The sequence below is a fragment of the Sceloporus occidentalis genome, unplaced genomic scaffold (assembly GCF_023333645.1).
Source record: "Sceloporus occidentalis isolate IW3139 unplaced genomic scaffold, rSceOcc1.0.p SCAF_114, whole genome shotgun sequence".
NCBI lineage: Eukaryota > Metazoa > Chordata > Lepidosauria > Squamata > Phrynosomatidae > Sceloporus > Sceloporus occidentalis.
This window is the reverse complement of record NW_028317094.1, coordinates 2,057,761-2,166,113: the sequence shown is the minus strand read 5'-3', so window position 1 is coordinate 2,166,113 and position 108,353 is coordinate 2,057,761. Positions and strand designations below refer to the sequence as shown.

Sequence of the window (108,353 nt, the reverse complement as noted above, 5' to 3'; positions counted from 1 at the left end):
ACAGTTGACAGTTGCATCAACATTCCAGTGATGCACTGTTTAAATGCTGACACATCTAACTGCCACTAGAGCTGGCAATGACTTCCACAACAGCTCCATCTAGTGGCCACATGCATGTCATTTCCTGAGACCTGTTCACCATGGTCCTGACACTCCATGCATTGAGAGAGTGGAGGGGGGTCAGGGGATGGGGAATTGGAGAGGCCCCTGGCTATGTCCCTGTAGCTAGATGTGAAATGAGCGCATCATCTGCTGAAACCTCCTGACCTCCCCAGTGGCCCTCAGAGGAGAAGGCCTTCATTTGGCTTCTGGCTAGAGAAACGCAGCTGGAGGCTTCTCCAATGCCTCGCACCCAACACTCTCATCAGGCATGGAAGGACCATGGAGCATGGCTTCCACAATTCCCATGTTTCATTCTGTATTCCTTCTAATTTCACATCTATTTTAAACCTCTCCCTCATTTGACGATAAAGATACCAGTGACAATCTAGGCCAGATTCTTCAGGTTCTTCTTGTGTTTTGATCTCTAGTTTTCCTTGCGATTCTTTCAGTACATCCTTGTATCTTAACCAGTTAGTTTTCTGGATACCTTTCCTCCCGAAAAGAGCCTCATGTGGCAAACACCATAAAGGTATTTTTGGACATATTCTACACTTGTTTCCCCCCAGATCTTCAATAGAGCTTTTCTTAGGAAATGATTTGAGCTTTCTTTATGAACTTTCTCTTTACCGTAAATTAGGAATCCATGCCACTCAAATCTTAAATGTTCACCCTCCAGACATAACAACTGTTCATTCTCTGACATAAACCATTCTCTAGTCCAAACTAAACAACAAGCAGCATAATAAAGTCCTCCTCTACTTTTGTCATCACAAAGTATTTTCCTTTTTATCCTGGCTCTTTTTTAATTCCAAATAAATTTTGAGATTTCCTTTTGCCATAGATTCAATGGATTTTCATTCTGGATGATGGGTATCGCTTGGAACAGAAACAGTGTTTCAGGAAGGAAACTCATTTGGATCAGTGATATTGTTCCTAATAGCGATAAGTGTAATTTCCCCCATTTTTCTAGGTCTTTTCTGATTTCCTTCCATGTGTCTCATAGTTATTGTGAAATGGATATGAGTTTTTATTTGTTACATTTATTCATAGATATTTAACTTTCTTTCCCACTTTAAATCCACTAATTTCTTCCAGGATTTGTTCTTCCTTTTCCCCATATTTTGTGTTATTAATGTTGTTTTGTCTCTGTTTACTTTTAGTCCTGAAACATATTCCAATCCCACTATTACATCCATCAATTGTCTTGTGCTCTTTTCTGGGTTCTCCAGGGAATAAACAAATGTCGTCTGCAAAGACTCTCATTTTAAACTCAATGTATGTTAATTTTTATTCCATTGATCTTATTTTCTAATCTTATCCTATTATTCAGTGCTTTAAGAATCAGAATGAACAAAAGGGGTGATAGTGGGAAAGCTCGCCGTGTACCTTTAGAAATCTTAAATGCCTCTGTTTTTTTATAGTTAACAATTAGTTTGGCTCTTTGATCTTTATACATTGCGTTTATCCATCTTAAAAAAGAAGCTCCTATTTCGATTTTTCAAGTGTCGCAAATAACATATCCCATCCTGTGTTATTGAAGGCCTTTTCTAAATCAACAAAGAGAAGTGCAAGTTGTTTTTTGTTGTGCCTTTCAAAATATTGAATTATATTTAAGATGCTTTGTATGTTATCACTGAGTTGTCTGTGAGGGAGAAATCCCAATTGGTCCTTTTGAATCCAGTCTTTAAGAAATTTTTTGAGTCTATCGGCAAAAATCATAGAAAATAATTTATAATCCATATTTAATAAAGAAATTATAGCTCTTTACCTCAGTTGCATCTCTATCTTCTTTTAACAGCAAAGTTATATTATATTGTTTCCATGTTTCAGGATAATGGTTTTCTTTGATGGCATTTAATTTTAATTTGAGTGGTGTTAACAATTGATCCTCAAATACTTTATAATAACTGACGGTGAAGCCATCAGTCCTCGTGTTTTCCCTCTTTTAAACTTTTTCTTATTACTTCAATGATTTCTGCTGCTGTGATCGGTTCATTTAATCTATTTCTTTCTATTTCTATACTCATTTTGGGGATATGTAAATTCATTTTATAAACCCAGTGAAACTAGTAACTTACAAAGCTCTAGTAAACAGCATGTACACACACAATCCCCACACAAAGGACTCACTGGCGCACTGTGTGTCTGGGGTCTGGAAATCTCACTTCCACCTTCTGGGAAGACAATGCTGCCACAGACTGAATTTGGGGCTTTATTTTTGGGGCGTGGAAAGATGCGCCCTGTCCACCATGACCACCTGAAAAAGTTGAACCACGTCAACAGGACGCCACAGAGAGGGAATCTGAAGAGATGTCTGCAAAGATATTCAAGGAAAATATTTCTTCACCACTGCAAACGGCCTTGAGGTCCCGGCTTGAGAAATAAGAACAATAGCACTTCAAGCTTTCACCCTACACGAGGGCTTTAATAAATAAGTTACTTTGTCAACCAATCAACAATAACAACAAAACAGAGAGGCGGTTACTCTAACATCCAACTGTCATAATTGACACACTCTCTCAGAAGGACTGGCAGCATCAACATTCCATAATGCAAGTGTCAACTGTTAACTGCCACTGGAATTTGACTGTTTTCAATACTTAGCTCACAGCTCTGTCTTGTGGTCACACACGTGTCATTTTCTAACATTTATACCTGCAAAGCATGGGCTCAGTATCTCAGCGGCAACCCTTCCACACAATCCTGGACTGAAAGATTTTAAAAAAGGTCCTCTTTCAGCTCCAGGAATAAAGGCCTACCTTCAATACAAAGACCCTGACTCCTGCAGCCCCAGAAAGGCCTCTCCTGCAGTCCTTTATGGCCGGAGCTTCCCTGGGTCAGAGGCCATCTCCTCAGCTGTAGGGAAGGGTTGCTCTGAGTGCGAAGGAGGAGGAGGTCCAAGGGCTGAGGGAGGGAAGGCAATGGGAAAAGGTCAGTGCCAATGGCCATGGAGGGCAGAAGGTGACAATGCCTAGGAAACTCCTCTGAGTCCCAGCCATTCTAGGAATGAGTGGCAGGAGTTAGTCCAGGGGCTGAGGGGGTCTCCTTTCCCAAAGGGGGAGGCAAGGACTGGTGGGACCCTCCCCAGCTAGGGCCCAAAGGGAGGGTCTCTTTCCCAACTCTCTCTCCCAGCCCCCAAAGCCCAGCCTCCCCACTGGTCCTGCCTCCCTTCCTCAGACCTCCACAGGCCCCTTCCTTCTTTTCTTCCTTCCTTCCTTCCTTCCTTCCTTCGCCCCAAAATGGAGGGCCAGAGGCACAAAGGGACACACTTCCTTCCTTTTGGCCCAAGGAGCCTGGCCTTCTTCTGACTCTGGAGCCTCAGGAGAGAAAGAGAAGCCTCTGTTCAACTGAGGCCTCAGAGAAGGTTCTGGAACATTATTCCCCACAGTCACAAGCTGAACAAAATGGCCACTACATCACAAAATGGCTCCCTCTGTCTCAGTGCTTGGCAGTTGGCAGTTTCAGGCCTTCAGTGAACCCAAAATGGAGGATCAAAGGGTCCAAAAGTCGGAAGAGACCCCAAACATGATTTCTGAACCTAAACAACACAGAAAGGTTTTCCTGATCGCACCCGATGGCTGTGAGAACACAAAAAGTCACCTAAACATTTCCATGATGCTATTGAAAGGAGGAACCTGATCCCCTCCTTAATTACAATCAATAGTGAAAGATGTTGATATTAATATTAAGAGAGCCCATTGTCCCCAACCCAGCTGAAGTCTTGACCGCTCAGGGAGGTCAGTCCAGCTGCAGGTGGCCCTCCATCCGTCCGTCCTCCTTTCCTTCTGCATTCCTCCTCTTTTCCCCAGCATCAGCCCTTTTCCCAAGAAGGCTGCATCTGCACTATAGAAATAAGGCACTTTGACACTGCTTTAACTGCTCAGTGCTATGGAATCCTGGGATTTTACCTTTGGGACATTAGCCTTCTCTGCCAGAGAGCTCTCATGCCACAACAAACTACGAATCCCAGGATTCCATAGGAAAGAACCAGGAGAGTTAAAAAGGTTTCGATCTGGATTATTTCTATAATGCAGATAAAGCCTGAGTTGGTTGTAAAAGGATAGAAGCACCCAAGTCGAATTTTTATCCTGCTAAAAATGGTTTTGCTTTTTTAAAATATAAGCAGTTTGTTTTTCTGTCTAATCATTATTCTTCTTGTTCTTGTTTGTTTCTCTTTTTGTTTGTTTCATTCTTGGTAATATGAGTTATTCTGGTCTGTCTCCTTCCTTCTTGCCTCAAAATCTATTAATAAGGAAACTGGGGAGACTTTTAAAACTTCCCAAAGGAGCCACTTTTGGCCTTTTTGGGGGACTAGCCTCCTCTTTGAAGCCAAAGCCCAATGTTTCTGAATAAAAATAATAAGGCTTATATTAAAACTATGCTCCCAATTTCTGATTCCTTTTAAAACCCTTGTTCCCCAGAAGGAGCAGAGCTGTGTAATAAGAAAACCCTCTCAGAAAAGACACACAAAAGACACACAAAGAGACACACTTCCTTCCTTTTGGCCGAAGGAGCCTGGCCTCCTTCTGACTCTGGATCCTCAGGAGAGAAAGAGAAGCCTCTGTTCAACTGAGACTCAGAGAAGGTTCCGGAACATTATTCCACACAGTCACAAGCAGCACAAAATGGCCGCCAGGACACAAAATGGCCACCTCTGCCTGAGTAGTACATACTCTAAGAAGATGTTTATTACAAATAACAAAATATAACTGAAATGTAAGTCATACAAGATATTAAGAATCTTGCAGGAACAATATTTGTAAGTATATAATATTCAATTCATACAAGCTATTAAAATAATAAATAGACCTAAGTGTCCAATTCTGAGACTAACTTCCAAGATCCACTCTTTAACTCTCTCTCTGGATCTCCAACCGACACAATTCCCCCAACTGTCTCTTGGTCTCTCAGGCCTTATATCTCCTTCTCACGGAAGCTTCCAGAAGAACCTTCATCTTGCTCTCTGATTGGTCAAGAGAGCCTTCTGTAGCAGTGATGTCATTCTGTATTTGCATAAACCTCCCTTTACTGCCTGAAGAAGACCTCCATTGACTGGAGCCCAGTCATTACACTTTCCCAAGGCAAGGCTTGCACCTATTTCCCAATGTTGTTCTTGGGGTCTGCCTTCCAGTTGTTTCCAGGTCTTATGGTGACCTTATGGGAGTCTCTGAAAGGGTTTTCTTGGCAGGTTCCTTCAGAGTGGTTTTCCCATGGCCATCCTCTGAGGCTGAGAGAGTGTGACTTGCCCAAGGCTTCGGTTGTTTTGGAAGCCTCTTTGCTTTATCTTCTAGAAGGCAGCTGAAGTGTTGCTTCTTGCTCTGAAGAATGAGAGGAACCTTCTGGCATCCAAAAGGCTAACATTCTCTGGATTTATATCTGATAATATGTATAAATAGGATTGCAATTCCTGTTCATTTATTAAAAGGTTTATAGTGCACCCCATATCATAGAATCTCATAGCTATATCTTTTAATATCAGTTAACCAAATTAAACAGTATATAAAACAAAAGCATGAAACAAGCTGGACAAGGAAACTATTACATGGATTTGTAACTGGTTGACCAGCTGAACCTAAAGGATATTGAACAATGGCTCCTTTTCATCCTGGAGAGAAGTGACCATTGGGTTTCAAAGGGGTTCTGCCTGGGGTACAGTGCTATTCAACATCTTTATCAATGACTTGGATGACAGAAATAGGGGCATACTTACCTCAATCCTTCAGGCAAGGAGAATCAGCATGAGGTTGCAAGAGGCCAATGTCAATCCTTCAGGCAAGAAGCATAGGCCTTAACTCACAATAGTCCCATCTCAATCCTTCAGGCAAGGAGAATCAACCTGAGGTTGCAATGGGCCAGTGTCAATCCTTCAGGCAAGAAGCATAGGCCTTAACTCACAATAGTCCCGTCCCAATCCTTCAGGTGAGGAGCATGAGCCAGAAGTTACAATGGGCCAGACTATAGACTTCAGGAAAGAAGCCACAGCCTATAGTCCCAATAGGCCAGTCTCAATGCTTCAGGTAAGGAGCATCAGCCTGAGATCCCAATGGGGCAGTCTGGATCCTTTAGGCAAGGAGTATCAGTCGGAGGTCGCAATGGACCAGTCTCAGTCCTTCAGGCAACCTCCTTTTCTGGGATAGATTTTGACTTCCATAGAATCATAGAGTTGGAAGAGACCGCAAGGGCCATCCAGTCCAACCCCCTGCCATGCAGGAAATCCAGATCAAAGCATCCCCGACAGATGGCCATCCAGCCTCCGTTTGAAGACCTCCAAGGAGGGAGACTCCACTACACTCCTAGGAAGTGTGTTCCACTGTCGAACAGCCCTTACTGTCAGGAAATTCCTCCTAATGTTGAAGTGGAATCTCCTTTCCTGCAGTTTGCATCCATTGCTTCGGGTCCTAGTCTCTGGAGCAGGAGAAAACAAGCTTGCTCCCTCCTCAATATGACATCCCTTCAAACATTTAAACAGGGCTATCATATCACCTCTTAACCTTGTTTTCTCCAGGCTAAACATACCCAGCTCCCTAAGGCGTTCCTCATAGGGCTTGGTTTCCAGACCCTTCACCATTTTAGTCGCCCTCCTTTGGACACGCTCCAGTTTTTCAACATCCTTTTTGAATTGTGGCGCCCAGAACTGGACACAATATTCAAGGTGGGGCCTGACCAGAGCAGAATATAGTGGCACTATTACTTCCCTTGTTCTAGACACTATAATTCTATTGATGCACACTAAAATCGCATTGGCCTTGTTAGCTGCCGCATCGCACTGTTGACTCATGTTCAACTTGTGGTCTGCTTGGACTCCTAGATCCCTTTCACACGTTGTCTCCTTAAGGCAGGTGTCACCCATCCTATATCTGTGCATTTCATTTTTCGCCCTAAGTGCAGTACCTTACATTTCTCCCTGTTGAAGTTCATTTTGTTAGCTGTGGCCCAGCTTTCTAGTCTATTCAGGTCATTTTGAATCTTGATCCTGTCCTCTGCAGTATTAGGCTGAGAGAGTGTGTCTTGGCCAAGGTGGGCATCCAAACCCTGAGCTCCCTTTCCCCATGACCTATTGGAAACATGGCTGTTGTCGTGTGTTGTGACTTTGGAGGGCTCTCGTGGCATGCAAGGCTCTTTGGTGGGTGGCCAGTGCCTCCCTTCGAGGCTGAGAGAGTGTGTCTTGGCCAAGGTGGGCATCCAAACCCTGGGCTCCCTTTCCCCATGACTTCTTGGAAACATGGCTGTTGTCGTGTGTTTGACTTTGGAGGACTCTCCTGGCATGCAAGCCTTGTTGGGGGGTGGGCAGTGCCTCCCTTCGAGGCTGAGAGAGTGTGTCTTGGCCAAGGTGGGCATCCAAAGCTTGGGCTCCCTTTCCCCATGGCCTCTTGGAAACATGGCTGTTGTCGTGTGTTGTGACTTTGGAGGACTCTCATGGCATACAAGGCTCTTTGGTGGGTGGCTAGTGCCTCCCTTCGAGGCTGACAGAGTGTGTCTTGGCCAAGGTGGGCATCCAAACCCTGGGCTCCCTTTCCCCATGACCTCTTGGAAACATGGCTGTTGTCGTGTGTTTTGACTTTGGAGGACTCTCCTGGCATGCGAGGCTTGTTGGGCGGTGGCCAGTGCCTCCCTTCGAGGCTGAGAGAGTGTGTCTTGGCCAAGGTGGGCATCCAAACCCCGGGCTCCCTTTCCCCGTGACCTCTTGGAAAGATGGCTGTTGTTGTGTGTTGTGACTTTGGAGGACTCTCCTGGCATGCAAGGCTTGTTGTGGGGTGGCCTGTGCCTCCTTTCGAGGCTGAGAGAATGTTTCTTGGCCAAGGTGGGCATCCAAACCCTGGGCTCCCTTTCCCCATGACTTCTTGGAAACATGGCTGTTGTCGGGTGTTATGACTTTGGAGGACTCTCCTGGCTTGCAAGGCTTGTTGGGGGGTGGGCAGTGCCTCCCTTCGAGGCTGAGAGAGTGTGTCTTGGCCAAGGTGGGCATAGAAACCCTGACCTCCCTTTCCCCATGACCTCTTGGAAACATGGCTGTTGTTGTGTGTTGTGACTTTGGAGGACTCTCCTGGCATGCAAGGCTTGTTGGGGGGTGGGCAGAGCCTCCCTTTGAGGCTGAGAAAGTGTGTCTTGGCCAAGGTGGGCATCCAAACCCTGTGGCATTCCCTGGGAGACCCAGGGGGTGCGCCCCCTCCCAGGATAGCAATGTCTACCAAGAATAGGATGTGATAGCCTCGCTGGCAAACCACGAGGTCATGACTCACCTTCTGGTTGACAATGCTTTATCCATAATTGGATAAGCCCATGTTGATTCGGCTGAGACAGTGTACACATCCTGTTCCCTTTGCTAATTAGAATTCTCCTGAACACACATTGGTCCCTAATTCCGCAAATTGCCTTCTGATGTACTATGAGATAATGTAAACCTAATGTAACCCTGATGTGAATGAAAGGGGCTGGTCAAGACCTGGCCAGCTAAGAAGCTTTGCACCCCCATTCCTGTCTCTGCGTCTCATTGCCGCGACAGCTGGTGACCCTAACGTGATACGGGAAAGGCGGCTATGGCCCAGCTCACTCGACTGGAATAGTCTGCGCGCACATCCTCAAAGGATCCCGTGAGTATGGGAGGAACGTTGACCGCCAAGCAAAGGTCTCACGCTAGGGAGTTATAGTTAAGCGGTTGTCAGGGGATAAACAAATCACCCGGAGAGACATAAAAAATTTAGTCGGAGAGATCTCATGCCAGTGTCCCTGGTACCCAGAGAGGGGAAGACTCTCTGCGGAGGAATGGGAGAAGATAGGCAATCATCTTAAGGCTGAGCCTCGTGCCGCAGCACCCCACTTGATTGCCTGGCAGGTGGTAAACTCGGCCGTGGGACGGCTAAGCCAATCCACGGCCCCCCAAATCCTGCCCACAGCCCCCCGCTCCTCCAGCCTCGTTAGCTCCTCCGGGAGATCCACCTGGTTACCCCGTTCCAGTGGTTGCTCCTCCCTTATCGCCTGTAAGGCCCCGGCTGGGAGCGGCAGAGGCAGGAATAGCTGAAGCAAAGAAAAATCCTAAAGTCAGAACACTAGAAGTGGCCTGGCTTTAAACTCTACCTGAGTTGAAAGGTGGAGGGAATGCCAATAAATCCCTAAAAGTCTTGGCCAATTTTGATTTGGAGCAAGTGGTTTTAACCCAGACTCTTCACTGGACAAACCTTTTAAGGTATCCACCAGCTTTGGCTAAAAATTGGGTCTAAACCCTAAGCCAGTCACGTCTAAGAGGCTTTACAGCTTCACGACAGACTTGGAGGACATTCTTCCAAGGAAAGGAACAGTAAGTTTTCTCAGCTTTTCTGCCCTTCATCCTCCCACTGGAGGATAAGACTCAGATAAGCTCCCAAAATTGCTAGGGCTTTCCCCAATAAAATGAAGAAAGAGATTAAAGAATTGGTAGCCCAAGTCAACCTCCTCAGGGAGGAAAATTCCATTTTGGCAGCCAAGGTTCAAAAATGGGAAGTAACATCAAATCAAGAACAAACCCATTTCTCCATCGCAGAAGCATGTATAATGGCAGATTTTTTAGGTCCCTTAAGTCAGGAAACGAGCATAAAATGGATGATTCGGGCTGCAAATAGTTATCCATATGCTGCAGGATTTCATCTGACACAGTTGGCTAGGCTGTGCATGTCCTCTGTGGACAGAGACAACCTGGAAGCAGCAGTGATGTGTCGAAACCTTTTGTCCTAAGATATGTACTCCTGGATGGGACATATCTTGAGCCTATTGTGGCCAGGACAACTGGCCGAGGATTTATACTATGCACAAGAGCAAAAAACAAATGAGGATCCAGAAACATACATGGCTAGAAAAATGTTGCTTGCAAGAATAGCTCTCCCCTCCAAAGCTATGAATAAAGAGTTCATGGGTGAAATATATAGAGGACTTCATCCCAAGAGCAAGGAGTCTCTGGGACGCCAAATCAAAGAGTCAGAGCTATTTGCGGGTTGGGAAACCTTTTCCCAACACCTAAGGCAGCTCTCTTCAAAGTTTCATCTGATGATAGCACAGAGACAAGAAAAGTCCCTAGCCCTAAAGAAGAAAGCTAGGGAAAATTCCCTTAAAAAACGCTTTTTAGATCCATCTAAAAGCCCTACTCAGCCTTCTCTCATTCCCCAAAGAGAGATGGAAACACCCGAAGGCCTGCCTCACCATAGCAAGCAGAAATTGCCAGAGACCCCCAAGGGACTCCATTCCAAGAGCCCCTATATTACTAGTTGCTCTGTAAATCTCAGGAAAGCAAGCCCCCCTTGCCCAAACGGAAAGAAAAATGTCTCACTCTCTTTTGGAGACACCTCTGCTACTGTTCGGACTACAGTCTACAAACAGAGAGATCAGAACCATACCCTAAATAAGCACTTCGAGGCCAAGAGGGTCAAAACCCCAGAAAACAGGGCATGGACTCAACCACAAAACCCCTGTGGTGGAAATATTCCTTGTTGAAATAAAAAACTATAGAAAGATGGAGTCACCTTTGTCAGCCAGAGAGATGGTTTTTGAAATAAAGGTTTGGAGTTTAGTGAAACTAGAGCAAAGGAATAAGGAGTGCGTCTTGACCTGGATGGAAGCTGGCACCAGTAAAAAGACATAACATAAACTACTGAGATAAGGACATTCAGGAGCAAGGTTAGGAGGAAAGCCACTGAATTCCTACAGGAGGGGGTAAGGAGTGATGATGCAGTTTTAATGTATGCATGTATTTCTGTTCTGATTGTAAGAATTCTGTATGTTTAAATTGTAATTAGCCAATCAGGTGTATAGAAGAAGCTTCTTTGTCTTGAATAATATAAAAAGAGCCATTTTGTCTTGTTCGGGGTCTCAGCTTTTGGAACTTGAATTCCACTGAGTTCATTGTTTTCCTTTGTCGACAATTGGAAATAAACTTATGGATTTTCAATTACTAGGTCCTCTTGCCAATCCTTGCTCTGTCAGTCCTAGAAATTTAAGTTTCCTGAAATTTCTGTTACATATTTGGCGAGCCAGCCAGGAGTAAAGGCAAGCAAGAATTGGCAAAGAGTGGAAGAACTTATCTTCCTGCAGGCTCTGTGTGTTTTTGGCATTGAGCGGACCCTTGTGAGAAGGCCCTGGCGCCATCCAACATTTTGATTGGAAGGGCTGAACATAAGGATTGGCTCAGTGGTAGGAACAGAGTTTAGCCTATGTGAGACCACTTAGTAATTTGAAAATTCACTGGGGGGAAAAGGAAAGGGAAAAGGGAAAAAATAGAAAAAGAATCATCTCTTCAGGAACAGGTAAAGTATAAAATATAGGGAAAAGTGCACTAAAAAGGGAGCCTCATTGACCGGTCCAAATCTTTGGATGCGAGTGGGAGAAAGGACCCCCTCCCTGTGTTAGCTGAGCCAGTAGCAAAGGTTCTGCCCAGAGAAGCCTTCTTGCCAAAACTCAGGAACCGGGCCCCTAGGGAACATAAGCAAGGAACTGGGAACTGAAAGGAGGTAGATTGTGGTGTAAGTATTGAAATAGCTAGAAGTTAGGTGCTGGTGGAGAGTTGGAGGAGAGCATTGGTCTATTGTGAGTATAAATTATGGTTGTGATATTTTGTTTCATTCTGTCTGGTTGTGGTGGAGGCTTCAGTAAAGACTGTTGAGTTCCAATAAAGAGTAAACCGTGGGTATATAACGTGTGGAATTTGTCTGTATGTAGTGTCTGAGATTTGTGGGTTTTGCAATCTGTCCAGTGTGTACTTTTAAATCCTAATCTATAGTGTTTGCGCCTGTTGAAATTGTGCTTGTGGTCTTTTGTTGTTTTGTGTCTAAGGATGGCTGAGGAAGGTAAAACTCCTTTGGATTACATGGTTGGTCATTTTGATGAATGTTTTAGGAAAGGCATGGGGAAACATTTGAAAAAGGAGCGATTAATATTTTTGTGTAAAGATGTTTGGAGTCAGATTTTGCCAAATTGGCCGAGAGAGGGTAGTATAGATATTGACATTGTCTTGCAGTTGTATTCTAAAACATTGGAGCCAGAAAGAGGGTTACTCAATGATTATTTGTATATTTTCTATTGGTATAAGACTGTTTTAAAAAGCCCACCTGGGTTGAATAGTTGCAGAGAATTGGTGTTTAAAAAGGATGAGAGATTAACTAGTATTAAAGAAGCTGTGTTTAAGGTTCAGATTGATTTGGCCCAAATTGTGGAAGAGATAGAAAAGATAGAGATAGACTCTGTAGAGAGAGGTGCAAATCATGGAAGAAGGCCCCCACATGACAAGAAAAGAGGGTTTTGAATTAGCTTTGTGTGTTAGACAGTGGCCAGGAGCAACCCAGAGGTAGAAACTTGTTGTTTGGGGAAATTGAAATTGTTTAAATTATAAAAATTGGAAATTGCCTTTGTGTATATTGTAGATAAATTTTGGAAAATTGGTGTTTTAACTTGAGGTTTTTATGATTTTAAATGATCAGTGCCTTTGGGAAAGTTCTGCCCTAAATTTGAATGCATACCCATTTAAAGCCAAAGGAAAATCTAAATTGAATATTAAGCCTGTGCCTTCCCAGAGACACTGCAAATTCTTTTGTCAGTGAAAGTTTTAAGAAGATGGGCAGAAAGAAGTGCTTTAGAGTAGTGGTGTTGTTATGGCATAGTAATAATAAAATAGTGAGTTTTAAGCTTAGCCAGTAAGCTTCAGCTGTGGCCTGATTTTGTGAACTGGACTGTGGTTGAAAGTTATCTAAGAGTGGAGAAAATTGTGAGAAAGATAAAAGAAAGTGTTTGAAGGTATGAGGATGTGAAAATGATGGTGTGTGAAAGGAGAATGGTTTGGATAATGGTTGGAAAATGTTTACAGAGGAAAGTATAAACAAGGTTTGAATTGAAATTGAAGGCTCAAGAATGTTGCAGAAGGTTTGAGTATGTTTAAGTGGCTGAGAAAGATTTAGAAATGGGTTTGGTGCAGATGGACAAGTGGTTTGAGTTCTGGCTGGAGTTAGAGAGAGAAAGGGGGGTTAGGGAAAGCCCACGGTTTGCATTTTAAAACTTTTCCTTTGGCTAAAACTAAAGCAATAGTAGAAGCTATGTTGGAAAGAAAACCTGGAATGGAGTTTCGTGTTGCCAATCTGGTGACTTTCACACCAACATGGGTACTTTTCAGAGCTTTTGGTGTGATTTTGGTGATTGGTTTTAATAGTAATTTTGAAAGTTAAGTATTTGGTGAGTTTTGGCCAAACGTTTGGGGAATTATCTTCGAGGCTTGTTGGCTACACTGTTTGTGAGAGGTTTTTTCCTGGCTGTGGCTAAAGGAGATGGAGCAGCAGCACAGCGTTGTAAGTTGTAAGTTCAAAGCTTGTTTTAAAAAAAAATTCTCTTCCCCTCTGGCTGAGATTTTTGTAGACTATTTTTAAAGGCAAAGGATTTTTTTTTTAAGTTCATAGAATAGATGTTCTGCTTTAGACTTAGATGAAAAAATAGTAAATGTCTTGTTAAGGGTGATCTATGAAGATGCTTGTTAAAAGAGATTGCATTAAGATGGTTTGTTTTTCTTTGAGCGGGAAGTGTGTGTGTGTTTGTAGAGAGAGTTCATATTACATGAATAGCAGCCAGACTGGATTCTATCTGACCAGAGAATGCAAGCTTGTTTTTGATATTTTTAATTTAAAGGCAAGCAGCTTTTTGCTCAATATTTTGTTTTTATTTTCTGGCCTCAAGATGCTCTCATGGGTTTTTAAAATGAAGTTTAAGTTGTGCCTTTGGGAATTTATATATGTTTTTTTAATGCAATTGTTTTTCATTGTGCTTTTTGGATTTTAAATTATTGACCTGCAATCTTCTGATTGGCAATCCAGCTAAATTATTTTTCCAATTAAAGTTGATAAGATTAGTGTGTTAGGCCTGAATTCTTTTGAAGCCTGGGAAAAGTTAGGATGTTTTGGTTTTGTAAGGCTACAGCTGTGCTAGGCTGAAACAGCTGTTGCAATCATGAGCATTCGAATGCCTGAGGTCATGCAAAGTTTTGGTTAGAATTGGTTTATTTTTTTTATTTTTTGAGTTTTAAGTTGTGATCCATGAGTTTCCTGGCCTATTCCCTGGCCTATTGAATTTTTGCTTTTTCTGAATATTGTGTGCTTGTTTTGTACTTATTTCAACTGCTAATTTTTGAGGCCATAGCTTTTGTATTTTTGAGCTCAAAGATGCCTGCAAAGTCTTGCCAATGTCATGTTAAATTGGCTTGTTTTAAATCATTTTTTGTTCCTGGTTTTAATTTTTAATTTTGCTCTTGAATATTCTTGCTTATTGACTGCAATAATTGTTTTTTTTTTTTAAATTTCTGGCCTAAAGTTTTTGAAATGATTTTTTGTTATAACAGATGCTGAGAACTATTTTTATATTTTTAAGTTTTGAGAATGGCCCATCCAAGAGGTTTTTGTATAATGTTTTAGCTTGAATTTTTATTTTTATTTTTTATAATATCTAAATGTATTTTTGAAAGCACCCGAAGTTTCTTTTTGTGATTTTGGAACCCAGAGATCCAGAATATAATTGTTATATTCTGGTTAATTAGTGATTGTCAATTTGATTTACACTCATTGAAATTTATAATTTTTGTTATTTTGAAAAAATAACATGGCGAGCCAGTTGATCCTATGTTGAATTATTATGTGGTTCTGGAATGGAATAAGGAACGATATGAAAGTATTAAAGAGATTGGTATTCTACTATATTGTAGCAAGAGAAAATTTGGAAACACTTTACAAATTCAAATTCTGGTTTCCACTGCCAGACGTAATCAAAATTAATCAAGTTAAACTCAAGCCAGCATGTGTGAAATTGTATCCTAATTCCAAGCTAGAATATATCATTTTGGCCTGAGAGGAGTGACTAAAAAAGAGCATCAACTGATTTTTTGAGTCTTGAGTAAAAAGCAAAGAAGTCACTCTATCATAGTTTTGTTTTTTCCTGTTCCCTGTTCTGTTGTCAAACTGTTGTGGATTCAAATGAGATAAAGCTGTGAGTATATTGGGTCAGAGTTAAAGTTTCATATTCAGTATGTACATGTAAATGCAGTCTGTAGGGTTACATATGTATTAAAAAAAAAGGATTCAAAAGGTCCAAAGATGCAGGCATAGATAAAAACCTAAAGCATAAAGGGCTCAGGGTGACCCAAGAATGATCCAGGGGATCTGTTGTTAGTTAGAGTTAGCAGTGAGATATAAATTCTAGAAGAGAAATATCTTAGCAAAGCCTATAAGAGGGAAGTTAATGAAATGTGGCTAAAGTATACCTTTAATGTATTCATAACATTCTAATAACTTGTCAATTAGTATTTTTCAGTGTTTTTGCTTTTCCTTTGCCTGGGAAAAGGGGGGGCACAGACAAGAGGAACGAAGTTTAAGCCCCACTTACAACCGGAAGCTGAGTGGGCTCTACTTTGCCATCAATCAAGAAAAGCTAGGCTGCACCTTTCCAGGACTTCAGGTGCTCTACGCCAGCTCCTCTGAAAGAAAGATTTCAAATGCTCTCTATCACCCCTTTTCTCTTTTATGATTTCCTATATGTTTGTTATAAGTGATGCACAAAAATAATAAAAAGAATACACATACAGGTGCATGTCCCATTTTCACACCCCGGAAGCTGAAATGGGCACCACCTTGGACTTCAATCAAGTTTGAGCTGAAGCTTCATCAAAAGAATTTTTTTCAGGGACATTGCCTCTTTTTCTTGTCTATATTCCTTGTTTGTGTTCTCTATTCATGTTTCTGTTTGTTGTCTGAGGTTTTTGTAAGTGATTAATGCTAAAAGTGATAAAGTTCAATCATATATATTCTCAAATCAAATCACATCCCAAAACATAAGCCTACATATACATGCACATATGTTCCTGACATAAGCAATAACATATGATTTTCACAATAAAGTTAATAAAGCAACCCTATTGAAAAGCTCCATGATCAAAGACATAATTGTGTTTGTCGTCAGGATTCCTATTGTTAACTGTGGAATTTGCATAAAATTCAAGTCAAGCATGGTAAGTTTTTTCTCAGGACGCTCTTTGAAAGGAGGGAGACTTTTATACATCTGGAGATAGTCTTAAAGTGTGAAGGCCAGATCTATTCTGATTAAATGGCATTACACAACAAGAGCTATTCCATAGTGATCTCCCTGAGGAAACGTGAGATGGAAGATGCCCCTGGAGTGGAGGAACATCTGAAACATGGTGGCACCCTGGGCATTCTTATTCTGTTATGAGAGTAGTCCAGAGAAGCATAGTAACAGTTGCTTGGCAAGAGTCTGTAACATCAGGCTAAAAATTATAGTTTCTCAATGAGATGTGATTCTGACAGCAGATACAATATTCTTTATAGTGGAGTTTTCCTATTGAATCATGAAACAAATACACAATACATCACTATTAGAAGATTAGCTTGGTGTCAAGAGTAAACTCCAGAGAATCAGATCCAACAAAAGTGTCAAAGGGTTAAAAGCAATGAGAATATGTGTGTTTAACTAATGCTATACACTGTCTTTCTGAAATTGGACCGACTGGAAGATGTTATTGCCTGGTGATGGTAAGAATATTAATATTTTGGTAACTGCTAGACAGGTTTGTTTTGTTCTGAGTTTAGTGTCATATAAACATAGTTAATAGTTGATAGTATCATGCAATATGAATATTGATGAAACATCAAAAGGGGGGAATGTGGTGGAAATATTCCTTGTTGAAATAAAAAAGCTATAGAAAGATGGAGTCACCTTTGTCAGCCAGAGAGATGGTTTTTGAAATAAAGGCTTGGAGTTTAGAAAAACTAGAGCAAAGGAATAAGGAGTGCATCTTGACCTGGATGGAAGCTGGCACCAGTAAAAAGACATAACATAAACTACTGAGATAAGGACACATAGTTGACATTCAGAAGCAAGGTTAGGAGGAAAGCCACTGAATTCCTACAGGAGGGGGTAAGGAGTGATGATGCAGTTTTAATGTATGCATGTATTTCTGTTCTGATTGTAAGAATTCTGTATGTTTAAATTGTAATTAGCCAATCAGGTGCATTGAAGAAGCTTCTTTGTCTTGAATAATATAAAAAGAGCCATTTTGTCTTGTTCTGGGTCTCAGCTTTTGGAACTTGAATTCCACTGAGTTCAATGTTTTCCTTTGTCGACAATTGGAAATAAACTTATGGATTTTCAATTACTAGGTCCTCTTGCCAACTCTTTTGCTCTGTCAGGCCTAGATTTTTAAGTTTCCTGAAATTTCTGTTACAGTTCCATCATATTTAACAAAAATAGTTTGGGATCTATTTAGATTTATTTGCAAAATCTCTGTTATCATAAGATAAATGTCTGTCCATAATTTCTTCGCTTTTTTACATTTCCACCAACAGTGGTAATATGTCCTGACTTCTTCCTCACATTTCCAACATTGGTTTTTAGGTTTTGGGGTTTTAATGTATTGTTTGGATTGGAGTGGGCAGTTCTGGCTTAAACACTGAATTTCTATGTGTTCTCAATAAAGTTCTTTGCTATTTCAACACAATGGACTCTTTGATGCACAGAAGATCTGATTTGCCCAAAAGTGACCCTTTCTTCTCTCCTCAGTCCTCAGTTCCATTCCCAACCATAAGAACAGCAGAGGCAAACAAACACAAATACACACACACACACACACACACACACACAGCATACACAGGGACAGCTATATTTCCAAAGCAGAGCCTCCCTTTCCTGCCTTTCCCCCCTGAGTCCAGCTCTGCACCTTGGACTACATTTTGGTCTCCTCAAAGGAAGGAAGGGGAGGCCGCTGAGCCCCCAGCACATACTTTCCTTTCCCACAAAGGCCGCCAGCAGAATAAGCAGCAGCATCTAGGCCCTGGCAACCCCTGCGCATGCTGAGGAGGGGCCTTTGGGGACATCTGTGTATGCACAGTCTCAGCCCCTAATGCCATTGCTGCCCTCACAGTCTGTTCTGAGTAGGGAGGGATGTGAGGAGAGCCCTGGTTCATTCAGAGGAATGGCTGGAGGGTCTTCTGGAGGGCCCTTGGGGGGCTATACGAAGGAATGAAACCCCTCTTCTCCCCCCAAAGGAAGGCAGAGGTACTGCCAGGCCTCCTCTCCCTCTTTCCTTCCCTGCCCCCTCCTTGGGGGATTTCATAGGCCCCATGTACTTGGGGGGTTATTATGAGAAAAGGGAGCAGGAGGGACCCTTGGAGAGAGGCCTGGCCAAGGAGGGGAGGGGGATCTAAAGGTAAAAAAGGGCTTTGAGGAGCCCCCTCCCTCCTGGAAAATGGGGCAAAAGAGAGAGCCTCCCTTCTGATGCCTCATTTGGGGAAGAGTTTTGTGCCTAATAGAAAGTATCGCTCAGGATATCGTTCTATAGCATTGAAAACAACATTTTTGGGGAGCAGGGAGAAGTTTTCTCTGCAGTCCTGGGGGGAGGGGGCTCTGGGGGGGGGTAAAAGAGCCAAATCTAGGCCAAAGCCAAGAGGAGGGAGACGGAGGGACCTCAAAGCTCTGGCAATCTCCCTGGCACACTGGGAACTCGGCTTAGAGGCCCACAGGATCCGGATTGGGCACCCCCCTCAAATACTTACCTTTTCCTTCACAACAACCCTGCAGAGGAGGACCAAGAGAGAGACCCACAGCCCCAGAAATATCTCCCCCCCCCGGGTCTGGGAGCATTGATGCAGAGTAGAAGGACTTCTTAGCTGCATCTATTGCCACTCTATAGGATTTTAAAATAAACCCTTATCAGGTATGTGACTATATTTCTGCCATCGGCACTCTAGCTATTGTCCAGCTCACTTCATTATTTTGAGATCTTTAGTATAGCACGAATTTAGATTTGAAGCGGGTTGGAAAGGGGGCTTGGGAGCGTTAGTGTCTATAGCTCTGGTAGGACCGTTGTTCCAAGTATTGACCAGAGCTTCAACAGAATCGCAGGCTTTACCAGCCATCAAACCCTCTAAGGCCTCTGGGAACCTAGTGGGTTCCATCAACCTTCAAGGGTGGACCATTTTAATAGGTCCTCCACCTACGATGGGGGGAATAGTGGCCTTCAGCCTGACCTTGACCAGGAAATGATCCATGGTCCATGACAATGCGGAGATATTGACTACCTCTCCCCATGGATGTATCTGTTCCGTACAGAAGAGCACATCGAGAGCATGACCTGCACAGTGCGTGGGCTCAGAGACACGGGAAAGGCCCATGTTTGTCATGCTGACCATGGACTCCCGAGCTGTACCAGATACGTTCATTAAACTGGCCTCGAGGGAGATGTTGCGGTCACCCAGGACTAAAAGCCTAGGCGAATCCAGCAGCAGCTCAAAGACCAGTTGTGTCAGTTCCGCTAGAGAGTCTGTTAAGCAACGGAGTGGACATTAAACCAACAGAATCCCCAGACTTTCCCTAGTCTTTAAGCTGAGGCAAATACACTCGATGTGGTCCATCGTACGGATACGTATCTTGGCCAAAGCAAGATTGTCTTGATGGACCAAAGCGACGTCCCCTTACCTGCTCACTGACAGAGAACCCGGCTGGTAAGGCCCAAGCCCAGGTGGCTGAGCTCTCATCACCCAGCCAGGTCTCCGTGAAACAAGCCAGGTCAGCCTCTTCGTCCAGTAGGAGATCATGGACTATGTGCGTTTTATTTTTGACTGACCTGGCATTACACAAGAGCAGGGGAAGGTTCTGTGGCTGGTTTGGTATGCTCTCCAGCCCTTTTGGGATAGCAGGGGGAATGGAAGGGGAGAGAGATATCTGTCAGGCTCCTAACTGCAGCCCCTCTTGCAACACAAAAGGCAGTACTTTGAAAAAGGAACAGCTTTTATTGAAGAAGATACATGCAATAGACATGACTTTTTTGTGAGGAAAGAAAGAAAGTATAAACATATCACTTTTATAACCATATCAATGAACCCCACCCCATTAACCAATAAAGCTAATTAATTGGATAGCCCTTTCCTGCACAGTGTCCTCCCATCTGGGATCCTGGCAGCATTTCTAAAAACAATTAAGCTCTCAGGTGCCTTTTCTCAACCACTGCACCTATAGCCTTGGACCACTGAACTCAGCCACACAACAGTTTTAATTAACATTATGGCTTAACAATGTGTGTGTGTGTGTGTGTGTGTGTATAATAGGAAACCCCATCAATCCCAATCTAATATGATACCATATGAAAATATCATAAGCATAAACCCATAACCACATAATACAATATAAAAATACCAATAACTCTCTATGTTCCCCCTCCTTTTACAGAGACCAGTCTTTTAAACCCAAGCCTCTGTTAGAAGTACGGTCCTGCCCCAAATCATTGACTCCAAAATGGGAGCTGTTCCCCCTTCAGTCATCATTCTCACATAGGAACCAAATTTGGGGGTCCTCACCTTCCCTTTCCTGCCAAGAAAATCCAGAAGGAGCCGTTTTTCCTAACCAGCCAACAGTCAAACCCACCAGCCTTCTAGAACCCTATTCAGGCTCCAAGCCAACTGCCAGCCTCTCCCAGAATTCCACACTCTCCCTTCCTCCCAGCGGATGAGACCAGGAGACAGAGAAATGGGTGCAAACTCCAGGAAAAGAGATCCCCCTCAGCATTTTCCCTTTTTCCCTTCTTCCCTTTTCGTGTCACTTTCAGGTCCCTTTGCTTCCACTTCCAGAGGGAGAGCCAAATTTGTTTAATTCTTTTAAATTCTATTTTAATGTCTATTTTCATATGTTTTAATTATATTTTTTTAATTTGTAATCTGAGTTGTGTACCTTTATGGGGGGGTTAATGGGATAATAATAATAATAATAATAATAATAATAATAATAAATCTCTTGTCAACAAAACTACAGAGCCTTCTGAAAACAAACACTAACAGAGATCCAAAACACACTGAATAAATACTCCAGTTTGGGACTACTTTCACTGCCCTGGCTCAATGCTAGGGAATTCTGGGAACTGTAGTTTTATGAGACATTTAGCCTTCTTTGTCACAGAGCTCTGGTGCCACAGTAAAACACATACCCCAGGATTGTCTATGACTGAGCTAAGGCAGTTAAAGTGAATTCTAAGTGGATTATTTCTGCCATGTGATTTGGACCTCTATTAGTCTTTGAACTTCCACAAGGCTTTTGGTTTTGAAGGGAAGAGTCTTATTATTATTATCATCATCATGACCATGATCATCATCTTCATCATCATTTCAGCACTGCGTTTTGCACCAGACTTCACTGGGATTCAACTTCAAGAAAATGGGGCCAGGATTGCAGTCCTAGGGTTGGTCCCAGCCTTCATCATTCCCAAAGAAGTCAATGGGAGGAGGGCTGGGTGGGACTCATGTCTCTCAATGATTTCAGTGGGTCTACTTCTTTTCTTTTTTATTCTAATAATATACCTAAAATCATATTGTACAGACATAGGTATAAGCACAACATTAAATCCAATAACAACAATAGTAAATGCAACATTGAATTGTTTATAGATCTATATTCTTACATTTCCTCTGGTTTGTTGTCAACTTTCTGAAAGGTTAATAAATTGTTATTATTACATTTTTGAGACTCCATTATAAACATTTTTTTCCGCTTTGACTTCTATCCAGTCAGTTCCACCTGTAATAGTTGAATCTCATTTCATCTAGAAATAGTATAATATGTAATATCTTCCCTATTCACAAGTTGAGAGGTTCAAGTATCAAAGAGAAGCTCCTCAATGGCTCTATTTTAAGTCTGGCTAAAAAAAAATCAAACCAGGAATAGTTTTTTGTGGTTTTTTTGGGCTTTGTCCATGTTCTAGAAGAGTTTATTCCTGACGTTTTGCTGGTATCTGTGGCTGCCATCTTCAGAGAATGCTGACCTAGAAAAGAGAGAGAGAGAGAGAGAGAGAGAGAGAGAGAGAGAGAGAGAGAGAGTGTATACACACACACACACACACACACACACACATATATACACACTGTGTGATCTTGGGTAAGGAGAAGTGATTTCCATGTTAATCTGTGTATTGTTCTGTTGTTGATGGCCTGGCCTCAGGATTGGGGGATATTACCAGTGTGTGCATTATAGTTTTCAGCTCTTCAGGTTCCAGGAAGGGGTGCAGTTAGCGTATCAACTGAAGCTAATAACAGGCATTCCTGGCCATTGTATCTATCTTAGCCAACGTCTGGAGCGACGGATCCAGGAGCACCCCCAAACTGCAAACACAGTCCTTTAGGGGAAGTGTGACCCCATCCACAGATGGATTGAAGGTGACAAACCTCCATATCTGGATTAGGATCTCCAACAGCGAGCAGCTCCGTCTCATCTGGATTCAGCTTTATTCTGCTTTTCCTCATCTAGACCATTACTTTCTCAAGACATTCATTCAGAGGGTAGATGCCTTCCTTAGTTGACACTGAAGTCTGGGGCATGAAGAGGTATAGTTGGGTGTCATCAGAGTACTGATAGCACCCCACTCCATGCCTCCAGATGATCTCTTCCAGCAGTTTCATGTTTATGTTAAACAGCATTTGGGACAGGATGGCACCCTGGAGAACACCAGATTTAATCTCCCTCTTAGAGGACCAACTGTCCCCAAGCATCACCATCTGGAATCTACTCAAGCATCAGTACTCAAGCGGAGATCATCTACTAAGGTGACCATAGCAGTCTTGACTCCGTATCTGGTCCTGAAGCCAGTTTGAAATGGGTCTAGACAATCTGTTTCATCCAAGACCGCTTGGACTTGAAGAGCAACTGCCCTCTCAATCACCTTGTTTAGAAAAAAAGATGGGAGAACGGTCTTTAATTGTTCATGTCCAAGGGATCTAGGGAGGGCTTTTTCAGGAGTGGCCGTGCCTCCGCTTCTTTTGAGCAAGATGGAAAATAGCCCTCCCTAAGGGCCTGAACAGACAGGCCAAAATAAAGCTGCTTTGGATCACTTTAGAGGCATGCTGTTTAAATGCTGCATGCGTCCTAAGATACCAGAAGCCACACCAAAGCCATGCTCCAGTCCTAAGGACTGGGGGGTAGCTTTGGTGCAGCTTCTGGCCTCTTAAGATACATGTGTAATTTAAACAGCATATTCAGTGAGTCACTGGACACCTCATCTATAGCCTCTCCAATAACGCTGGCGTCCAATTCAGTTCTTATCTGAGAGATGTTATCTGTGAAATGATCATTTAAAGCATCACAGTGAGGGGTGGAAGGCTCTAATATTGAGTTCCGGAGGGAAGATGCCTGAGTCATGTCCCAGATCCCCCCCCCCCCCCTTTAACCGTCCCTCTATGCTTCTCTTCCCTTGGCACTTTCACTCCTTCACTCTCTTCCTTTAACCTACATCCCTTTGGGGGGGGGGGTCCAAGGCCCCCCAGGGGGGACATTCTTTCTCGGGCTGAGGGTCTCTCTACTGGTCCTTCTCTGCAAGGTTGTTGTGAAGGGAAAGATATGTATGTGTGGGGGTGCCTAATCCTGTGGGTCTTCAAGCCAAGTTCCCAGGTTGCCAGGGGGGTGTCAGTTGTTTCCCCCCATCTCCCTCCTCTTGGATTTGGCCTCTACATCTCTTCTCCCCCCCAGACATACCCCCTCCCCCAGAGATACCCCCCATGTTGTTTCTAATGCTATTGAAGCCTATGGTGTGTGATGCTCTGTATTTGGCACAAAAACCTCCCCCAAAAGAGGCATCAGAAGGGAGGGTCTCTCCTCTGCCCCACTTTCCATGAGGAAGGGGGCTCCTCAAAGCCCTTTTTACCTTTGGATCCCCCTCCCGTCCATGGCCATGCCTCTCTCCAAGGGTCCCCCTGCACCCTTTCCTGGAAGTAAAGGACCGAGAAACTGTTGTACATTCACTGGTAACTTCACAACTTGATTTCTGTAATGCGCTCTACATGGGGCTACCTTTGTGCCTAGTCCGGAAACTTCAACTAGTGCAAAATATGGCAGCCGGGCTGGTCGCCGGAAAAACTAGGAGTGACCGAATAACACCCATCCTAAAATCTCTACGCTGGCTGCCTATTCGTTTCCGGGCACAGTACAAGGTGTTGGTTATAACCTTTAAAGCCCTGCATGGCTTGGGTCCAACCTATTTGAGGGATCGCATGCTCCCACATAATCCGCCCCGCAACCTCAGGTCCTCTGCGAGAAATCTATTGCAGCCTTTAAAAACCAGGGCCTTCTCTGCAATTGCTCCCAAACTATGGAACGGCCTGCCAGACGAGATCCGTCAAATTGCCAGCTTAGACAATTTTAAAGAAGCTGTCATCTCTTCCGGCAGGCCTTTCCTGAATAAAAGTGCCGGCCACAGAATGACTTCCCCCCGCATCATGTATCAGCCCACCGCTCTGTCCTCGCTGTATTTTTTATTGTGTTTTTAATAGATATTTTAATTGTAACATGTTTAATCCTGTTTTAATGGGGGGGATTTGGGACATAATTTTGTAAATGTGGATTTTAATGTGTTGTGAGCCGCTTTGATTGTCTCGTCACAGAAAAGCGGGATACAAATAAAAGTTTTATTTATTTATTTATTATTTATACAACCCCCCCCCCCCCAGTACCTGGGCCCCAAGGAATCTCCCAAGGAGGGTCTGGGAAGGAAAGAAGAACAGGAGGCCTGGCAGGCCCCCTGCTTTTCTTTGGGGGAAGAAGAGGGGCTTCCTTCCTTCTTACAACACCCCAACTCTCCCCCAGAAGACCCTCCAGCCATTCCTCTGAATGGACGAGGGCTATCCCCACTTCACTCCCTCCCTCTGAACAGACTGTGAGGGCAGTAATGGCTTCCGGGGTTCAGACTGTGCATGCATAGATGCCCCAAAGGCCCCTCCTCAGCATGCGCAGGGATCGAAAGGCCCTTGCTGCTGCTGCTGCTTTTTCCACTGTCGGCCTTTGGAAGAAGGGAAGGAGTACGCCCTTCGTTGCTTCCTTCCAGAATAGAGCCCATGCTGCAGAGCTGGACTAAGGAGGGAAAGGCTGGGAAGGCTCTGCTTTGTGCATATAGCTCTCTCTCTCTCTCTCTCTCTCTCTGTGTATAAATGTGTGTGTGTCTGCCTCTGTTTTTGTGGTTAGAAAAGGATCTAAGGCCTGAAGAAAGAAGAAAGTGTCAAATTTGTGCAAATGCAGAACTTCTGTGCATCAATGAGTACAGTGTGTTGAAACAACAAAGAACTTTATTAAGAACACATAGTCAGAAATTCAGTATTTAAGTCAGAACTGCCCACCCCAAGCCAAAGAATACATTTAAACCCCAAAACCTAAAACTCCACCCTCTTCCAAACCTAGCCCCCACCTCCAATACGCACAGTCTATGCCCCACAGGTAACAAGGCCCCTTTTGCCATTCCCAGAGACTAGCCCTTTCTGTTAATATTGGCCTCTAACTTTCATCAACCAACATCCCACAAATTCCAAGAGCTATCATTGCCATAACTATACTAGCCAGCTGCAACAAATCCCATTCCTCTATTCAGCTAACCTATACCACGATCAAAAATCCCCAGTCAATTTTATAAACTAAAGCAATGATATATACTAATAGCAATTAAAACCTAAACCTAACAAAATACAACTTTAAAGTATAAACAGACATACAGACAGACACACCTAACACAAAACATCACAATTCTTGACAAAAATAATGTTAGTTCACTTCTGGGATTTGTGTGGCTTCTCTCCTGTGTGGCCTCTCCGATGCATCACTAGGACTGACTTCCAAGAAAAACATTTGCCACAATGCTGGCATTTGTATGGCTTCTGTCCTGTGTGGACTCTCTGATGTGTCACTAGGTCTGACTTCTGAGAGAAACATTTCCCACAATGCTGGCATTTGTATGGCTTCTCTCCTGAGTGGACTCTCTGATGTGTCACTAGGACTGACTTCCGAGAAAAACATTTCCCACAATGCGGGCATTTGTATGGCTTCTCTCCTGTGTGGACTCTCTGATGTGTCACTAGGACTGACTTCCGAGAAAAACATTTCCCACAATGCTGGCATTTGTATGGCTTCTGTCCTGTGTGGACTCTCTGATGTGTCACTAGGTCTGACTTCTGAGAGAAACATTTCCCACAATGCTGGCATTTGTATGGCTTCTCTCCTGAGTGGCCTCTCCGATGCATCACTAGGACTGACTTCTGAGAGAAACATTTCCCACAATGCTGGCATTTGTATGGCTTCTCTCCTGTGTGGACTCTCTGATGTGTCACTAGGACTGACTTCCGAGAAAAACATTTCCCACAATGCTGGCATTTGTATGGCTTCTCTCCTGTGTGGCCTCTCTGATGCATCACTAGGACTGACTTCTGAGAGAAACATTTCCCACAATGCTTGCATTTGTATGGCTTCTCTCCTGTGTGGACTCTCTGATGTGTCACTAGGTGTGACTGCCGAGAAAAACATTTCCCACAATGCTGGCATTTGTATGGCTTCTCTCCTGTGTGGACTCTCTGATGTGTCACTAGGGGTGACTTCGAAGAAAAACATTTCTCACAACGCTGGCATTTGTATGGCTTCTCTCCTGTGTGGACTCTCTGATGTGTCACTAGGTTTGACTTGCAAGAAAACCATTTCCCACAATGCTTGCATTTGTATGGCTTCTCTCCTGTGTGGACTCTCCGATGCATGACTAGGACTGACTTGTAAGCAAATTTTTTCCCACAGTGATGGCATTTATATGACTTCTTTGTTGTGTGGATTCGCTCACGACTGACAAGTTCTTCTGTAAAGGAGAACAATGACAGAGAAGACTGAATCTCAGCGTTAAGAGAGGAAGGTGTTACCCCAAGATTTAGCCCTACGTTCACCCCTCCCTATTTCAGGTTAAATTAATAAAGTTGGTGTGAGTGACCCAACATGACCCTGTTCTGGATGCCCCCAAATCCATATAACGATTGTATCCTTACTTATAGGAGCTTGCAAAGAAGAGATTGTAGGGAAACTGCCATAAGGAAATCAGTCGAAGCAGAAAATCAGGCAGTTAAAAAATTCCATTAAATATATGTTAAAACATTTTGATTGAAAAGTGGCATCGTATCTTGTGAGACGGCCATAGAGTCCTGATCCAGAGCCCAAGGCATGATGCAAGTTAACTGCAGAGGATGCTTCATGCTGTGTGACACCAGGAGATGACTCACAACCAATACAGTATACAGCTCACATGCGGATTGATATGGGTTGGAGTTGGGTGTAGAAGAGATTATGAAGTTGATGGAAGTCGGTGAGGAGAGCTGGTACATATTTGTTTTCTATTCCAACTCAAGATAAAGAACCTCCAAGGACTTGGAGGAAATCAACTGTGTCTATGAGTTATTTTTAAGTGTGGCAAATAGTCAGTGCATTGCCAATACCTATATCTGGAGATTTTCTTCTGTTCTCTGCTATGTTATTGTTGATCCCTGGGAGTGTCGCCTTCAGATTGTGCTATACATTGGCTTGTGAATGGAACCCAAATTCAGAGCCAAGAAGGACCTGAGAGCCAGTGTGATGATCCTTTTTGGCTGAAGAATTTCCACCAAGGACCCACTGCATTTAATTCAGTTTCAGACAATTCTTTCCCCACCCAGGAAACATTCTAAAGCAATTTAAACCTTTTCGAATGTTTCGTTTCTGCCCCCAAGCAACGATTTCAGTATAAATATCAGCCCCAACTGACTAGTCTTCAGCATCAGTCCAGTTGCAGAGAGACACTCCATTGGTTTACATTGCTAAACACCTCACTACACTCGCCAGCCTCACTTGTCATGGGAGTTACTGACTTCTCTCCCCATTCTGGACCCTCAGCAATTGCAATCAAGTTCCATCTAGGTAATGTATTACCATTAGCAAAGCCTTGCACTATTCACCACGACCACCTTTGTTACCTAGTTCTTGTGTATGTTCATGAACACTTAGATGTATGTGTGTGTGTGTGTTTTGCTTTCCCCTTAAATAAAACACAGAAACCTATTTGAAATGCCTTTGGAGTTCTGTGTGCTTTGGGGCCTGATATAGTTGGGATGAATCCCGAGATCACGGTTGCCCCAATCTCTCCCTTGAGCTAAGCATGAAATTCCCCTAAAAGCATAGCACTTGCGGGTGTCCTCCCCAGACTCCAGCATTTCGGGTAACAAAGCACTTCTGGAATGAACCATGGAGCTAAGCAAGCTCACGTTGGAAAAGAAACATTAGAGAAAAAGGAAATTTTTTGTGTCCCTCTTTTCTCTCTTCATAGACATTGCTCATAATTGCTAAATATGTTAGAAAACAAGGGCCTGAACCAGTTCTCACCAGTTCAGGTCTTAAAATCTGTCGAGTTGGTGGCTGCCTCCCAATCCCCAAGGCCCCTCTCCTGGCCCTTCCTAGAGATCCCTTCCTGTCTGCACAGAGCTAGGCGATCCTGGCTTTGCTCCTGCCTTCCCCTCCTGGCTCCCAGAGGCCTGATTCCCTTCCCTTTCTCTCTCTGCTCTCCAGCCTTCAGTCTTGCCCATCTGCACTGCTTCAGCATTTCACCTTCACCATCTCTTTCCTGCTTTTCTGTTTTTCACATTGCCTCCATCTCTATCACAGACACACACCCACAGAGTGTGATGCACAAAAGGGACACTTTGAGACTCATTTCTTGAGAAAGGCAGGACAATCAATTTACAAATAATGCATTAGGAAAAGCAGAATAAAGGGGCTGGGACCTGGATTCCAATTTTGGTGAGGTTCAAGGAGAGCCTTAAAACAGCTTTAAGACAACTCCAAGACAGGGATGGACTACTGTTGGGGATTGGGGAGAGTCACATTGGCTGCCACAGGATCTTGAGGCAACCCCACATTGTGTTGCCTAAAAATATGGCATAATATTTTGCCCCTCAATATCCCACAGCATCCCTTTGGGGAAGTGGAGGCCATTTGGCACTGCTGGGCCTTCTCTGGGCCATTGCAGGGCCAAGGGAGGCCTTTTTCCCACAAAGCCTCTCCAGAGCCTGGAAAAGTGGAAACAAAAGCCAGGAAACTTGTTCAGGAATGGGCTGAGGACCATTTAGGGGCAAAAAGCATTAATATCCATGGCTCCTTCCCACAAAATTCCAGAATTAGCAGTTTAGGTTTGGATAGCCTTACAAAGTGGAGAACAATAGTGCCTCACTAAAACTAAAAATTCCAAGATTCCACAGGAATATGTTTTGACAATTAAATAATGTGTGAAAGGGAACTAGGAATGGTAGTAGAGCACAAGTTGGGCATGTGTCAACAGTGTGATGCAGCAGCTGAAAAGGCCAATGTGATCCTAGGCTGTATCAATAGGAGTACAGTGTCAAGATCAAGGAAAATAATAATGCCACTCTATTCTGTTTTGGTCAGGGCTCACTTGCAATAATCCTGTGTCCAGTTCTGGGCACCACAATTCAAACAAATGCTGAGAAGTTGGAGCATGTCCAGAGAAGGAAAACCAAAATGGTGAATGGTCTGAAAACCATGCTCTCTGAGGAACAACTTAGGGAGCTGGATATGTTTAGCTTAGAGAAGAGAAGGTTAAGAGGGGACATGACAGCCCTATTGAAATATTTGAAGAGATGTCATATTCAGGATGGAGCAGGCTTGCTTTCTGCTACTCCAGAAAAAGAACATGGAACAATGGATGCAAGCCACAGGGACAAGAGATTCCACTTAAACTTTAGGAGGGTCTTGCTGACAGTAAGAGCTCTTCAACAGTGGAATATAGGCCTAGTACTGACCATGGAAAAGGGGTGGTCTGCAGCTGCCCCTTTCCGCGGAGGATTTGGGCCAGGGCAGCGATACTGGTAGCCAAGAGGCCCCAATCCACCACAATTCCAGGCCATGGAGAAGCGGCAAAATGTTGCTTCCCTGTGGCCTGGAAATGGATGTCCTTGGGGCTTCATACCCCTGGACACCATGGGAGCCAGAGCCATGGCAGAAAGGGGCCTCTCTCCCTGCCATCATTCTTGCAGCCGTTTGGTGGCTGTGAGAACGAGGTGCGTGCCCAGAAGGAGCTCTTTCAGATTTAGACATGGTGCGTGCGTGACATCATAATAGCAGTGCCCATGTATACAGGGCGCTGGCATTATGGCGCTGCTGGTATGTATTACAGTTAGGGAGCATGTACATGATGCGCTCTTCCCAACCCTAATACCGGTGCTGGTACGCCGCTTGTTGACGGTCTGTACTGCGCCATATTCCCTCAGAGTTTGGTGCTCTTTCTTTGCAGGTTTTTTGACAGAGACGGGATGGCCATCTCTCGGAGATGCTTTGAATGTCTATTCCTGCATGGCAGAGGATTGAACCGGATGGTCCTTGCAGTCTGTTTCAACTCTTTAATTCAATAATTCTAAAGTGGAATTATAGCGTTCTGACATTGAATTATGAAAGGGCCCTCAGTCTCCACAGGAAGGGCAATGGATTCAGCTTCCTTACCCACAGAGGCCACATTTTCATAATTCTCCATCATCACAGAACTGTACATAAGTTTCTGCTTCTTTGTCAACAGTTTCCATTCCTCCTCGGTGAAATATATCGCCACATCCGCAAAGGTCACCTGCAATAGAAAATAGCCCTCATCCAGAGAATGACCAATAAAAGGGGGGGGGGGGGAGCACATGGTGCATTGCAAATATTATTTCAACACTTCAGAATTCAGTCCAGCAAATAAACTTTAATGTCTGCAAACAAGCAAAAAGCTAAAGCCTCTGAGATCCAGATTGTCTTGAACCCTTTCAATATAATATACAATATAATAAAGAATATAATTTAGGCCATTTCTGGGATATTATTGATTGATTAAGATACTGACTATCCAGACATGTATAGTACATTTAGTCACCAATGAATTATAGTGCATTTAGCCATATCTCACCTAATTTCAGAGGCAAATTTCATTTTTAAAAAACAGTTCTGGGGAGTACTCTGGCCTTGAGGGCCACTGGGTCTACCCTCAATTTAGCTCCAGATATATTCTTCCATATCCCTCAGCATTTCAGAGATGGGGAAAGAAAGACACATCTGGATAAGCAACACCAAAAGAGGGTCAAGATGGCCAAAGTTGTTAATGATGAAGATCACAAAAGTGAGGAAGGGTACAGCAGTTTGATTTGGCCCCCAACTCCTGGCAAGGGCAAGACCCTGCCCCTTCTCTCCTCCCTTCTCCTCTTTTGAGTTGTTGAGCTGCACACATCTTTTGAACTTGGAACACATTTTGCAGCAACTGAACTGAAGGGAGAAAGTGCGAGGAGGAGAGAGAACTAGGACATTTTCAAAGCCCCTGAAAAAATGAGGTGACAGAGGATTAACCAGGACTCTCTCTGCCACACTGGGACAGTATGTTCTCCGCTTGCTTTCATGAGGTGGCCCAGCAGGGACACAAATGAAACTAATAGTCAGAAAATTCTTCTCTATGCTATAATAGCAGCAAGGTCAGTGTTTGCAAAACAATGGAAAAAAGAAGAATGTCCTACAATTGAAGAATGGGGATTGAAAATGTTAAGATTTTTTCGAAATGAATAAATTGACTTACTTTGTAAATAATAAATCATTAGATAGTTTCTATAAAGAGTGGAATGTTTGGAAGGAATATATTAAGTAATGGAATGTTTAGGATGAGTACTGTAGAATATGCCAAAAGAGTTGAAATGATATTGGAAAATATGAAATATAGAACATATGAAGGTAAATATATGAAGAAAAATAAATAAACAACACAGTGGTGATATTGATAACATAGTATATGGTATAAGGTGGAATGAAAAAAGTATAGAAAAGTAACGTGATAACAGGTATACAAGCCTTTATTCAGAAGTATTAAGAAGCCATTGGTAAATAGTTGGTAAAGAGATAAGAGTTCAGTTAAAATAAAATGGTTTTTATTTTTGGAGAGATCTGGAGAACCAGGAAGTTTATTTAAAGAAATCTACATAAGTCTAATAGATAAAAGGGTTTGCTTGATAATGTAATTGGATTGTCATATGTCTTTTGGTCATTTGTAATTTTTAATATTTTCAATAAAAACATTTAAAAAAGAAATTAATAGTCAGGATGGCAACTTACAAAAGAGTTGTTGTACCTCAGCAACCTCTTTCTCTTGGAGCCCAACTCCCTCCGCTTGGCCCCTGTGTCGGCCATTAGGTAGAGAGGTCTTGGTGGCCTTGCACTTGGATCACGTCCAGCAAAAGATACCCCAAAGCAGTGTACAAGGGGGCCAAGATGAAGTTCCTGAGAAAAGAGACCAGGGTTAGGCTTGGTTTGGCAGGAAACCCTGCAGCACTCAAAGTCACAGAGATCAGCTGGTGACATATGCAGGTCACATATGCTTCCCTTCTGGCTACCGAAACACAGCTGGATGCTTCTCTAATACCTCGCACCCAACTCTCCCACCATGGTGGACCCTCATTCTCCCAGTGGCCAAACCAGTTGCACTCCATCGAACAGTGAAGCCGCTGGCCAGGCAGGGCAGGAAAGGAGCTCTCTCTTCTCAAGTTTCTTCCCTTCCATGGTAACCAGCCCTCCTCCCAGGATCAGGGGGCATCCGAGGATTGAGCTGATGGGAAGGAAGCACCCAATTCCCATGGCAGCCTTCTGCATGCAGAAAAGTCACAATTCGGAGAGTGTCTCTTCCCATGTGGAGAGTGCCCACTTTCCAAACTGTTGCCCGGCCATCTTGGCTTGGGAGTATCCTGTTCCAGGCATATGCTGGCCTAAATCCTAGTCTGTATCCTATGCTTAGTCCTGATCAGAGTAGAATCACTGAATCGGTTGGATTTATCTATATGTGGACATCAGCAGTCACTTATGGGTTGAGTGAGTCTACACTCAAGGGTTAACCAACAGGATTCAGGACTCCTCAGATTTTTAAATGCAGGAATGCAAATTTTTCAGGCTGTGTCATCATCACTGATGAGAATTTGACTTCTCATTCACACAGAGGAAGAGGAGGAGGACCTGCTTTATGTCCCAGGTGGAGAAGCTCTAGCTCCTGGGCTGGATAAGACCTGCATTACCTTAAGGATCTGATCCATGGCCTCCCCTCATCATGGCCCCTCCTCATTTACACACTGGTGAAAATAATTATTTTATTTTTGCAAATGAGACCATTTATCTGAGCTTAACTGCTGTGTTTATATTTCGGTCAGAAATGGAGCATGAGGTGTGCATCACCTCTCTTTGTTTCCTGAAGGCACGCAGAAATTGATGCATGTACATTTGTGTGCACTGTTTCTGAATGAACCTATTGTCAAAATCACATTCACTTCACTTTACCTTGCATGTTTTTAAAAAGTCTGCACAACGCTGAATGTGGTGCATTTGAAAAAACAAAAGTCTATAAATGTATAGGTCTTTGATGGAACATTGCACCCTGGACTGTGGTCATTTTTAAGAAGTGAAATCATATGTAAATTCCATGAAACAAATATCTCACAAAGCTCTAGTAAACAACACATACACACAGTCCCCACTCAAAAGACTTACTGGCGCACTGTGTGTCTGGGTCTGGAAATGTCATTTCCACCTTCTAGGAAGACAGTGCTGCCAGACACTGAATTTGGGGCTTTATGCCTGCAAAGCATGGGCTCACTCTCTCAGCTGCAACCCTTCGACACAATCCTGGACTGAAACATTTAAACAAAGGTCCTCTTTCAGCTCCAGGAATAAAGGCCTACCTTCAGTACAAAGACCCTGATTCTTGCAGCCCCAGAAAGGCCTCTTCTGCAGTCCTTTATGGCCGGAACTTCCCTGGGTCAGAGGCCGTCTCCTCAGCCGTAGAGAAGGGTTGCTCTGAGTGCGAAGGAGGAGGAGGTCCACAGGGCTGAGGGAGGGAAGGCAATTTGGAAAAGGTCAGTACCAATGGCAATGGAGAGCAGAAGGTGATAATGCCTAGGAAAGTCCTCTGAGTCCCAGGCCTAGGAATGAGTGGCAGGAGTAGGCTTGCCATATCCCGCCTGTGGGCGGGATTTTCCTGGTTTTGGGCGGGTCCGCACGGTCCCGCCCTGGGTTGGCCCCACCCCTGGGATTTCCCCCGCCCCCGGGCTTTGTTGCAAAGTGTGCAACAGCGGTGGCGGGGGAAAGAGAGAGAGGCCTCTGTAGGCCTCTCTCCTTTGGCGGGGGGGGGGGGGGCTTCCCTCCCCTCTTTGGCTCCGCTGGAGCCAAGGGAGGGAAAGAAACCTCGCCTGCCGAGGCCAGACTTCTTTCCCCGCCTGAGCTCCGCCGGCAAAAATGGAGCCCAGGCGGGAAAAGAAAGCCTCCCTGGGGGTGGATTCCTTCTCCGCCTGGGCTCCGTTAGCAAAAACGGAGCCCAGGGGGAAAAGAAAGCCTCCCTGGGGGTGGATTCCTTCTCCGCTTGGGCTGCTTCCAACGGAGCCCAGGCGGAGAAGGAATCCTCCCCTCAGCGAGGATTGTTTTCCCCCCGGGCTCCGTTGGCAAAAACGGAGCCCGGGGGAAAAGAAAGCCTCCCTGGGAGTGGATTCGTTCTCCGCTTGGGCTGCTTCCAACGGAGCCCAGGCGGAGAAGGAATCCTCCCCTCAGAGAGGCTCTTTTTCAAATGTAGCCCCCCCCCCCCAAAGTCCTACATTTGAAAATTTTGTCCTACATTTGTCCCGGTTCGAGGTCCTGACTAATGGCAACCCTAGGCAGGAGTGAGTCCAGGGGGCTGAGGGGTCTCCTTTCCCAAAGGGGGAGGCAAGGACCAGTGGACCCTCCCCAGCTAGGGCCCAAAGGGAGGGTCCCTTTCGCACCTCTCTCTCCCAGCCCCCAAAGCCTAGCCTCCCACTGGCCCTGGGTCCCCTGCCTCCCTTCCTCAGACCCCCACAGGCCCCTTCCTTCCTTCCTTCCTTCCTTCCTTCCTTCCTTCCTTCCTTCCTTCCTTCTCCCCAAAATGGAAGGCCAGAGGCACAAAGGGACACACTTCTTTCCTTTTGGCCCAAGGAGCCTGGCTTCCTTCTCTCTCTGGAGCCTCAGGAGAGAAAGAGAGGCCTCTGTTCAACTGAGGCCTCAGAGAAGGTTCTGGAACATTATTTCCCACAGTCACCAGCAGCAGAAAATGGCCTCCTGAGTCTCAGCACTTGGCAGTTGGCAGTTTGAGGCCTTCAGGGAACCCAAAATGGAGGATGAAAGTCGGAAGGGACCCCAAACAGGATTTCTGATCCTAAAGCAAGGTTTTCCTGATGGCACCCGATGGCTGTGAGAACAGAAAAAGTCCCCAAACAGGACTTCCAAACCTTAACAACACCAAAACATTTACCTGAAGCTATTGAAAGGAGGAACCTGATCCCCTCCTTAATTACAATCAATAGTGAAAGATATTGATATTAATATTAAGAGAGCCCATCGTCCACAACCCAGATCAGGTCTTGACTGCTCAGGAAGGCCCGTCCAGCTGCAGGTGGCCCTCCGTCCATCCATCCATCCGTCCGTCCTCCTTTCCTTCTGCATTCCTCCTCTTTTCCCCAGCATCAGCCCCTTTCCCAAGAAGGCTGCATCCGCACTATAGAAAGAAGGCATTTTGATACCGCTTTAACCAGTCAGTGCTATGGAATCCTGGGATTTTACCTTTGGGACACTTAGCCTTCTCTGCCAGAGAGTTCTCATTCCACAACAAACTACAAATCCCAGGATTCCAGAGGATGGAACAAGGAGAGTTAAACCGGTTTTGAACTGGATTATTTCTGTAGTGCAGATACAGCCTGAGTCGGTTGTAAAAGGATAGAAGCACCAAAGTTGATTTTTTATCCTATTAAAAATGGTTTTGAGTTTTAAAAATATAAGCAGTTTGTTTTTCTGACTAATCCTTTTTCTTATTTTTGTTGTTTGTTTGTATGTTTGTCTTGGTCATATGAGTTATTCTGGTCTGCCTCCTTCCTTCTTGCCTGAAAATCTATTAATAAGGAAACTGGGGAGACTTTTAAAACCTCCCAAAGGAGCCACTTTTGGCCTTTTTGGGGGGACTAGCCTCCTCTTTGAAGCCAAAGCCCCATGTTTGTGAAGAATAAGAATAAGGCATGTATTAAATCCCCCGAACACAAAATGGCTGCCTCTGCCTGAGTAGTAGATACTCCAAGGAGGTATTTATTATAGATAACAAAATATAACTGAAATATAAGTCATACAAGATATTAAGAGTCTTTCAGGTACAGTATTTGTAAGTATATAATGTTCAATTCATACTAGCTATTAAAGAAATAAATAAACCCAAGCATCCAATTCTGAGACTGACTTCCAAGATCCGCTCTTTAACTCTCTCTCTCTCGATCTCCAACCGACACAATTCCCCCAACTGTCTCTTGGTCTCTCAGGCCTTATATCTCCTTCTCACGGAAGCTTCCAGAAGAACCTTTATCTTGCTCTCTGATTGGTCAAGAGAGCCTTCCGTAGCAGTAATGTCACTCTGCATTTGCATAAACCTCCCTTTTCTGCCTGAAGAAGACCTCCATTGACTGGAGCCCAGTCATTACACTTTCCCAAGGCAAGGCTTGCACCTATTTCCCAATGTTGTTCTTGGGGTCTGCCTCCCAGTTGTTTCCAGGTCTTATGGTGACCTTATGGGAGTCTCTGAAGGGGTTTTCTTGGCAGGTTCCTTCAGAGTGGGTTTCCCATGGCCATCCTCTGAGGCTGAGAGAGTGTGACTTGCCCAAGGCTTCAGTTCTTTTCGAAGCCTTTTTGCTTTATCTTCTAGAAGGCAGCTGAGGTGTTGCTTCTTGCTCTGAAGAATGAGAGGAACCTTCTGGCATCCAAAAGGCTAACATTCTCTGAAGTTATGTCTGATAATATGTATATATAGGATTGCAATCCCTGTTCATTTATTAAAAGGTTTATAGTGCACCCATATCATAGAACCTCATAGATATGTCTCTTAATAGCAGTTAACCAAATTAAACAGTATATAAAACAAAAAAAATATGAAAACAACCTAGATAAGGTAACTGTTACATGGATTTGTAATTGGTTGATTGGCAAAACCCAAAGGGTGCTCACAAATGGCTCCTTTTCATCCTGGACAGAAGTGACCAGTGCTGTGTCCAGTGGGGCTCTGTCCTGAGCCCAGTTCTATTCAACATGTTTATCAATGACTTGGACGACAGAAACAGGGGAATACTTATCAAATTTTCAGATGACACCAAATTAGAAGTAGCAGCTAATACCCTAGAGGACAGGATCAAAATTCAAAAGGACCTGAATAGACTAGAAAGCTGGGCCAAAGCTAACAAAATGAAATTTGACACAGAGAAATGTAAGGTTAATGGTGGAAAAATGAAATGCACAGATATAGGATGGGTGACACCTGGCTTAAGGAGACTACATGGGAAAGGTATCTAGGAGTCCAAGTAGACCACAAGTTGAACATGAGTTAACAGTGCGATGCAGCAGCTAAAAAGGTCAATGCGATTTTAGGCTGCATCGATAGAAGTATAGTGTCTAGATCAAGGGAAGTAATAGTGCCACTCTATTCTGCTTTGGTCAGCCCCCTCCTGGAATACTGTGTCCAGTTCTGGGCCCCACAATTCAAAAAGGATGTTGATTTTAGGAGGGCGATTTAAATGGTGGAGGGCCCATGAAGCCCTATGAGGAAGGCCTTAGGGAGCTGGGGATGTTTATCCTGGAGAAAGGAAGGTTAAGGGGTGATATGATAGCTCTGTTTAAATATTTGAAGGGATGTCATATTGAGAAGGCAGCTAGCTTGTTTTAGCTGCTCCAGAGACTTGAACCCGGAGCAATGGATGCAATCTCCAAGAAAAGAGATTCCACCTCAACATTAGGAGGAACTTCCTGACAGAAAGGGCTGGTTTTTTTTAATTGACAAATTTTTATTAGTTTAAAAAATTACACACTACATTCCCTAAATTAATACAAGGTCTTCTTTCCTCAATGCAGAGTCATATTTAAGCTTCTTATTTACATTATGAGAGACATCTATCTTGATCCTCTTCTTTCTCTTTCTTTCTTCTTTAACCTCTCATTCTTTAATTAACCTGAACCTTTGCTTTCCTTGATTCTTCTTGTCATCTTCTTGTTTCTAAGTCAGTCACTTGCTTTGCCTTTCGCCCCTTTCTTATTAAACACTAACACTTTATCTCTACTCTTACATTCATAACACACACATTCCTACTTATCTGTGACTTCCTCCACTTTGTGAGAATGATCCAACTAAATGCTCTCTTATACCTTGCTCTCTCGCTTATACCCTCCTTCTCCAATATCTTAACAATACTATACTTTCTAAATGTCCCAACTATTCTCTTGTATCTGATATGAATATCTTTGACACAGATAACCACTAGGTTTTCCAGTCTTCTTTCTCTTCCTCTATAATCATCATCGTCGAGATTCTATAATACACTATATTGCTTTATTATTTGTTCGTTTGTTTCTATACTTCTTCCTTAGTTTATCTCTTTCTCCCTCTAACAAAAATACAAATTATTTTCTTATATCATAAAATTAAAAATACACTGTACAATTACATAGTTAGTAAATTAAAGTGCAAGAAGAAGGATCGTCAATAGATAATCAAATAATTTCTGTGATGTCCTGCCAGGACTGATTGAATTTCGCCTGCATTTTCTTTCGTGTTGGTTCAGGCCATAGAATATTTTAGTGTAGGAAAGTCATTGTTTGTGGGAGGAGCTGTAGGATTCCCCTGCATTATTTCCAGGTTTGGTTTGCCCTTTCCCACGATGTTATGTTGTAGCTGGAAGCTTTTAGTTTTGGAGCAGTCTTTGCTGTGAGCAGGCAGAGAGCTGTCTTGTGGTGGCAAACAGGCCCAGACAGCCGGAAAGAGCATTTCTTACACTTTAGCCATTTTAGTTACCAATTTAGCCAAATTAGTTACCATCAGCAAGCGAATAAAGGAATTCAGGAGCTGAAAGAACCTGCACCAGCTCCATTGAGTGAGGAGAGCAAACCAACATCAGACCCAGAAAGATGACATCCGGAAGATTGCTGAAACTGTCAAGTATCTTTTATTTAGAGCTGGGGAGGAGAAAACTCTTTATTTTTGTCCGTTAAATTAAATTTCCACCCTTTTGAACTTTACATTCAGCTTCAGAGCCTTTTTGGGTAAAAGAGTTTGATCTCACCAGTTTCCGGCGTTGCACACCCAAACCTGCCACCACCTTTAGTTGGGTGTGTCTTCAAAATTTCTCCATTTCTTCCTAATGAAACCTAATACTTTCCCCCAGTCTTCTGATATAGTTTCTCCCGAATTTTCTCTCAGTATGGGTGATAGTTTCTCCATCTGCAATAAATCATAGAGAGAGTTAATCCGTTCTTCTGTTTCTGTATTCCTTTTGTCTCCCATTTCCTTGTGTATAAACCCTGGCGCTAGCTAACATAGGCGGGATACATACCGCCATTTAGTACGTATAGAATACGTACTAGGGTTAGGAAGGGGCGGTGCTTCCGCACCCCCCTAACCCTAGTACGTATCCTATACGTACAAGATGGCGGCGCCCCTTCCACATGGGCGCCGCCATCTTGATGTATTGGACGCTGAGCGTCCGTACGTGTCACGGGCGTTGTGACGTAGCGAGTGCGCCCCTGGCGCCTCGCTATGTCGCAAACGCGACTCAAGAAGAAGCTCCATTTTGGAGCTTCTTTTTCGCTCCATGCGGGAGTCGCACCGTATGGAGGCTCCAGCTCCCCCGCGGACTAACCGGCGGCGGCGGCAGACCGCCGCAAAGCGGCGGTTTGTATCCCGCCAGAGACATCCATATCCTCCCATACTTCTTATCTGTATTGTCCTCCAACATCCTTAATAACATTCATCCTGGAGTTTCTTCTGGTGTAATTTCTAGCATCGTATTTATTGCATCCATTATCTGCTCCAGTATTCTTTCGCTTTTCTGCATTTCCACCAACAATGAAAATAGGAGACTGCTGCTTTTTCACATTTCCAACATAAATCATTCGTTTTCTTATATATTTTGGCTATTTTTATTGGGGTTAGATGCCATCTCAAGTACATTTTCAACCAGTTTTCTCTCAAGCTTTGTGCCAATGCAAATTTGACATCTTTCTTCCATATATTTTCCCATTTATCGTAATCAACCGCGTGTCCTATGTCCGCCCAACTGAGCACTACCTCTTTAACTGTTTCTTGGTCCGTGTCCCACAATAATATTAATACTTTATAAATTTTGCCCATATTCCTTTTTTGTTTTCTCTAATTTCTAATATTTCTTTTAAAGCACATTGTGTTCTCTCTTGAATTTGTCAATATTCAAACCAATTTAAATCAATTCCTTAAGCTTCTAACTCTTCTTGAGATTCTTCCCTTCTCCCAGACAGCCTCAAATCAGCTTCACTCCTCCTTGATAACCATCTACAGCTGCAACCCCAGCCCCTCTCCATACGCCCTCCTTAATGTAAAAGCCACTCTATATGTCTTTCTAACATTCCCCAGTACATGCTTTCTATAACCCATCACTCTACCTACTATGAACGACAACTATAACTCCTACGTTAACTCTAATAACCAAAGCCTAATATTTTTACTCTTTATGACAAAAATCTTATACACTGTTTCTGACACACAATGGGCCAGTCCCAATCCTTCAGGTATACAGCACCAGTCTGAAGTGACAATTCTCCCATCTCAATCTTTCAGGCAAGGAGCATCAGCCTGAGGTTGCAATGGGCCAGTATCAATCCTTCAGGTAAAGAGCACCACCCTGAAGTCACAATAGTACCGTCTCAATCATTCATCCAAGGAACATCAGACTGAAGTCACAATGGGCCAGTTAATCTCTCAGGCAACGAGATTCAGCCTGAGGTCACAATGGGCCAATCTCAGTCCTTTAGGTAAGCAGCATCAGCCTGAGGTTGCAATGGCCACATCTCAAACTTTCAGGTAAGCAGCATTAGACTAAATTCACAATGGTCCCATCTCATTGCTGCAGGAAAGGAGCACCAGCCTCAGGTCGCAATGGGCCAGTCTCATTCAGGTAAGGAGCACCAGCCTGAAGTCACAATATGTCATGAATCCCTTTATTCGTGCATTTATTCATTTATTCATTTAGTGATTCATGCCATAAGGGTTATAGGTTTAGGTTTAAATTAGAGTTAAGATAGATGGGATTTATGGTGGGTTAAAATAATATGTTTTAATATGTGCTTTAATAGAAGATACTAGAAAGAGGTAGAGAGATCATGGCTAAAGAATGTGATTGTTTGCTAGGATTGGAATATGTGGGAATCATCCTTCTAACAGAGGCTTGAGTTTAAAAGACTGGTCTCTGTAAAAGGAGGGGGAACATAGAGAGTTATTGGTATTTTTAAATTGTATTATGTTGTTATGGGTTTATGCTTATTATATTTTCATATGGTATCATATTAGATTGGGATTGATGGGGTTTCAATATATAAGCTATAATGTTAATTAAGTCGCTGAGTTCTGTGGTCCAAGGCCCAAGGTGCAGTGGTTGAGAGAAGGCACATGAGAGCTTAATTGTTTTTAGAAATGCTGCCAGAATCCCGGATGGGAGGACACTTTGCAGGAAAGGGCTATCCAATTAATTGGCTTTATTGGTTAATGGGGTGAGGTTAATTGATATGGTTATAAAAGTGATATGTTTATACTTACTTTCATTCCTGACCAAAAAGTCACTTCTATTGCATGTATCTTCTTCAATAAAAGCTGTTCCTTTTTCAAAGTACTGCCTTTTGTGTTGCAAGAGGGGCTGCAATTAGGATCCTGACAAATATCTCTCTCCGCTTCCATTCACCCTGCTATCTCAAAAGATCTGGAGAGCATACGACAACAACCACAGAACCTTTCCCTGCTCTTGTGTAATGCCAGGTCAATGAAAAATACAACGCAGTTAGTCCATGAACTCTTACTGGACGAAGAGACTGAACTGGCTTGTTTCACGGAGACCTGGCTGGGTGATGATAGCTCAGCCACCTGGGATCAGGCCTTAACAGCTGGGTTCTCCCTCAGTGAGCAGGTAAGGGGACTTGCTTTGGTCCATAAAGATAATCTTGCTTTGGCCAGGATACCTATCCATAAGATGGACCACATCGGATGTATTTGCCTCAGCTTAAAGACGAGGGAAAGTCTGGGGATTCTGTTGGTTTAATGTCCACCCGTTGCTTAACATAAATACTCTCTGGAAAAGATAACATCAGAATTAACACAAACCAGGGAAAGAGTGACATTCCTGGAGGAAGAAAATAAAAAATTGGGAAAAGATATAGAGAGATTAACAAAAGAACATATTGAAGATAGAGCAGAAAGAATTAAATTAGAGCAAAGATTTAGGGAGGGATGTCTTAGAATAAGAGGTCTTTCCGAACAGAAGGACGAATATCTATATAAAATGATAATACCGGCCTTGGCTGAATTTAGGGACCTAGATAATGAAACTTTTCTGCTTGAGGTGGACAAGATGTTTAGAGTAAGCGCCTGGGTCTCAAAACAGAAGAGACTGCCCAGAGATATCCTGATTTATTTTGTTAGGACTCAAATGAAAGAAGCAATTCTCCAGCAAAACTTTCATACTAGGTTCAAAATTGAAGAAAATGAATTTTTATTGTTTAAAGATATCTCTGGGAAACTGTTAAGGAAGAGGAAGGAATATGGACCACTGACTAAGGTTTTGCGCAGCAATGCAATCTACTGCAAATGGGAACTAAGGGCCTATCTTTACAATTCAAGCAAAAAAGATACCAAATCAACTCGGTACAAAAAGGAAGACATTTTCTACATAAGAATGAAAAAGAACTTAATAGAGGAGACAGTCAGAAAGAAGAAAGAAACAACCCCGGAAAAGGATAAGAGGATAAGGAGGAAGAGAGCTTAGAAGAAGAAACAGAAGAAGGAGAATTGCTTAGGAAACCAGATCCAAACACAAGAGAGGACAATATAAATGGAGAATATGATGATGAAACTGGAGAAGACGGACATCCTATCATCGAATGTTAAAGGAATTAACAGCCCAAAATGACGAGGTAAACTTTTCCATTATTGAGGGAAACAGAGACTTGATGTCATTTGCCTTCAGGAAACCCATATAAAGAAAGAGGATATAAGATTGCTGAAAACGCCAAATTGGGGAAAGAATACATAGCAGCCTCAAAAAAGAGGAAAAAAGGTGTAGTGATATATGTAAAGGATAAATGAGAATCGAAAGAGGTATTCTCAGACCCCAATGGATACTTGGTTGGTGTAGAAGTTACTTTACAAGACCAAAGGATCCTAATGGTGGGAGTTTATGTACCCTTAGGAAATAAAGGCCTGTTCTTTGAAAAATGGAAAAGACAAATGCCAGACCGTATGAGCGATAGGACCTTAATGATGGAAGATAGGAATAGACTGATAGACCCCCAGATAGATAGAAAAGCAGACAACAAGATATACTTAAAGGAAGGGAAATTGCCGAAATCTTTCTTTGAATTAAAAGAAGCCTTCACATTAGAATCAATATGGTCTTTCTAAGGGATTTACGTTCTTTTCAAACATCCATCAATCCTGGTTGAGAATAGATATGTTCTTGACTTCCCCAACTATTAGCACAATGGTGGAAGCAGGAGAAACTCAACTAAAAATACTATCGGATCACAATCCAATTTTATTGTTTTTGAAGAATAAACCTAAGGAACTGATATGGAGACTAGATGAGACTTTGTTAAAAGACGGAAAAATTCTAGATAAAGCAAATCAAACCCACTTAAATCCTTCTTTGAAGAAAATCTGAATGGAGAAGTCAGCCCAGAGATCGTCTGGGACACAAGCAAAGCGGTAATGAGGGGTTTCTCTGTGAAACAATCTTAAGAAAGGGAAACAAATAGAGAAAAGAATTGGAAAGAACTACGGGAAAAGTTAAAAGATAAGGAACAATTACTGAAAGAAAACCCCTAAAACAAAATGATTCAACAACAGATTAAGAAGATTCAAAAGGAAATATCCAGATGGCTAATAGAAGACCAGGAGAAAAAATCAAGATCCATCAAACAGAAACACTTAGAGAATGATAATAAACCTGGCAAATGGTTAGCATGGAAACTGAAAAAGGAAAAGGAGAAACAAATCTTTTCAAGGGTTAAAGAAGGGGATGAGATTTATTCCAACCAAAAACATATGAAACAATGTGTATATAAATATGTCACAAATCTATACAAAGAAGAATATATTTCCCAGGAGAGGAGACAAGAATCTTTGGACAGAAAAGACGTAGTAAAGATTGACGAAGAACAGAGAATCGAACTTAATAACCGAATAACGGCTCCTGAGGTGCTAGAAGCAATCAGTAAAACCAAGACATCCAAAGCGCCAGGACCGGATGGCCTAAGCGCAATGTATTACAAGAGCTTACAGAAAGAGCTAATTAAACCCCTAGTAGAAATCATGGATAGACTTTCACAAAGAAGAACGCCTGACTCTTGGAAGATAGATGATATTGTACTGATTCCTAAAGAAAGTAAGGAGCTGCTGGAGGTGAAACATTTCAGACCCATTTCTCTCCTTAACAACGATTATAAAATCTTCGCAATGGTCTTAGCAGAAAGATTTTAAAAAACCCTACAAAATATCATAAACGAAGACCAAACGGGCTTCCTCCCAAAAAGGCACCTTAGAAACAAAACGAGGAATTTAATAGATATTATAGACTTCTATGAGAAGAAAATAGATAAAAAAGCAGCTATGATTTTTCTCAACGCCGAAAAGACGTTCGATGAAGTTAATTGGAACTTCATTCTGAAAACCTTAACAAAAATGGTTCTAGGAGATAACTTTATCATCTGGATAGATGCAATCTATAGAAAACAAACAGCGAGAATTATTATTAATGGGGGAAAAGCGAAGGCGTTACCTGTAATGAGAGATACCCCTCTCACCTTTGTTATTTGAAGCCACTTTAGAGTCTCTGAGTCCTAGCATTAAAGAAGATAAGAAGACCAAAGGCCGGAAAACAAAACAGGAAGAGTACAGACTTAAACTATACGCGGATGATGTGGTGATATATTTATCTGACCCAATTGAAAGTGTTGATCTCCTACTTTATAAATTAAAGGAGTATGGACAGCATTCAGGTTTCCGGATTAACAGGGATAAGGCAAAATATTTTACCAATGAATTTAACAAAAGAACGATCAGGAAAATCTACAAAAAGTGACTGGCTTTAAAGTAGAAGAAAAGGTCAAATATCTAGGTGTTGAGTTTACCTCTAAAAACCGAGAGCTCTTTAAAAGCAACTACAAAAAAATATGGGGTGATATCAAACAAGGTCTCAATAGATGGGCTAAACTCAACCTGTCCCTCTTGAGTAGGATCAGGGCAGTTATAATGAACGTACTGCCTAAATTACTATTTTCATTTCAGACTATACCTATCCTTCTTAATGACAAACCATTTTTAGAATGGCAGAAGGACCTGCAAAAGTTCATCTGGGCAGGAAAAAACCTAGATCCAGATTTAAATCTCTAATAGATGATGTAACGATTCACAATCCTCTCACCTATTTTGACCCGACACTTCTTTGGGTGTTTGAAGGACAGTCGTGTGGATGGATTTTAAAACACAGACCAAGCGGCTGATTTAACAAGAATATAAGTTTATTTTTAAAACAGAATAGGCAAAGGTATCTTTGAGATGGAGTTGTTACTATGTCTTCTTTTGTTACATATATACAGGGCTGGTTTTAATGCAATAATAATAATAATAATAATAATAATAATAATAATAATAACTCCGCCACACAGGCTATACTATCACTCAAGAAATGATGTAAGCCAAAGCCCTCTTCCTGAGTCTGGTTCCACTGAGTCTCTCTTCTCCAGACTCTCCAGAACTAATCCTGTCCCTCTCTGGACAAAGCAGTTCCTTAAGTAACCATCCCTCAGGAACTATGGGAACCCAGTCCTCTCTTGGACTCTACTGTTCCCATCCTCTCTATCACTATCTCCCACTGAACTCCCGCTTCCCTCAGGATTGCAAACCCTAACTGACTCCACCCAACTGCCAAGCGGAAGCTTCAAACTCCTCAGCCAGCACCTGATTGGCTTAGAGTCTCTGGCTTCTGATTGGCTGGTTTGGAAGTCAGTCCGTCACACGCCTCCCCCCTTTAATAGGTTCATTGAGACACAGAACCAAACGGTTCTATGGTCCAAGGAACTCCCAGTTATCAATTATACTTACCCATTATATATAACATTATACACACATCAGGTGACACAGGTGATATATTTCATATACCTGTTTTATCAATAACCATTTCCAACTTAAATATCTTTGGTATTTTCCTGTATGTTCCCCTTTTAAACATATGTCTAATATCAGTTCTACCTGTTATAACAACTCACCATCATTTTCTGATAAGTTTAGCATATTATATCCATACCCCACATCACTTGTTGGGTTTTAATATTTTAATTACACTTAAATAACCCTTTTCCCAACTTTAGATCTTTATATGTTCCATTTAAATGTTGTTATCAAACATACTTAATCTTTTAAACCTTTTCTCTTATTGGATTAAAGGCTGATGGAGCATCATCTCCAACTACTTTGCCCCGTTCCCATTATGGTTTTGAAAATACTTCATCTTCCATTATACTAATGGCAAAGTACAATATATTGGTTTTCCAGTCTATCAGCTCAATTATATCTTTGTCATTTTTAGGAGTCTTCTCTGGATCAGTCCTTGTAACTGACCACGTGTTTCTTTTTTCCGGCTGTGGACTTAACACCTCATCTAGTAAAAAGTCTTTGCTTCCTCCTGTGTCACTGGACCACATTCCTTGAGTGCGCTGAGCAATCTTTACATCTTCTTCTGTAGACCGTAAAGTGTCCCTTATCAAAATCATCCCGTTCTCTAGATAGTTCATCACAATCTTTGGTCTTTTCCCCTCTGTTGAATCTCCTTTTCCAGTTGGTTGATGGCTTTTGGGGTCCCACCGACGCTTGTCTGTCATCTGGTTGTCACCAGTATGTTTGAGAGCGAAGTTTATAGACGTGAACATGTTCTGCATATACACATCTATTCTTTCAACTTTTACTTTAAGATTCTTCCAGTCTCTGTGAACTAAACCATTTTCTTGGGTTATATCACCCATTTGCCAAACTACATATTTTTCAACACTGTCCCATTTAATATATAGCTTCCAGAACCCTGAACTCTTTATTAGAACCTACAAAAGCCTGCTGTGATGCTTTTAATAACTACTTCGCAGACAAAATCTCTCAGATGAGAGCCGATTTGGATGCTGGCCTTACGACAGAGGCAACAGGAGAGGTATCCAGAGCCTCCGCCTATACTGTTATTCTGGATCAGTTTGAGTCAGTTAGTACAGAGGATGTGGACAAGCTCCTTGGGAGTATGAAAAAGGCGACTTGCTCTCTCAATCCTTCCCCATCTTGGCTGGCCATCCAGGAGGAGATACCATCAAGATGGTACTTAAGAAATATAAATAATGCATCTTTCAGGGAAGGCTGTCTTCCATCTTGCCTCAAAGAGGCGGTGGTTAAACCACTTCTACAAAAAGCCTTCCCTTGACCCCCTGGACAGAAACAATTACAGGCCAGTTTGGATCTTAATATTCTTAGGCAAGGTATTCAAGAGGGCAGTCTCCATTCAACTCCAAGCAGTCTTGGAAGAAATGGATTTTTCTACATCCATTTCAAACTGGATTTAGGACAGGTTACAGAGTTGAGACGTCCATGGTCGCCTTAGTCGGTGACCTCCGTCTGAGCATCGACAGCTCTTTGAAAAGGGGAAGTGTGACCCTGCTGGTATTATTGAAGGCCTCTCAGCGGCCTTCAATACCATTGACCACAGTATCCTTCTGGAACATATGGGAGAGTTGGGAATTGGGGCACTGCTTTCCAGTGGTTCAGGTCCTACATCTCAGGCAGATTCCTGTCACTTGGGGACAGTTCTTCGTCCAAAAGGGAGCTCAAGTCGGGCATCCCTCAAAGCGTGATTCTGTTCCCAGTGCTATTCAACATTTACATGAAGCTGCTGGGTGAGATCATTCGGAGACATGGGGCGGGGAGCAGGGAGACCTTGAAACAGTAGTACATGCGCAGGTCACCTCTCAGCTCAACTTCTGTAATGCACTCTACATGGGGCTACCCTTGTCCCAAGTTCAGAAACTTCAATTGGAACAGAATATGGCAGCCAGGTTGGTTACGGGCTCTTCTAGAACTGCCCACATTACACCGGTTCTTAAATCCCTCCACTGGCTGCCCATTAGTTTCTGGGAAAGATACAAGGTGTTGGTTCACTCTGGAACGACCTGCCAGATGAGATCCGTCCTATTAACACCTTGGAAGCCTTTAGGAAGGCTATTAAGACGGACCTCTTTCCAGACTAGATGAGATCTATTGACTTGCCTCCCCCTCCTCCTGACCCTTACCCTTGCCATCGTTAGTGTGATGGAAATTGCTATTGATGTATATTGTTCCTGCCCTCCCACCTCTCCTTCAGAAAACGACCCATTTCTTGCCCGAAAAAACTTTTTTACTGTATTGTGTTATGAAAGTTTTAAATTTTCTTGCTGTTTAATAGGATTTTTAAGGGTTGATTAATGTTTTTATAATTGGGAGAAGGGTTGGGGGTTTGGAATTTTAATTGTATTTCTTAAATTGTATATTATTTTATTACTGTAATCCTCTTTGATTCCTTTGAGAATAGGTGGAATATAAATAATAATAGTAATAATAATAATAATAACATCTCTTCAAGGGGGTCAAAAGCCCTTTCAGTATGCTCCCAGAACTGGGGGGGGGGGGGTGTTTCTGGGGCTGTGAGTCTCTCTGTTGGTCCTCCTCTGCAGGGTTGTTGGGAAGGAAAAGATAAGTATGTGAGGGAGGATGCCCAAGCTGGATCCTGTGGGTCTCTAAGCCTAGTTCCCAGGTTGACAGGGGATTGCCAGAGTTTTGAGGTCCCTCTGTCTCCCTCCTCTTGGCTTTGGTCAAGAGGATATTGGCTCTTCTCCCCCCCCCCCCCAGAGCCTCCTCCCCCAGGACTCCAGAGAACCCCCCCTCCCCAAGAAAAATGCCATTGAATCCTATCCTGTGCGATGCTTTCTATTTGGCACAAAACTCTTCCCCAAATGAAGCATCAGAAGAGAGGGTCTCTCCTCGGCCCCACTTTCCACGAGGGAGGGGGCTCCTCAAAGACTTTTTTACCTTTGGATCCCCCTCCCCTCCATGGCCATGCCTCTCTCCAAGGGTCCCATCGGCCTTCATTTCTCATAATAACTCCCCAAGTACCCGGGACCCAAGGAATCCCCCAAGGAGGGGGCAGGGAAGGAAAGAGGGAGAGGAGGCCTTGCAGGACCCCTGCCTTTCTTTGGGGGGAGAAGAGGGGCTTCTCCCCTCAGCCATTCCTCTGAATGAACAAGGGCTCTCCCCACTTCCCTCCCTCCCTAAGAATAGACTGTGAGGGCAGAAATGGCTTCTGGGGCTGAGACTGTGCAGGCGCATATAGTCCCAAAGGCCCCTCCTCAGCATGCGCAGGGATTGCCAGGTCCTAGATGCTGCTGCTTATTCCGCTGGCGGCCTTTGTGGGAAAGAAGGTATGCGCCGGGGTTCAGTGGCCTCCCCTTCCTTCCCTCCTTGCTTCCTTTGAGGAGACCGCAATGGAGGCCAAGGTGCAGAGCTGGACTCAGGAGGGAAAGGCAGGAAAGGAAGGCTCTGCTTTGGAAATATAGCTCTCTCTGTGTATCCTGTATGTTTGTGTCTGTGTGTCTGTGCTGTTCTTATGGCTGGGAATGGAGATGAGAACTGAGGAGAGAAGAAAGGGTCAGTTTTGGGCAAATTCAGAAATTCTGTGCATCAAAGTCCAGTGAGTTGAAACAATAAAGAACTTTATTGAGAACACATAGAAATTCAGTGTTTAAGCCAGAACTGACCACTCCAATCCAAACAATACATGAAAACCCCTAAAACCTAAAACATGACCCTCTTCCAAACCTAGCCCCCACTTTCAATTCCCACAGTCTCCGCCTCACAGGTAACAAGGCCCCCTTTTGCCATTCCCAGAAACTAGCCCTTTCTGTTAATACCTGCCCCCAACTTTCTTAAGCCAAAATCCCACACATTGCAAAAGCTATCATTCCCATAACTATTCTAACCAGTTGCAACAAATCCCAACCTCCCATCTACCTAACCTATACCATAACCCACAATCCCCAGCCAAATTGACAAAACAAAGCAATTATCTATACTATTGGCAATTTAAACCTAAACTTAACAAAATCCAACTTGAAAACATAGAGACATATTGACAGACAAATTTTACAAATAAGATCACAAGGGCCTTTTCTTTGCACTGCTGGAGTGAAAATATATTTGTTGTATTCGTTATTGACAAATATAATGTTAGGATTTGTGTGGCTTCTCTCCTGTGTGGACTCTCTGATGTGCCACTAGGTTTGACTTCTGAGAAAAACATTTCCCACAATGCTGGCATTTGTATGGCTTCTCTCCTGTGTGGACTCTCTGATGTCTCACTAGGTGTGGCTGCCGAGAAAAACATTTCCCACAATGCTGGCATTTGTATGGCTTCTCTCCTGTGTGGACTCTCTGATGTATCACTAGGTGTGGCTGCCGAGAAAAACATTTCCCACAACGCTGGCATTTGTATGGCTTCTCTCCTGTGTGGACTCTCTGATGTGCCACTAGGTGTGACTTACAAGAAAAACATTTCCCACAACGCTGGCATTTGTATGGCTTCTCTCCTGTGTGGACTCTTTGATGTATCATTAGGATTGATTTCCGAGAAAAACATTTCCCACAACGCTGGCATTTGTATGGTTTCTCTCCAGTGTGGACTCTCTGATGTCTCACTAGGTGTGACTTTGAAGAAAAACATTTACCACAATGCTGGCATTTGTATGGCTTCTCTCCTGTGTGGACTCTCTGATGTATCATTAGGATTGACTTCCAAGAAAAACATTTCCCGCAACGCTGGCATTTGTATGTCTTCTCTCCAGTGTGGACTCTCTGATGTCTCACTAGGTGTGACTTTGAAGAAAAACATTTACCACAATGCTGGCATTTGTACGGCTTCTCTTCTGTGTGGAATCTGTGATGCATCACTAGGCTTGACTTGCAAGAAAAACGTTTCCCACAATGCTGGTATTTGTATGGCTTCTGCCTGGTGTGGACCCTCTGATGCATGACTAGGATTGACTTGTAAGCAAAATGTTTCCCACAGTGCTGGCATTTATGTGACTTCTTTCCTGTGTGGACTCTCTGATGTTTCACTAGGTTTGACTTCTGAGAAAAACATTTCCCACAATGCTGGCATTTGTAAGGCTTCTGCCCGGTGTGGACTCTCTGATGTATGACAAGGACTGACTGGAAAGGAAAACATTTCCCACAATGCTGGCATTTATGTGACCTTTTTCCTGTGTGGACTCTCTCATGACTCAAATGTTTTTCTGTAAAGAACGACAATTACAGATGAGACTGAAAATCAGACTTAACAGAGGAGGGTGTTAGTGCATGATTTAGCCCTCATTAATCCCTCCTTCTTAGAGATTAAATTAATAAAGTTGCTGTGAGTAACCTAATCATGACCCTGATACTTATGCCCCTAAATCCATTGAACGGTTGCATTCTTACTCCTAGGAGCTAGCAAAGAAGAGACTGTATGGGGACTGCCTTGAGGGAATCAGTAGAAGAAGATAGTCAAAGGACTGTTGAAAAAAAAAATTCAATTAAACATGTGCAAAAATACTTTGATTGACAGGTGGCATCATATCCTGTGAGACGGCCACTGAATGCTGAGTCAGAGCCCAAGGCATGATGCAAGCTAACTGCAGAGGATGCTTCATGCTGTTTGGCACCAGGAGAGGACTCACAACCAATACAGTATGCAGCTCACATGAGGATTGGAGTGGATTGGATCGGAGTTGTGTGTACAAGGGATGGTGAAGTTGATGGAAGTCGGAGAGGAGAGCTTGCAAATATTTGTATTATTTTGCAACTCAAGATAGAGAACCTCCAAGGATTTCGATGAAATCGACTGTGTTTGTGTCTTATTTTTAAGTGTGAAAAGTGGTCATTGCATTGCCAATGCCTATATCTGGATATTTGCTTCCATACTCTGCTATGATATTTTTGAGCTGTATCTGGGTGCATCACCCTCAGATTGTAGCGTACATTGGCTTGTGAATGCGATCAAAATTCAGAGCCAACAAGAATCTGAGAGGCGATGAGCTAATCCCTTTTGTCTGAGGTATTTGCATCAAACACCCATTGCATTCAATTCGTTTCATACCATTCTTCCCCCACAAAGGAAATATTCTAAAGTGAAATAAACCTTTCTGAACCCACAGTTTCTGCTCACAAGCAGAAACCAATTTCAGTATCAATATCAGCCCCGACTTGCTGTTCTTCGGTGTCAGTCCAGTTACAGATAGACATTCTGTTTGTTTTCATGGCTAAACACCTCAATGCACTCACCAACCCCAATTGTCATGGGAACTACTGACCTCTCCTTATTTCAAACCCTCAACAATTGGAATAAAGATCTGGATAGATAACGTATCATCATTATCAAAGCCTTACATCTATTCACCACACCCACCTTTGTTACCTAGTTCTTGTGTGTGTGCGTGAACACTTCTATGTATGTGTCTGTGTGTTTTGCTTTACCCCTAAATAAAACACAAAAACCTATTTCAAATGCCTCTGAAGATCTGTTTGATTCAGGACCTGCTATAGATTGGCTGAGTCCAGAGGTCACTATTGCCCCAGTAAAACTATTTCAGTCTATTGACCTAAGTACCAAACTCCCCTAAAAGCATAGCACTTGCGTCCCACAACATTCCAGAATTGGCAGTTTAGGATTGGATATTTAGAAACCTTACAAAGTGGAGAACAATAGTGCCTCACTAAAACTAGAAATTCCAAGATTCCACAGAAGTTGTTATGACAATTAAATTACGTGTGAAAGGGAACTAGGAATGGTAGTAGAGCACAAGTTGAACATTTGTCAACAGTGTGATGCAGCAGCTAAAAAGGCCAATGTGATCCTAGGCTGTATCACTAGGAGTATAGTGTAAAGATCAAGGGAAGTAATAGTGCCACTCTATTTTGTTTTGGTCAAGGCTCACTTGCAATAATCCTGTGTCCAGTTCTGGGACGACAATTCAAACAGATGTTGAGAAGCTGGAGCATGTCCAGAGGAGGGAAACCAAAATGGTGAATGGTCTGGAAACCATGTTCTCTGAGGAATGACTTAGGGAGCTGGGTATGTTTAGCTTAAAGAAGAGAAGGTTAAGAGTGGATATGACAACCCTGTTCAAATATTTGAAGAGATGTCATATTCAGGATGAAGCAGGCTTGCTTTCTGCTACTCCAGAGAAAAGGACATGGAACAATGGATGCAAGCCACAGGGACAAGAGATTCCACTAAAACTTTAGGAGGAACTTCCTGAGAGTAAGAGCTCTTCAACAGTGGAATATACTCCCTCAGAGTTTAGTGGAGTCTCTTTCTTTGGAGGTATTTAAACAGAAGTTGGATGGCCATCTCTTGGGGGGTGCTTTGAATGTCTATTCCTGCATGGCAGAAGATTGAACCGGATGGTCCTTGTGGTCTATTTCAACTCTTTGATTATATCATTGTAAAGCAGAATCATAGCGCTCTGACAGTAAATTATGAAAGGGCCCTCAGTCTTAACAGGAAGGGCAATGGATTCAGGTTCCTTACCCACAGAGGCCACATTCTCGTAATTCTCCATCATCACATTACTGTACATAAGTTTCTGCTTCTTCGTCAACATTTTCCATTCCTCTTCGGTGAAATATACCGCCACATCCGCAAAGGTCACCTGCAACAGAAAATAGCCCTCATCCAGAGAGTGACTGAACAAAAGGGGAGGAAAGCACATGGTGCATCCAAATATTATTTGATCACTTTAGAATTCAGTCCAGGAAATAAACTTTAAATTCTGCAAGCCAGAAAAAAGCTGCAGCCTTTGAGATCCAGTTTGTCTCGAATCCTATCAATATAATATACAATATAATAAAGAATATAATTTAGGCCATTTCTGGAATATTATTGATTGATTAGGATACTGACTATCCCAACATGTATAGTACATTTAGTCACCAATGAATTATAGTGCATTTAGCCATATCTCACCTAATTTGAGAGGTATATTTCATTGTTAAAAACAGTTCTGGGGAGTGCTCTGGGTCTGAGAGCCACTGGGCCCACCCTCAATTTAGGCCTAGACATATTCTCCCATATCCCCCAGCATTTCACAGATGGGGAAAGCAAGACACATGTGGCTAAGCAACACCAGAAGGTGGTCAAGATGGCCAAAGTTGTATGATAAAGATCACACAAGCGAGGAAGGGTACCGCAGTTTGCTTTTGCCTCCGTCTCCTGGCAAGGGCAAGACCCTGCTTCCTCCTCTCCTCCCTTCTCCCCTCTTTTGAGTGGAAGGGATGAACACTCTTTTGAACTTGGAACAAATTTTTCAGCAACTGAACTGACCTGAGGAGAAGGGGGAATGTGGGAGGAGGAGAGAGAAATAGGACATTTTCTAAGCCGCTGAAGAAATGAGGTGACAGAGGATTACCCAGGACTCTTTCTGCCAAACTGGGACAGTATGTTCTCTGCTTGCTTTCATGAGCCGGACCAGACATAGATGAAACTACTAGTAAGGATGGCAACTTACCAAAGAGCTGTTGTACCTCAGGAGCCTCTTTCTGTTGGAGCCCGACTCCCTCTGCTTGGCCTCTGTTTCGGCCATCAGGTGGGCAGGGGGATCCTGGTTGTCCTGCACTTGGGTCACTTCTAGCAAGAGAGGCCCAAAGCCGTGTCCAAGGAGGCCAAGATGAAGGTCCTGAGAAAAGGGACCAGGATTAGGATTGACTTGGCAAGAAACCCTGCAGCACTCAAAGACACAAAGAACAGCATCCTGCTGGAGACATACGCAGGTGACAAATGCCTCCTTTGGCCCAATGCAGAGGTGGGCATCCCCTTCCTCCCTCTCCACCAAAGAAAGCTCCCTGGACCTAGCATAGATTTACTTCAGCTCCCCTACTCAACAGATACTCCATGCCTTATTAGAGTGGGGGGGGGGGATTAGGGGATGGGGAATTAGAGAGGCCCCTGGCTATGTCCCCATAGATAGATGTGAAATCAGTGCATCATAAATAAATAAACCATCTGCTGAAACCTGCAGAGGTCCCCAGTGCTTTTCCCCAGCATCAGCCCCTTTCAGAAGAAGGCTGCATGCACACTATAGAAATAAGGCACTTTGAGACCGCTTTAACTGCTCAGTGCTATGGAATCCTGGGATTTTACCTTTAGGACACTTAGCCTTCTCTGCCAGAGAGTTCTCATGCCACAACAAACTACAAATCCCAGGATTCCATAGAATGGAGCCAGGAGTTTCAAACTGGATTATTTCTGCAGTGGAGATACATCCCGAGTCGATTGTAAAAGGATAGAAGCACCCATGTCTTGTTTTTACCCTCCTAATAATGGTTTTCCTTTAAAAAATTAAGTAGTTTGTTTTAGTCTATAATCCTTATTTTTGTTGTTTGTTTTATGTTTCATTCTTGGTAATATGAGTTATTCTGATCTGTCTCCTTCCTTCTTGCCTAAAAATCTATTAATAAGGAAACTGGGGAGACTTTTAAAACCTCCCAAAGGAGCCACATTTGGCCTTGTTTGGGGGACTAGCCTCCTCTTTGAAGCCAAAACCCAATGTTTGTGAAGAAGAAGAAGAAGAAGGCTTGTATTAAAACTATCCTCTCCATTTTTGATCCCTTTTAAAACTCTTGTTCCCCAGAAGGAGCAGAGCTGTGTAATAAGAAAACCCTCTCAGAAAAGAGACACAAAAGACACAAAGGGACACACTTCCTTCCTTTTGGCCCAAGGAGCCTGGCCTCCTTCTGACTTTGGAGCCTCAGGAGAGAAAGAGAAGCCTCTGTTCAACTGAGGCCTCAGAGAAGGTTCCGGAATATTATTCCCCACAGTCACAAGCAGCACAAAATGGCCGCCAAAACACAAAATGGCTGCCTCTGGCTCAGCACTTGGAGGCCTCAGAGCAGTAGTGAAACCTACCACTTCCAGGCCTTGTCCCTCTGCTCCCTCTCTTTTCTTTTCTTTTCCTTTCCTTTCCTTTCCTTTCCTTTCCTTTCCTCTCCCTCCCTCCCTCCCTTCCTTCCTTCCTTCCCTCCTTGTCTTTGTCTCTCTCCTTCCTCCTTCTCTCTCTTTGTCCCCTCCTCACGCTCTCTTCCCCACACAGAGCTAAATAGAGAGGCAGAAACTCCTCCCCTTCTTCAGTCTGGCCAATGGGGTCAGAGGAGCTGGAAGACCCCGCCCCCTGCCCCACCCTCACAGGCTCCTCCTGCAGTTAATATTGAACAAGGCAGGAGGGACTGAGGGACCCTGGAGCCCCAGCCACACTGGCGGCCATTTTATGTTCTGGCGGCCATTTTGTGTGCTGTTTGTGACTATGGAGTATGTTCTAGAACCTTCTCTGAGTCCTCAGTTGAACATGCATAAACACACACAGATACACACACACAGAGAGAGAGACATACAGACACACATATACACACATTATATATATACACACACACACACACACACACACACAGACATATATACACATACATATACTGTATATATACATACGAGTCACAACAAACTACAATTCCCAGGATTCCCTGATTTGAGAAGGGAATTGCCTCCACGCTTCCAGATCACAGCCCCAGAGAAAGAGTCTCTACAGTATATCAGCATTGCCAATTTAAGTCCACTTTTTCAGCTGCATTTGAATTTAATAATGATAATAATAATGGTGATGATGATGATGATAGATAGATAGATAGATAGATAGATAGATAGATAGATAGATAGATAGATCGTGTAGCACATTTGAGACTCACTAAAAGAAAAGTTGGCAGCATGAGCTTTCCTAGACTTAAGCGTACTTCCTCAGATGTATGGGAATTGTAGTTTATTGTGGCACCAGAGCTCTGTCTCACAAAACTACAATTCCCAGGGTTCCCTAGCACTGAGCCACGGCAGCTAAAGTGGTCTTGAACTGGATTATTTCTGCAGTGTGTCTTAGAACCAACTCAGACTGCATCTTCACTCCAGAGACAATCCAGTTTCATACCGTTTTAACTGCCATGGCCCAGTGCTATGAAGTCCCGGTAATTGTAGTTTGTTATCATACCAGAGTTTGCTGAGAGAGAAGGTTCAATGTCTCACAGAACTAGAATTCCCAGGATTCCATAGCACCGAGCCTGGGCAATTAAAGGGGTGTCAAACTGGATTATTTCTGCAGTGCGGTTGCAGCTGAACACGTTTCTATTTTGCATAAATCTTCCTGGCCCCCCTTCATGTCCAAATAAGTATCTTAAAGGTATTAGAAGGACTGAAAGATTCTTTGTTTGGTCCAATGGTAATTTTGAGAGTTGAAATAAGTTACAATTATTTTTATTCAATTAGGTTTACATTTATTTGCTAAAGATCCACCATATTAATAAAAATATAAATAAATCCTATTATTATTATTATTATTATTATTATTATTATTATTATTAACATTACGGGAACTTTCAAGGGATTTTGACTGAATATTCCGTGTAATATGGGGTGGATTCCATGGATTTTGGTAAAATATGCCGGGAAATAAGTTCAAGGCTTCTTACCAACACTGGTCCTGCCCTGCAGTAAAGCCCCTCCAATCCCTCTCAACAGGGGACTACAACTCCCAAGTCTTCTTTCTTTCTTTCTTTCTTTCTTTCTTTCTTTCTTTTTTTGTTACTTTCCTTCTTCCTTCCTTCCTTCTTTTCTCCCAAGCTGCCTTGTGTTAGTGCTGTTACTGCTCTTGTTGTCGTTGTGTGCTTCTAAGTTGTTTCTGACTTATGGTGACCCTAAGGGAAGTCCATTGAAGGCTTTTCTTGGCAAGATTTGTCCAGAAGTGGTTTTGCAAGTGCCTCCCTCTGAGGCTGAGAGAGTGTGACTTCTTGCCTAAGGTCACTCAGTGGATTTCCGTGGCCAAGAGGGCATCCGGACCCTGGGCTCCAGGGTCATAGTCCAATGCTCCAGCCACTAAACCACCGCTGGCTCTTTCTTGAGGCTTTGTAGTTTTTTGTGGTGTGGCTACAAGTCATTGCCGACTTCTGGGGAGCCTTCCCTGGGGTTTTCTTGGCAAGAGTTGTTCAGAGGAGGTTTGCCATTGCCTTCCTCTGAGGCTGAGAGAGTGTGACTTCTTGCCCAAGGACCCAGCTGGTTTCATGAAGGAGTGGGGCACTGGAGCCTGGACTCCAGAGTTGTAACCCAACACTCAAACCATTGCACCACACTGCCCCCCGTTCCCATGTACAACCTGAGAAATAAGTGCAGACTTTTTTCTGTTCTTCATGTGTGTCTTCAAGTCTAATCCAATTTATGGCAACCCTAAGGCAAACTTATCATGGGGTTTCCTTGGCAGGTTTATTGCCATCCTCTGAGGCTGAGAGAGTGTGACTTGCCAAGGGTCACCTAAGTCCAAAACACACTGCAGGAATAATCCAATGTGAGACTGCTTTAACTGGCCTGGCTCAGTGCTAGGGAATTCTGGGAAATGTAGTTTTGTGAGACATTGAGCCTTCTCTGTCAGAGAGCTCTGGTGCCACAATAAACTTCATTTCCCAGGATTCCCTAGCACTGGGCCTGGGCAGTCAAAGCACTCTCAAACTGGACTATTGCTGCTGTGTGTTTTGGGCCTTTCTTGGCTGCAAACTGTCCATAGCCTGCAATGCATCTCCTAATTCTGCTGGCAGTCCCTCCCTCCCAACACTTTCTCATTTCCCCCCAAAACCAGTGCAAACCTGGAAGATGGAAAGAGGTTTTAAAGATGCATTTAAATCTGCCATATTTGCTTTTAAAAGACTAAATGTCCCAAATGCTATTATCAGTTTTGTAGCTATTATTACAGAAAGACGTAGAGTGCAAACTCCTCAAGTACCTTAATTTTCTGGAGTGAGATGTGTTTTTGCAACTGACTCTCTGTGATGATCTCCGGTGGTCCAAGCAGCCAAACTGCGGCCCTGTAATAATAATAATAATAATAATAATAATAATAATAATAATAGTTTTATACCCCTCTCTTCAGCCAAAAGGCTATCAGAGTGGATTACAAATTGTTAATTAGACATTTAGTCATTATGGCTCTTAGCCCAGCAGACCCTTAAATTCCTGAAATCCCGCTGCCATCATCCAGTGAATTATAAAAGGGTTTCCCTTAACCTACACTGGGATCAGTAAAGGAACCTTATTTCTCCTTCTTTACTGATCTTCCCAAGCATCAACCGAGCCAAGACACGTGTAAAAGGAGCGTCGAGTAGTAGATATTCCAAGGAGATATTCATTATAAATAACAAAATATAACTAAAATATAAGTCATACAAGATATTAAGAGTCTTGCAGGTACAATATTTGTAAGTATATAATATTCAATTCACACAAGCTATTAAAATAATAAATAGACCTAAACGTCCAGTTCTGAGACTAACTTCCAAGATCCGCTCTTTAACTCTCTCTCTCGATCTCCAACCGACACAATTCCCCCAACTGTCTCTTGGTCTCTCAGGCCTTATATCTCTTTCTCACGGAAGCTTCCAGAAGGACCTTTATCTTGCTCTCTGATTGGTCAAGAGAGCCTTCCGTAGCAGTGATGTCACTCTGCATTTGCATAAACCTCCCTTTTCTGCCTGAAGAAGACCTCCTTTGACTGGAGCCCAGTCATTGCATTTTCCCAAGGCAAGGCTTGCACCTATTTCCCAATGTTGCTCTTGGGGTCTGCCTTCCAGTTTTTTCCAGGTCTTATGGTGACCTTATGGGAGTCTCTGAAGGGGTTTTCTTGGCAGGTTTCTTCAGAGTGGGTTTCTCATGGCCATCCTCTGAGGCTGAGAGAGTGCGACTTGCCCAAGGCTTCGGTTGTTTTGGAAGCCTTTTTGCTTTCTCTTCTAGAAGGCAGCTGAAGTGTTGCTTCTTGCTCTGAAGAATGAGAGGAACCTTCTGGCATCCAAAAGGCTAACATTCTCTGGAGTTATGTCTGATAATATGAATATATAGAATTGAAATACCTGTTCATTTATTAAAATGTTTATAGTGCACCCCTTATCATAGACTCTCATAGATATGTCTCTTAATAGCAGTTAACCAAATTAAACAGTATATAAAACAAAAACATGAAACAAGCTGAACAAGGAAACTGTTACATGTATTTGTAATTGGTTGACTGTCAAAACCCAAAGAGTGCTCAACAATGGCTTATTTTTATCCTGGAGAGAAGTGACCAGTGGGATGTCCAGTGGGGTTGTGTCCTGGGTCCATTGCTATTCAATATCTTTATCAGTGACTTGGATGACAGAATTGGGGGCATATTCATAAAATTTGCAGATGAAACCAAATTAGGAGGAATAGCTAATACCCCAGAAGACAGGATCAAGATTCAAAATGATCTGAATAGACTAGAAAGCTGGGCCAAAGCTAACAAAATGAAATTCGACACGGAGAAATGTAAGGTACTGCATTAAGGGTGGAAATATGAAATGGAGAGATATAGGATGGGGGACACCTGGATGAATGAAACTACGTGTGAAAGGGATCTGGGGATCCAAGTAGACCACAAGTTGAACATGAGTCAACAGTGTGATGAGGCAGCTAACAAGGCCAATGCGATTTTAGGCTGCATCAATAGAAGTATAGTGTCTAGATCAAGGGAAGTAATAGTGACACTCTATTCTGCTTTGGTCAGGCCCCACCTGGAATATTGTGTCCACTTCTGGGCACCACAATCCAAAAAGGACATTGAGAAACTGGAGCATGTCCAAAGGAGGGAGACTAAAATGGTGAAGGATCTGGAATCCATGCCCTATGAGGGAGTGGGAATGTTTATCCTGGAGAAGAGAAGGTGATATGAGAGCCCTGTTTAAATATCTGAAGGGATGTCATATTGAGGAGAGAGTAAGCTTGTACAGGAAAAGAGATTCCAGCTCAACATTAGGAGGAATTTCCTGACAGTGAGGGCTATTCGACAATGGGACACACTCCTTCCTCGGAGTGCAGTGATCTTTAGAGGTCTTTAAACAGAGGCTGGATGGCCATCTGTCGAGGATACTTTGATTGAGAGTTCCTGCATGGCAGAATGGGGTTGGACTGGATGGCCCTTGTAGTCACTTCCAACTCTATGATTTTATGATTCGAAGTGAACATGAAACATGTAGTAAGAAAGTAATGCTATGTAATGAGAAGAAATGGTGTGTATACAAAGAACAATTACAATACACAAATCAGCTTCAATTTATCTACTCTGAATAACATACTGATGTAATGCAGAATAACATCTAAACAATGATAATGTAAAAACTAATTTCAGTTTATTACTATGAATAACCTACTAATGTAGGTAATACAGAATGACTTCTACAACAAATAATATAAACAAGGGCAATTGTGAGTACAGTTACACAAAGGCTTCAGTACAATGGCAATACATATAATTAAGAATGGGCTACAACAAAACAACAAAAGGAACAATTACAAGACACAAACTCCCTCCAATATATCTGCTATGGGTGACATGCTAAAATAGATGATATGAAACTAAATGAAGTGCTGTTATCCCTGTCTTTGGGAATTGATGGAGGACGTTTCAAGACAAGAGGCCTTCCTCAGCCACAATGGAGCAGGCTGTCATCTGAGATACTCTTGTTCTTTCTCATTCAAAAAATGTGCCAGATATGTATTTTGCAGCCAGTCTTCCTCTACTTTCCTGCATGAAACTTGCCCTGGTTTTGGGATCTTCTGGGGAGGCCCTGGTTGCTGTCCCAGGAAACTCTCAGGTGCATTTGGGGGGAAGGCAGGAGAGGGCTGCTTGGGGGCTGCTCTCAGGAATTGGGACCCCTTCTTATCCTTGCCGTTTTTATTAATATTCTGCTTCCCCCGATTTGGGACACAAGGCAGGTTCTGACCATTAAAACAACCGTTGTTTTTGTTGTGTGTCTTAAAGTGGTTTCTGACTTATGGCGACACTATCCTGGGTTGTTCTTGGCAAAATTTATTCAGAGGAGCTTTGCCATTGCCTTCCTTTGAGGCTGAGAGAGTGCGACTTCCCCAAGGTCACCCAGAGGTTTCTTTTTTAAATCTTTATTGTATTAAAATACATATAACTTGAATAGATGGTACTTTACTCCCTGGAAAATGAAAAGAAATGTATAGAGTATTGGACGGAAACTGTTGGAGATGTAAAAACAGAAAGGGTACCCTTTACCACTCAGTGTAAACCGCTTTGATCTTTATGGAAAAGTGGTATATAAATAACATTTATTATTATTATTATTATTATTATTATTATTTGTGGTGGGGTTGTGAGGAAATTCAGAAATTTTGGGAAATGATTCATGAATCCATTCAAGAGATACTCGAAATTAAATTCCCAATGAACCCAAAGTTGTATCTTTTGAATATAACTTCGGTACTAAATTCAAAAGAAGAAAACAAAATGTGGAGAATTTTACTTTATTTTGTGACGGCAACTAGAACAGAAATAGCTAAATTATGGAAATCTGATAAGAGACCAATTTGGGAAAACTGGATGTGAAAATAAATGAGTCCAGGGAATTGGATAGACTTTCATGTATAGCCCAAAATCATGATAAAGGCGAAAGAAAGGAGGAGTGGAAGAAAGTTTTGATAAAGTGGGGAAAAGAATGGGAATTAAACTTGTCGCTAGTGGAGGACTAATCAAAGTCCTCTCTTTTTACTGCTCTCAGTGGATTTGGGAGAATGAAATTTAAGGATCTTTAAGAATATTATGTTATTCATGTTATAAATTGAATATAAGCATATTCTGTTTCTTTTTGCTTTCTTATATAAATCCCAGGTCAACAGAGGATGATTGAATGAATCGTTGTGTATATTAAAAACAACAGAGAGAGATCCATGCAATGAAATTGATGTAAACATCTGTATAAATATATATTTCTTCAGTTGTTGTTAACCTTACAAAATAGTAAGAGAAGTAGACAAATTTTCTATGTAAAATCGAATGGAAAAATTTGCAGTTTCTTTCTTTTTTTACTTAAATTGTAAAAGAATAATTCACAGCTAGACATCATTTTTCGGAGGGAGGTTTCAAGGCGAAGGACATTCAAATGGGCTCAGATTCAGAAGACGGAAAAGGAAGACTTAAGAGGGTCCCAAATGACCAGTCAAGACTCAGATTTGCTTTTACAAGCAATTTTTATTTGGATTATGTATTGGTCGTGTTTTATGTATTTGGAAACTTAAATAAAGATGAATTAAAATACATATAACTTATAGCAAACAAATGAACAACATTTAAATTACCAAACATACATATGAATGCCATATATACATATAATTCTAAATGCAAAATACATTGGAATAAACTTCCAAACCTAAAGCGACAACTAGCTCCTTTGTTTAAATAATCCTCTTTTATCTCTGGCTAATTAGTCTTTACATCTTTTCTTGTTCTCAAGTTGATTTAGACTCATGGCGACCCTATGGATGAGAGTCCATAATTCTCTATTTGTCTTCATACTTAACCTATTCCAATTTTATTTTGAATTGGAATTATTCCCTCCCCTTTTCAATGTAAATCCTTTGTACATATTCCCCCAGATATTACCATTTCTTCCCACAATACATAGTAATCTTCATTACAAATTTGACGTTTATATAATCTTTATTATTTTCTGAATCATAAAAATAGAAAACAACAACACATATCCAGTATCCATAACATCACTGTCACAAATCTTTCCATTTTCTTGGACCCACTTTCTGCTTTCTGTCTTCTTGGCCTTTCAAAGAGCTCACTTTCATAATATTATAACCGAACCCTGCTTTTAAACACAAATTTTATGCACAACTCTAAAACGTATGAACACAATATATCCCAATTGCTTATTGATAATATCAGTTTCCATTTATGTTCTTATCTATTGTCAAAATACCGTATGCATAACTTCGCAGTATTCGATTCCTTCTTTATAGTGCTTTACTTTAAGCAGGAGACTCAAACTTTCTTCTACTGACCTATAATTAATCAGAACATAAAAATACACATTTAAAGAAATGTTTGAAGAACAGACTTTGTAGATTCAATTCCAGTTAATTCAGACCTCAACGAGCTTCAGATTTCAGTTCCATTCTTTTCCCATTCCTCTTCTCTTTTTCCATATCGTCATTCTGAGCCCTACAAGAGAGTTTCTCCCGTTCCCTGTAATCATTAACTCTCTGCATCCAATTTTCCCGTCTTGGAGTCTCATCTGACTTCCGTAACTTTGCTATTTCGATTCTAGCGGCTGTTACAAGATATAATATAATCCTCCAATATTGTCTTCCGTCCCGTGAGCTTAAAATCGAAGTTATATTAAGTAAGTACAACTTAGGGCTCATTGGGAATTTTATTCCCAATATCTGCTGTATTGAGTCATGTACTTCCTTCCAAAATTTCTGAATTTCCCTGCAATGCCACCATATATGATAGATTTTTCCCTTTTCACAATCACACCCCCAACAATTCCCCTGTGCTAATTTATAAGGTTTGTTTTAGCTTCCATGGGGTGTAATATCACCTGTTCATTATTTTCATGTGATTCTCTTTTAGATCCTGTGCTACTTGATCTTTGGAATAGCGGTATATAAATAAAACAAATTATTATTATTACTGTAAATGTATTTGTTCTATTCCAGGCGTTTTGCCATTCTTCCATTTCCATTTTGCATCCCATATCCTGCGCCCGTTTCACCATATACTCTTTTACAGTCTCCTGTTCCATATTCCTGCTCAACAGTAGTTTGTGTCATTTGGATATCTTGTTCTTATCAGGTTGCCAGAACAAATCATCCAATCCGTTTAGTCTAGCTTCGATCCCTATTGCTTTGTCGTCTACCAGAAATCTTTGTTTTAGCTGGTAGAAATTAAACCACTGTCTATTATGTCCATCCTTGTCAATATCTTCCCTAGATCTTATCGGCCAATTCCCTGATTGATCCTTCTTAAGCCAATGTTTGTAAGTGAGCCAATTACTGATGCTTATCCATCTACCGAAGAGTGCCTCCTGGGCCGATGTCCGAAGGGGTAACTTAAAATAAAATGTCTTTTTAATCTTGTTCCAAGTGAGTAGTAAAGATTTCCTCATTGGATGATTATTGAAATCTTTATTCATCCCCAGCTTCTCATAACATAAGAAGGCGTGCCAACCAAATCTTAACTGCACATCCTCTAGATCAAGCATTTCTTTGTCCTCTAATTTAATCTATCTTTGGATCCAAATTAGATTACATGCCCAATAATATAATCTGAAGTCTGGGAGCGAATAGCCCCTTCTCTCTGAAGTATCTTTGAGCTCCTCCCATTTAATCCGAGGTTTGTGTCCTTTCCATATGGATTTTTTTAGCTCGGCTTCCCAACCTTTAAATATCTTATCCTTAATCTCTATTGGCAAATTTTGTAGCAGAAACATACTTTTCTGTAGAAGTGCCATTTTGATGATGGCAATTCTGCCTAGTAGTGAAAGATTTAACCAGTTCCCTCTCCTTAAATTTTATCTTATGTCTTTCCATACCCCTAAATAATTATTGTCTTTAGAAATCCAAATTCCGAAGCACCTCAGTTTCTTTCCTACTTGGAAGCCCGGTTTCCTCTTTAATTCCTCTACCTCTTGTCCAGTCATATTTTTAGTTATCAAAACTGTCTTGTCTCTATTGATTTTCAGTCCTGTGAATTTGTTTAGCTCCTGTAGCAGCGGTTCTCTGCCCCGATTTGGGTCCTCCAAAACTGTTACCATGTCATCCGCAAACGCTCTTATCTTGGTTTCCTTTCCTGTTAATCCCTTTTATATTTGGATTACCTTTAACAGAGGAAATCGAAATTTCCATCACTTCTAAGAATAAGAGCGGTGATATCGGGCATCCTTGCCTTGTGCCCTTATTGATCATACATCCTTGGGATCTTTCTCCGTTGATAATTAAGCTCTTTGCCGATTATATATTTGCCTTATTGTCTCCCATTTCCATACTTTTTACCACTTCTATCAAAAAATCCCATCTCACGCCGTCGAAGGCTTTCTCCGTGTCAATAGCAATTAGGGCACATTTTTTCTCATTATTGACCTGGTAAAATTCAAGACAATTTATAATCGTTCTGATATTGTTCCTAATCTGTCTGCCCGGTAAAAATCCGTTTTGCTCCTTCCCAATTGTCGAATTGAAAATTCCCTTCAGTCTGCTGGCAAGTATTTGTGTGAATATCTTATAATCAGTGTTCAGCAAACTTATTGGTCTACAATTAGTCATTAACAAGCTGTCCTTTCCTTCTTTACGAATTAAAGTGATACTCGCTAGCTCCCATGAGTCTGGAATCCCCTCTGCATTAATAGAATCAAACCATTTATATAGTGGATCCACTAGTTCCCCTTGAAATATTTCATAATATTCGTCCACTCCAGGGGATTTCCCCTCTTTATCATCCTCTTATCTTCCCTCCATCTTTGGGGCCTGCAAAGGGAGGGGGCTTCCTTTCTTGGGGAGGGCATGGTCTAGATCTTCCCTGTCTATGGGGCTTCAAAAGAAGGCTCCAGGGCAGAGGAGAATGTGGCCCAATAGAAGGACCCTAACATTTCCCCAAATGAGCACATTCTCTGTCTCTCTGTCCAGAGGCAGAGCCCTCTTTCCCAAAATGTCAGCTGAGGGGGTCCTATCCAAATGCCCCCTGTCTTTCAGCAGCCCCCTTTATGCCATCTCTTCCCTTGGCACTTTCCTTCTTTCCTTCCTTTAACCTCCATCCCTTCAAGGAAAGGGACTTTCAGGCATAGAACTAACAATGGCTTCCATGTCCTTTCTGCATGTTCCCAGAGGAGGATCACTGATCTTTGCAGGGTTGTTGTGAAGGGTAACTAAAGGATGTGTGTGTGGGGGGGACTAATTCAGATCCTGTGGGCCTCTAAGCCTAGTTGCCAGGGGGGTATCCCTCTCCCCAGAAGGGTCTTTGAGCTCCCTCCGTCTGCCTGTTCTTGGCTTTGGCCTATATCTGGGCTCTTCTCTCCCCCACAGACAGAGCCCCCTTCCCCCAGGGAAAACCCCTTCCCCCCAGAAAGCTGTTGTTTCAAATGCTATTGAAGCCTATGCTATCTGATGCTTTTTATTTGTCACAAAAGTCTTTTGACTGGGAGCCTCCCCTCTTCCCAGAGATGAAGAGGGTGCTCCCATTGGAAGACCAAAGAGGGGGGCTTGCCAGCCCTTATCTCCCCCCAAATGAGGAGGAAGGAAGGGAGAGTCTCTCCTCTGCCCCACTTTCCAGGAGGGAGGGGCTTTTTACATCTTAAGGACCCTGCCCCTCCCCCCCCATGACCATGCCTCTCCTCAAGTGCCCCCTGCCCCCTTTTTCTCATACATTTCTCTCCTCCACTTCCATCTCTTCCTCCCTCTGAACAGACTGTGAGGGCAGCAATGGCTTCAGGGCCTGAGACTGAGCATGTGCACATGCCCCAAAGGCCCCTCCTGAGCATGCGCAGGGATCGCCAGGGCCTTGCTGCTGCTGCTGCTGAGGCTTATTCTGTTGACAGCCTTTGCAGAAAGGGAAGGAGTGCACCCTTCTTTCCTTTCTTCCTTCCTTTGAGGAGACTTGGAGGATGCCAGAATGGAGCCCAAGGAGGAGCTGGACTCAGGAGGGAAAGGGAAGGAAGGAAGGCTCTGCTTTGTACATAGAGCTCTATCTGTCTGTTTGGTATGTGTTTGTGTGTGTTTGCCTCTGTTCTTCTTATGGCTGGGAATGGAGCTGAGGACTGATGAGAGAAAAAAGTGTATTTTGTGTAAATTCAGAACTTCTGTACAACAAAGAGTCCAACACATTGAAACAACAAATAACTTTATTGAGAAAACATCAGAAATTCAGTGTTTAAACCATAACTGCCCTCCCCAAGACAAAGAATACATTGAAACCCCAACACCTAAAACCCACCCTCTTCCAATCCTAGCCTCCACCACCACAGTCGCACAGTCTATGCCCCAAAGGGAACAAGGCCCCCTTTGCCATTCCCAGAAACTAGACCCCTTTCTGTTAATACCTGCCCCCACCTTTCTTCAGACAACATCCCAAACTTTCCAAAAGCTATCATTCCCATAACTATTCTAGCCAGTTGTAAAAAAAAATCCCAGCACCCCCATCTAGCTGACCTATGCCATGACCCATAATCCCCAGCCAAGTTTATAACCTGAAGCAATTATCTACACTAATAGCAATTAAACTTAACAAACTATAACTTTAAAACATAAACAGACATATAGACAGACAAACGTAACACACAAAATCAGAAGGGCCTTTTCTTTTCACCATTGGATTGAAAATATCCTTTTTGTATTTCTTATTGACAAAAACAATGTTAGTTTACTGCTGAGATTGGAGCGGCTTCTCTCCTGTGTGGACTCTCTGATGTGTCACTAAGATTGCCTTCAAGGAAAAACATTTCCTACAATGCTGGCATTTGTATGGCTTCTCTCCTATGTGGACTCTCTGATGTATCACTAGGTCTGACTTTGAAGAAGAACATTTCCCACAATGCTGGCATTTGTATGGCTTCTCTCCTGTGCGGACTCTCTGATATATCACTAGGTCTGACTTTGAAGAAGAACATTTCCCACAATGCTGGCATTTGTATGGCTTCTCTCCTATGTGGATTCTCTGATGTTTCACTAGGTCTGACTTTGAAGAAGAACATTTCCCACAATGCTGGCATTTGTATGGCTTCTCTCCTGTGTGGACTCTCTGATGTTTCACTAGGTCTGACTTCGTAGAAAAACATTTCCCACAATGCTGGCATTTGTATGGCTTCTCTCCTGTGTGGACTCTCTGATGTATCACTAGGTGTGGCTGCCGTGAAAAACATTTCCCACAATGCTGGCATTTGTATGGCTTCTCTCCTGTGTGGACTCTCTGATGTGTCACTAGGTTTGACTTCAAAGTAAAACATTTCTCACAATGCTGGCATTTGTATGGCTTCTCTCCTGTGTGGACTCTCTGATGTGTCACTAGGTGTGGCTGCCGAGAAAAACATTTCCCACAATGCTGGCATTTGTATGGCTTCTCTCCTGTTTGGACTCTCTGATGTGTCACTAGGTTTGACTTCAAAGTAAAACATTTCTCACAATGCTGGCATTTGTATGGCTTCTCTCCTGTGTGGACTCTCTGATGTTTCACTAGGTCTGACCTCTGAGAGAAACATTTCCCACAATGCTGGCATTTGTATGGCTTCTCTCCTGTGTGGACTCTCTGATGTTTCACTAGGTCTGACTTCTGAGAAAAACATTTCCCACAATGCTGGCATTTGTATGGCTTCTCTCCTGTGTGGACTCTCTGATGTCTCACTAGGTGTGACTTTGAAGAAAAACCTTTCTTACAATGCTGGCATTTGTATGGCTTCTCTCTTGTGTGGACTCTCTGATGTCTCACTAGGTGTGACTGAAGAAAAACCTTTCTCACAATGCTGGCATTTGTATGGCTTCTCTCCTGTGTGGACTCTCTCATGACTCACAAGTTCTTCTGTAAAGAAGGACAATCACAGTCAAGAATGAATATCAGAATTAAGAGAGGAGGGTGTTACCCCAATTTTTAGCCCTTGTTGAACCCTCCCTATTTGATATTAAATTAATAAAGTTGCTGAGAGTGACCTGAGCATGACACTATTGCAGATGTCCCGAAATCCATGAAACAATTGTATCCCTACAGACAGGAGCAAAGAAGAGATTGTAGTAGAACTGCCTTAAGGGAATTGGTCGAAGCAGATAGTCAAAGGGCTGTTGAAAAAATATTCCATTAAACATGATTTAAAATATTTTGATTGACAAGTGGCATCATTTCCTATGAAGCTGCCATAGAGTACTGAGTCAGAGCCCAAAGCATGATGCAATCTAACTGCAGAGGTCACTTCATGCTCTTTTGCACCAGATGACTCACAAGCAATACACTATACAGCTCATCTGCAGATTGGTGTAGACTGGAATGGAGTTGTGTGTACAAGAGATGTTGAAGTTGATGGAAGTCAGAGAGCTTGCAAAGATTTGTATTATTTTGCAACTCAGGATAGAGAACCTCCAAGGGCTTGGGTGAAATCAACTGTGACTGTGAGTTACTTTTAAGTGTGGACAGTAGTCAGTGCATTGCCAAAACCTATATCTGGATATTTGTTTCCATACTCTGCTATGTTATTGTTGAGCTGAATCTGGAAGTGTTGCTTTCAGATTGCACTGTACATTGGCTTATGAACAGGACTGGAATTCAGAGCCAAGAAGGACCTGAGAGCCGGTGTGCTAATCCCTTGTGTCTGAGGTATTTGCATCAAGCATCCGTTGCATTCAGTTTGGATTCAGACAATTCTTTCCCCACCCAGGAAACATACTAAAGCGATTTAAACCATTTTGAACACTCAGTCTCTGTCCATAAGCAACAATTTCAGTATAAATGTCCGCCCTGATATTTACTGTTCTTTGGCGTCAGTCCCGTTGCAGAGAGAAACTCTGTTGGTTTACATGGCTAAGCGCCTCAATATACTCAACAAAACCACTTTCCGTTCCCTTACAGGACCCTCAGCAATTGGAATCAAGAACATTCTAGAAAATGTATTACCATTAGTATAGCTTTACATTATTCACCAATCCCACCTTTTTTACTTACCTCTTGTGTGTATGAATGAATGCTTGTGTGTGTGTGTGTGTGTGTGCACGCGCGCGCGCCGTGTGGGTGCATGTATTTTGCTTTTTCCCTAAATAAAACATAAAAACCCATTTGAAATGCCTCTGGAGTTATGTGAGATTGTGTGCCTGGTATAGTTGGGCTGACCTCAGAGGTCACTGTTGCCTGAACAAAATTATGTCTCTTCTTTGAGCTAAGTACCAACCCCCCCCCCCCCCCCAAGCATAGCACTTGCAAGTGTCCTCCCCAGACTCCAGCATTTTGGGTAACAAAGGGCCTCTGGAACCAAAAATGCAGCTAAGCAAGCTCAGGTTGGAAAATAAAAGTGCTTTTTCTCTGTGTCCTCCTTTCCGTCCTTCGTAAATATTACTCATAATTGCTAAATAAAACCACTTAATATGTCTGAAAACAAGGACCTGAGCCGGTTCTGATTAGTTCACTGAAACCAGTTCTTAAAATCTGTCAGAACTGCCTCCCAATCCCCAAGGCCCCTCTCCTGGCCCTTCCCAGGGGTCCCTTCCTCTCCGCACAGAGCTAGGCGATCCTGGCTTTGCTCCTGCCTTCCCCTCCTGGCTCCCAGAGGCCTGATCCCCTTCACTTTCTCCCTCTGCTCTCTAACCTTCCTTCTTGCCCATCGGCATCTCATTTTCAGCATCTCTTCCCTGTCTTTCACTTTTTCACTTTCCGTCTGTCTCTTTATCACAAACATATACCCACAGAGTGTGATGCATAAAAGAGACACTTTGCTGCCCATTTGTTGAGAAAGGCGGGATAATCAATATACAAATAATTCATTGGCAAAGGCAGAGCAAAGGAGCTGGGACCTGGACTCCAATTTTGGTGAGGGTCAAGCGCCAAGGAGCAGCCTTAAAACATCTATAAGACAGGCATGGACTACTGATGGGGTTTGGAGGAGTTCTCAGGGGCAACCCAACATTGTATTGCCTGGGAGGGGGGCGGGGGGGGGGGGCGGAATGAAATAATATTTTGCCCCTCAGCATCCCACAGCTTCACTTTTGGAAAGTGGAGGCCATTTTGCCACTGTTGGTCCCTCTCTGAGCCATTGCAGGCCCAAGGGAGGTCTTTCCCCCAAGAAGATTCTCCAGAGCCTTAAAAGGATGGAAGAGGCACCAAAAAAGGTAGGAAACTTGCTCAGGGATGTATTGATTACCATTTGAGTGAGAAAAGCATTAATCTCCATGGCTTCATTCCACAAAATCCTAGAATAGGCAGTTTGGGATGGAGTATTTAGAATCCTTAGAAACTGGAGAGTAATAATGCCTCACTGAACTAGAGATTCAAATGGTTATGTTTAGCCTGGAGAAAAGAAGATAAAGAGTGGCTATGATATCCATGATTAAATATTTGAAAGGGTGTCATTTTGTGCAAGGAGAAGGCTTGCTTTTTCTGCTACAGAGAAAATGAGACACCACAATGGATGCAAGCCACAGGGAAAGAGGTTCCACCTAAACATTAAAAGGAACTTCATGACAGTAAGAGCTGTTTGACAGTGGAATATACTCTTAGAGTTTGGTGGAGTCCTCTTCTTTGGAGGTCTTTAAACAGAGGCTGGATGGCCATCTCTTGGGGGTGATTTGAATGTGTATTCCTGCATGGCAGTACGGGTTGAATTAGATGGCCCTTGTGCTCTATTCCAACTCTATGTTTCTATAATTCTAGTGGAACCATAGTGACATGATAATATAGTATGAAAGGGCCCTTAGTCTTTATAGAAAGAGCAATGAATTCAGGTTCCTTACCTACAGAAGCCACATTCTCATAATTGTCCATCATTACATAATTGTACAAAAGTTTCTGTTTCTTCTTCAACAGATTCCATTCATCCTCTAAGAAATATACTGCCACATCTGCAAAGGTCACCTGAAATAGAAAATAGCCCTCATCCAGAGAGTGACTAAGCAAAAGGGGAGGAAAGCACATGGTGCATCCAAATATTATTTCAACACTTCAGAATTCAGTCCAGGAAATAAACTTTTAAATCTGTTAGCAAGCAAAAAGCTACTGCCCTTTAAGATCAGATTGTCTTGAATCTTTTCAATATAATATACAATTTAATAAAAAATATAATTTAGGCCATGGCTGGGATACAGTTCTGAGGGAGCATTCTGGACTTGAGGGCCACTGGGCCCACCCCAAATTTAGATCCAGAGATGGTCTCCCATATCCTCAACATTTCACAGATGGAAAAGCAAGGCATATGTGGACAAGCAACACCAGAAGGTGGTAAGGATGGCCAAGGTTGTTTATGAGGAAGATCACAAAAGCTAGGAAGGACACAACAGTTTGCTTTTGCCTCAGCCTCCTGGCAAGGGAAGACCCTGGGAACTTCTCTCCTCTCCTGTCCCCATTTTTTATTTGATGCGGTGCAAACTCCTTGGAAGTCACTTTGCAGCAACCCAAGAGAGCTGAGGAGAAGGGGGAAAGTGGGAGGACGAGAGAAACCGGGACATTTTTGAAAGCCCCTGAAAAAGTGGGGTGACAGAGGATTAACCAGGACTCTCTCTGCCAAACTGGGACAATATGTTCTCCATTTGCTTTCATGAGCTGGTCCAGCAATGACACAAATGAAACTCACCACAGAGTTGTAGTACTTCGACAGCCTCTTTCTCTTGGAGTCCAACTCTCTCTGCTTGGCTTCTGTGTTGGCCATTAGGTGGGAAGGGGGGGGGGGTTCCTGGTGGCCCTGCACTTGGGTCTCTTTCAGCAAAATATGCCACAAAGCTGTGTACAAGGAGACTGAGATGAAGTTCCTGAGAAAAGAGACTAGGGTTAGGCTTGGTTTGTCAAGAAACCCTGCATCACTCAAAGACACAGAGAACAGCATGCTGCTAGTGAGATACGCAGGTGACATATGCCTCCTTTGGACCAATGCAGAGATGGGTATCCCCTTCCTCCCTCTTCACCAAACAAAGCCCCCTGGACCTAGCTTGGATTTACTGCAGCTCCCCTACACAACAGATACTCCATGGTAAAACGCTTATGATGTTGCTATGTTGCGCAGCACGTGAGGCAACACGTTAACGTATGGCGCCAGATTATGCACCTTGACTGTAGTCAGTAGCTTCTGAGCTGAAGAAACACCTGCCGCTTTCTCAATGAGCAAAGAGACACTGTAATCTTCTCTCAGATGAGGCTTTTATTCATATCAGAAGTTCCACTGTGTACAACACTATATACATCGACACCCTCCTCCATCCACACCAGTAACAACCCACTCTGAGGCACACACTGTCTGACTCTTCCTCAGTGACAGTTGAGAATGACAGTTGACAGTTGCATCAACATTCCAGTGATGCACTGTTTAAATGCTGACACATCTAACTGCCACTAGAGCTGTCAATGACTTCCACAACAGCTCCCCATAGTGGCCACATGCATGTCATTTCCTCAGACCTGTTCTCCATGGTCCTGACACTCCATGCCTTGTGAGAGTGGAGGGGGGTCAGGGGATGGGGAATTGGAGAGGACCCTGGCTATGTCCCTGTAGCTGGATGTGAAATGAGCGCATCATCTGCTGAAACCTCCTGACCTCCCCAGTGGCCCTCAGAGGAGAATGCCTTCCTTTGGCTTCTGGCTAGAGAAACACAGCTGGATGCTTCTCCAATGCCTCGCACCCAACACTCTCATCAGGCATGGAATGAACATGGAGCATGGCTTCCACAATTCCCATTTTGCATTCTGTATTCCTCCTAATTTCACATCTATTTTAAACCTCTCCCTCATTTGATGATAAAGATACCAGTGACAATCTAGGCCAGATTCTTTAGGTTCTTCTTGTGTTTTGATCTCTAGTTTTCCTTGTGATTCTTTCATTACATCCTTTTATCTCAACCATTTAGTTTTCTGGATACCTTTCCTCCCGAAAAGAGCCTCATGCGGCGAACGCCATAAAGGTATTTTTGGACATATTCTACACTTGTTTTTCCCCAGATCTTCAATAGAGCTTTTCTTATGAAATGATTTGTGCTTTCTTTATGAACTTTCTCTTTACCGTAAATTAGGTATCCATGCCACCCAAATCTTAAATGTTCAACCCTCCAGATATAATTGTTCATTCTCTGACATAAACCATTCTCTAATAAAAACTAAACAAGCATCATAATAAAGTCCTCTTCTACTTTTGTCATCACAAAGTATTTTCGTTTTTATCTTGGCTCTTTTTTTATTCCAAATACATTTTGAGGTTTCCTTTTGCCATAGATTCAATGGTTTTTCATTCTGGATGATGGGTATCGCTTGGAACAGAAACAGTATTTCAGGAAGGAAACTCATTTGGATCAGTGATATTTTTCCTAATAGCGATAAGTGTAATTTCCCCCATTTTTCTAGGTCTTTTCTGATTTCCTTCCATGTGTCTCGGTGGCCTGTTACAGACAGCCAAAATAAAGCTGCTTCGAGTCACTTTGGAGGTATGGTATTTCAATGATGCATGAGTCCTAAGAGTCTGGAAGCTTCACCAAAGCTGCACTCCAGTCCTTAGGACTGGAGTATGGCTTTGGTGCGGCCTTTGGACTCTTAGGCCGCATGTATCATTGAAATACCATACCTCCAAAGTGACTCGAAGCAGCTTTATTTTGGCTGTCTGTAACAGGCCATAGTTATTGGGAAATAGATATGAGTTTTTATTTGTTACATTTATTCCTAGATATTTAACTTTTTTTCCCACTTTAAATCCACTAATTTCTTCCAGGATTTGCTCTTCCTTTTCCCCATATTTTTTGTTATTAATGTTGTTTTGTCTCTGTTTACTTTTAGTCCTGAAACATATTCCAATTCCACTATTACATCCATCAATTGTCTTGTGCTCTTTTCTGGGTTCTCCAGGGAATACAAATGTCGTCTGAGAAGAATCTCATTTTAAACTCAATGTATGTTAATTTTTATTCCATTGATCTTATTTTCTAATCTTATCCTATTATTCAGTGCTTCAAGGATCAAAATGAACAAAAGGGGTGAAAGTGGGAAAGCTTGCCATTTACATTTAGAAATCTTAAATTCCTCTGTTTCTTTATAGTTAACAATTAGTTTGGCTCTTTGATCTTTATACATTGCCTTTATCCACCTATAATAAGAAGCTCCTATTTCCATTTTTCAAGTGTCACAAATAACATATCCCATCCTAGGTTATTGAAGCCCTTTTCTAAAAAGATAAGTGTTTTTTCGTTGTGCCTTTGAAAATATTCAATTATATTTCAGATGTTTTGTATGTTATCACTGACTTGTCCTTAAGAATCCAGTGTTTAAGACCTTTTTTGAGTCTATGGGCCAAAATCATAGGAAATAATGTATAATCCATATTTAATAAGGAAATTAGCCTAAAGCTCTTTACCTCAGTTGCATCTCTATCTTGTTTTAACAGCAAAGTTATATTAGCTTGTTTCCATGTTTCAGGATAATGGTTTTCTTTGATGGCATTTTCTTTGATGGCATTCTTTCTATGGCATTTACATGAAGAAATACCTTTAAACCGTTTGATCTCAATATGACATGTAAACTGAAAAAGGAAGTAGCTAAAATATTTTCCAGACTAATTTTGTAGATGGTCCCTCACAGTATTGGAAAAACATCCAAATTCCTAAAATAGAGGAGTGGATAATTAAACTAAGAGAAGCAAAGGGATTGGACATTTTAACCGCAATCATGAGGGATAAACCAGTTGAGAAAACTAAAGAGGACTGGTCATGCTTTGATTTATTTTGTAATACTAATTATTGATTTACAATCCCAGATATCATATGGAAAGTCTACATGAACATTAGAGGTTTAACACGTATCGATACCTTGTAGGAATTTAAGTAAATTAAATAAAAGGGTCATCTTAGCTTATCTTGGAAGTAACTTAATAGTACATTTCTGACAGTTTTGTATATCAGGATGTTATTTATTGCATGTTGTATGTGTATCATATAGGTATTTCTACTTTTTTGTTGTTGTAGCTGTATTTGTTATGCAGATGTCTTGGTATGTTGTTTTTTTTCATTTTTGTTTGTAAAGGATTGTTTATAAATAAATTACAAAAGAAAAAAGTGGCTTCCAACCGGAATATTTCTGTAGTTCAGATACAGCCTCAGTTAGTTATAAAGGATAGAAGAACCCAATTCGTACTTTTATCCTGTTAAAAATGGTTTTGCTTTTTTTAAATATAAGCAGTTTGTTTTTCTGTCTAATTCTTATTTTTGTTGTTCTTGTTTGTTTGTATGTTTGTTTGTTTCATTCTTGGTAATATGAGTTATTCTGGTCTGTCTCCTTCCTTCTTGCCTGAAAATCTCTTAATAAGGAAACTGGGGAGACTTTAAAACCTCCCAAAGGAGCCACTTTTGGCCTTGTTTGGGGGGACTAGCCTCCTCTTAGAAGCCAAAGACCAATATTTATGAAGAAGAAGAAGAAGGATTGTATTAAAACTATGCTCCCCATTTCTGATCCCTTTTAAAACCTATGTTCCTCAGAAGGAGCAGAGCTTTGCAATAAGAAAAGCCTCTCAGAAAAGAGACACAAAAGACACACAAAGAGACACACTTCCTTCCTTTTGGCCCAAGGAGCCTGGCCTCCTTCTGACTCTGGAGCCTCAGGAGAGAAAGAGAAGCCTCTGTTCAACTGAGGCCTCAGAGAAGGCTCCAGAACATTATTCCCCACAGTCACAAGCAGCACAAAATGGCCGCTGGAACATAAAATGGCCAGGGATAGTGGGAGGGAGGGGACTCCAGCCAATGGCAGACTCTCAGAGTTTACTCAAGATGCAATCATGTGTAAAATACACATCATAAAGCCATCATAAAGAGGGACGTAGCCAGGATTTTGGGGAGGGGGGGGTCCAGACTAAGTGCCTCCATTTTGAGAGACACAGAAAGAGGGCCAGCATTTACCTGAGGAAAGGGAAAGAGGAGGGGAGGGGGCTCCATTGCAGCCCCATTGCCAAGGGCCCTCAGGTTCATTCAGGGGAAGGAGAGCCAGGAGAGCTGTCTTTTGGGGGAAGGGGCATAAAGGAAGCCAGGGCTGCAGGGAAGTCTTTGAGTCAGTGGAGAAGTTTGCCCTTGGAGTGAAGGGAAGGAGGAGAAGGGAAGAGAGGGCTTGCTCCCTGGCTTCCTCTTCTCAGGGGCTCTGCTGCCCTCACTCCTTCCCCAATCTGGCTGAGTGTTGCCAACAAGCCTCCAAGACATTCCCCAGAATGTACATACAGGCACTTTATTCCTCTTATGAAACTCCTTCAATATTAACAGCATATTTTTATAAGTGAGGCATAAAACATGACAAAATAATAACAATATAAAGGCAAAAAACATGATACATGGAGAGCAATATGAAAAGTCATTTAAATATTAGTCCTATTCACAAGGAAGAGACCTAAAAACAGGGAACCTTTACAAACTTGTCTCAGTGCCTCAATGGTTTGTTGTGGTTTATATTGACTTGAGGTGTATAAGTCTAAACACACACACAACAAGGTCAAAGAGTCTCAGGGCTTGCAAAATAACAGCAAGTCCTATGCTCTCAGCCTCTGAGAATGGCAATGGCAGGACCCCATTTGTTTTACAACAATGACCCTGTCATTACATGGCAGGTTGGGGCTGGATTAGATGGCCTTTGAGGGTCCCTTCCGGCTCCAAATGAATGGAGGCAGATTAGATGTAACATCCTCTGCAGCCATGGAGTCCTTTGGGCAAGAAGAAGTCACACTCTCTCAGCCTCCTCGGGGGAAGGCAGGGGCAAACCTCCCTCTGAAGAAATCTTGCTAAGAAAACCCTTGATAGGGTCGCCATAATTAAGAAAATGACTTGAAAGCACAGAACACACACAGCAGCAGCAGCAGCAGCAGCAGCAATAATTACCACACAGTTAACATGACTGATAGGATCAAGAGCCATAATGATAAAAATAAATAACCCAAAGCTGTTTTGGGTCCCAATCTGAGGAGAAAGGTGGGATACAAACATCACCACCACCAGTTATTATTATTGTTGTTGCTGTTGTTGTATTTCTGCCTGGGTTGGAGCCCTCTTACTAGGAAAACCTGCCCCTTCCAGCCTCCAAATGGCGCTCTTTCCCCCAGTCCTGCCTTGCAAAAGGGGTCTGTGTGCTCTTTTCCCACCCACCCCCAAAACCCTGCAAAATGTTGGCAATCCATTTGGTCTTCTCTGGGCCTTCTTCGCCCTGCAGCCATCCTTCCCCCATGATCCCTGGCTTTGGAGGCACCAGGAGCCCACCCAGTGAAGAAGGAGAAAGGCAGAGGGAACGACGACATTACCTGCCCTCTCTCCTGACCCTCCATCCCTCAAAAAAAGCACCAATACTGGGGGGGGAGGGGGCTTTATCTCCCCCAGAGGGAGGGGAAGTGTTGACTGCACAGGAAGGGTGGGTGGGTGGGTTTGGGGTGGAAGGAAAGAGTTCCTTCCTTCCTTCCTTCCTTCCTTCCTTCCTTCCTTCCTTTTTTCCTTCCTTCCTTCCTGTCTATTGTTCCTTCCCTTCTTCTTCTTCCTCCTCTCCTTCTGCAGGAACGGAGATTTTTTTTCTGCCAAAAGTGCAGAGGAGGAGGAGGAGCAGAAAGAGAGGAAAAGAGGGAGAAAGAAAGGGAAAGAAGTCGCAGGGAGGGAGGCTTTGCTCTGGGAGGAGGAGGAGGAGGAGGAGGAGGAGGAGGAGAAGGGAGTGCCCCCCCTCCCCTTGGCTATGTCTCTGTCACAAGGTATAAAAATTTAAATTGCAGTAATCACAGAGCAGCGGGAAATTATGCTGTTATGACCGGAAGTAAACATATACACAATTATAATTATATATACATGCTGATGTTGACCAGAATGTGGGAGGTGTATACATGTGCAGGTGCATACATGTACATGCATAGGTACCCGCATATTTCTCCATGCGTCTGCTTATGTTTAAATTGTACACAAGTAGAAGAGTATATATAAATGTGTGTGTGTGTGTGTGTGTGTCTATATGATCTAACATATATGTGTACATGTGCTTGCATCTGTCTGTCTGTCTGTCTCTCTCTCTAAATATATATATATGTGTGTGTGTGTGTGTTTAAATACGTGTGCGTACACATGCACACGTCCAGACAGATATCTATGGGTATATATAGATGTATCTATGGATGTTGTATGCAAGATCTATAGACTTGAAACATTCCATATATATGTGTGTGTGTGTGTGTGAGGGGGGGGTATGTAGGCTCATAAAGGTATAGGTCTGAGTGCACTTAGAGATTCCTCCACACACACACACACATATACACAGATGTGCAGATGTATATGCACAAATACACATGCACACATACATCAGTTGTTGTCCATTGTTCTGGTCCGTTGTTCCAGGTGATGCTGGAGAAGAGGCCCTGTTCCTACTACCCTTTACCTCAATCGGGGTAATCTACCCCCTGAACTTGATCTGATCATGACCGGGGCTGAGTTCATATTTGCCAGCAGCAGGGAAGAGCCGGTTGTTTTCAAAAAGAAAGGGTCAATAGTCCGCTTTCAGAAAAACTGCGCTAAGGGGGATTTGCCCTGGATATATTGCGCAAGCCCCTGATCGAGTTGTGTTAAAATCGGTGCAAGTGTGAACTTCCAACTTTTAAACCAGTTTGGGAACTGGGATAAAATGTAGTCTTAATGGCCCCTACATTTAAGGGTAAAGGGAGCAAGAAACAACAAGCAAAGCCGCTCTAAACACTTCGTTTTACCATTGCGGCATTGGAGCGTGTCACCACCCTCGAACTGTCAATGGCTCAACTGCAGCAAGGCCAGGAGCAGCACAGAATGTAGCAAAACAACTCGGTGTGTGGCGTTCCCCACAACAATGATGTGGGTCTTCCTTTTTTTATGTTCAGTTTTTTTTATTATACTGAGATATTCCCATGATAGTATTTAAATTACCAAATATCGACCATATATTAACTATTAATTTAATGGAATGTTATCGCCCTTTTCTTCAAATGTTTTAAGACAACTCCCTTCCATTTCTAAATATCCTTTTGATTTCCCTCTTAGTAAGGCAGAAACTATATCCATATTTCTAGCTTCATATATCTTAATCAACCAATCTTCGATAGAAGGATTAATTGTAGATTTCCAAACTTGAGCAAATAAGATCCTTGCACATGAGACCATATATAAAACAATTCTATTGTATTTTACTGACTTGATGTTGTGTGTCATGTTTAGTAAAAATAAATGTGGTTCAAAGGGAATACTGTATTTATATCAAGAATGTTTTGGATGCTTCCATGAATCCTTTGCCAGAATCCTTTAGTTTTAATGCATGTCCACCAATATGAAAGGAGCTTCCCTTGGGCTCCCTGCATTTCCAGCACTTAGTATTGCCAGCTTTGTATATGTGGGGGATTTTTTCGGGGGGTTAGCTACCACCTGTATAACATTTTGATATAGTTTTCTTTATAGTTGTGGCAAAGAGTGAATTTATTTGTTCCTTTCCATGATTTTTCCCATTCCTCTATAGTTATGGTTTTATTTATATCACGTGCCCATCTTACCATGCTGTGTTTAGTAATTTAATCTTCTAGATCTCTTTCTTTTAATTGTTTATAATATTTGGAAATGTGTTTACCTTTTTGGTCCATCATAATTTTATCTATTTAATTGTTATCCATCGTTAACCCAGGAGCTTTATTGTCTGCCTTAAAACGACTGTTTAACTGGTTGTATAAAAACCAATCCTTCATGTTTCCTTTTTCATTAAGTTCTTCCATAGATTTCATATTGTATTTTCCTTCTGGTGTTTGGTTTATTAAATCTCCATATCTTAGCCATGGAGTATCTTTGTCCTTTGTTCTATTGTAATAGTCCTCTTGAAATGAGACCCAACATTGATGTCTCATTTTATACCATGCTTTAAGCAATGATCTTCTTATAACATGATGGTTAAAAGCATTATTATATTTTGGTTTTGTATACCACATATATGCATGTATACCAAGATTCAGGTTAGCTTTTTCTATATTCAATAAATGCTTGTTTTCTAATTTGAACCATTCTTCTAACCATTTGAAACAAGCTGCATAATAATACAGCTTAAAGTTTGGTAAGTTACATCCCACCTTGAAGCAAAGATCATTTACTAAGGCAACCATAACAGTTTCGACTCCGTATGCCATCCTGAAGCCAGTTTGAAATGGGTCCATATAATCTGTCTCATCCAAGACCGCTTGGAGATGAAGAGCAACTGTCCTCAAAATTATGTTGGTTAGAAATGGAAGACGGGAGACTGGTCTGTAATTGTTCATCTCCATGGGATCTAAGAAGGGCTTTTCCATAAACGGCCGTAACACTGCTTCTTTTAAACATGATGGAAAATAGCCCTAACTATGAGATGCATCTATGATATATTTCAGGTGATATAAAAAGGGCAAGGGTTGGGAGGGCAAGTTCTCCTCTTCACACTTACAAGGAGCTTGGCCAAATCCTCAGTACTCAGATTCAAATTGATCCAGTATGATCTTACTCATGGACACCTCACTTATAGCCTCCGCAATAATGCTGACGTCCAATTTGGCTCTTATCTGAGAGACATTATCTGTGAAATAGTCATTTAAAGCATCATAGTTAGCTGTGGAAGGCTCTAATAATGGGTTCCAGGAGGAAGGTGCCTGAAACAGGTCCCAAATCCCCCCCCCCCCGACTTCAGCAGTCCCTTTATGCTTCTCTTCCCTTGGCACTTTCATTCCTTTCAGATGCCCCAAAGACCCCTTCTCAGCATGCGCAGGAATCGTAAGGCCTTTGCTGCTGCTGCTGTTTATTCCATTGTTGGCCTTTGGAAGAAGGGAAGGACTACGGCCTTTTTTCCTTCCTTCCGGAATAGAGCCCAGGAGGGAAAGGCTGGGAAGACTCTGCTTTGTACATATAGCTCTGTCTCTCTGAGAGTGTGTGTGTGTGTGTGTGTGTGTGTGTGTGTTTGCCTCTGTTTTATGGCTGGGAATGGAGCTGAGGGCTGAGAAGAAAGGGTACATTTTGTGCAAATGCAGAATTTCTGTATACCAATGAGTCCAGTGTGCTGAAACAACAAAAACCCTCCCCAAACCAAACATTAAAACCCCCAAACCTAAAACATCCCACTCGTCCAAACCTGGCCCCCACCTCCAATTCCCACAGTCTATGTCCCACAGATAACAAGGCCCCCTTTGCCATTCCCACAAACTAGCCCTTTCTGTTAATACCTGTCCCCAACTTTCTTCAGCCAACATCGAACAAATTCCAAATGCTATCATTCCCATAACTGTTCTAACCAGCTGCAGCCAATCCCACCCCTCTGTTTAACTAACCTAATCCACCACCATGACCCCCACTCAAATTTATAAACGAAAGCAATAATCTATAATAAAGGCAATTAAAACTTCAAAATAACAAAATATAATTGAAAAACATAAACAGGCATATGGACACACAAACCTAACACAGGAAATCACAAGGGCTTTTTCTTATCACCACAAGATTTAAAATACATTCTTTGTTTTGCTTCTTGATAAATATAATGTTAGTTCATTTCTCGAATTTGTGTGGCTTCTCTCCTGTGTGGACTCTCTGATGTGCCAATAGATATGACTTGGAAGAAAAACATTTCCCACAATGCAGGCATTTGAATGGCTTCTCTCCTGTGTGGATTCTCTGATGTGTCACTAGGTTTGACTTAGAAGAAAAACATTTCCCACAATCCTGGCATTTGTTTGGGTTCTCTCCTGTGTGGATTCTCTGATGTGCCAATAGGTATGACTTCGAAGAAAAACATTTCCCACAATGCTGGCATTTGTTTGGGTTCTCTCCTGTGTGGACTCTTTGATGTGCAAATAGGTATGACTTGGAAGAAAAACATTTCCCACAATCCTGGCATCTGTTTGTGTTTCCTCCTGTGTGGACTCTCTGATGTGCCAATACGTATGACTTTGAAGAAAAACATTTCCCACAATGCTGGCATTTGTATGGCTTCTCTCCTGTGTGGACTCTCTGATGTGCCAATAGGTATGACTTGGAAGAAAAACATTTCCCACAATCCTGGCATTTGTTTGGGTTCTCTCCTGTGTGGACTCTCTGATGTGCCAATAGGTATGACTTGGAAGAAAAACATTTCCAACAACTCTGGCATTTGTATGGCTTCTCTCCTGTGTGGACTCTCTGATGTGCCAATAGGTGTGACTTCCGAGAAAAACATTTCCCACAATGCTGGCATTTGTATGGCTTCTCTCCAGTGTGGACTCTCTGATGTTTCACTAAGTCTCCCTTGAAAGAAAAACATTTCCCACAATGCTGGCATTTGTATGGCTTCTCTCCTGTGTGGACTCTTCGATGCATGACAAGGACTGACTTGTAGGAAAAACATTTCCCGCAATGCTGGCATTTGTATGGCTTCTCTCCTGTGTGGACTCTCTGATGTGCCAATAGGTATGACTTGGAAGAAAAACATTTCCCACAATCCTGGCATTTGTTTGGGTTCTCTCCTGTGTGGACTCTTTGATGTGCAAATAGGTATGACTTGGAAGAAAAACATTTCCCACAATCCTGGCATCTGTTTGTGTTTCCTCCTGTGTGGACTCTCTGATGTGCCAATACGTATGACTTTGAAGAAAAACATTTCCCACAATGCTGGCATTTGTATGGCTTCTCTCCTGTGTGGACTCTCTGATGTGCCAATAGGTATGACTTGGAAGAAAAACATTTCCCACAATCCTGGCATTTGTTTGGGTTCTCTCCTGTGTGGACTCTCTGATGTGCCAAAAGGTATGACTTGGAAGAAAAACATTTCCAACAACTCTGGCATTTGTATGGCTTCTCTCCTGTGTGGACTCTCTGATGTACCAATAGGTGTGACTTCCGAGAAAAACATTTCCCACAATGCTGGCATTTGTATGGCTTCTCTCCTGTGTGGACTCTCTGATGTGCCAATAGGTGTGACTTCCGAGAAAAACATTTCCCACAATGCTGGCATTTGTATGGCTTCTCTCCAGTGTGGACTCTCTGATGTTTCACTAAGTCTCCCTTGAAAGAAAAACATTTCCCACAATGCTGGCATTTGTATGGCTTCTCTCCTGTGTGGACTCTTCGATGCATGACAAGGACTGACTTGTAGGCAAAACATTTCCCGCAGTGCTGGCATTTGTATGGCTTCTCTCCTGTGTGGACTCTCTTGTGACTGACAAATTCTTCTGTAAAGGAGGACAATGGCAGACAAGATTGAATCTCAGTGTTAAGACAGGAAAAGGATACCCCAAGATTTAGCCCCACGTTCATCCCTCCCTATTTGATATTAAATTAATAATGTTGGTGTGAGTCACCTGAGCATGACCCTGTTCTGGATGCCCCAAATCCATATAATGACTGTATTCTTACTCAGAGCTACCAAAGAAGAAATTGAAGGGGAACTGTCATGAGAAAATCAGTAGAAGCAGATAGTCAGGCATTTGAAAAATATTCCAATATATATATATGTAAAAATATTTGATTGAAAAGTGGCATCATTTCCTGTGAGACTGCCATAGAGTATTGAGTCAGAGCACATGGCATGATGCAAGCTAACTGCAGAGGATGCTTCATGCTGTGTGGCACCAGAAGAGGACTCACAACCAATACAGTATACAGCTCACATGTGGATTGATGTGGGTTGGAGTTGTGTGTACAAGAGATTGTGAAGTTGATGGAAGTTGGAGAGGAGAGCTGGTACATATTTGTTTTCTATTGCAACTCAAGCTAAAGAACCTCCAAGGACATGGAGGAAATCAACTGTGTCTGTGAGTTATTTTTAAGTGTGGAAAGTGGTTAATGCATTGCCAATAGCTATATCTGGAGATTTGCTACTGTACTCTGCTATGTTATTGTTGAGCTCCAGGAGTGTCGCCTTCAGACTGTGCTATACATTGGCTTTGAATGGGACCAGAATTCAGAGCCAAGAAGGACCTGAGAGCCGGTGTGATAATCCTTTTTGGCTGAAGTATTTCCACCAAGCACCCATTTCATTTAATTCAGTTTCAGACAATTCTTTCCCCACCCAGGAAACATGCTAAAGCAATTCCAAGTTATGGAACAACTTGCCGGAGGAGATCCGTCTTAACCCCACCTTGGATGCTTTCAAGAAAGGACTTAAGACGGATCCCTTCCGGCAGGCTTACCCAGCTGACCTCTTGTAAAGAACTTAAGGAAAAATCCCACTTCTGATCACAATTGTGCATTTTAAATGAATTTTTTATTTGTCCCAAATTGAGTTTTAAGCGTTTTGTTGTTTTACTGTGTGTAAATTGGATGCTATTGTTGTTTTGTGGCTATTTTACGGTTGTAATACCGCCTCGCTCCATTGAGAGAGGCGGGTAAATACAAATAAAACTTATTATTATTATTATCAGTATAATCTGTGAGGTTGGTGGCTGCCTCCCAATCCCCAAGGCCCCTCTCCTGGCCCTTCCCAGAGGTCCCTTTCTCTCCGCACAGAGCTAGGCGATCCTGGCTTTGCTCCTGCCTTCCCCTCCTGGCTCCCAGAGGCCTAGAATCATAGAGATGGAAGAGACTACAAGGGCCATCCAGTCCAACCCCATTCTGCCACGTAGGAATCAAAGCATCCCTGACAGATGGCCATCCAGCCTCTGTTTGAAGATCTCTAAGAAAGGAGACTCCACCAAAATCTCAGAGGAAGTTTGTTCCATTGTCGAACAGACCTTACTGTCAGGAAGTTCCTTCTAATGTTTAAGTGGAATCTCTTTTACTCCAGTTTGCATCCATTGTTCCGTGTTCTAGTCTCTGGAGCAGCAGAAAACAAGCTTGACATTCCTTCAAATATTTAAACAGGGCTGTCATATAACCTCTTAACCTTCTCTTCTCCAGGCTAAACCTCCCTAGTTACCCAAGTCATTCCTCATAGTTTCCAAATCCTGCACCATTTCAGTCGCCCTCCTTTGGACATGCTCCAGTTTCTCCACATCCTTTTTGAATTGTGGTGCCCAGAACTGGACACAATATTCCAGGTGAGGCCTGACCAAAGCAGAATACCATGGCACTATTACTTTCCTTGATCCTGGCACTATACTTCTATTGATGCAACCTAAAATTGCATTGGCCTTGTTAGCTGCCGCATCACACTGTTGACTCATGTTCAACTTGTGGTTTACTTGGACTACCAGATCCCTTTCACACGTAGTTTCATTCAGCCAGGTGTCCTCCATCAGTATTTCACCTTCACCATCTCTTTCCTGCCTTTCTGTTTTTCACATTCGCTCTTTCTCTCTATCACAGACACACACCAACAGAATGTGATGCATAAAAGGGACACTTTGAGGTTCATTTGTTGAGAAAGGCAGGATAATCCATATACAAATTACTCATTGGGAAAGGCAAAGCAAGGGGGCTGGGACCTGGACTTCTGTTTTGGTGAGGATCAAGCACCAGGAAGCAGTATTAAGACATCTCTAAGACAGGGATGGGCTACTGTTGGGGATTGGGGGCGTCACATTGGCCCCCTGGGGATCTCAGGGGCAACCACACATTGTATTGCCTTAAAATAGGAATAAAGTTTTGTGCCTCAGTATCCCATTGCATCCCTTTTGGGAAGTGAAGCAGAACCTCAAAAAGCTGGAAGAGGGCCAAAAAAGGAAACATACTCAGAGATGTGCTACCATTTCAATGAGAAATGCATTACTGGTAATCTCCATGCTGTCTTCCTACAAAATCCTAGCATTGGTGAGATATCTGGGGGCGGAACTTAGTTTCAGAATTAAAAAGTCCTTTGCTTCCACCAAAAGGTTTATTGAGAAACTCAGGCAGAAGGGTCCATTAATAAATCTAAGATGTCTCTGAAGTGTCTAAACCTTTTCCCTCCGTCATTAACTACCTTCACAGTCCTCCTTTTTCCTCCCCTTCAGCCCCTAAACAGCCCGGCTGCCAAGGTACCTCTTGCCTTCTTCTTCCACTGTTCACATGCGCCTCTCCCCTCTGGGGCATGTCTGCCACCCAGAGTTCACAGACCAGGCAGTTAACAGCCTCCACAACTGCTTCCCTTCCCCGAAGCCACTCTAGGCCCCAATATCCTTACCAACTACTTAAAACTACTAGCATTTAAACTACTAACAATCCCTCCTAGACCCCAATACCATTCTGGATGAACCACAGAACCTGCTTCTGACAATTGGCAGTTTACAATGCAGTATTTAGAATCCTTATAAAGTGGAGAGCAATAGTGCCTCACTAAACTACAAATTCAAATATTCTACAGGATGTTGCTATCACAATTAAACTATGCTTGAAAGAGATCTAGGACTCCTAGTAGACCACAAGTTGAACTTGGACCAACAGTGTGATGCGGCAGCTAAAAAGGCCAATGTGATTCTAGGCTGCATCAATACGAGTATAGTTTCTAGATCAAGGGAAGTAATAGTGCCACTCTATTCAGCTTTGGTCAGGCCTTACTTGGAATAATCCTGTGTCCAGTTCTGGCCTCCAAAATTCAAAAAGGATGTTGACAGGTTGGAACATGCCCAGAGGAGGGCAACCAAAATGGTGAAGGATCTGGAAACCATCAAGCCCTATGAGGAGCGGCTTAGAGAGCTGGGTATGTTTACCCTGGAGAAAAGAAAATTAACAGCGGATATGACATCCATGTTTAAATGTTGGAAAGGGTTGTATTGAGGATGGAGCAAGCTTGCTTTTTGCTGCTACAGAGAAAAAGAGACACCACAATGGATGCAAACGACAAAGAAAGAGGTTCCACCTAAACATTAGGAGGAACTTTGGGACAGTAAGAGCTCTTCGACAGTGGAATATACTTCCTTAGAGTTTGGTGGAGTTCTCTTCTTTGGAGGTCTTTAAACCAAGGCTGGATGGGGCTTGGAATGTGTATTCCTGCATGGCAGAAGTGGGTTGAACTGGATGGCCCTTGTGGTCTATTCCAACCCTATGATTCTATAATGCTAGTGGATTCCGGTTACTTACCCACAGAGGCCACATTCTCATAATTTTCCATCATTACAGAACTGTACATAAGTCTCTGCTTGTTCGTCAACAGTTTCCATTCGTCCTCAGTGAAATATACCGCCACATCCGCAAAGGTCACCTGCAACAGAAAATAGCCCTCATCCAGAGAGTGACTAAGCCAAAGGGGAGGAAAGCACATGGTGCATCCAAATATTATTTGATCCCTTTAGAATTCAGTCTAGGAAATAAACTTTAAATGCTGTCAGCAAGAAAAAAGCTACTGCCTTTTGAGATCCAGTTTGTCTAGAATCTTTTCAATATAATATACAATATAATAAACAATATAATTTAGGCCATGGCTGGGATATTGATGCTGAATTAGGATACTGACTGTCCCAACACATACAGTACATTTAGCCACCAAATAATTATGGTGCATTTAGACATTTCTTGCCAGATTTCGGAGGCAAATGTCATTTTTATAAAGCAGTTCTGGGGAGCACTTTGGGCTTAAGGGTCACTGGGCCCACCCCCAATTTATATCCAGAGACATTCTCCCATAGCCCCCAACACTTGATTGATGGGAAAAGCAAGACACATGTGGACAAGCAACCCAGAAGGCAGTGAAGATGGCCAAAGTTGTTTATGAGGAAGATCACACAAGCTAGGAAAGGCACAGCAGTTTGCTTTTGCATCAGCCTCCTGGGAAGGGCCATATCCTCTCTCCTTCTTTCCTCTCCTCTCCCCACTTTTGAGCTGATAGACTGCAAACTCAATTGCACTCAGGAACTGAAGTGAGCTGAGAAAGGGGAAAGTGGGAGGAGGACAGACCAACTGGGACATTTTTAAAAGCCCCTGAATAAGTGGGGTGACAGAGGATTAACCAGGACTGTCTCTGCCAAACTCGGACAGTATATTAATTGCTTCCTTTCATAAATTTGCCCAGAAGTGACACAGATGAAGCTAATAGGATAGTGACTCACCAAAGAGCTGTTGTACTTCGGCAGCCTCTTTCTGTTGGAGCCCAACTCCCTCCGCTTGGCCTCTGTGTTGGCCATCAGGTGGTCAAGGGGTCCTGGTGGCCCTGCACTTGGTCACTTCCAGTAAGAGAGGCCCCAAAAGCCGTGTAGAAGGAGGCCGAGATGAAGTTCCTGAGAAAAGGGACCAGGGTTAGGATTGGCTTGGCAAGAAACCCAGACCTAGCATAGATTCACTGCAGCTCCCCTACACAACAGATACTCCATGCCTTCTTAGAGTGGTGGGGGATTAGGAGATACGGAATTTGAGAGGGCCCTGGTTATGTCCCTGTAGCTAGATGTGAAATGAGTGCATCATAAATAAATAAATCATCTGCTGAAACCTCCAGAGTTCCCCAGTGCTTTTCCTCAACATCAGCCCTTTTCTCCAGAAGGCTGCATCTGCACTATAGAAATAAGGCACTTTGACACCGGTTTAACCCTCAGTGCTATGGAATCCTGGGATTTTACATTCTCTGCCAGAGAGCTCTCATGCCACAACAAACTACAAATCCCAGGAATCCACAAAATGGAGCCAGGAGAGTTAAAGCAGTTTCAAACTGGATTATTTCTTCAGTGCAGATACAGCCAGAGTCGGTTGTAAAAGGGCAGAAGCACCCATGTCTTGTTTCATTCTTGGTAATATGAGTTATTCTGGTCTTTCTTCTTCCTTCTTGCCTGAAAATCTATTAATAAGGAAACTGGGGAGACTTTAAAACCTCCCAAAGGAGCCACTTTTGGCCTTGTTTGGGGGACTAGCCTCCTCTTAGAAGCCAAATCCCAAAGTTTGTTAAGAAGAAGAATAAGGCTTGTATTAAAACTATCCTCCCCATTTCTGATCCCTTTTAAAACCTATGTTCCTCAGAAGGAGCAGAGCTTTGTAATAAGAAAACCCTCTTAGAAAAGAGACACAAAAGACACACAAAGAGACACACTTCCTTCCTTTTGGCCCAAGGAGCCTGGCCTCCTTCTGACTCTGGAGCCTCAGGAGAGAAAGAGGAGCCTCTGTTCAACTGAGACTCAGAGAAGGTTCCGGAACAATATTCCCCACAGTCACAAGCAGCACAAAATGGCCACCAAGACACAAAATGGCCACCTCCACCTCAGCGCTTGGCAGTTGGAGGCCTCAGCACAGCAGTGAAGCCTACCTCTTCCAGGCCTTGTTCCTCTCCCCTCCTTCCTTCCCTCCTTGTCTTTGTCTCTCTCCTTCCTCCTTGTCTCTCTCTGACCCCTTCTCACTCTCTGCTCATCGCTCACTCTTCCTTGCGCAGAGCTAAACAGAGAGGCAGAAGCTCCTTCCTTCTTCCAAGGCTTCCAGGCCTTGTCCCTCTGATCCCTCTCCACTCCACTCCACTCCACTCCACTCCACTCCACTCCTCTCCTCTCTCTCTCTCTCTCCTTCCTTGTTTCTGACTATCTCTCTTTCCTTTCTTTCTTTCTTTCTTTCTTTCTTTCTCTCTCTCTCTCTCTCTCTCTCTCCTTCCTCCTTGTCTCTCTCTGTCCCTTTCTCACTCTCTGCTCCTCGCTCACTCTTCTGCGCGCAGAGCTAAATAGAGGCAGAAGCTCCTCCCCTTCTTCATTCTGGCCAATGGGGGCAGAGGAGCTGGAAGGCCCCACCCCCTGCCCCACCCTCACAGGCTCCTCCTGCAGTTAATATGGAACAAGGCAGGAGGGACTGAGGGGCTCTGGAGCCCCAGCCACATGGACACTGGCCAAAGGTCCACATTCCCAGAGCCTAAGACCCATGAGATGGCAGCCCTATGCAGGGCAGGACCCTCCTCTCTCTGGCCAAGTGGATGCTGGGAGATCCAGTCCAGGGAATGCACTCTAAATCCCATTGGCAAGAGAAAAGGCTACTACTACTCTCTGATGTCTCACTAGGTGTCAGAACCTGTTATTAAGATCAGTAATAAGGTTATATCTTTTCAGTTCATGAACATTCACTTGATTTTAAAACCTCCCAAAGGAGCTACTTTTGGCGTAGTTTGGGGGACAATCGTCGTCTCAGTGGCCCTCCTATTAGAGACCCCTCCTCTTTTGACCCAAATCCTTTATGAGGCCCAAAACCCCTTTGTTAGGAAGTGAACACTGAATATCTCAGGTAGGCTCTGTATCTGTGAGGGTTGGAATCCTCTGATCAATGGTCCACATCCAAACGTATACCAAAAGTAGAAAGTCTATTGTAAGAGCATTGCAGTAGTGATCTGTAACACTTCTTTGCAGAGTCTGAGGCTTCAGAGGAAAATGTACACTTTAAAAATTATTATTATTATTATTAACCTTTATTTATAAAGCACTGTAAATTTACACAGCGTTGTACATACAAAAGCGCCCCCTCCTTTCTCCCCCTGCTAGTTCCCCACCCCACACACACTTAGCCAGGTCCCCATCACAACGCAGCCTCACTCAAGACATTTGAAACATTGCCAGCTAGTTGTCTAAAACAACACTCCAAAGCAGTTAACACGGCCCCACTTAGAAACTAACACCAACTTTAATATTCTACCCATATACTCTCCACCCCCCACCCCCCCAACATCTTAGCTAACAGAACAATATAGATCAGATATCTCAAAACATACATGAAGTGATTATATAGCAACTGAATATATACAGCATTATAACTGATCTCAATAACAGGTTCTGACAATACCTCCCAAGGCCCCCTCCCTCCAGGACCCCCTTCCTCTCTTCCTTTCAGTCTCTCTCTCTCCTCTGAAGGCCTCCAACTGCCAAGCGCTCAGACAGAGGCAGCCATTTTGTGTTCTGGGGGCCATTTTGTGTTCTGGGGGCCATTTTTTGCTGTTTGTGACTATGGAGAATGTTCCAGAACCTTCTCTTAGGCCCCAGTTGAACAGAGGTATCGCTTTCTCTCCCTGAGGCTCCAGAGAGAGAAGGAGGCCAGGCTCCTTGGGTCAAAAGGAAGGAAGTGTGTCTCTTTGTGTGTCTAGTCCTCTCCTCTCTTGGGAGACTCTGTGGGGCTATGAGATTTTTTTTTGGGGGGGGGGGGGAGGGATCCCAGAGAATCAAAGGGACGCTGTGACCATGGAACCTCAGAGTATGATCAATATTACAAGGTTATTTCTGAGGAAGGAGAGGCAAACTAGGAGAGGCTGCAGCTGTTTGCTTTTGCCTGAGCCTCTGGGAAGGGCCCCTCTTCTCCTTTCTCCTCTGCTGTCTTCATGGAGGGCAGACTCCTTTTTCCCTTTACACTCAGTTTGCAGCAATGGCAGTGAGCTCAAGAGAAAGGGAGAAATGGCAACAGGAGGAGGAAACTGTGGCCTTTGAAGAGCAGCTGAAAAGGTGGGAGGGCAGAGGATGAACCAGGGGAGGGTCCCTGCCAAACTGGGAGAGTTGGAGGGTATGCAGAAGGAGCTGGGCCTGTAAATGGAGGAGAAGGGGGCTTATAAAATGACCTCCATGGATGAGGAAGCTGGGCCAAGTCCATGGCATACAATGGCCCAGTGAAACCATGTCCATGTTGTAGGAGCCAGTGTGGCCTAGTGGTTTGAGCACAGTGGAACTACGACTGGAGTTCAGATTTGGAATCCGAGCTCTGCCATGGAAGCCCATTGGGTGACTTTGGGCAAGTCACACTCTCTCAGCCTCAGGGAAAGGCAATGGGAAAGCTATTCTGAAGACATTTGCCAAGGAAACCCTGTGATAGGTCTGCTTTAGAGTCACCATAAATTCAAAATGACTTGGAGACACGCAATAATAATAACAACAAAAACAATGTCTATTATATAAAATGGCAAAAACAAGAGTTGCTCTTGGAATTTACATTGTGTTTCTATGTTTTCAAGCTTTGGATGGTTCAATCCATGGGTAAAGAAATCTGTAGATAGAGAGGTCCATCATCGTCCTCATCCTCATCATCTTGAAAAAATAGAGGGTCTTCTTTATCAGATTTTTATCAGGAGGGCGACTAAAATGGTGAAGGGTCTGGAAACCATGAAACCCTATGAGGAACGCCTTAGGGAGCTGGGGATGTTTAGCCTGGGGAAGAGAAAGTTAAGAGGTGACATGATAGCCCTGTTTAAATACTTGAAGGGATGTCATATTGAGGAGAGAGCAAGATTGTTTTCTGCTGCTCCAGAGACTAGGACCCGGAGCAATGGATGAATGCAAAGGAAAAGAGATTCCAGTTCAACATTAGGAGGTACTTCCTGACAGAAAGGGCTGTTCGACAGTGGAACAAATCCCCTCAGAGATTTTGGTGGAGTCTTCCTCCTTGGAGGTCTTTAAACAGAGGTTGGATGGCCATCTGTCAGGGATGCTTTGATTGAAAGTTCCTGCATGGCAGAATGGCGTTGGACTGGATGGCCCCTGCGGTCTCTTCCAACTCTATAATTCTATGATCAAAAGTGTTAAAAATCAAACAGGAGAAAGGCACCACTGTTTTGTGCATTTTGGATGTTATTGTTTACAGTGTGGCCAAAACACCTTCTCCTGGATATGCTTTCTAGATTCCAGGATACTACATTTTTTTTAACTTTGGTGCTAAAAGGAAAAAAACCATATAGGACCAACAACAATAACACAGATACAATTAAGAGACCTGACAAAATACAAATATTCACAAGCAACAAAACTTGTGAAACATACTAAGGCGGGGTACAGGCCGCCAGAAAGAGGCGCGTCCCTGGCCCTACTCTTTTCTCCGCAGAAGCGCCGCAACAAACAAATTGAGCAGTGCTGTTGCGGAGCAAAAAAGGAGCACGTGGAAGTGGCTCCTTTTTGCGCTGCACTTCTGCCGCCCCAAAGCGCCAGCGATGGCGAGGGTACATTGCAGTTGCGCCTCCCTGTTTGGAGGTGGCACATCTGCAACATCACCATTATGCGCCGCGTATGGTGGGTGTGCTGCAGCTGCGGCGCCCTCGTCACTTGCGAGGGTTGCCATCTGTGTGGGCACTCCGCCTACCAGGCAACCCTCCCACGTGACGAGGGTGCCTCAAAGGCTTCTAAAGGCTTCTAAAAACAGATCAAAGCGGCTAACAGTAAAAGCACTGGTAAAACACAATAACAACTTGTCATTGTTGTGTCCCAAACCCTCCCAATTCCTCCCATCCACAATAAAATATAATTAAATTCTTAAACAATTATTAAAACAATTATTAAAAATAAAGCAGAAGCAGTTAGAGCAGTTGCTGAGCAATTCAATTAATAAGAGATTGCTGGAATGCTAATCTGGAAAGAGATATGTCTTGATTAGATTTTTAAAGCCTTAAAGACTGGAGATATATCGGATCTCTTCTGGAGGCTGTTCCATAACTTGGGAGAAGGTCCTCTGTGTAACTGCAGAGAGCCTTGTTATTGCTGACTGCAGTAAGTTTTTACTAGAGGACCTCAATGTGTGGAGCAGATTACATGGGAGAAGGAGATCCCGTAAGTAAGCTAGACCCAATCCATGAAAGGCTTTAAATGTTATAACCAAGACCTTGTACTGTCCCCGGAAATTAATGGGCAGCCATTATAGGTGTGATATGGACACCTCTAGATATTCCATTGACCACTCTGGCTGCCATGTTTTGGATTAGTTGAAGTTTCCGGACTAAGTGCAAGGGTAGCCCTATGTAGCGCTCATTGCAGAAGTCAAGACATGAGGTTACCAGCGCATGCATCATACTTTTGATGTCCTCAGGTTCCAGGAAGAGGCGCAGTTAACGTATCAACCAAAGCTGATAACAGGCACTCCTTGTTTTTGCGTCTATCTGAGCTGACATCTAGAGCGACAGATTCAAGAGCACCCACAAACTGCAAACATAGTCCTTTAGGGGAAGTGCGACCGCTTCCAGGACCGGTTGACAAACCTCCGTAACTGGATTAGAACCTCCAACAATCAGCACCTCCGTTTTATCTGAATTCAGTTTCAGTCTGTTTTTCCTCATCCAGCCCATTACTGCCCCAAGACATTCATTCAGAGGGGAGATGCCTTCCTTAGTTGACGCTGAGATATCTCTGGGTGTCATGAGGATACAGATAGCACCCCGCCCCATGCCTCTGGATGATCTCTCGCAGCGGTTTCATGTAGATGTTAAACAACACTGAACGAAAGCATTCTTAAAGTTGTGCATAGATGGTACCTCACACCATACAACTTGCACACATTACTAAGAGCCCCACCTTGTGCTGTTAGAGAGGATGTAATACTAGAGGTACCTTCCTGCACATGTGGTACAACTGTCCAAGTGTATTTGCATTTTGGCATTCAGTAGTTAACTTAGTTTCAGAAATCAATGATCAAAAGATTGTCCCTTCTCCAGAACTTTTATTGCTTTCAATGTTTATTAATGAAAACAAGACATTACACAATAAAGATATTGTGGCACTTTTGTTGGCATTGGCCAGGATTGAAATTGCCAGGGCTTGGAAAACTGGAAATGTCAATATGACTGATTGGCGGTCTTGATTTTGGGATTTTTGGTTTATGGAAAAACTCACTGATCAATCTAGAAGGTTGCGGGGTGGACTCTCCCTCTGCCTTTTGAAGAACGATGGTCCCCACTTATATCTGATCTCAACAACATTGGAGCAGAAGTGGGTCTTCCTTTGTGATATGATTCCCTTTCGAGGACTGAATTGGTGCAAAGAAGGTATCTCTGTCTTCTGAGTCCATCCCTGTTTTTATGTAATGTTGCCCTTTTACATCCCATGTGACCTTGAATTTTTGAAGTTGGTTTTTAAGGTTTAAGAAAAAACAGCATTAGTGACAGGATGACGCCCCGAGGAATGCCAGATTTAAGCTCCCTTTTACAGGAGCAACAGTCCCCAAGCATCTCCATCTGGAATCTGCCTGAGAGATAGGACCAGAACCACCGCAACGCATTGCCCCTGATCCACAATTCCCAGAATCTCAAATCATTGGCCAAGCTGTCAGGGAAGGCATTATGAGGTAGGAAGGAAATTTGCATGTGGATGGTGATTGGCTGAGGGACAAAAAGGAGCCTTTGTGGGGCTCTGGAAGTCTATTCAGATTGACTGTAGACTACTGAGGTAGGAAGGAAATTTGCATATGTGCGGTGATTGGCTGAGGCTTCTGGGAGATGAAGTCCAAAACACCTGGAGGGCTGGAGTTTGAGAACCCTGATTTAAAGCATCACAGTGAGCTGTGACAGCTCTTACAATGGGTCCTGGGGGGTGGGTACATCAGTCTGGTCCAAGATACCCCCACCTCGCTCCAATAGTCCCATTATGCTTCTCTTCACTTGGCACTTTCACTCCTTCCTTCCTTCCTTCCTTCCTTCCTTCCTTCCTTCCTTCCCTCCTTCCTTCCTTCCTTCCTTCCTTCCTTCCTTCCTTCCTTTCATCTCCAGCCAGCCAGGCAGAGAGCTGAGCCAAGCCAGAAGCAACCCTTCTCTCCCCCAATTCCTCCAGGGGCCAAGGAAGGCAGCAGAGGCAAGGCAGCAGTGAGAGGGGCATGGCCAGGACTGTAGATCCCCCCGAGGCCAGAGGACGCCAGCCAGGAGACAGCCTTCTCCCTTAACATCCCTGGCTCCCAGTGTCAGGGACGCAGTGGTGAATGGTGGGTGAGGCTGTGGGTGCCACTTTAAAGAGTCCCTTCAGTCTGCCCTGGGAACAACCCTCACCCGTCCGAGGACAGACGATGCCAACTGGCTGGTACTTTTTTCCTTGTGTACTTTTATTTCATATGTACTTGGACACATTTGTGGTGGGACACTTGGAGGGAGATGGGCATGGGTAAGGAGAATATCATTCAGATAGGAAATTGGGGGGGGGGCGATATTGACTGTGGAGCGGCTATACAAGGAGTGCATGGTCGCTAACGGGGTGAAATGTCTTCACGGCGGAAGGAGAGATTGATGTTTAATATCTGTCTTCCCTTCCATTCACCCTGCTATCCCAAAAGAGCTGGAGAGCATACCAAACCAACCACAGAACCTTTTCCTGCTCTTGTGTAATGCCAGGTCAGTCAAAAATGCAACGCAGATAGTCCATGATCTCCTACTGGACGAAGAGGCTGACCTGACTTGTTTCACGGAGACTTGGCTGGGTGATGAGAGCTCAGCCACCTGGGCTCAGGCCTTACCAGCCAGGTTCTCCCTCAGTGAGCAGGTAATGGGAAGTCACATTGGTCCCTAAAGACAATGGAGCACATCGAATGTATTTGCCTCAGCTTAAAGACTAGGGAAAGTCTGGGGATTCTTTTGGTTTAATGTCCACCCCGTTGCTTAACAGCGGAGCAGACACAACTGGTCTTGAAGCTGCTGCTGGAGTCGCCTAGGCTTTTAGTCCTGGGCGACTTCAACATCCCCCTCAAGGCCGGTTTAACGAACGTACCTGGTGCAGATCGGGAGTCCATGGTCAGCATGACAAACATGGGCCTTTCCCAGATAGTCTCTGAGCCCAGGCACTGTGCAGGTCATACTCTCGATGTGATCTTCTGTACAGAACAGGCACATCCGTGGATCATTTCCTGGTCAAGGCCCAGCTGAAGGCCACTATTTCCCCCGTCGGGGGTGGAGGACCTATTAAAATGGTCCACCCTCGAAGGTTGATGGAACCCACTAGGTTCCCAGAGGCCTTAGAGGGATTGATGGCTGGTAATACTGGCGATTCTGTTGAAGCTCTGGTCAATACTTGGAACAATGGTCTGACCAGAGCTATAGACACTATCGCTCCCAAACGCCCCTTCCAACCCACTTCAATCGCAATTCATGGTATACTAAAGATCTCAAAATGATGAAGGGACAATGGCTAGAGCGCCACTGGCAGAAATATCGACTCATACCTGATAAGGTTTTTTTTTAAATCCTATGCAGTGGCAATAGATGCAGCTAAGAAGTCCTTGTACTCTGCATCTATTGTGTCTGCAAAGTCTTGTCCTGCAGAGCTATTCAGGGTGGTAAGGGACTTGACTCAAATGTCCCCCTTTATTATAACTCTTTATTAGAACCTACAAAAGCCTGCTCTGATGCTTTTAATAACTACTTCGCAGACAAAATCTCTCAGATAAGAGCCGATTTGGATGCTGGCTTTATGACAGAGGCGACAGGAGAGGTATCCAGGGCCTCTGCCTATACTGTTCTTCTGGATCAGTTTGAGTTAGTTAGTACAGAGGATGTGGACAAGCTCCTCAGGAGTATGAAAAAGACGACTTGCTCTCGCGATCCTTGCCTGTCTTGGCTGGCTGTCCAGGGGGGAGATACCATCAAGATGCTACTTAAGAAATATAATTTATGCACTTTCAGGGAAGGCTGTATTCCATCTTGCCTCAAAGAGGCAGTGGTTAAACCACTTCTAAAAAAGCCTTCCCTTGACCCCCTGGACAGAAACAATTACAGGCCAGTTTGGCTCTTACCATTCTTAGGCAAGGGAATCGAGAGGGCAGTCGCCATTCAACTCCAAGCAGTCTTGGAAGAAACGGATTTTCTAGATCCATTTCAAACCGGATTTAAGGCAGGTTACAGAGTTGAGACCGCCATGGTCGCCTCAGTCGATAATCTCCATTTGGGCGTCGATAGCTCTTTGATAGGGGGAAGAGGGATCCTGCTGGTGCTCACAGGCCTTCGATACCATTGACCACGGTATCCTTCTGGAACGCCTGGGAGAGTTGGGTTTTAGGGGCACTGCTTTCCAATGGTTCAGGTCCTACATCTGCGGCAGATTCCAGATGCTGTCGCTTGGGGACAGTTGTTCGTCCAAGAGGGAGCTCAAGTAAGGCGTCCCTTAAGGCGTGATTCTGACCCCAATGCTATTCAACATTTACCTGAAGCTGCTGGGTGAGATCATCTGGAGACATAGGGTGGGATGTTATCAATATGCTGATAACACCCAAACATATTTCTCTATGTCTCAAACTGATGCAGTGACTAAGGATGACGTCTCTCCTCTGAATGCCTATCTTAATGCGGTAATGGACTGGATGAGGGAAAACAAACTCAAATTGAATTCAGGTAAACGGAGGAACTTGTAATAGGGAGCCCTAATCTGGGAATGGAGTTATATCAGCCAGTTCTGGATGGGGACCCTCTCTCCAAGGGTCCCCCGTGCCCTCTCTTCTCATAATAACCCCCATGTACCTGGGCCCCAAGGACTCCCCCGAGGAGGGGTCAGAGAAGGAAAGAGGGAGAGGAGGCCTGGCAGGCCCCCTGCCTTTCCTTGGGCGGAGAAGAGGGGCTTCCTTCCTTCTTATAACCCCCCCCAAGGGCCCCCAGAAGACCCTCCAGCCATTAATCTGAATGAACAAGGGCTCTCCCACTTCCATCCCTCCCTCAGAATAGACTGTGAAGGCAGCCATGGCTTCAGGGGCTGAGACTGTGCATGCACAGATGCCCCCAAGGCCCCTCCTCATCATGCACAGGAATTGACAGGGCCTAGCTGCTGCTGCTTATTCTGCTGGCGGACTTTGCGGGAAAGGAAAGTATGTGCTGGGGTTCAGTGGCCTCTCCTTCCCTCCTTTCTTCCTTTGAGGAGACCGCAATGGAGCCCAAGGTGCAGAGCTGGACTCAGGAGGGAAAGGCAGGAAAGGAAGGTTCTAGTTTGGAAATACAGCTGTCTCTGTGTATCCTGTATGTTTGTGTGTGTGTATGTGTGTGTGTTTGCCTCTGCTTTTCTTATGGCTGGGAATGGAGCTGAGGACTGAGGAGAGAAGAAAGGGTCAGTTTGGGGCAAATTCAGAACTTCTGTGCATCAAAGAGTCCAGTGTGTTGAAACAGCAAAGAACTTTATTGAGAACACATAGAAATTCAATGTTTAAGCCAGAACTGCCCACTCCAAACAATACATTAAAACTCCAAAACCTAAAACTCCACCCTCTTCCAAATCTAGCCCCCACCTCCAATTCCCACAGTCTATGCCCCACAAGAAACAAGACCCCCTTTGCCATTCCCACAAACTAGCTCTTTCTGTTAATACGGCCTCCAACTTTCTTCAGCCAACATCCCACACATTGCAAAAGCTATAATTCCCATAACTAATAAAGCCAGCTGCAACAAATCCCAACCCCCGTCTACCTAACCTATACCACAACCCACAATCCCCAGCCAAATAGACAACCGAAAGTGATTAGCTATACAATTAGCAATGAAAACCTAAATTTAACAAAATACAGCCTTAAAACATAAACAGACATATGGACAGACAAACCTTACAAGCAAAATCACAAGGACCTTTTCTTAGCACGACTGGATGGAAAATATAATTTTTGTATTACTAATTGACAAAAAAATATTAGATCACTACTAGGATTTGTGTGCCTTCTCTCGTGTGTGGACTCTCTGATGTCTCACTAGGTCTGACTTCCCAGAAAAACATTTCCCACAATGCTGGCATTTGTATGGCTTCTCTCCAGTGTGGACTCTCTGATGTCTCTCTAGGCTTGACTTTTGAGAAAAACATTTCCCACAATGCTGGCATTTGTATGGCTTCTCTCCTGTGTGGACTCTCTGATGTGTCACTAGGTCTGACTTCTGAGAAAAACATTTCCCACAATGCTGGCATTTGTATGGCTTCTCTCCAGTGTGGACTCTCTGATGTCTCACTAGGTGTGACTTCTGAGGAAAACATTTCCCACAATGCTGGCAGTTGTGTGGCTTCTGTCCAGTGTGGACTCTTCGATGCATGACAAGGACTGACTTGTAGGCAAAACATTTCCCACAATGCTGGCATTTGTATGGCTTCTCTCCTGTGTGGACTCTCTGATGTCTCACTAGGTCTGCCTTCCCAGAAAAACATTTCCCACAATGCTGGCATTTGTATGGCTTCTCTCCTGTGTGGACTCTCTGATGTATCACTAAGTGTGACTTCAAAGAGAAACATTTCCCACAATGCTGGCATTTGTATGGCTTCTCTCCAGTGTGGATTCTCTGATGTGTAAATAGGTATGACTTTGAAGAAAACCATTTCCTACAATGCTGACATTTATGTGATTTCTTCCCTGTTTGGACTCTCTCATGACTCAGATGTTTTTCTGTAAAGAAGGACCATGACAGATGAGACTGAAAATCAGAGTTAAGAGAGGAGGGTATTGCCCCATGATTTAGCCCTCATTAACCCCTCCTTATTAGGGATTAAATTTAGAAAAATTCTGTGAGTAACCCAAGCATGACCCTGCTGCTTATGCCCCTAAATCAATGGAACAATCGTATCCTTACTTATAGGAGCTAGCAAAGAATGGGGACTGCCCTGAGGGAATCAGTGAGACGAAGGATATTCTATTAACCATGTGCAAAAATACTTTGATTGACAGGTGTCATCATATCCTGTGAGACTGCCACAGAGTGCTGAGTCAGAGCCCAAGGCATGATGCAAGCTAACTCCAGGAGATGACTCACAACCAATACAGTATACAGCTTGCATGCGTATTAGTGTGGATTGGATTGGAGTTATGTGTACAAGGAAAGGTGAAGTTGATGGAAGTCGGAGAGGAGAGCTTGCAAATATTTGTATTATTTTGCAACTCAAGATAGAGAATCTCCAATGATTTCGATGAAATCAACTGTGTTTGTGTCTTATTTTTAAGTGTGAAAAGTGGTCAGTGCATTGCCGATATCTATATATCTGGATATTTGCTTCCTTATTCTACTATGCTATTGCTCATCTGCATCTGGGAGTGTCACCCTCAGTGTGTACTGGCTTTTGAACGCAATCAAAATTTAGAGCCAAGAAGGACCCGAGAGCCAGTGTGCTAATCATTTTTGTCTGAGATTTTTGCACGAAGGACCCATTGCATTCAATTTGGTTTCAGACCATTTTTCTCCCACAGGAAACATTCTAAAGTGATTTAAACCTTTTTGAACACTCGGTTACATGGATTTGTAAGTGGTTGACTGGCTGAACCCAAAGGGTGCTCAGTAAGCCCTCCCTCCAATCCATCTGCCTTGGTCCAGGCCTCAGAGGGAGAGAAGAACTACTGGACCTCATCCCCTTTCCCTCCATCATTCCCTTCTCCTTTTGTTTCGTGTCTTTTTGATTGTAAGCCTGAGGGCGGGGAACTGTCTGATTAAAAATAATAATTGTAAGCCGCCCTGAGAGCCATTAGGGCTGAAGGGCGGGATATAAATACCTAAATAAATAAATAAATAAATAAATAAAATAATGGCTCCTTTTCATCCTGGAGAGAAGTGACCAGTGGGGTCCCACAGGGTTTTGTACTGGGCCCAGTGCTGTTCAACATCTTTATCAATGACCTGGATGACAGAATTGGGAGTATACTTATCAAATTTGCAGATGACACCAAATTAGAAGGAGTAGCTAATACCCCTTAGAACTGGATCAAACTTCAGAATGACCTTAATAGATTAGAAAGTGAATTTCATAACAGAGAAATGTAATGTACTACACTGAGGGCGGAAAAATGAAATGCACAGATATCAGATGGGTGACACCCGGCTGAATGAGACTACATGTGAAAGGGATCTAGGAGTCCAAGTAGACCACAAGTTGAACATGAGCCAACAGTGTGATGCGGCAGGTAAAAAGGCCAATGCGATTTTAGGCTGCATCAATAGAAGTATAGTGTCCAGATCAAGGGAAGCAATAGTGCCATTCTATTCTGCTTTGGTCAGATCCCACCTGGAATATTGTGTCCAGTTCTGGGTACCACAATCTAAAAAGGATGTTGAGAAACTGGAGTGTGTTCAAAGGAGGGGGACCAAAATGGTGAAGGGTCTAGAAGTCATGTCCTATGAGGAATGACTTAGGGAGCTGGGTATGTTTAGCCTGGAGAAGTGAAAGTTAAGAGGTGATGTGATAGCCCTGTTTAAATATTCAAAGGAATGTCATATTGAGGAGGAAGCTAGCTTGTTTTCTACTGCTCCAGAGACTAGGACCTGGAACAATGAATGCAAGCTCCAGGAAAGGAGATTCCACCTCAACATTAGAGATTCCTCCTCAATTGACAGTGAAACACACTCTCTCGGATTGTAGTGGAATCTTCCTCCTTCGAGGCCTTTAAACAGAGGCTGGATGACCATCTATCGGGGATGCTTTGATTTGGATTTCCTGCATGGTAGGAGGTTGGACTGAATGGCCCTTGCGGTTTCTTCCAACTCTATGTTTCTTGCCCCCAAGCAACAATTATAGGATAAATATCTGCCCTGGCTGGCTGTACTTTGATGTCAGTCCAATTAGAGACAGACAGTCTATTTGTTTACATGGCTAAGCACCTCAATGCACTCGCCAACCCCACTTGTCGCAGGAGCTCCTGACTTCTCTTCCCATTTTGAACCCTCAGCAATTGGAATCCAGATCCGCCTAGGTAAAGTATTACCATTATGAAGGTCTTACATCTCTTGACCACTCCCATCTGTTATCCCACCTTCAAGTTCTTGTGCATGTATGTGAACGTATGTGTGTGTGTGTGTGTGTGCGCGTGCGTGTGTGTATTTTGCTTTTGCCCTAAATAAAACATAAAACCTATTTCAAATGCGTTTGGAGTTCTGTGTGCTTCCGGACCTGGCATAGTTGGGCTGAATACCGAGGTCTCTCTTGCCCCAACCAAACTATATATCTCTTTTCAGCTAAATATTAAATTCCCCTAAAAGCATAGCACTAGCAGGTATCCTCCCCAGACTCCAGCATTTTGGATAACAAAGGGCCTCTGGAATCAACCATGAAACTAAGCAAGTTCAGGTAGGAAAAGAAACATTAGAGAACAAGCAGGTTTTGTGTCTCCATTCCTACCTTCATAGATATTACACATAATTGGTAAATGGAACCCCTAAATATGTCTGAAAACAATTGCCTGACCTGTGTTCTCACCAGTTCACTCAGTCCAGTTCTTAAAATCTGTCAGGTTGGTGGCTGCCTCCCAATCCCCAGGGCCCCTCTCCTGGCCCTTCCCAAGGTCCCTTCCTCTCCGCACAGAGCTAGGCATCCTGGCTTTGCTCCTGCCTTCCCCTCCTGGCTCCCAGAGGCCTCATCCCCTTCCCTTTCTCCCTCTGCTCTCCAACCTTCCCTCTTGGCCATCTGCACTGCTTTACCATTTCACCTTCAGCATCTCTTCCCGGCCTTTCTGTTTTTCACATTCCTTCCATCTCTCTATCACAAACACAGTGAGTGTGAGGCATAAAAGGGACACTTTGAGGCCCATTTGTTGAGAAAGGAAGGATAATCAATATACACTTAACTCATTGGGAAAGGCAGAGCAAGGGGGATTGGAACCTGGACTCCAATTTTGGTGGGGATCTAGGATCGGAGACCACCCTTAAAACAGCCTAGACATCTCTAGGAAAGGGATGGACTACTCTTGGGGATTGGGGGGTCACATTGCCCCACATCCGCAAAGGTCACCTGCAATTATCCATCCATTGAGGATGGATAAATAATTTTTTGCCCCTCAATATCTGACAGCATCCCTTTTGCCCCTCTTCTCTGAGCCATTGCAGGGACAAGGGAGCCATTTTACACAAGAAGCCTCTCCAGAGTCTCAAAACGCTGGAGGAGGGGCCAAAAAAGGCAGCAAAATTGGTCAGGGATGGGCTGAGGAGCATTTGGAACCAAAAAAACATTTTTCTCCATGGTTCCTTCCCACAAAATCCTAGAACTGACAGTTTTAAAATATGATATTTAGAATCCCTAGAAAGTGGAGAGCAATAGTGCCTCACTAAACTACAAATTCAAATATTCTACAGGATGTTGCTATCGCAATTAAACTATGCTTGAAAGGGATCTAGGACTCCTAGTAGACCACAAGTTGAACATGGGCCAACTGTGTGATGCAGCCGCTATAAAGGCCAATGTGATTCTAGGCTTCATTAATGCGAGTATAGTATTCTGCCAGAGGGTTGTACTGGATGGCTCTTCTAGTTTCTTTCAACTTTATGATTCTGTTTTATACGTTAAGGGAAGTACTCTATTCTGTTATAGATTAAGAGAAGAACTCTATTCTGCTTTGGTCAGGCCTTCACTTGGAATACTGTGTCCACTTCTGGTCACCACAATTCAAAGTGGATGTTGAGAATCTGGAGTGTGTCCAAAGGAGAGCAATGAAAATGGTGAAGGGTCTGGAAAACATCAAGGCCTATGAGGATTGGTTTAGGGATCTGGGAATGTTTAGCCTGGAGAAGAGAAGGTTAAGAGTGGATATGATAGCCCTGTTCAAATATTTGAAGAGATACTGAGAATGGAGCAAGCTTCCTTTCTGCTGCTCTAGAGCAAAGGACACAGAACAATGGACACAAGCCACAAGAAAAGAGGTTCTACCTAAACATTAGGAGGAACTTCCTGACAGTAAGAGCTATTCAGCAGTGGAATATACTCCCTCAGAGCATAGTAGAATCTTATTATGGTTGTTGTTGTTATTGTTATTGTTATTATTATTATTAATTTCTAAAGTGCTCCTTCTTTGAAGGTCTTTAAAGGTCCTTAAAGGTCTTTAAACAAAGGCTAGGTGGCCATCTGCTAGTGAAGCTTTCAATGTGTATTCCTTCATGGGAAGGGGTTGAACTAGATGGTCCTTGTTATCTGTTTAAAGTCTTTGATTCTATAATTCTAAAGTGGAATCATAGTGCCATGATAATGCAGAATGAAAGGGCCCTCAGTCTTCATAGTAAGGGCAATGAATTCAGCTTCCTTACCCACAGAGGCCACATTCTCGTAATTCTCCATCATCACATCCTTGTACATAAGTCTCTGCTTCTTCGTCAATAGTTTCCATTCATCCTCAGTGAAATATACTGCCACTTCTGCAAAGGTCACCTGCAATAGAAAATAGCCCTCATCCAGAGAATGACTAATAAAAGGGGAGGGAGAAGCACATGATGCATCCCAAAAATTATTTGATCACCTCAGAATTTAGTCCAGGAAATATACTTTAAATTCTGTTAGCAAGAAAAAAGCTACTGCTTTTGAGGTCTAATTTGTCTCGAATTCTTTCAATGTAATATACAATATAATTTAGGTCATGGCTGGGATATTAATGATAGATTAGAATACTGACTATCCCGACACGTATAGTACATTTAGCCTCCAAAGATTATAGTGCATTTAGCCATTTGTTGCCAAATTTCAGAGGCGAATGTCATTTTTAAAAAGCAACAGCAGAAAGTGGTGAAGATGGACAATGTTGTTTATGAAGAAGATCACAGAAGTGGGAAAGGGCACAACAGTTTGTTTTTGCCTCAGACTCCTAGCAAGGGCAGGTCCCTGCCCCCTTCTTTCTTCTCCAACCCCACTTTTGAGTTGATGGGCTGCAAACTCCTTGGCAATCATTATGCAGAAATTGAAATGAGCTGAAGAATTGGGAAAGTGGGAGGAGAAGAGAGAAACCAGGACATTTTAAAAGCCCTCGAAATATTAGGATGACAGAGAATTAACCAGGACTGTCTCTGCCAAACTTGGACATTACTTTATTTCCTTCCTTTCATAAATTGGCCCAGCAGTGATCCAGATGAAGCTAATAGAATAGTGGCTCACCAAAGAGTTGTTGTACCTCGGCAGCCTCCTTCTCTTGGAGCCCAACTCCCTTCGATTGGCCTCTGTGTTGGCCATCAGGTGGGCAGGGGTCCTGGTGGTCCTGCACTTGGGTCACTTCCAGAAAGAGAGGCCCCAAAGCCGTGTACAAGGAGGCCGAGATGAAGGTCCTGAGAAAAGGGCCCAAGGTTAGGATTGGCTTGGCAAGAAACCCTGCAGCACTCAAAGAGACAGAGAACAGCATCCTGCTGGTGACACACGCAGATGACATATGCCTTCATTGGGCCAATGCAGTGGAGGGCATTTGCTTCCTAGCCTGATTCCACATGGAGCAACACTGGAGCATAGAGGGTTCTGCTGGGTCAGGCTTTCTGGCCTAGTGGCCTCCCATTCTCCCATTGGCCAAAGCAGTTGCCCTCCATCCCCCAGGGAGTTCCCCAGTCAAGCAGGGCAGGAAAGGAGCTCTCTCTTCTCTGGTTGCCCCCCTTCCATGGTATCCAGCTCTCCTACCAGGATCGGGGGGCACCAGAGGATTGAGCTGATGGGAAGGGAACAACCAATTCCCACGGCAGCCTTCTGCATGCAGAGAAGTCACAATTCTGACAGTGTCTCTGCCCATGTGGAGAGTGCCTATTTTCCACACTGTTGCCTGGCCATCTTGGCTTGGGAATGTCCTGTTCTAGCCACAAGTAGGACTAAATCTTAGCCTCTATCCAATCCTATACTTAGTCCTGATCAGAGTACAATCACTCAGTCTCTTGGATTTACCTATACATTGACTCACCTGTCAATTATGGGTTCAGTGGGTCTATGCTAGGGTTAACCGACAGGATTCAGGCCTCCTCAGACTTTATATTCAGATAAGTTGCAATAGAATGTAATTATGCATTGTATAAAATTCATTGTATGGACTTTAGTTTCAATAAAAAATATTTTTTAAAAAAAACTTTAAATGCAGGAGTAGAGTGTTAATTTTTCCATGCTATGTCATCATCACTGATGATAATCTGATTTCTTTTCATGCAGAGCAGGAGGAGGAGGAGGAGGAGGAGGAGAAGGAGGAGGAAGACCACCTTCTTTATGGAAAGCTTCTATACCAGATCATTAAAAAGAGAGTCTGTGAACATCTAGAAGGCAATGCCACCATCACAAAAAGTCAACATGGTTTTCAGAGAAACAAGTCATGCCAGACAAATCTAATCTCTGTAGATGATCCTGGTAGATGAAGGGAATTCCAGCTCAACATTAGCAGGAACTTCCTGACAGTAAAGTCTGTTTGACAGCGGAACACACTCCTTCCTCGGAGCGTAGTGGAGTCTCCTTCCTTTGAGGTCTTTAAGCAGAGGCTGGATGGCCATGTGAA

General features: G+C 43.2%; 2 protein-coding genes across 2 annotated transcripts; both read right to left on the bottom strand.

The window, feature by feature from the left end:
* Positions 1–25,000: 25,000 nt before the first annotated feature.
* Positions 25,001–26,738, bottom strand: LOC149282471 (uncharacterized). The gene has a single exon (XM_089498210.1). It carries the CDS (start codon positions 26,646–26,648, stop codon positions 25,674–25,676), a length of 975 nt encoding a protein of 324 aa, XP_089354336.1. The 5' UTR covers positions 26,649–26,738; the 3' UTR covers positions 25,001–25,673.
* Positions 26,739–50,248: 23,510 nt separating this feature from the next.
* LOC149282470 (uncharacterized) lies at positions 50,249–101,448 on the bottom strand (the record flags this gene model as incomplete). The annotated part of the gene is made up of 5 exons (XM_089498173.1): positions 50,249–50,842; positions 68,668–69,383; positions 84,614–84,850; positions 88,617–88,662; positions 100,834–101,448. Coding segments are annotated over 5 exons (2,145 nt in total), but the record flags the coding sequence as incomplete, so codon positions are not given.
* Between the last annotated feature and the right edge of the window lie 6,905 nt (positions 101,449–108,353).

Coding starts and splice junctions, on each gene's coding strand:
- LOC149282471 (XM_089498210.1), bottom strand. CDS start 26,648: ATGCATCGGAGAGTCCACACAGGAGAGAAGCCATACAAATGCAAGCAT.